At 40.6% G+C, this 122,015-nt stretch overlaps 4 protein-coding genes across 4 annotated transcripts; 2 read left to right on the top strand and 2 right to left on the bottom strand.

The window, feature by feature from the left end:
* Positions 1 to 10,685: 10,685 nt before the first annotated feature.
* Glipr1l1 (GLIPR1 like 1) lies at positions 10,686 to 38,568 on the bottom strand. The gene is made up of 5 exons (XM_085843443.1): positions 38,287 to 38,568; positions 30,662 to 30,904; positions 20,459 to 20,559; positions 12,916 to 13,001; positions 10,686 to 10,808 (listed from the first exon to the last, which is right to left on the bottom strand). The coding sequence occupies exons 1-5, from the start codon at positions 38,482 to 38,484 to the stop codon at positions 10,726 to 10,728; spliced, it is 711 nt and encodes a 236-aa protein (XP_085699569.1). The 5' UTR covers positions 38,485 to 38,568; the 3' UTR covers positions 10,686 to 10,725.
* Positions 38,569 to 44,644: 6,076 nt separating this feature from the next.
* On the top strand, positions 44,645 to 82,451 carry LOC110302750 (calcyphosin-2-like). Its single transcript, XM_085842583.1, has 14 exons — positions 44,645 to 44,722; positions 46,628 to 46,677; positions 48,984 to 49,029; positions 49,124 to 49,249; positions 50,900 to 51,058; positions 53,966 to 54,079; positions 54,560 to 54,627; positions 64,345 to 64,419; positions 65,127 to 65,175; positions 65,918 to 66,036; positions 71,158 to 71,344; positions 73,790 to 73,915; positions 75,503 to 75,740; positions 82,318 to 82,451. The coding sequence occupies exons 1-14, from the start codon at positions 44,645 to 44,647 to the stop codon at positions 82,449 to 82,451; spliced, it is 1,569 nt and encodes a 522-aa protein (XP_085698709.1).
* A 2,296-nt stretch (positions 82,452 to 84,747) lies between these two features.
* Glipr1 (GLI pathogenesis related 1) lies at positions 84,748 to 97,316 on the top strand. The gene is made up of 6 exons (XM_021174790.2): positions 84,748 to 85,105; positions 88,359 to 88,598; positions 93,870 to 93,955; positions 96,182 to 96,267; positions 97,040 to 97,066; positions 97,162 to 97,316. Exons 1-6 carry the CDS (start codon positions 84,932 to 84,934, stop codon positions 97,314 to 97,316), a joined length of 768 nt encoding a protein of 255 aa, XP_021030449.1. The 5' UTR covers positions 84,748 to 84,931.
* Positions 96,745 to 109,943, bottom strand: Krr1 (KRR1 small subunit processome component). The gene is made up of 10 exons (XM_021174788.3): positions 109,803 to 109,943; positions 106,618 to 106,790; positions 105,418 to 105,552; positions 105,057 to 105,182; positions 104,896 to 104,979; positions 103,619 to 103,675; positions 102,728 to 102,898; positions 99,907 to 99,984; positions 99,728 to 99,821; positions 96,745 to 98,293 (listed from the first exon to the last, which is right to left on the bottom strand). Exons 1-10 carry the CDS (start codon positions 109,882 to 109,884, stop codon positions 98,151 to 98,153), a joined length of 1,143 nt encoding a protein of 380 aa, XP_021030447.1. The 5' UTR covers positions 109,885 to 109,943; the 3' UTR covers positions 96,745 to 98,150.
* Between the last annotated feature and the right edge of the window lie 12,072 nt (positions 109,944 to 122,015).

The following is a 122,015-nucleotide window of genomic DNA, read 5'->3' as shown; positions in this document are numbered from 1 at the left end:
TGAAAAGTGGTGAGCCTACAAAAGAGGATTCCAGTTGTGCCTTTACTCTTTTAATGCTTACGGCCAGGCAGCACACTAAATGGTTGAGAGGACAAGACATAGCCTGTCCTTTCAAATGGGAATAAAGTGATTTTATATTTGGGAGATATTTTGATACTTGTATGGATCCCATTTATCAGACATATTCTCTAATGTAATATGGACTAGTGATGGTTGCTCTATTCTAAGTATTACCGTTCCCTTTTCAGACTATATTCAGTCTTAGGGGGAAACTAAATTCAAGGTCCCAGGCCCTGGGGCAGCTGGGGACTTCCCTATAGCTGATCAGCTTCGATTGTAAAGAGCTATCTGAGGTCAGACATCTTAGGGACAACTTCTCCGTCTTGCTGGCAGGGTTAAACAAGTTCATAGGCCTTTGTCCCTTTATCCCTCTGAGCTCTGGTCCTAAAATCTAGGAGAACTAACTAAGGATCTTGAAGCCAAGAGTTCTGAATACAGCCCAGTCTCCATCAGATAATCCTTTGTTTAACATAAAATGTCAAAATACAAGTGGATAACGCTACAGCTCCTGCCCCACCTTATTTTGTGTTCCTATCCTTGAAAATGTTGTACAATCTCCCTTCAGGGATGTGCTTCCAATCCTGAACTGGCCACCTTCCAGAGCGCTCAGAAAATAAAGCTTTCATTTTTAAGCTTCCATCTCTAAAATCAGTTTTTTTCAGCTTCCATCCCCAACCCAACAATGGTCACATCTCAGTGGAGATCTCAATTATGTTGATAAATATTTCTATGATACTTCCTATAGAGTCCATGACGCTATAAAAGCTGAGAACAGTAGAAATGAGTCTCTCCACCAAGACAGTGAATTACAGTGCAGTTGTGAATATTATTTTAAATTGTTTAAATTAACGTTATAAAACACTTAGCATCTGAATCTCCTGAAGCAGATAGAAAATCAGTTCATGGGGAGGTCAAGTAATTTGTCTAAAAAGGCACTTTGGCCATTAAATCTCAAAGGTAATTTTTCATTTTATTTAGTTTTTCTTTTCTTTTTTCTTTTAACAAAAGATGAGCACTTTAGAGGGAAGTTTGTAGGTTGAGAAGTACAATTATGTCTCACATGATCTCTCTCCTCGAAAAACATAAAGTTTTCTCCACTGTCAGCATCCTTTACTGGAGCTAAGCATGGTGCTATTTTCCTCTGAGGCCAGGACTCAGGAGTCTGAGGCAAGAAAATTATGAGTTTTAGACCAGCTTGGGCTACCCAGCAAGTTCAGACTATCTCAGGCTATAGTAAGACTATTATAAAAGCAACTCTAAAAGACTATTATCAAAGCAACAAAATGAAAAAAAAACCCTCCCCAGCCACATGTCCATTAATAATCCTGTGTACAACAAAAAAAATCAAAAAGAAAAACTAAAACAACACAGGAGTTAGTGTAATTGTTACAATCAATGAACCCACGGTGGCGCCTTACTATGCAGACTTCACAGTTCACATTAAGGTTCATTTTGGATGCAATGCATTCTGTGGATTTGGACATAGGTCTAACAATCTATCATTACATATTACATACCATTGAAATTATTAACTTTCGTGATAAACAAGGAGTTTCAGGAACTCCTCCAAGCCGTCATTACATTCTTCCCTCCAACACCTTGGCCTTCTCTTCTTTCTTCACAATTTGCATTTTTGAGAGTGTTGTGCAGTGCATTTGTGTGCTCTACAATATGAGATGTGTAAGCAGCGTACAAACTGTTCACACCGACCACAGTGTCTTCCATGTCTTTTGTTTGATAGGTCATTACTTTTTAACACAGTAAACAGCCCATTTTCTCAACGTAAAAAAAAAAAAATCAAAAAACAAAAACAAAAACCATTGCTTTATCCATTGAGGGAATGCCAATATTGGTTGCTTTCAGGCTTGGGCAATTTATATAAATAGTTACTACAAACATGTTTGAACATTTTTGTATGGAAATTATTTTCAAATCTTGCAGGTAATGCAAAAGAACATACTTATTGATTGTATGGGTGATATGTGGTCAAGTTAGTCATAGGATGATGATATGATGGTGATGGTGATGATTTTGTTACTGTCTTCATGTCTGTGGTTGAGAACTTGTGCCATGGCACAGGCACACATGTAAGGTCAGAGGCCAACTTGGAGGTGACATTTGCACCACTGTGAGTTGGACTTTGGGTCCCCAGACTTGTTTTCTGATGCTTTTGTAGCCAGCAAGCACTTTTACCCAATAGGCTATCTCACAGACCCCACGCTCAGCTTTCTAGGGAACCTGGTGTACGACTTTGCACTGTGTCAGCACCCTTTGCATTCCCACTAGGATTGGGGATCCCTGCCGCTTCACATACTTACTATTGTCAAGTATGGAGGGCTATTTTTAGTGGGTGTATAGTGCTGTTACATTTAGTCTTCCTTTCCCTGATGAAATACCTTTTTATATGCTTTCTACCTTATCATGGATGCTAAAGTCTTTGACCCATTTTTTTTTCCTAATGACTTTAGTATTTATTTTTGAGTTTGAAGAGTAATTTACATATTTTGGATAACAGTCATGGATCAGGTATGTTTCTAAAAAAAAGTATTTCCTTCTTTTTGTCAGCAACTTATGAGTCTTTTTAATTTCAACAGGGTCTTCTTTATCTCTGTGCTCTCTATCACGGATTATGTCCTTGTTGTGTGCAAAAGTTCATTGCCAAATAGAGTTAAGAAGCACTTCTACTTTTGTCTTCTACAAATGATTGCAGAACACTATTACAATAGTATCCTTTTTGTTTGTTTTGGTTTCTTCTCAAGACAGAATCTCCCAGTGTATGGTATCTACCCCACCCCACCCCACCCCAACCCCCGCTGTACCGGAGCTCACTCTGTGGAGCCCACTCTGGATGAAAACTCCGAGATTCACCTGTTCCTGCCTGTGTATAATAGTACTCTTAAATGTTTGTCAAATTTTACTAGTGAATTTATCTGTGCCCGACGATTTCTGCTTATGAAATTAATTGATCATTCCATCAATTTATTTAATAATCATATGCCTATTCAGATTTTCTCTTTCTTTTTGTGTGAGTATAATTTGGCTATTTAAAATGTTATGAAAATGCAAATTTAAAATATAGTTTTCTGTACATTTAATGAGAACAAATAAGGAATAAAGCTAACACACAAATATATGATTTTTGTTTTCTGCATTGGTCTTAGTAGGAGGATACTTTAATTTTTAGACTCTTTTATTCAGTCTTTCCTACTTTCTTTTCTTCCTGTGTGTTTGGGGTGGGCATGTGGGCATAGAAGTGTATGTGAGCACAGATGTATGTGCACGTGTGTGTGCATGCATGTTTATGTGTGTGCACATATGTGTATGTATGTGTGTTCATGTGTGTGTGGATATACATGTGAGGTACATCTTGTACAATATAGTTTGACCCCATGGGGTGTCGTTCTGGACTACTCCCCACGTTCTATGTTGAGACAGGATCATTTAATTGAGTTCATCGCTTGCTGGTTAAAATCTAATTAGCCAGCCTGCTCCAGAAATCTTTTGCCTCTACTTCCCAAATGATGAGATTGGGTGGACTATCATATCTGTCCCATCACTGATGGGTGCTGAGGGCCTGAACTTTGATTTTGGTTTCTCATTTGCATGTAGACACACACACACACACATTTATATGCAAACAACCTTAAAAATAAAACCATGAAATTGACTTTATTCCACTGCTTCCTAATTTCTATACTAATATATATATGTGTGTATATAATATTATTTATTACATATATTTATATTTTACGTATAATATACTAAATAAATATATACAGTATATATGTTACATATATAGTCAAAAAGGATATATATTATATATAGCACATATATTATATGATGTCATGAGGCAGGTCCTCTTAAATCCAAAATACCAGGTTAATGCAGATGACAAAAATTTACTGTAACCAAGCTGCTACGGATTGATCAGGGCCAGAGAACAGACTTGGGAGCTGAAGAGAAATTGCACAGCTTATATGGACGGTGAGATCATAAGGGGAGGGGAATGCAGGGTGGACTGTAGTGTTGTTTAATCATATCTTGGCATAAGGGGTTGCACAATGAATTTTCACCAATCAGGTTAGGAGTGGGTTCCTGAGCCTGGGAACATGAACTTAGTTTGACCCTGCCAGAAAGATGGAGAAGTTATCCTTAAGATGTCTGAACACAACAAGCCTCTTCCGGTCAGAAAAGCACCAGGGTAGCTAGGGAGCAGGATCGGCTGACACTCGCCAGCTACCCACAACACTTGCCACAGGATCTTAAGACTTCTGGTGAGTGGAACACAGCTTCTGCTCCAATCCAATTGCGCGCAGGACCTGAGACTGCATTAGTTAGGGAAGCAGAAACCGGCCTGAGTAGGGCCACAGGCCTCATCCGGCCGGAACAGCACCGGTGTAGCTAGAGCGCAGGGTCGGCTGACACCCACCAGCTACCCAAGACCCCCGCCACAGGATTTTGATACTGCTGGTGAGTGGAACACAGCTTCTGCTCCAATCTTTAAACAGTGACAACGACAACAACTAACCCCAGAGATTACCAGATGGCGAAAGGTAAACGTAATAATCTAACTAACAGAAACCAAGACCACTCACCATCATCAGAACCCAGCACTCCCACTTCGCCCAGTCCAGGGCACCCCAACACACCGGAAAAGCTAGACACGGATCTAAAAGCATATCTCCTGATGATGGTAGAGGACTTCAAGAAGGACTTTAATAACACACTTAAAGAAATACAGGAGAACACTGCTAAACAGGTAGAAGACATTAAAGAGGAAGCACAAAAATCCCTTAAAGAATTGCAGGAGAACACTGCTAAAGAGTTACAAATCCTTAAAGAAAAACAGGATAACATAATCAAACAGGTAGAAGTCCTTAATGAAAAACAGGAAAACACATCCAAACAGATGATGGAAATGAACAAAACCATACTAGACCTAAAAAGGAAAGTAGACACAATAAAGAAAACCCAAAATGAGGCAACACTGGAGATAGAAACCCTAGGAAAGAAATCTGGAACCATAGATACGAGCATCAGCAACAGAATACAAGAGATGGAAGAGAGAATCTCAGGTGCAGAAGATTCCATAGAGAACATCGGCACAACAATCAAGGAAAATGTAAAATGCAAAAAGATCCTAACTCAAAACATCCAAGAAATACAGGACACAATGAGAAGACCAAACCTACGGATAATAGGAGTGGATGAGAATGAAGATTTTCAACTCAAAGGACCAGCAAACATCTTCAACAAAATTATAGAAGAAAACTTCCCAAATCTAAAGAAAGAGATGCCCATGAACATACAAGAAGCCTACAGAACTCCAAATAGACTGGACCAGAAAAGAAATACCTCCAGACACATAATAATCAGAACAACAAATGCTCTAAATAAAGATAGAATACTAAAAGCAGTAAGAGAAAAAGGCCAAGTAACATATAAAGGCAAGCCTATCAGAATTACACCAGATTTTTCACCAGAGACTATGAAAGCCAGAAGATCCTGGACGGATGTTATACAGACACTAAAAGAACACAAATTCCAGCCCAGGCTACTATACCCAGCCAAACTCTCAATTAACATAGATGGAGAAACCAAAGTATTCCACCACAAAACCAAATTCACATATTATCTCTCCACGAATCCAGCCCTTCAAAGGATAATAACAGAAAAAAACCAATACAAGGACAGGAACCACACCCTAGAAACTACAAGAAGGTAATGCCTCAACAAACCTAAAAGAAGACAGCCACAAGAACAGAATGCCAACTTTAACAACAAAAATAACAGGAAACAACAATTACTTTTCCTTAATATCTCTTAATATCAATGGACTCAACTCCCTGATAAAAAGACATAGACTAACAAACTGGCTACACAAACAAGAACCAACATTTTGCTGCTTACAGGAAACTCATCTCAGAGAAAAAGATAGACACTACCTCAGAATGAAAGGCTGGAAAACAATTTTCCAAGCAAATGGTATGAAGAAACAAGCTGGAGTAGCCATTCTAATATCTGATAATATTGACTTCCAACCCAAAGTCATCAAAAAAGACAGGGAGGGGCACTTCATACTCATCAAAGGTAAAATCTTCCAAGAGGAACTATCAATCCTGAATATCTATGCTCCAAATACAAAGGCAGCTTCATTCATTAAAGAAACTTTAGTAAATCTCAAAGCACACATTGCACCTCATACAATAATAGTGGGAGACTTCAACACACCACTTTCACCAATGGACAGATCATGGAAACAGAAACTAAACAGGGACACAGTGAAACTAACAGAAGTTATGGATCAAATGGATCTGGCAGATATCTACAGAACATTTCACCCTAAAACAAAAGGATATACCTTCTTCTCAGCACCTCATGGTACCTTCTCCAAAATTGACCACATAATTGGTCACAAAACAGGCCTCAACAGATACAAAAATATTGAAATTGTCCCATGCATCCTATCAGATCACCATGGACTAAGGCTGATCTTCAATAACAAAATAAATAATAGAAAGCCAACCTTCACGTGGAAACTGAACAACACTCTTCTCAATGATACCTTGGTCAAGGAAGGAATAAAGAAAGAAATTAAGGACTTTTTAGAGTTCAATGAAAATGAAGCCACAACATACCCAAAATTATGGGACGCAATGAAAGCATTTCTAAGAGGAAAACTCATAGCTCTGAGTGCCTCCAAAAGGAAACTAGAGAGAGCACACATTAGCAGCTTGACAACATACCTAAAAGTAACAGAACAAAAGGAAGCAAATTCACCCAAGAGGAGTAGACAGCAGGAAATAATCAAACTCAGGGGCGAAATCAACCAAGTGGAAACAAGAAGAACTATTCAAAGAATCAACCAATCAAGGAGCTGGTTCTTTGAGAAAATCAACAAGATAGATAAACCCTTAGCCAGACTCACTAGAGGGCACAGGGAAAGCATCCTAATTAACAAAATCAGAAATGAAAAAGGAGACATAACAACAGATCCTGAAGACATCCAAAACACCATCAGATCCTTCTACCAAAGGCTATACTCAACAAAACTGGAGAACCTGGATGAAATGGAGAAGTTCCTAGACAGATACCAGGTACCAAAGTTGAATCAAGATCAGGTTAATGATCTAAACAGCCCTATATCCCCCAAAGAAATAGAAGCAGTCATTAATAGTCTCCCAACTAAAAAAAGCCCAGGACCAGATGGGTTTAGTGCAGAGTTCTATCAGACCTTCAAAGAAGATCTAATCCCAGTTCTTCACAAACTATTCCACAAAATAGAAACAGAAGGTACTCTACCCAACTCATTCTATGAATCCACAATTACTCTGATACCTAAACCACAAAAAGACCCAACAAAGATAGAAAACTTCAGACCAATATCCCTTATGAATATTGATGCAAAAATCATCAATAAAGTTCTTGCTAACCGAATCCAAGAACACATCAAAACAATCATCCATCCTGACCAAGTAGGTTTCATCCCAGGGATGCAGGGATGGTTCAATATACGGAAATCCATCAACGTAATCCAGTATATAAACAAACTCAAAGACAAAAACCACATGGTCATCTCGTTAGATGCGGAAAAAGCATTTGACAAGATCCAACACCCATTCATGATAAAAGTCTTAGAAAGATCAGGAATTCAAGGCCCATACCGAAACATGATAAAATCAATCTACAGCAAACCAGTAGCCAACATCAAAGTAAATGGTCAGAAGCTTGAAGCAATCCCTCTAAAATCAGGGACTAGACAAGGCTGTCCACTTTCTCCATACCTATTCAACATTGTACTTGAAGTCCTAGCCAGAGCAATTCGACAACAAAAGGAGATCAAAGGGATACAAATTGGAAAAGATGAAGTCAAAATATCACTTTTTGCAGATGATATGATAGTATATATAAGTGACCCTAAAAATTCCACCAGAGAACTCCTAAGCCTGATAAACAGCTTCGGTGAAGTAGCTGGATATAAAATTAACTCAAACAAATCAATGGCCTTTCTCTACACAAAGAATAAACAGGCTGAGAAAGAAATTAGGGAAACAACACCCTTCTCAATAGTCACAAATAATATAAAATATCTTGGCGTGACTCTAACTAAGGAAGTGAAAGATCTGCATAATAAAAACTTCAAGTCTCTGAAGAAAGAAATTATAGAAGATCTCAGAAGATGGAAAGATCTCCCATGCTCATGGATTGGCAGGATCAACATTGTAAAAATGGCTATCTTGCCAAAAGCAATCTACAGATTCAATGCAATCCCCATCAAAATTCCAACTCAATTCTTCAACGAATTAGAAAGTGCAATCTGCAAATTCATCTGGAATAACAAAAAACCTAGGATAGCAAAAACTCTTCTCAAGGATAAAAGGACCTCTGGTGGAATCACCATGCCGGACCTAAAGCTTTACTACAGAGCAATTGTGATAAAAACTGCATGGTACTGGTATAGTGACAGACAAATAGACCAATGGAATAGAATTGAAGACCTAGAAATGAACCCACACACCTACGGTCACTTGATCTTCGACAAGGTAGCTAAAAACATCCAGTGGAAGAAAGACAGCATTTTCAACAAATGGTGCTGGCACAACTGGTTGTTAACATGTAGAAGAATGCGAATCGATCCATTCCTATCTCCTTGTACTAAGGTCAAGTCTAAGTGGATTAAGGAACTACACATAAAACCAGAGACACTGAAACTTATAGAGGAGAAAGTGGGGAAAAGCCTTGAAGATATGGGCACAGGGGAAAAATTCCTGAATAGAACAGTAATGGCTTGTGCTGTAAGATCGAGAATTGACAAGTGGGACCTCATGAAACTGCAAAGCTTCTGCAAGGCTAAAGACACCATCAATAAGACAAAAAAACCACCAACAGATTGGGAAAGGATCTTCACCTATCCTAAATCAGATAAGGGACTAATATCCAATATATATAAAGAACTCAAGAAGGTGGACTCCAGAAAGTCAAATAACCCCATTAAAAAATGGGGCTCAGAACTGAACAAAGAATTCTCACCTGAGGAATACCGAATGGCAGAGAAGCACCTGAAAAAATGTTCAACATCCTTAATCATCAGGGAAATGCAAATCAAAACAACCCTGAGATTCCACCTCACACCAGTCAGAATGGCTAAGATCAAAAATTCAGGTGACAGCAGATGCTGGCGAGGATGTGGAGAAAGAGGAACACTCCTCCATTGTTGGTGGGATTGCAAGCTTGTACAACCACTCTGGAAATCAGTCTGGCGGTTCCTCAGAAAATTGGACATAGTACTACCGGAGGATCCAGCAATACCTCTCCTGGGCATATATCCAGAAGATATCCCAACCGGTAAAAAGGACACATGCTCCACTATGTTCATAGCAGCCCTATTTATAATAGCCAGAAGCTGGAAAGAACCCAGATGTCCCTCAACAGAGGAATGGATATAGAAATTATGGTACATTTACACAATGGAGTACTACTCAGCTATTAAAAAGAATGAATTTATGAAATTCCTAGCCAAATGGATGGACCTGGAGGGCATCATCTTGAGTGAAGTAACATAATCACAAAAGAACTCACACAATACGTATTCACTGATAAGTGGATATTAGCCCAAAACTTAGGATACCCAAGATATGAGATACAATTTGCTAAACGCATGAAACTCAAGAAGAATGAAGACCAAAGTGTGGACACTGTGCCCCTTCTTAGAATTGGGAACAAAACACCCAGGGAAGGAGTTACAGAGACAAAGTTCGTAGCTGTGATGAAAGGATGGACCATTTAGAGACTGCCGTATCCAGGGATCCATCCCATAAGCAGCTTCTAAACGCTGACACCATTGCATACACTAGCAAGATTTTGCTGAAAGGACCCAAATATAGCTGTCTCTTGTGAGATGATGCCGGGGCCTAGCAAACACAGGAGTGGATGTTCACAGTCAGCTATTGGATGTATCACAGGGCTCCCAATGGAGAAGCTAGAGAAAGTACCCAAGGAGCTAAAGGGATCTGCAACCCTATTGTTGGAACAACATGATGTACTAACCAGAACCCCAGAGCTCTTGTCTCTAGCTGCATATGTATCGAAAGATGACCTAGTCGGCCATCAATGGAAAGAGAGGCCCATTGGACTTGCAAACTTTATATGCCCCAATATAGGGGAATGCCAGGGCCAAAAGAATGGGAATGGGTGGGTAGGGAAGTGGGGGGCGGTATGGGGGACTTTTGGGATAACATTGGAAATGTAATTGAGGAAAATATGTAATAAAAATATTAAAAATTTAAAAAAAAAAAGATGTCTGAACACGGGCAACTGTTCCCTTAGAAGCATCCCTGAGATGTCTGGACTCAGACTGGTTGCTTATAATAGGAACTGTCCACTATTCTAAAGTCCCCAGCTCCCTTAGGGCCTGGGACCTTGAATTTAGCTTTTCTCTAAGATTAAATAGTCTGAAAATGAGGTGGTGGTATTTAGAATATGTTTTTAAGGCTTGTTCCCAATGATATATCCTTTTTGAATTGAAAAATAGACATAGAATTTAGATTTCAGACAAGAATGTCGAGAGTGTAAGGGAGAATTAAACTAATACTGACTTCCAACTAGTCAGAAAAATAAGTCTTTTATTTTAGCATTTAAAAATTTTCTTCTGAATAGAAATAACAGTTAAAGTAGTCTCTGAAGAATAAAACCAAGCACAAGTACATGGCATGCTGCTTTCTGGTGAGGTGTATTCCGATTCATGGGACCTGCCAATAAAACACAAGGATAGACGCTCAATGACCTGTCCATAAGACATAATGATCAAAAGCTCAATGACTTATCAATAAAAGGCAATGATCAGAAACCCAATGATATATCAATAAAACAAAATGGACAAAAGCTCAATTTAATTTTAAAAAAATAACTAAAGAGGTTGGGCATTTAGCTCAGTGGTAGAGTGCTTTTCTAGCAAGCACGAAGGCCCGGTTTCAGTCCTCAGCTCTGAAAAACAACAAAAACAACTACTACACCCCCAAAATAACTAAAATACTCTCTAGATGTACTGTCATGTATAAATTATGGGGGTCTAGTGAAAGAAAGGCTACATAAAATTTATACACACACACACACACACACACATATATACATATATCTTTTAAAATAAGGTAATCAGTTAGAATCGGAGAGGAAACCAGGAAAGGGGATAACATCTGAAATGCAAATCAAGAAATTACCTAATAATAATAATGAAAAACAAAACAAAATACTCTTTAACTTAAGAAAACAAAACCTTTCAAAGCTTACAGGATTGAAAAGCTTTATAATGCTGCCTATCACTAACGTCATGCCAATACATACTCCTAGAATGCCTCTTGTGTTACAGGCATAAATATCTAAAAATAGGTAGAACTGCATAAAAAATGAGCCCACAGTAGCAACAAAAGTTTTATTTTTGACACTGCCATGCCTGGCTTGAGTCTACGAGGAAAATTCAATTGTTTTATGTGGACTTTTAAACTTCATCATCATTGCTGTAGTGGTACTTACCCCAAATTCATTATTCCTACATCTAAATTTTGTCTTCAGCTTTGAATTGCAAGAGGACCTTGTGGGTGAGAGAAATGTATCCTTTGCATTTGCTTCCTACCCCAATTCACTGACATATTTTCATTCACTTCCTACCCTGTACCATGGTTTTAGATTTTAGATACAGTGATTCTCAGAAAAGAGAAAACAGCAAAGGGGAAGGTATTATCATATTTAAAAGATGTATTAAATTATACATAGGAGTGTTTGTATGTGCACCTGCACATCAAAAGAGGACATCAGATCCCATGGGACTACAGTTATAGACAGTTTTGAGCTGCCATGTGGTTGCTGGAATAGAACTTGAGACCTTTGGAAGAGCAGTCAGTGCTCTTAACCACTGAGCCATTTCTCCAGCCCCTATCATTAATTTTTAAATAGAATGGATAAAAGGAACAAAACTGGTCATTTTAGGATGATAAGCACTATGAAGAATATACATCAGATTATCAGAATATAATGAGGGAATATAATGACAGCTAAAATTTGTTGCTGGCTTACTGTGCTTTGTGTTCATATTGCTTTGTGTGGCTTATCATATCTACTCTCCTTAATGGCCTCTCAAATTAACTTGTCTGATTCCAACACTCACATAATTGTAGATATACCCATATGCCTGTCTTTTAAAATACAAGTCAGTCAAGCAAAAAATAAAGTACATTAATCAACATTAAAGGGTGACCAATAAACAGAAAAGGAAAAGCACACACGTTAGAACTCACAGGGCTCAGATGGAACACAACTACAGACACAACAGTTCAAAACCAGAGTATAGCATAGTCACTAAAGATATGAATTCACTACCTAACACATATATAACACATACATAATATGAACAAGCTATTTTTAATAGAGACTGTCTCCCAAATATAAACAAACAAACAAACAAATACATCACATACATTGAAACCACAATTTCAAAAGAAGTAAGGCTCATTTTCCAGCCTTTTTTTTTTTTTACTAGCTATTACAACCTGGAAGCGAAAGTCATTTAAGGGGTTAGAAGCCTATGCAGATAAACATCCCAACCAACAGCTATCTTGAGCACTACAGCAGACTAGATCACAGCTGTGTTTAATTGTTGTCTTCTTCCTTGAAAGGGGAAATATCAGGGAAGGAAAGGAATTATCTGAACTAAACACATTTAATATAATTAATGGTAAATGCTTTATGTTCTAATCAAAGCAAACAAGTCATCTAGAGATTAATATCAGGAAGGACCACATATAAAAAGATAATGAAATTGTGGAATCATTACTGTCTAATATTTTTTTCTCTTTTACTTACTGCAGAGACTATTCTTACACGTCTTTTGTCCGCACTTAGAGCAAGAGTCTCCTCTCGTGTAAGGTCTGAAGCCTATAAAGTTTCCTCTGCCAAAACAGGAAACACTTATTAACCAATGCCACTATACTAAATTTATCAATGTCTATGCAAGCTTTTCTGTTTTTCAATAAGTCATGAGTGTTGAAAATAAAAAAAAATCAATGCCTGCTCTTTAATAGAAAGACTCATTTCCTATATGCTAGGACACCATTCAAACTTTTCTTTTTAAATTTTATTTCTTATTATTTCTTTAATTACTTTTTGCATTTAAAATTTCTTTTTATTTATTCTCATTTTTAAAATTTAGAATATAGGGTGATTGTACAGGCTTGTAATCCCAACACTTAGGAGGCAGAGAGAGGCAGAGGCAGGTGCACATCTGTGAGTTAAAGGAAAGTTTAGTCTATGTAAAGAGTTTTGTGCCAGCCACATATATGTGATGAGACCTTGTTTCAAAAAAAGAAAATAGAGACCAGCACCGGAGTAGCTAGGGCGCAGGGTCAGCTGACACTCGCCAGCTACCCACAACACCCGCCACAGGATCTTAAGACTTCTGGTGAGTGGAACACAGCTTCTGCTCCAATCCAATTGCGCGCGGGACCTGAGACTGCATTAGTTAGGGAAGCAGAAAACCGGCCTGAGTAGGGCCACAAGCCTCTTCGGGTCTGACCAGCACCTGGGTAGCTAGGGCGCAGGGTCTGCTGACACCCACCAGCTACCCACGACACCCGCCACAGGATTTTGAGACTTCTGGTGAGTGGAACACAGCTTCTGCTCCAGTCCAATCAAGTGGGACCTGAGACTGCTTTGGTTGGGGAGGCAGAAATCCGGCCTGAGTAGGGCCACAAGCCTCTTCAGGTCTGACCAGCACCTGGGTAGCTAGAGCGCAGGGTCGGCTGACACCCGCCAGCTACCCATGACACCCTCCACAGGATTTTGAGACTTCTGGTGAGTGGAACACAGAGTCTGCTCCAATCTTTAAATAGTGACAACAATAACAACTAATCCCAGAGATTACCAGATGGCAAAAGGTAAACGTAAGAATCTTACTAACAGAAACCAAGACCACTCACCATCATCAGAACCCAGCACTCCAACTTCGCCCAGTCCAGGGCACCCCAACACACCGGAAAAGCTAGACCCGGTTCTAAAAGCATATCTCACGATGATGGTAGAGAACATCAAGAAGGACTTTAATAACACACTTAAAGAAATACAAAAGAACACTGGTAAACAGGTAGAAGATATTAAAGAGGAAGCACAAAAATCCCTTAAAGAATTGCAGGAGAACACTGCTAAACAGGTAAGGGACATTAAAGAGGAAGTACAAAAATCCCTTAAAGAATTGCAGGAGAACACTGCTAAACAGGTAGAAGACATTAAAGAGGAAGCACAAAAATCCCTTAAAGAATTGCAGGAGAACACTGCTAAACAGGTAGAAGACATTAAAGAGGAAGCACAAAAATCCATTAAAGAATTGCAGGAAAACCAGACCAAACAGGTGATGGAATTGAATAAAACCATCCAAGACCTAAAAAGGGAAGTAGAAACAATGAAGAAAACCCAAATTGAGGCAACACTGGAGATAGAAACACTAGTAAAGAAATCTGGAACCACAGATACGAGCATCAGCAACAGAATACAAGAGATGAAAGAGAGAATCTCAGGTGCAGAAGACTCCATAGAGAACATCGGCACGACAATCAAAGAAAATACAAAATCCAAAAAGATCCTAACTCAAAATATCCAGGAAATCCAGGACAAAATGAGAAGACAAAACCTACGGATAATAGGAGTAGATGAGAATGAAGATTTTCAACTCAAAGGACCAGCAAATATATTCAACAAAATTATAGAAGAAAACTTCCCAAACCTAAAGAAAGAGATGCCCATGAACATACAAGAAGCTTACAGAACTCCAAATAGACTGGACCAGAAGAGAAATTCCTTCCGACACATAATAATCAGAACAACAAATGCACTAAAGAAAGATAGAATACTAAAAGCAGTAAGGGAAAAAGGTCAAGTAACATATAAAGGCAAGCCTATCAGAATTACACCGGATTTTTCACCAGAGACTATGAAAGCCAGAAGGGCCTGGACAGATGTTATACAGAAACTAAGAGAACACAATTTCCAGCCCAGGCTACTATACCCAGCCAAACTCTCAATTACCATAGATGGAGAAACCAGAGTATTCCACGATAAAACCAAATTCACACATTATCTTTTCACGAATCCAGCACTTCAAAGGATAATAACAGAAAAAAACCAATACAAGGACGAGAACCACTTCCTAGAAAAAGCAAGAAGGTAATCCCTCAACAAACCTAAAAGAAGACAGCCACAAAAACAGAACACCAACTCTAACAACAAAAATAAAAGGAAGCAACAATTACTTCTCCCTAATATCTCTTAATATCAATGGACTCAACTCCCCAATAAAAAGACATAGACTAACAGGCTGGCTACAGAAACAGGACCCAACATTTTGCTGCTTACAGGAAACTCATCTCAGAGAAAAAGATAGACACTACCTCAGAATGAAAGGCTGGAAAACAGTTTTCCAAGCAAATGGTAGGAAGAAACAAGCTGGAGTAGCCATTATAATATCTGATAAGATTAACTTCCAATCCAAAGTCATCAAAAAAAACAAGGAAGGGCACTTCATTCTCATCAAAGGTAAAGTCCTCCAAGAGGAACTATCAATTCTGAATATCTATGCGCCAAATACAAGGGCAGCCTCATTCATTAAAGATACTTTAGTAAAGCTCAAAGCACACATTGCAACTCACACAATAATAGTGGGAGACTTCAACACACCACTTTCACCAATGGACAGATCATGGAAACAGAAACTAAACAGGGACACAGTGAAACTAACAGAGGTTATGAAACAAATGGATCTGACAGATATCTACAGAACATTTTATCCTAAAATGAAAGGATATACCTTCTTCTCAGCACCTCACGGTACATTCTCCAAAACTGACCACATAATTGGTCACAAAACAAGCCTCAATATATACAAAAATATTGAAATTGTCCCATGCACCCTATCAGATCACCATGGACTAAGACTGATCTTCAATAACAAAATAAATAATAGAAAGCCAAAACACACGTGGAAACTAAACAACACTCTTCTCAATGATACCGTGGTCAAGGAAGGAATAAAGAAAGAAATTAAAGACTTTCTGGAGTTTAATGAAAATGAAGCCACAACATACCCAAACTTAAGGGACACACTGAAAGCATTTCTAACAGGAAAACTCAGAGCTCTGAGTGCCTCCAAAAAGAAACTAGAGAGAGCACACATTAGCAGCTTGACAACACACATAAAAGCTCTAGAACGAAAGGAAGCAAATTCACACAAGAGGAGTAGACGGCAAGAAATAATCAAACTCAGGGGTGAAATCAACCAAGTGGAAACAAGAAGAACAATTCAAAGAATCAACCAATCAAGGAGCTGGCTTTTTGAGAAAATCAACAAGATAGATAAACACTTAGCCAGACTCACTAGAGGGCATAGGGAAAGTACTCTAATTAACAAAATCAGAAATGAAAAGGGAGACATAACAACAGACCCTGAAGAAATCCAAAACACCATCAGATCATTCTACAAAACGCTATACTCAACAAAACTGGAGATCCTGGATGAAATGGACAAGTTTCTAGACAGATACCAGGTACCAAAGTTAAATCAAGATCAGGTTAATGATCTAAACAGTCCCATATCCCCTAAAGAAATAGAAGCAGTCATTAATAGTCTCCCAACCAAGAAAAGCCCAGGACCAGATGGGTTTAGTGCAGAGTTCTATCAAACCTTCAAAGAAGAACTAATCCCAGTTCTTCACAAACTATTCCACAAAATAGAATCAGAAGGTACTCTACCCAACTCATTCTATGAAGCCACAATTACTCTGATACCTAAACCACATAAAGACCCAACAAAAATAGAGAACTTCAGACCAATATCCCTTATGAATATTGATGCAAAAATCCTCAATAAAGTTCTCGCTAACCGAATTCAAGAACACATCAAAAAAATCATCCATCCTGACCAAGTAGGATTCATCCCAGGGATGCAAGAATGGTTCAATATACGAAAATCCATCAATGTAATCCATTATATAAACAAACTCAAAGACAAAAACCACATGATCATCTCGTTAGATGCTGAAAAAGCATTTGACAAAATCCAACACCCATTCATGATAAAAGTCTTAGAAAGATCAGGAATTCAAGGCCCATACCTAACCATGATAAAAGCAATATACAGCAAACCAGTAGCCAACATCAAAGTAAATGGTGAGAAGCTAGAAGCAATCCCACTAAAATCAGGGACTAGACAAGGCTGCCCACTCTCTCCCTACCTATTCAACATTGTACTTGAAGTTCTAGCCAGAGCAATTAGACAACAAAAGGAGATCAAGGGGATACAAATCGGAAAAGAAGAAGTCAAAATATCGCTTTTTGCAGATGATATGATAGTATACATAAGTGACCCTAAAAATTCCACCAGAGAACTCCTAAGCCTGATAAATAGCTTCGGTGAAGTAGCTGGATATAAAATTAACTCAAGCAAGTCAATGGCCTTTCTGTACACAAAGGATAAACAAGCAGAGAAGGAAATTAGGGAAACAACACCCTTCTCAATAGTCACAAAAAATATAAAATACCTTGGCGTGACTCTAACTAAGGAAGTGAAAGATCTGTATGACAAGAACTTCAAGTCCCTGAAGAAAGAAATTAAAGAAGATCTCAGAAGATGGAAAAACCTCCCATGCTCATGGATTGGCAGGATCAACATTGTAAAAATGGCTATCTTGCCAAAAGCAATCTACAGATTCAATGCAATCCCCATCAAAATTCCAACTCAATTCTTCAACGAATTGGAAAGGGCAATCTGCAAATTCATCTGGAACAACAAAAAACCTAGGATAGCAAAAATTCTTCTCAAGGATAAAAGAACCTCTGGAGGAATCACCATGCCTGACCTAAAGCTGTACTACAGAGCAATTGTGATAAAAACTGCATGGTACTGGTATAACAACAGACAAGTAGACCAATGGAACAGAATTGAAGACCCTGAGATCAACCCACATACCTATGGTCACTTGATCTTTGACAAGGAAGCAAAAACCATCCAGTGGAAAAAAGACAGCATTTTCAACAAATGGTGCTGGCACAACTGGCGGTTATCATGTAGAAGAATGCGAATTGATCCATTCCTATCTCCTTGTACCAAGGTCAAATCTAAGTGGATTAAGGAACTCCACATAAAACCAGAGACACTGAAACTTATAGAGGAGAAAGTAGGGAAAAGCCTCGAAGATATGGGTACAGGGGGAAAATTCCTGAATAGAACAGCAAAGGCTTGCGCTGTAAGATTGAGAATCGATAAATGGGACCTCATAAAGTTGCATAGCTTCTGCAAGGCAAAAGACACCGTCAATAAGACAAAAAGGCCACCAACAGATTGGAAAAGGATCTTTACCTATCCTAAATCCGATAGGGGACTAATATCCAATATATATAAGGAACTCAAGAAGGTGGACTCCAGAAAATCAAATAACCCCGTTAAAAAATGGGGCTCAGAACTGAACAAAGAATTCTCACCTGAGGAATACCGAATGGCAGAGAAGCACCTGAAAAAATGTTCAACATCCTTAATCATCAGGGAAATGCAACTCAAAACAACCCTGAGATTCCACCTCACACCAGTCAGAATGGCTAAGATCAAAAATTCAGGTGACAGCAGATGCTGGCGAGGATGTGGAGAAAGAGGAACACTCCTTCATTGTTGGTGGGATTGCAAGCTGGTACAACCACTCTGGAAATCAGTTTGGCGGTTCCTCAGAAAATTGGACAAAAAGCCCATCAAAATTGCAAGAAACAGACCCACTTGTCCTGGGTTAGGGATGGGTGTGTGCGTCCACTTCTCTTAAGGACACTTGTTTCTAGGACCCTAAGTGGTGCAGACTAGCACCTGCTCTGAGCATGCCTCCTCAGTCTCTGTGAGGTCGCATGCACTTTGACTTTGCCCATCTTGATTGAGAAGGCCTTGTTACCTTGGTGTCCTCCACCTCCTCTGGCTCTTAGACTCTTTCTGCCTTCTTGTTCTAGGGCTTCGTTCAACTTCAAGGGGAGGGATTTGATGGAGACCTCCTGTTTAGGGCTGAGAATGAACTTCTTTCTAGCAACCAGGAGTTAATGTTTTTCTCTGAATCTATTGAGATGGTCATGCGATTCTCATTTTCATGGTGATCAGTGGAGTGAATTAATTCAGTATTTCAGATTGTTTAAATCAGCCTTTTATACTGGCAAACTTCTTCCCAGATAATTAGGATTTTATATTGTATTCAGCTGAGAAATTTTGTTTAGAGTTTTTATGTCTGTCCTAAGGTATAGTGATCTACAGCTTTCCTTTAGTTTTGTTTTTTGATTGTTTTGGTTTTTTTTTTTATTGCCTTTGTAATTTGTATCTTTTAAGAAACTTTGCCATTTAACCCAAGCTGCAACATTTGTGGACAAGACTGTATTATTCTCATGATGATACATGTAAAACATATAGTGCTAATTTCTGAATATTGTTGATGTCTTTCGTCTTCTTCCACTGAGAGCAGTTTGGAAACCCTTTGACTTTTTGTTGATTTTCTCTCTCTCTCTCTCTCTCTCTCTCTCTCTCTCTCTCTCTCTCTCTCTCTCTCTCTCTCTCTCTCTCTCTCTTTTTGTTATCTTATTTGTCTCATTTATTTAACTAATTCTGTTTACTTTGGGCTTATGTGTCCCTCCCAAGTCTCTTTAGGTGGATTGTAGGAGGCAGAGAGATTCTTGGGCTCCCAGATAAGCATTAAGGAAACCAGGAATGTCAAACACAGAGTGTTGTCTCTTTAAAGGGGGGTTGGGGCCGGGGCATGTATGACCTGTCCACCCAGAGGTCTGGGAATGGAGATGGTTAACACTTGTGACCCCTGTGGTATCTGTATAGCCAAGCTATGCTCCCCCAGACCCTTATGTTTACCCTTCCTACAATCTATAGCACTAGCCTCCCCTAGACCCTTATTAGGAGCGTTTTAAGACAAACATTTTACTCACCAAGCTATCTTCCCAGCCTCTACTTTTCAAACTTAAGAAATAGTTTCCATCACTTCTATCCTCAGGGTGAACGAGTTCAGGGAAAGGGAGTCTTCTCAATTAGGCAGATCTCTAGCCCCATCCTATTTTCACCTTTAAAATTAATTTTGCAGAGGGAGAGGACATCAAAGTTCCTTTAGGTTCTAACATAAGATTCTGCTTTTGTAAGCATCTGTGTTGTTGTTTTATTTTGAGACATGGTCTCTCGATGTAGCATTGGCTGTCCTGGAACTCACAGAGCTCCAATATCTCTGCCTCCTGAATGCTGGAATGAAAGGTGTGCTCTACCACATCCATCTTTGTAAGCATTTGTTTACAGCAGTTATTTCAACTTAGGACATTTTAAAAAAGGAAATTAACTTACGCTGGTGAATAATTACATACAAATAGCCCAGCTGAAAATCCCCTGAGATTAGGACAATTTGAAACTGCACAACCAATTTTAACTGTTTTGGCCCAAACTACCTATAAGCAAAGAAATTGAAAAAGTAACATGTTAAACAATCCATATAAACAGTAAGTTATGGAACTATGTATAATCTTAATTATGCAACCTATATACATATATATGTTTACTGCATTTTTTCTAACATCTAACACATTAAGTTATAATTTGTTAAGGCTGCTGTCATAATAGCTGAATGGTTTCTATTAGGAAACTATTATCATAAACTGAAAGAATAACTTAATAACTGAATCATAATATAATACATTGTTAAAAAAATCACCAGTTCTTCTAGATAACCTAGAAACCATTTTAATTCTCTCCATGGTCACACTACAAGAAAGATCCAGCTCAGACTTGGATTAAAAACAATAATTTACTTCTTTCTTAGGAAAAAGTGTTGCCAAATTGCTGTGCCAATGCTGCTTTTAGTTTGCAGCTTTAAAAGTATTCATACCTTTGTCAAATCATAAGGTAGGCATGTGACATTTATTTAAATGGTCAATGGTAGGAATGGTAACTTGAAAATATTTTTGAGGTCCAAGGAAAGCTAACTTCAAAAGAAGAAGCAGTGTTGTACGGAAAACTAACCAGAAGAAAGAGCTAAGGATGTGTGCAATGCCTCAAGTCCCTTTCATCAACGGTGGAAGGTAATTTTTTCCTATTCTCCAAAGGAAAAGAGAAGGGGATATTTTATTTATCCCTCTTGGAAATGAAATAATTTAAGAAAAAAATTTGACCAGACCAAGTCATTTTTTAATTAATTAAATTTTTTACACTCCAGATTTTATTCCCCTCACTGTACCCCCTCCTCATCACCCTCTGACTGTTCCACATCCCATATACTTCCTCCTCACCCAACTGTTTCCATGTGGATGTCCCCACCCTACCTGACCTCTAAACTCCCTGGGGCCTCCAGTCTCTTGAGGGCTAGGTGCATTATCTCTGATTGAACATAGACCCAGCAGTCCTCTGCTGTATATGTGTTGGGAGTCTCATATCAGATGTATGCTACCTGTTTGGTGGTCTAGTGTTTGAGAACTCTCGGGGATCGAGATTAATTGAGAGTGCTGGTCCTGACAAGGTCGCCCTCCTCCTCAGCTTCTTTCAACCTTTCCTAATTCAACCACAAGGGTCAGCTGCTTCTGTCCATTGGTTGGGTGCAAATATCTGCATCTTACTCTCTCAGCTGCTCATTGGGTCTTCCAGAGGGTGGCCATGATAGGCCCCTTTTTGTGATCACTACATAGCCTCAGTAAAAGTGTCAGGCCTTGGGACACCACTTTAGACCTGTTGTTGCTGGACCTTCTTTTCCTTAGGCTCCTCTCCATTTCCATCCTTGTAGTTCTTTCACACAGGAACAATTATGGGTGAGAGTTTTGACTGTGGGATGGCAACCTCCTCCCTCATTTGATGCTCTGTATTCCTGCTGGAGGTGAGCTCTCTAAGTTCCCTCTCCCTACTGTTGGGCATTTCATCTAAGGTCACTCCCTTTGAGTCTGATACCCAAATCACACAAGGACCTAACCAAAAAAGATAACTACAGACCAATCTCACTTATGAATATCAATGCAAAAATACTCAATAAAATTCTTGCAAACTGAATCTAAGAACATATCAAACCATCATTCACCAAGATCAAGTAGGATTGACCCCAGGGATGCAAGGTTGGTTCAATATATGAAAATCCATTAATGTAATGCACTGTATTAACAAACTCAAAAAAATATCACATAATCATCTCCTTAGATGAAGAAAAAGCATTTGACAAAATACAACACCCCTTCGTGTTAAAAGTATTGGAGAGATCAAGAAATCAAGGCTCATATCTAAACATAATAAAAGCAATATACAACTAAGCAACAGCAATTATCAAATTAAATGGAGACATACTTGAAGCAACCCCACTAAAATTGGGGACAAGGATGCCCAGTCTCCCCATGTCTATTCAATGTAGTACTCAAAGTACTAGGTAGAACAATAAGAAAACAAAAAGAGATTAAGACAAAGAAAGAAATAAAGGTATCACTATTTGCAGATGATATGATAATATGAATAAGCAACCCCAAAAATTTTACCAGAGAACTTCTCCAGCTGATAAACAACTTCAGCAAAATGGCTGGATAGTAAATTAACTCAAATCAGTAGCCTTCTTTTATATGATAAACAGGCTGAAAAAGAAATTAGGGAGTTGGGCAGTGGTGGTGCACACCTTTAATCCCAGCACTTGAGAGGTTGAGGCAGGCAGATTTCTGAGTTTGAGGCCAGCCTGGTCTACAGAGTGATTTCCAGGACAGCCAGGGCTACACAGAGAAACCCTGTCTCAAAAAAACAAAAACAAAACAACAACAACAAACAAAAAGAAAGAAAAGAAATTAGAGAAACAACTCCCTTCATAATAGGAATAATATAAAATATCTTGAGGGTAACTCTAACCAGACAAGTAAAAGACCTGTATAACAATAACTTTAAGCCTCTCAAGAAATAAATCAAAGTTGATTTCAGAAAATGGAGAGATTTCCGATGCTCATGAATTAGCAAAATTAATGTAGTAAAAAGGCCATGCTACCAAGAGCAATCTACAGATTCAATACAATCCCCATTAAATCCCAACACAATTCTTCAAAGACATGGGAAAAGCAATTCTCAAATTCATCTGGAAAGGCAAAAAATCCAGAATAGCCAAAAAAAAAAATTCTTAATAATAAAAGAACTTCTGGGGGAATCACCATCCCTGACCTCAAGCTTTACTACAGAGCAATATTGATAACAACTGCATGGTATTGGTACAGAGACAGACATTAATCAATTGAAAATAATCGAAGATCCTGAAATAAAACCACACACTTAAAGATACTTGATCTTTGACAAAGAGGCCAAAAATATACATTGGAAAAAAAGAAAGCATCTTCAATGAATGGTGCTGGTCTGTAGAAAAATGAAAATAGACCCATATTTGTCACCTTGCACAAAGCTCAAGTCCAAGTGGATCAAGGACCTCAACATAAAACCAGATACACTGAATCTAATAATAGAAGAGAAAGTGGGAAAGAGCCTTGAACTCATTGGCACAGGGGGAAATTTCCTAAACAGAATTCCAATGGCTCATACTCTAAGATCAAGAATTGGTAAACTGGACCTCATGAAACTAGAATGCTTCTGTAAGGCAACGGACATAGTCAATCGGCAACCTACAGATTGGGGAAAAAAAAATCTTCACTAAATCCACACCCGATAGAGGGCTAATAGCCATATAAAGACCTATATCCATATATAATATCATATATAAAGAACTCAAGAAGCTACCACCAAAAAAAAAAAAAACAAACAACACAACCAGCAAATCGGGTATAGAACTAAACTGAGAATTCACAACAGGGGAATCTTGAATGGCTGAGATGCACCTAAAGAAATGTTCAAAGTCCTGAGTGATCAGAGAAATGCAAATCAAAACGATCCTGAGATTCCACCTTAGTGTTCTTGGGTGCGTGGTATGTGTGACTTGTGTGCCATATGCTCCTGTGCATGGGCAGATACATGGGTTTCTGCATGCATGGAAGCAAGAAGTGGATGCTAGGTTCTTCCATGATTGTGCTCTATCATATTCTCTGGAAACAATGTTTCTCATTAAACTGACTTAAGGCTGTATGGCCAGAGACCCCAAGAGATCTTTCTGTCTCCCCTATGCTTCCCTCAATGCCCGCCCTTGCTGGGGTTCATCATGCTTGGAGATGCCCAAAGTTTTACATGGGTTTGGTGGATTCAAATTAAAGCCCTCATGCTTGCATATAAAAGTGTTCCTCACATGCTCCACTATGTTCATAGCAGCCTTATTTATAATAGCCAGAAGCTGGAAAGAACTCAGATGTCCCTCAACAGAAGAATGGAAACAGAAAATGTGGTACATTTACACAATGGAGTACTATTTAGCAATTAAAAACAATGGATTTATGAAATTCTTGGACCAATGGATGTATCTGGAGGATATCATCCTTAGTGAGGTAACCTAATCACAAAAGAAGTCATTAGATATGCATTCACTGATAAGTGGATATTAGCCCAGAAACATAGAACACCCAAAACAAGAAAATCAAGAAGAGGGAAGCCCAATGGGTGGATACTTCATTCCTCCTTAGATTGGGAACAAAATACCCATGAAAGGAGTTACAGAGACAAAGTTTGGAACTAAGACAAAAGGATGGACTACCCCACCCGGGGATCCATCCCATAATCAGCCACCAAACACAGACACTATTGCACAATGCCAGAAAGATTTTGCTGAAGAGACCCTATTATAGCTGCCTCATTTGAGGCTATGCCAGTGCCTGGCAAATACAGAAGTGGATGCTCACAGTCATCTATAAGATGGAACACAGGGCCCCCAATGGAGAAGCTAGAGAAAGCACCCAAGGAGCTGAAGGGGTCTGCAACCCTATAGGTAGAACAACAATATGAACTAACCAGTACCCCCAGAGCTTGTATCTCTAGCTGCATATGTAGCAGAAGATGGCCCAGTCGGCCATCATTGCGAAGAGAGGGCCCTTGGTATTGCAAACTTTATATGCCCCAATACAGAGGAATGCCAGGGCCAAGAAGTGGGTGTGGGTGGGTAGGGGAGCAGGGCAGAGGGAGGGTATAGAAAACTTTCGGGATAGCATTTGAAATGTATATAAAGAAAATATCTAATAAATAAATAAATAAATAAATAAATAAATAAATAAATAAATAAAAGTGTTCTTAAGTATTAATCATATCCCTGGCCCTGCTTAGTTTATTTATTTAGTTTTTATTATTATTATTGTTACTTTATTTTTATTGTCTATGGGTTTTTTTGGTTGGGAGCATTTATTTTATTTTTTTATTAGATATTTTCTTTATTTACATTTCAAATGTTATCCCATTTCCCAGTTTCCTCTCTGAAAATCCCCTATCCCCTCCTTCCTCCCCCTGCTCCCCAACCCGCCCACTCCCACTTCCTGGCCCTGGCATTCCCCTGTACTGGGGCATATAATCTTCTCAAGACAAAGGGCCTCTCCTCTCATTGATGGCCGACTAGGCCATCCTCTGCTACATATGCAGCTAGAGACATGAGTCGCACCATGTGTTTTCTTTGATTGGTGGTTTAGTCCGAGGGAGCTCTGGGGGTAATGGCTAGTTCATATTGTTGTTCCTCCTATAGGGCTGCAAACTCCTTCAGCTACTTGGGTATTTTCTCTAGATCCTTCATTAGGGACCCTGGGCTCCATCCAATAGATGGCTGTGAGCATCCACTTCTGTATTTGCCAGGCACTGGCAGAGCCTCAGAGGAGACAGCTATATCAGGATCCTGTCAGCAAAATTTTGTTGGCATCTGCAATAATGTCTATCTTCAGTGGTTTTTATGGGATGGATCCACAGGTGGGGCAGTCTCTGTATGGTCATTCCTTCAGTCTCTGCTCTGACCTTTGTCTCTGTAACTACATCCATGGGTATTTTGTTCCCCCTTCTAAAAAGAACCAAAGTATATACATTTTGGTCTTCCTTCTTCTTGAGTTTCATATGTTTTGCAAATTGTATCTTGGGTATTCTGAGCTTATGGGCTAATATCCACTTATCAGTGAGTGCATATCATGTGTGTTCTTTTGTGATTGGGCTACCTCACTCAGGTTGATATCCTCGAGATTTGCCTACGAATTTCAAAATTCATTGTTTTTAATAGCTGAGTAGTACTCCATTGTGTAAACGTACCATGTTTTCTGTATACATTCCTCTGTTGAGGGACATCTGGGTTATTTCCAGCTTCTGGCTATTATAAATAAGGCTACTATGGATAAGGTGGAGCATGTGTCCTTATTACATGTTGGAGAATCTTCTGGGTATATGCACAGAAGTGGTATAGCTGGGTCCTCCTATAGTACTATGTCCAATTTTCTGAGGAACCACCACACTAATTTCCACTGTGGTTGCACTAGCTTGCAATCCCACAGGAATGGAGGAGTGTTCCTCTTTCTCCACATCCTTGCCAGCATCTGCTGTCACCTGATTTTAGCCATTCTGAATGGTGTGAGGTGAAATCTCAGGGTTGTTTTGATTTGCATTCCCTGATGATTAAGGATGTTGAACATTTTTTGAGGTGCTTCTCAGCTGTTTGATATTCCTCAGTTGATAATTCTTTGTTTAGATCTGTACCACATTTTTAATAGGGTTATTTGGTTTTCTGGAGTCCAACTTCTTGAGTTCCTTATATATATTGGATATTAGTCCCCTATCAGATTTAGGATTCGTAAAGATCCTTTCCAAACCTGTTAATGGCCTTTTTGTCGTATTGACAGTGCTTCCTTTGCCTTCCAGAAGCTTTGCAATTTTATGAGGTCCAATTTGTCAATTCTTGATCTTACAGCACAAGCCATTGGTGTTCTGTTCATGATTTTTCCCCTGTGCCTATATGTTTGAGTCTCTTCCCCACTTACTCCTCTATAAGTTTCAGAGTCTCTGGTTTTATGTGGAGATCCTTGATCCACGTATACTTGAGCTTTGTATAAGGAGATAGGAATGGATCAATTCGCATTCTTCTACATAGTAACAGCAAATTGAACCAGAAAATTTGTTGAACATGCTGTCTTCTTTTCACTGTATGGTTTTAGCTCTCTTGTCAAAGATCAAGTGACCATAGGTGTGTGGCCTTCATTTCAGGGTCTTCAATTCTATTCCATTGATCTACTTGTCTGTTGCTGTACCAGTACCATGCAGTTTTTATCACAATTGCCCTGTAGTACAGCTTGAGATCAGGGATGGTGATTCCACCAGAGGTTCTTTCATCATTGAGAATAGTTTTTGCTATCCTAGGTTTTTGTTATTCCAGACAAATTTGCAAATTGCCCTTTCTAACTTAGTGAACACTTAAACTGGAATTTTGATGGGGATTACATTGAATCTGTGGATTGCTTTGGCAAGATAGTCATTTTTACTATATTAATCCTGCCAACCCATGAGCATGGGAGTTCTTTCCATCTTCTCAGATCTTCAATTTCTTTCTTCAAAGACTTGAAGTTCTTATCATACAGATCTTTCACTTCCGTAGAGTCACACAAAGGTATTTTATATTATTTGTGACTATTGAGAAGGGTGTTGTTTCCCTAATTTCTTTCTCAGCCTGTGATGGTTTGTATATCCTTGGACCAGGGAGTGGCACCATCTGAAGGTGTGGCCTTGTTGGAATAGGTGTGACCTGGTTGGATTGGGTGTGTCACTGTGGGTGTGGGTATAAGATCCTCACCCTAGTTGCCTGGAAGTCAGTCTTCCACTAGCAGCCTTTGGATGAAGACATAGAACTCTCAGCTCCTCCTGTGCCATGCCTGCCTGGATACTGCCATGCTCCCACCTTGATGATAATGGACTGAACCTCTGAACCTGTAAGCCAGCCCCAATTAAATGTTGTTTTTTATAAGACTTGCCTTGGTCATGGTGTCTGTTCACAGCAGTAAAACCCTAACTAAGACACAGCCTGTTTATCCTTTGTGTAGAGAAAGACCACTGATTTGAGTTAATTTTATATCCAGCTACTTCACTGAAGTTGTTTATCAGGATTAGGAGTTCTCTGTTGGAATTTTTGAGGTCACTTATATATACTATCATATCATCTGCAAATAGTGATGTGTTGACTTCTTCCTTTCCAGTTTGTATCCTTTTGATCTCCTTTTGTTGTCGAATTGCTCTGGCTAGAACTTTAAGTGCTATATTGAATAGGTAGGAAGAATGTGGGCAGCCTTGTCTAGTCCCTGATTCTAGTTGGATTGCTTCACATTTCTCTTCAATTTGTTTAATGTTGGCTACTGGTTTGCTGTAGATTGCTTTTATTATGTTTAGGTATGGGCCTTGAGTTCCTGATCTTTCCAATACTTTTATCATGAAGGGGTGTTGCATTTTGTCAAATGCTTTATCAGCATCTAATGAGACAATCATGTAGTTTTTGTCTTTGAGTTTGTTTATATAGTGGATTACATTGATGGATTTCCATATAATGCATACCTGGAATGAAGGAACTTGATCAGGATGGATGATCATTTTAATGTGTTCTTGGATTCAGTTTGTGAGACTTTCATTGAGTATTTTTGCATCGATCTTCATAAGGGAAATTGGTCTGAAGTTCTCTTTCTTTGTTGGGTCTTTGTGTGGTTTAAATATCAGAGTAATTGTAGCTTCATAGAACCTATTGGATAGAGTATCTTCTGTTTCTATTTTGTGGAATAGTTTGAGGAGAATTGGAATTAGGTCTTCTTTGGAGATTTGATAGAGCTCTGCACTAAACCCAAGTCCTGGGATTTTTTTTTTTATGGTTGGGAGACTATTAATGACTGTTTGTATTTCTTTAAGGGGATATGGGAGTGTTTAGATTGTTATCTGATCCTGGTTTAACTTTGGTAGCTTGGATCTGTCTAGAAAATTGTACATTTCATCCAGGTTTTCTAGTTTTCTTGAGTAGAGGCTTTTGTAGTAGGATCTGATGATTTTTTTGGATTTCTTGTTGTTGTTGTTGTTATGTCTCCCTTTTCATTTCTGACTTTGTTAATTAGGATGCTGTCCCTGTGCCCTCTAGTGAGTCTGGCTAAGGATTTATCTATCTTCTTGATTTTCTCAAAGAATGAGCCCCTGTTTTGGTTGATTTCTTTGAATAGTTCATTTTCTTTCCACTTGGTTGATTTCAGCCATGACTTTGATTATTTCCTGCCTTATACTCCTCTTGGGTGAATTTGTTTCCTTTTGTTCTAGAGCTTCTAGGTGTCCTGTCAAGCTGCTAGTGTATGCTCTCTCTAGTTTCTTTTTGGAAGCACTCAGAGGTATGAGTTTTCCTCTTGGGAATGCTTTCATTGTATCCGATAAGTTTGTGTATGTTGTGGCTTCATTTTCATTAAGCTCTAAAAAGTCTGTAATTTCTTTCTTTATGTCTTCATTGACCAAGGTATCATTGAGGAGAGTGTTGTCCATCTTCCATGTGAATGTTGGCTTTGTATTATTTATGTTGTTATTGAAGATCAGCCTTAGTCCATAGTGATCTGATAGGATGCATGGGGCAATTTCAATATTTTTGTATCTGTTGAGGCCTGTTTTGTGACCAATTGTATGTTCAATTTAGGAGAAGGTGCCATGAGGTGCTGAGAAGAAGGTATATCCTTTTGTTTTAGGGTAAAATGTTCTGTAAATATCTATTGAATCCATTTGTTTCATAAATTCTGTTAGATTCACTGTGTTTCTGTTTAGTTTCTGTTTCCAGGATCTGTCCATTGATGGGAGTGGTGTGTTGAAGTCTCCCACTATTATTGTGTGAGGTGCAATTTGTGCTTTTTGCTTTACTAAAGTTGCTTTAATGAATTTGGCTGCCCTTGCATTTGGAGCATAGATATTCAGAATTGAGTGTTCCTCTTGGGAGATTTTACCTTTGGTGAGTGTCTACACATATGTTACAACAATGAAAGAAATGGAGGTCATGAGTTTGAAGCCAGCAAGCAGGGAGGTATAGAAGGACAGGAGGGAAGAAAGGGATAGAGAAATATGATGTCATCATATTTTAATTTCAAAAAGAAAAAGGGGAATATAAACCAAATTAGTGGGGCATTAGCATGTAGAAGAAACTATAATGAGTTAAATACACAGTAATAAAAGTTATCAAATTGATTGTGGAGAGAAAAATATGATAAACATAATAAGAGACATCAAACTGGTATGATCTGAATATACTTCCAGTACTGGTAGCAGGCAACTAGGAGGAGAGAACTATTGTGAGAAACAGCCACCCATGTTTTCCAAATGTATTTTAATCTATAGATTTAGTGTGGGGAAAGCTCAAGATTCGATAACACAAGGAACATGTGAAGACCAAGGCACCTGACATACTTTGTGTAAAGTTGATAAGGACGTAAAAGCAACAACAGGTGGGGAAAACGAGATCACAACAGATTTCGTGAAAGTAACGTAAAAAAAAATGTCAGTAGAGTCACATTGTCAAAGATAGGAAAAACTATACTCAGTACATGGAATCACCAATAAGAGGCGGTATTTTTTTATGGATTTAAAACAAATTATAAAAAGATTGGCTTGTAACTAAAGTGAACAAGAGAACTAATTAATAACTTGCCAAGTACATACCTGTGTATAATGGCCACATATTTTAGAACAGGTATTAAGATCAAAATTATAATCTTTACTTTCATTATACCAATTAATAACAACATCTTCTGGTTGGGTTTCAATTCCACCCAAATATATATTTTCTCCAATAAAGTCATACTCCTCAAGACAGCTGTACCGTTGTTGGATACAGGGATTATGTTCAAATTTGCACTCTCTAGTCCATGCTTTCGCTAGTTTTGCCAGCTGATGGTCCCAAAACTGAAAAAAATAAAAGAATAATATTCAATTGAATAATACATATTTGGTTACAAATTTTATTTTGAGCCCTTTAGTAAAAGCAATTTTTTGTTGTTATTTGTTGTCTTAGCTACTTTCTTATTACAACCAAACCTGAAAGAAACAGAAGAAGAAGTTACTTTGAAACACCATTTCAGAGGGGTCATGACATGGTTACTTGGCACCATGTTCCTGCCCTATCATGAGGCAAACATCAGGAGCTTCTTCAGAGTGAACAAGGGCAATAAGAAACTGGAACAGAAAGTCATCAGGGCAAAGCCCAGGCCCTGTCTAGGCCTGCCTCCCCAAACTTGCCTCCTTAACCCTGCCTCCCCAGTCCCCACCTCACCAACCCCACCCACCTCCTCAACCCTGCCTCCCTAAAGACTAATAATGTACCTCCAGAAATGTAAGAAAATAGGACAGTTGTATGTATCACTGCAACATCAAAGGCCTCAACTCAACTTCTTCTTGCAATCTTTTTGTCTCAGGGATGCCAGCCCAATGTCCTCAACCTTGGCAGCTGCCTCCCACCTCAAAGTAATGTCACACTCAAGCCTGCAACTTGTGAGAAGTGTTCTCTAAAGTGTCTCCCAAGCCTTTTATGCCTTAAGTAGTAAAGATTTCAACAGATCATTGACACCTATCAGGAGGACACCCCTTTAGAGCACAGGAGCAAATTCCAGGAATATAACAGACTTTCATTTCTTCGTGATATGAGATGTACAAGCATGGTTGTTAAAAATTAAAACAAGGACGCCAGCACCAGGGTACCTTGGGCACAGAGTCTGCGGACACCTGAAAGGTACCCACAGGACCCTCCTCGGGATCTTAAGACCTCTGTTTAGTGGTACACAGCTTCTGCTCCAATAATCTCGTGGGACCTGAGACTGCATTAATTAGGGAAGAAGAAAACCCAGCCTGATCACGGTCACAAGTCCCTTCCAGTCCATGCCAGCACCAGGGTACTTTGGGCGTGGAGTCAGAGGACACCCGCAAGGTACCCACAGGACCCTCCAAAGGATCTTAAGAGCACTGGTGAGTGGATCACAACTTCTGCCAGGAGGCAGGTTCGAACACGAGATATCTGGGCACCTTCCCTGCAAGAGGAGAGATTGCCTGCAGAGAGTACTCTGAACACTGAAATTCAGGAGAGAGCTAGTCTCCCAGGTCTACTGATAGAGGCAAACATAATCACCTGAGGAACAAGCTCTAACAAGAGACAACTAAAACAACTAACTCCAGAGATTACCAGATGGCGAAAGGCAAATTTAAGAATCTTAATAACAGAAACCAAGACCACTCACCATCATCAGAACGCAGCACTCCAACTCCACCCAGTCCTGGGCACCCCAACACACCCGAAAAGATAGTCCCTGATTTAAAAACATATCTCATGATGATGGTAGAAGACATCAAGAAGGACCTTAATAACTCACTTAAAGAAATACAGGAGAACACTGCTAAACTGGTAGATGATCTTAAAGACGAAGCACAAAAATCCCTTAAAGAATTGCAAGAAAACACGACCAAACAGGTGATGGAATTGAATAAAACCATCCAAGACCTAAAAAGGGAAGTAGAAACTATAAAGAAAACCCAAAGTGAGGCAACGCTGGAGATAGAAACCCTAGGAAAGAAATCTGGAACCATAGATGTGAGCATCAGCAACAGAATACAAGAGATGGAAGAGAAAATCTCAGGTGCAGAAGATTCCAGAGAGAACATCGGCACAACAATCAAGGAAAATACAAAATGCAAAAAGATCCTAACTCAAAACATCCAGGAAATCCAGGACACAATGAGAGGACCAAACCTATAGATAAGAGTAGTAGATGAGAATGAAGATTTTCAACTCAAAGGACCGGCAAATATCTTCAACAAAATTATAGAAGAATACTTCCCAAACCTAAAGAAAGACATGCCCATGAACATACAATAAGCCTACAGAACTCCAAATAGACTGGACCAGAAAAGAAATTCCTCCCAACACATAATAATCAGAACAACAAATGCACTAAATAAAGATAGAATATTAAAAGCAGTAAGGGAAAAGGGTCAAGTAACATATAAAGGCAAGCCTATCAGAATTACACCAGATTTTTCACCAGAGACTATGAAAGCAAGAAGACCTTGGACAGATGTTATACAGACACTAAGAGAACACAAATGCCAACCCAGGATACTATACCCAGCCAAATTTTCAATAACCTTAGATGGACAGACAAAAGTATTCCACGACAGAACCAAATTCACACATTATCTTTCCATGAATCCAGCCCTTCAAAGGATAATAACAGAAAAAAACAAATACAAGGATGGAAACCACGCCCTAGAAAAAGCAAGAAGGTAATCCCTAAACAAACCTAAAATAAGACAGCCACAAGAACAGAATGCCAACTTTAACAACAAAAATAATAGGAAGCAACAACTACTTTTCCTTAATATCTCTTAATATCAGTGGACTCAACTCCCCAACAAAAACACATAGACTAATAGACTGGCTACACAAACAGGAGCCAACATTTTGCTGCTTACAAGAAACCCATCTCAGGGAAAAAGATAGACACTACCTCAGAATGAAAGGCTGAAAAACAATTTTCCAAGGAAATGGTCTGAAGAAACAAGCTGGAGTAGCCATTCTAATATCGAATAAAATCGACTTCCAACCCAAGGTCATCAAAAAAGACAAGGAGGGGCACTTCATACTCATCAAAGGTAAAAATCTTCCAACAGGAACTCTCAATTCTGAATATCTATGCTCCAAATACAAGGGCAGCCACATTCATTAAAGAAACTTTAGTAAAGCTTAAATCACACATTGCACCTCACACAATAAGGTGACTTCAACACACCACTTTCACCAATGGAGAGATTATGGAAACAGAAACTAAACAGGGACACAGTGAAACTAACAGAAATTAGGAAACAAATGGATCTAACAGATATCTATAGAACATTTTATCCTAAAACAAAAGGATATACCTTCTTCTCAGCACCTCACGGTACCTTCTCCAAAACTGACCACATAATTGGTCATAAAACAAGCCTCAACAGATACAAAAATATTGAAATCATCCCATGCATCCTATCAGATCACCATGGACTAAGGATGATCTTCAATAACAAAATAAATAATAGAAAGCCAACATTCATGTGGAAACTGAACAACACTCTCCTCAATGATACCTTGGTCAAGGAAGGAATAAAGAAAGAAATTAAGGACTTTTTGGAGTTTAATGAAAATGAAGCCACAACATACCCAAACTTATGGGACACAATGAAAGCATTTCTAAGAGGAAAACTCATAGCTCTGAGTGCCTCCAAAAAGAACCTAGAGAGAGCACACATTAGCAGCTTGACAACACACCTAAAACCTCTAGAACAAAAGGAAGCAAATTCACCCAAGAGGAGTAGAAGGCAGGAAATAATCAAACTCAGGGTCAAAATCAACCAAGTGGAAACAAGAACTATTCAAAGAATCAACCAAATGAGGAGCTGGTTCTTTGAGAAAATCAACAAGATAGACAAACCCTTAGCCAGACTCACTAGAGGGCACAGGGAAAGCATTCTAATTAACAAAATCAGAAATGAAAAGGGAGACATAACAGATCCTGAAGAAATCCAAAACACCATCAGATCCTTCTACAAAAGGCTATACTCAACAAAACTGGAGAACCTGTATGAAATGAACAAGTTTCTAGACAGATACCAGGTACCAAAGTTAAATCAATATTAGGTTAATGATCTAAACAGTCCTATATACCCTAAAGAAATAGAAGCAGTTATTAATAGTCTCCCAACCAAAAAAAAAAGCCCAGGACCAGATGGGTTTAGTGCAGAGTTCTATCAGACCTTCAAAGAAGATCTAATCCTGGTTCTTCACAAACTATTCCACAAAATAGAAGTAGAAGGTACTTTACCCAACTCATTCTATGAAGCCACAATTACTCTGATACCTAAACCACAAAAATACCTAACAAAGATAGAGAACTTCAGACCAATTTTCCTTAAGAATATCGATGCAAAAAAATCCTCAATAAAGTTCTCCCTAACCGAATCCAAGAACCCATCAAAACAATCATCCATCCTGACCAAGTAGGTTTCATCCCAGGGATGCAGGGATGGTTCAATATATGGAAATCCGTAATCCAGTATATAAACAAACTCAAAGACAATAACTACATGATCATCTCATTAGATGCCTAGAAAGCATTTGACAAAAACCAACACCCATTCATGATAAAAGTCTTGGAAAGATCAGGAATTCAAGGCCCAAACCTAAACATGATAAAAGCAATCTACAGCAAACCAGTAGCCAACATCAAAGTAAATGGTGAGAAACTTGAAGCAATCCCACTAAAATCAGGGACTAGACAAGGCTGCCCACTTTCTCCCTACCTATTCAACATTGTACTTGAAGTCCTAGCCAGAGCAATTAGACAACAAAAGGAGATCAAGGGGACACAAATTGGAGAAGAAGAAGTCAAAATATCACTTTTTGCAGATGATATGATTGTATATATAAGTGATCCTAAAAATTCCACCAGAGAACTCCTAAACCTGATAAACAGCTTCACTCAAGTAGCTAGATATAAAATGAACTCAAACAAGCCAATGGCCTTTCTCTACACAAAGAATAAACAGGCTGAGAAAGAAATTAGGGAAACAACACCCTTCTGAAATAGTCACAAATAATATAAAATACCTTGGCGTGACTCTAACTAAGGAAGTGAAAGATCTGTATGATAAGAACTTCAAGTCTCTGAAGAAAGAATTAAAGAAGATCTCAGAAGATGGAAAAATCTCCCATGCTCATGGATTGGCAGGATCAACATTGTAAAAATGGCTATCTTGCCAAAGCAATCTACAGATTCAATGCAATTCCCAACAAAATTCGAACTCAATTCTTCAATTAGAATTAGAAAGAGCAATCTGCAACTTCATCTGGAATAACAAAAAACCTAGGATAGCAAAAACTCTTCTCAAGGATGAAAGAACCTCTGGTGGAATCACCATGCCTCTCCTAAGGCTTTAACTACTGAGCAATTGTGATAAAAACTGCATGGTACTGGTATAGTGACAGACAAGTAGACCAATGGAATAGAATTGAAGACCCAGAAATGAATCCACGCACCTATGGTCACTTGATCTTCGACAAGGGAGCTAAAACCATCCAGTGGGGAAAAGACAGCATTTTCAACAAATGGTGCTGGCACAACTGGTGGTTATCATGTAGAAGAATGCGAATTGATCCGTTCCTATCTCCTTGTACTAAGGTCAAATCTAAGTGGATCAAGGAGCTCCACATGAAACCAGAGATGTTGAAACTTATAGAGGAGAAAGTGGGGAAAAGCCTCGAAGATATGGGCACAGGAGAAATGTTCCAGAATAGAACAGAGGTGGCTTGTGCTGTAAGATCGAGAATTGAAAAATTGGACCTCATGAAACTGCAAAGCTTCTGTAAGACAAAAGATACCGTCAATAAGACAAAAAGGCCACCAACAGATTGGTAAAGGATCTTTACCTATCCTAAATCACATAGGGGACTAATATCCAATATATATGAAGAACTCAAGAAGGTGGACTCCAGAAAATCAAATAACACCATTTAAAAATATGGCTCAGAGCTAAACAAAGATTTCTAACCTGAGGAATACTGAATGGCTGAGAAACACCTGAAAAAATGTTCAGCATCCTTAATCATCAGGGAAATGCAAATCAAAACAACCCTGAGATTCCACCTCACACCAGTCAGAATAGTTAAGATCAAAAATTCAGGTGACAGCAGATGCTAGCGAGGATGTGGAGAAAGAGGAACACTCCTCCATTGTTGGTGGGATTGCAAGCTTGTACAACCACTCTGGAAATCAGTCTGGCCGTTCCTCAGAAAATTGGACATAGCACTACCGGAGGATCCAGCAATACCTCTCCTGGGCATATATCCAGAAGATGTCCCAACCGGTAAAAAGGACATATGCTCCACTATGTTCATAGCAGCCCTATTTATAATAGCCAGAAGCTGGAAAGAACCCAGATGTCCCTCAACAGAGGAATGGATACAAAAATTGTGGTACATTTACACAATGGAGTACTACTCAGCTATTAAAATGAATGAATTTATGAAATTCCTAGGCAAATGGTTGGACCTGGAGGGCATTATCCTGAGTGAGGTAACCCAATCACAAAAGAACTCAAATGATATGTACTCACTGATAAGTGGATATTAGCCCAGAAACTTAGAATACCCAAGATATAAATTACAATTTGCAAAACACATGAAACTGAAGAAGAATGAAGACTGAAGTGTGGACATTTTGACCCTTCTTAGATTTGGGAACAAAACACCCATGGAAGGGGTTACAGAGACAAAGTTTGGAGCTGAGACAAAAGGATGGACCATCTAGAGACTGCCATATCCAGGGATCCATCCCATAATCAGCCTCCAAACGCTGACACCATTGCATACACTAGCCAGATTTTGCTGAAAGGACCCTGATATAGCTGTCTCTTGTGAGACTATGCCAGGGCCTAGCAAACACAGAAGTGGATGCTCACAGTCAGCTATTGGATGGATCACAGGGTCCCCAATGGAGGAGCTAGAGAAAGTATCCAAGAAGCTAAAGGGATCTGCAACCCTATAGGTGGAACAACATTATGAACTAACCAGTACCCCAGAGCTCTTGACTCTAGCTGCATATGTATCCAAAGATGGCATAGTCAGCCATAACTGGAAAGAGAGGCCCATTGGACATGCAAACTTTATATGCCCCAATACAGGGGAACACTAGAGCCAAAAAGTGGGAGTGGGTGGGTAGGGCAGTCGGGGGCGGGGAGGGTATGGGGGACTTTTGGGATAGCATTGGAAATGTAAATGAGGAAAATACCTAATAAAAAATTTTAAAAAATAAGAAAATTATTAAAACAACACTTTTGCTCTCTAGCAGTCAGGCCATGAGTGTTTCAGGCCTCACCAATAATCTGTTATACTTTGTACAAACATTTAGAGCATGATTTGTAAATAAGCCACGATGTCTTACCCTAACTGGCCTTTCTCAAGAACGACAGATGGAGCTGCAATGTACCGTTTTCCAAATCAGGGAAATCTCTGCATCTTACCCATCCAGCTAGACTATGACTATCATATGTCATGCACAATGGCCCGTGTGGTTAAAGCAATTAACTTTCGAAATTCCATTGTTATAAAAGGAGTCAAGGGTGAGTCTTTCTTTTCCTCTGGGGGTGGGGGGTGGGGGATGCATCTACTAACAAGTTAAAATGAATTCTGGTCTTGGTAAATCATGTTTCATCTCCCTCCCCTGTTTAAACTCATTATTCTGAACAGAATCCCTTTTCTTCCTCACCAGTTGATTCATATCGGCTGCTGGGGGCTGGACCTTGCGTCGCAGTTCATTGTGGATGTCAAGGAATGCATTTATGAATTTCGGATCCGTGATAGTTGGCACCCGAGGAGGATCTTTGCCGAATGCCTTGGGCAGTCTTCTGGTTATCAAATACAGAACCAATATCCATAAAAAATTCAGTTTCTTCTTCAGGGCCATGGAAGGATGCGGAGGATACCCCTAGTGAATATGCCAGAACAGAGACTACACTTTAAACTGGCTCTGTCTTCCCTTTAGACTGGGGAATGTGTTCAAGGCAGTTAGTGTTGCCATGGAGACTGAAGCATGGCCCATTCTGAGCAGCTAAGCCTTAAATTGTCAGGAAAGCCTGTGGCGCCCTCTGCTGTATGCTTCCAAGCATCCAACAAGCTTTCTGAAGAGCCAAACCAGACTCACTGTGGACAGTGCTTGGACTGGGAAAAGACTGATTGTGAAAACACTACAGGGTTCTGACAATGGGGCTGGCCTGTGCTAACAAAAGAGTTTGTTGTATGTATTGTCGCAGACGATTTAGTCGCTGCACTCAGTGGACAGAAGCAGGAGCGGGTGGTTTTCTGTAAGTGGGAGTTTGAGGCCAGCCTGATCTTCATAGCAGATTCCAGGCTAGGCAAGAGTAGAGACCCTGTCAGGAATGCAAGTAACTTATGAGTCTCTTAGACTCTATTTTCCATGCCTAGTTTTTAAAATTTCATTTAAAATGATCTGCATCTTATTTTGTCTCTTCCTCCAGATAATGGGAATTAGAAGAGGAAATTGGTGAACTCTGTGGCATCCTGTGGTTTTTCAATTATGCCCTTGTCAAACATCCAGGAATTCCCTTCTCAGTGACTACCTAGAAAAGCAAAAATACTATAGGCATGTGGAAAATTAGAGCCGAGTAGTTTTCTTCTAGTGGAAATCTTTCTTTGGGATAATTTAGAATCTGTGCCCTGTGCGATGACTAGCAGATTCCAGATCATTCGTATTCTAAGGACTAGGACTATGCACAGAGTCTGTTGCTTGCTCACTCTATTGAAAAGGAAGTGTAAGTCAACTTCATTTGGTTTAATGCTTTAAATCTGTCAGTTACTCTCTAGTAAACGCCAAGTTTCCTGTAACGTCTAATGACATTTTTCAGTATTTATAGCTGAATATCTTTCATACTCAGGTTGTTTAATTTAATATTTAGGTTATTACAGTGCCATTTAATTCAGGCAAACACATTAATACTTACCCTGTCTTCTTCCCTAGACAATTTACCGCACAAACAAAGCAATCAAAAACTTATTTTGATAAAACTAGTTACCAAATTAAGTTATTAAGCAAAAATGAACGAGGAAACACACGAACACAACCAACAAGAACAAATCCAAATATCCTAACAGAATCGCTACAGAGTTAGAAAGGACATGTTGGTGGTCTATTATCAGCTGATGGGGGCTTGCTCCGTGTACTGCTGTGGTGTTGCACACATAGGCAAACTGAGTTTCTTATACTCCATAATCCAATATAAATATAGCTATGCGCATTCTTACATATCCAGCCAGACATATAGGACCATGCCCATTCCTGTGTATATATATCTCCACGCCTCTTCATTATATAATCTGACCATGGCTGACACCCGGGTCCCATTTGGCTATCCTTTCTTCATTCAGAGGTATCTATCAGGTTGACAAGGGCGGTCCTCAGAGGCATCTCTCAGGGCATCTCCTTGCTTAGTCTCTTGTGCTCCTTACTACCTTAGCAGAACATGCTCTTAAACCTTTGGTCATCTTTCTGGAGTTCCTACCTGAAGACACCCATTTTTCATCATTGGCTCAATTGTTTATTAAAATGACATCCTTTTCCGTAGGACCTGCCCACCAGGCTCTGCCCTTCACATCAATGGTGACTCCCTTATTTACAGATTTTTCTCTAAATCTAAAACAGGCACTTTAAGCCTCCAGTCAAAGTTTGTTAACTAAATAAAGAAACACGCATGCTATTATTATTATACTGTGTGTGTTTTAACCTTCTTCACCGTGGAAACTGTTTCTTATTTGTAAGGCCTAATAAACATTTTGGATTCTGTCTGTGACATAAGAGGCAGCGATAGACAGGCTTCTGTGCCTTACTTCTAATCTTTGGTGTATTAGCAGATTTCATGGACTCAGCATATTCTGAATACAGGGAAGACTATGCAAATAAATGTTGAAAGTAAAACATAAACTTCAAAGGAAAATGTTGTAGTGGATGCAGGTGGCTCTGGGGGTAAGAGTCTAGAAGCATGAGGGTCTGAGTTTGAATCCCCGGCACCCCCATCAAATTCCAGGCATAATAGATATGCTCACCTCTAATTCCAGCATTGCGGGAGAGGAGCAAGCAGGCAGGTCCTAATAAGTTTTATGTCTTTTTCTTTCTTTCTTTTGTGACAAGGTCTCATGTAGCTCAGGCTGTTGCCCTTCAACTTATTACATAGCTGCGAATGATCTTAGACTTCGCAGCCTCCTGCCTCAACCTCCTGAGTGCTGGGATTGACCATCATATTAACTTTTTGAAGTTGTCAGGGGTCAAATCCCCTTCCTCAATCATGCCAGGCACCTGAGCTGTGTCCCTACCCCTGAGTTCCCCCCTTTTTGAAAATTGGTTATTTTATTTATTTACATTACAAATGTTACCCCCCTTCTTAACTTCCCCTCCACAAACCTCCTATCCCTTACCCTCTCCTCCTGCCTCTATGAGGGTGCTCCTGCACTGACCCACCCACCCACTCTTTCCTCAGGGCCCTAGCGTTCCCCTACATTGAATCATCAAGCCAGAACTGGACCAAGGGCCTCCTCTCCTATTGATGCCCGACAAGGCCATCTTCTGCTACATATGCAACTGGAGCCATGGGCCCCTCCATGTGTATCCCTTGGTTAGTGGTTTCGTCCCTGGGAGCTTTGGGGTCATCTGGTCGGTTGATATTGTAGTTCTTCCTATGGGGTTGCAGAGTTCACAGTTTTTAAACCCACAAAATATATTTGAAATTTGAATGTGAAACTGTTTAAAATGTGCCTGTTTTGGAGAAAGTTGATTTTCACAAGATATTAAAATTTTAGAATCTTAAGCCTCAAAATATTTGCAGATCTAAGATTGCATTGGGGAAGATACCACTCATTGTTATTGGCGTAGAATTTTACAACTATCTCCAGCTACCCTTGTCCCTTTATGGACAGGTAGTTGAGACCCAAAGATGTTACAAACATAGTAAAGATCTTGGTGGGAAAATTGTTGATAGTCTGGGATACAGGATATTTTTATGGTTGTTTTCTCTTCAAATATCAAACTGGACTCTGGACATAATGGTAGTTGTTCTGTGAAATAATGTTCAAAGAAATTCCACTAAATGAATGATCCACTATGATCCTTGCCGGGTTTTGCAATCTGGGCCAGGGTTTATCACACCTCAGATTTGAGCTCTTGTCTGGGAGGCTGCATCCAAAAAAAAAAAAAAAAAGAAAGAAAGAAAGAAAGAAGGAAGGAAGAAAGAAAAGAAGAGAAGAGAAGAGAAGAGAAGAGAAGAGAAGAGAAGAGAAGAGAAGAGAAGAGAAGAGAAGAGAAGAGAAGAGAAGAGAAGAGAAGAAGAGAAAAGGAAGGGAAGGGAAGGGAAGGGGAAAGGGAAAAAAGGGAAAAGGGAAAGGGAAAAGGGAAAAGGGAAAGGGAAAGGGAAGGGAAGGGAAAAGGAAGGGAAAGGGAAGGGAAAAGGAAAAGGAAGGAAGAAAGAAAGAAAGAAAGAAAGAAAGAAAGAAAGAAAGGAAGGAAGGAAGGAAGGAAGGAAGGAAGGAAGGAAGGAAGGAAGGAAGGAAGGAAGGAAGAAAGAGAGCAAGCAAGCCTTTGGACTCAGGGTGAGTTTGTCTGCTAGTGCAGGGGTATTTGTCCAGACTGTAGGAAGTTTAGGCAGCCGGGGGAGTGGAAGGACTGGAGCACAGATTTGGGCCCAGAGGTGGAGTCAATGTCCCTTTTATTACTGGTGAAGTTGGAGAGGGTGAGGAGGCCTAGTGAACCAGTTCCAGTTGCCTAGCAACCGGAGACTCTGGTCTAGACTTGTGTTTTCTGGGACCTGCTCCTGAGCTTCCCAATGGCTAGTTCTCAGAAGGAAGTTCTTGGTGGAAGGAATCACCATGGTTTATACAGCTTCCAGTCCTTCTATTTCCAATTTGGGATGTAAGGAGCTAACACTATTAGGTCAAGTCAGCTTGCCTTGCTCCCTAGTGTGGCCCTGAGTCCTGGAAAAAGGAGCTAGTGGATTCCATTGGGAGCACTCCAGGTACTGTGAAGTGAGATTTAAATTGAATTAGGAACGACTTTGTGTTCAGTTTCAGACCTTGGGTCTATTGTCACCACGGATTCAAGGTGGACTCGGTCCCTGTCCCTCAAGAATTTAAATACTGAACTGTATTTATTAATCGCTTCCTTGTTTATGGACTTGATCAGATGCCTTCATCCTTTCCTTTCACGTGTGTTCTGACTTTGCATGAAGAAATTCAAAGCTCTGGATACCAGGAGTGAATAGCTGGAGTAGGAAGTGGTCCTTGTTAAGAGACAAGGAGGGGATAAAGCCTTCGTGACTCCGTGGTTAAAGGCATCAAAGACATTAGTCAACAGAAGTAACTACCTGCTAGCAACAGCTCTTGCTGAGCAGCACAATTTGGTGAAAATTATTCTGGTGCTGATTAAATTAACCACCCTCCCCCCGCCCCCCCCCCACAACAAAGTACACATAAATGTTGAGATAGTAAATAAATACTAAGCTAAATAATAAGTAAGCTAAATACTGATTAGACCTGGGTATGCTGAAGCTCTTTGTAAAGTCCATGAGGGTGGGCACAATAGGCTGACTGAGAAAAATTAATTTACAGTAAGAGTCTGGAGGAGGATCCAGTGGCAGAAAAGTCTCTAGCCACATAGATAGCACAAAGGCCACCAGGCTTTGGCTTGGAAGCACATTCACGCCAGCGCCAAGCTCCTAGGAAAAAAACAGGTAGAGTATTCCTTCCTTTGAAAATAGAACCTTATGTGTACGCTTAACATTCCAAAAGTCAAAATAAAAACATGTAAAATTTTGAGGACAGATAGAGACTTGATTTAACAAGCAAAGTTATTTACATATGTGTGTGTGTGTGTATAATTACATAATTATTACGATTTATACAAAATTACTAATTGTACTGTTGGTCAAATTTTTGTTTGTTTGTTTGTTTTATCTCTTTTGTTTTGGAGACAGGGTTTCTCTGTGTGGCCTTGGATGTCCTGGAACTCACTCTGTAAATCAGGGATTCGCCTGCCTCTCAGTCTTCAGACTACTGGTATTAGAGGCATGTGCCACTACCGATTAAGTTAGTCTACTCTGACAGTATAAAAATCCATACTGGGGGGCTGGTGAGATGGCTCAGTGGGTAAGAGCACCCGACTGCTCTTCCGAAGGTCCAGAGTTCAAATCCCAGCAACCACATGGTGGCTCACAACCATCCGTAACGAGATCTGGCGCCCTCTTCTGGAGTGTCTGAAGACAGCTACAGTGTACTTACATATAATAAATAAATCTTTATTATAAAAAAAAAATCCATACTGGCTTGAGAACTGAATATGAAGAAGAGTATGTTCATGGCACAGAGAAGACAGGCAGACTATTATCTGCCTCCCAATTACGCTGTAAAACCTTAGCATAGACAGAATGGCTTTAAATAATGCAAGCGTGTTATGCTATATTCCTGAACGTCAGTGCACCCAATTTGTCTGGAAAGCAAGCTGCCAGCAGGATAGGCTCCTTTTGGAGGTCCCAGAGGAAGTGTCATTCATCCTTGTCTCTTGGGCATTCTGGAAACTGCTCACTGTCTTTCCCATCTTTGGTGGCAGCTGCGTAGCATCCATGTTTCTCTTGGACTTGGGATCCCATCTTCTCACCTTCTCTGACTTACCCAGATCCTCCCCTCCTCCCTCTTCTAAAGACCTGTGTGGATCTAGTGAGCCCAACAGGTTAGTTTTCCCCTCTCAGATTTTTAACTTAATGCCACCTGAAATATCCCTTTTGCCATGAAAGAGACACAGTCACAGGGCCTCGAGATTAAGATATGGACCTTTCAGGGCATACATTTTGCAGATTGCCACAAAGCATGATGTATTTGCTCCACCCAAACTTGGTTTTAGTTTATTAAGGTCTATGATGATTTATTACTAGCCACAACCATTAAACGCAATGGTTTCTTTCTATGGAAAAGTACCGTGTATGGATTATCTACAATAAAAATGAGCATTTTTGCACTTATTTTCAACTTTTTATAATATAGCATACTGCACGAGAAACACAAACATTTGAATGGATTTAGAGGTAAAAGGAGTGGCTGCCTCCAGGAGCCAGACTCGGCTATTTTCTGGAAGAAAGAATTCACTGCAGGTATGTAAGCCTTAGAATTTTCCTCTTACAGAATGATTCCCTCAGTTGCTCCAAGCATCCTTTGTTTACTGCTGTGCTGATGACTGTTCACCCTCACAAATATGTAGGATTGGCACTTCTTAGCTTTGTAAGTGTGGGCCACCAAAGTTGACCATAGTCGTTATCTTAATATTTGCCATTGATTTAGACTTAATCTGTTAATTTTAAGCTTATTGCTTTATTGTTGTTATTTTTTAAATGTCACCCATGTATTTACAGAAAATATGAGAGAAAGAAGAAAATAAAGAGGAAGATGAAAACATTCCCCATATTACATTCCAGTCTGTTTATGTTTAATTGGTACATCATTGTATACTGCCTCTTTATTAGCTTACCCTATTAGCATTTTATATATTAAATGTTCTAAAAGTAGTGTTAGTGGTCACATAAGATATAGTGTAATTTATATACAAAGAAAGATTTAAAAGATCCCAGGCTAAACTTTCTCCAAATTGTGTACTGTTTACTGAAAATGAAGTTTCAATGACCAGATCCCTTGCTTTATTTATTTTGTACTCAAAATCTGCTCCGTGTGATGCTAGGTGCTAAAGACCCAACAGTACATGAAGACTTAGCTCAGGGAGGCTCGAGGCCTGCAGGTGAGATCCATATTCCAACAGTGTTAAAAATACAACTAAGGGTAAATATTTAACAGAGAACCATAGGGGTTTAAAGCAGAGAAGGTGGAAAATGTCGGCCGAAACAGAAGGTTTCAACAAAAATGACATCTTTAGTCACCGCCTGTTTAGGATCCTGAAACGCAAAACAGCAACAGGTTCAAACCTCAGAGCTAAGGGTGATATAGCAATCATCAACTTGCTATTTCTGGATTTAAATCCAGTCAAAATGTTTGCAGAGCAAGATATATATATATATATATATATATATATATATATATATATATTTTTTTTTAAGGATAGTTATGTAGGACAGGCACCTGGGTTTGCATTGTGAGGAACGTCCTTCTCAGTCCTCAAGACACTACCATTTTATAGTCCATGAAGTAACAAACAATTCCTCTTTCTCCAGTATATTATGGTGATTTTTCATTTAAAATTTATAGAGAATTTCATACATAGGTACTATATTTATACCATTGTCTACTCACTCACTCCCCCCCCCATTCTTCCCACGTGCCCCAAAGTCCCTCTGACTCTGATTATTATAATAGGTTATAAACTGTAATATACAATATATAACATTTAATACATAATAAAATATACAGTATACAATATAACCTTTGATAGATCACATAGCAATGTTATGTATAATTATATAAATATATACATATATATTATAATTTACAAGTACAACCTGCTGAGTCCCTTCAGTGTTGCTCATATGTGAATGTATTCAGGGCTGACCACTTGGGATTGGTTAAGGTATCAGGGACTTGAGAATAGGGATCTCTGTCTCTTTCTCTAGCTCTCTCTTTCTCTCTGCAGACAGCAATTGCAGAGAGTACTTCCTGTAGGGGCGGGGCCTCCATCCACAGCTCACACTGGTGTTATTTTTCAGGTCTTGTTTAAACAACCATGTTGCTTAGATTCATGGGTACAGCTTACCCGCCATGTATAAGTCTAACAGGAGACACCCAGTCCCTCTTCCTGCCTGCTCCACCGTGGTTATGGTTTAGGGAGGCGTCTCCCCAAGCCCAGAGTGCGGTGAAGGTGGTGATGATCTGCCTTAGCATCCTTTCCTCTGTGCCTGAACAGCAGTGAGGAGGTCGTGGGAGGCACGTTTTCTATGGAGCTTACTGAGAAAAAGTAGAATTCTCTTTATTGCATGCAGTCATGACTATCTTTTAATGTATAAGGTACACTGATTCTGCTTTTTTTTAATCTTTTCTTTTCTTTTAAATTAAAGCAAGGATGGACTTCTAGATCATGGGCAATCCAAAATTCCTGCCTACCTATGTAAGCTATATTTCTTCACATATTTATTGCTGAATAGGCAAACACTTATGATACCTTGATTAGTTAAAAAAAAAACTTTCTATTTATGCATATTCACGTATATATGTATGTACATAGTTTTGATTGTGAAGTGCAGAAAAAACTGCATAGAGAGAGCCTGAATATTATTGCGGCAGGATTAAAAGTTTTCTGATAGGATAGTAAGAATGTGGATAATATTTTGCTGTTCTTATTTTATTTAATGCCATTCTCCCATTTTTCTTTCTCTCAAAAATTCACTTTGTCTTTTTAAAATTAAAATTTATATTAAAATAATACATAACATCACAAAACTGTATATACTTTGCATATTTTTAGTCTACAGAAAGTATCAGTGTGGTGTACTCCAGCCTAGCAAATTGCTACTTTTAGTATTCTAAAGGAATTCTGTACGGTATTTTGATACACGTATATATCAGGATACATTCCTTCTCTAAATGCATATATTAAAGAAATGTATGCCATCCTTCATTTTATGATCATCATAGTACAAGGTATCCAGTAGTAACTATATCTGTATTTTAAATTGTTATGTTGAAGAATATGAGAATTCAATTGATATTATTTTATATTTATATATTTTATATTGATATATTTTATATTATTAAAGTTTTTTATTTAAATGTGCCTGATATGTTATAGTTTCAAATATTTGAAAAGTATAAAACACTTTAAAAATAGAGGTTTCATATAGTTCAGATTGGAAGACATCTGTGACATAGAAACTAAAAGTAGCAATTTGCCAGGCTGAACCACACCACACTGCTGCTTTCTGTGGACTAAAAATCAGCAAAGCCAATCATTTCATATCTGCTGCTACATGATAGACACCTACACCTGCAGCAAGACATAAAACATAAGCTATGTTTGAGTAAAATGTTATGTTTGGGTACTGAACAGACAGTAGGGAGAATTAGCAAGGGGCGTGTGTTAAGGAGAAGAGCTCGGGGTGTTCCAGTTATGTGCTAAAATATGTTTTACAATTGATATATAATGTACTGTTTATTACATTTTTAGTTGCTCACTATAAAAATTAATGTTAAGTCGATCAAAGTGTTCATTAGGTAAATTACATTAGCAAGAAATCTACACAGCTAACAAAATATTTAAATTATTACAAAGTTTATTTAGCCGATTTGTACACACAGAGGGCTTTGTTTGCTTTTCCCTGAATATTTATAACCAGCCTGTGGCCACAGTGATGAACTAGCTCCAATATGGATGTTCATTGACATTTTTATTTGGTGTAAAACATTATGAGTGGTTTCTAGGTGAAACCAATTTTGAATGCTTAAAATCATATTGCTGAACATTCTCTTGTGCTTTCCACCACTTGGCAGCTCCATATATGGTTCGTTTAAGTTTTATTTGCAGTATCAATATTTCTCCCTCCCCTGCTTAAGTCTCAGAAGTCAACCAACTAAATAGTAAATCAAATCCTGACTCACAGTGCTTGCTGATTTCCGTGTCAACAGTCTTAATGCCAGCTGATCTCAAGGGAACAGAGTTTGGAAAGAAGCGCGTGCAGTTATAACAGGACTCAGATAGAGATCTTACTAGCCGGCCAAGTGCTCACCTCAGCAGGATGGTAGATGTCCTAGGGCATGCACAACAGCAGAGCAAGAAAGTCATTAGTGATGGATGTGAGAACGCATTGCCTTCGTCCTTTTCTCCTGTGTCTGTGTGTGGTGTGCATCTGTGCCTCATGAGATCCCTTCTCATCCTCTAGGGTGCTGATAACAAGCAGCTGCCCTTCCGACCCAGCTTTTATGTGGGTTCAGGACATCCGAATGACAGAGCAGCCCAGCAAATGCCTTCTTCACTGTGGCACCTCCTTACTCTCACCTTTGTATGAATACAATGTATTGAGTCATAGTATTGTGTGCTTTTTAATTTTATTACCATTATATTTGATTTTATTATTCTCCATTAATAATGACCGAATTTAATAACCAATATGAAAAGTTATTGAATATTTGTTAAAAACTAGGCAGTGGCAGCCAACATACTATTAGCCCAATTGTTACTTTGTACAGATAATGTATTTGATAATGATTTTTCTGTTATTACAGACTCACTTAAGATTTTTTTTTTTTTTTTTTTTTTTTTTTTTTGGTTATTTGAGACAGGGTTTCTCTGTATAGCCCTGGCTGTCCTGGAACTCACTCTGTAGACCAGGCTGGCCTCGAACTCAGAAATCCGCCTGCCTCTGCCTCCTGAGTGCTGGGATTAAAGATTTTACGAGATGCATAGATTATTTCTTTTAGGGTCCCACCACTTGATCTGGGAAGCCTTGTTGACTCTGATGAGGAGGTAATTTTAAACTTTATGTTTAATGTCGTATATCTTTGACTGCGGCAGTCCCCACCAGCAGGTACTAATCCTGATTCCATTTCACCTTTTTTAGGATAATTTTTCACAAACACCATGTGGTACAGTCCATGTTCATCTTAACCCATCACGGTCACAGCCTGCTCTGGGCTGGGCTCTGCCATGTCAAAGACCTGACACTCAGCATGGACTACAGGAAGTGGTCAGTGTGCATTTCAGTGTTACAGTGCATTCCATTAGAGCTGCTCTCGGCTTACATGTTCTTTTCCCAATTAATCAGTGTGTCCTTGGTTTATGTAAGTCACATATAAAAGATATCCAACAGTGGTATTGATGAAATAGTTTTACAGTTTTTGAATACTGAAATAACATTTTTAAATACTTGTAAAGTTGCCAAGTTACAGGTGTGTCTGAGTATGGATTCCAGGAATTTTTTTAAAAAATTGTAAAATATGAGATCGTATCATATTATCTGAGTGACAGGAGATTGGTTTCTTAGACATTAGCTCAGACTTTAGAATACTAAGAAGTAGGGAAATAATCAAACTTAATCAATAATAATAATAATATATACCACCTCAGTCTATATTTTACAATGATTATTGCTCTACATTTGGCTCTGCCTTCTCTTCTATTTTACTTGCATCTCCTCAAAACTCTTCAAGGGCTGGACTGGTATTTAAATTTTCTTTGTGCAGTATCTGTGCCTATCTCACTCCACTGGCTCTGTTGTCTCTTGCTACCATGGAAATTTGACAGGGAACCACAGAATACTAGGGGTAAAACACAGTAATATTCTAGAAGTGGCAACCGCAATTCCTGCCGATGTCAATCTCTAATTCCTAGAACTGGTTTGGTCAGAAAAGAAAAGATCTACATAAAATATCTAAGAGAAAAACCTTGATCTTAATTCTTTCCCGTTGCTTTAGCAGGAAACCTTCAGCAGCGAAAGGAATAGAGGATTACTGAGGCCAAGTGCCTTTTTGATCAATTATTTTTATTTTTATTATATATATCATATCAGTTGTATATAATATATAAAATATATAAAATAAAAATTATATATAGTGTAGCAGAGGATGGTCTAGTCGGCAATCAATGGGAGGAGAGGCCCTTGATATTGTGAAGATTATATTACCCAGTACAGGGGAATGCCAGGACCAGGAAGCAGGGGAGTGGATGCGTTGGGGAGCAGGGTTGGGGGAGAGTATAGAGGACTTTCAGAAAGGAAACTAGGAAAGGGGATAGCATTTGAAATGTAAGTGAAGAAAATATCTAATAAAAATTATATATATACATATATATGTATATATATATGTATGTGTGTATATATATATATATACACTGTATGTGTGTATATATATATATATATATATATACACACACACATATATTTTTTGTTGTTGTTGTTGTTGTTTGTTTTTTTCCAAGACAGTTTCCCTGTGTAGCCCTGGCTGTCCTGGAATTTGATTTGTAGACCAGTGTGGCTTCAAACTTACAGAGATCCACCAGTCTCTGCCTCCTGAGTGCTGGGATCAAAAGGTGTGTGCCCCCACACCTGGCTCACTCTGCTCAATCCTATCTGCTCTGACCAGTGCTTGCTTAGCTACATGTTTTTTTTTGTTGTTTTGTTTTACTTTCCATTAACTCATTAATTCATTAATTCATTCATTCATTCATTCACGTTAGCTTAATATTTTAATGTCCCCTCTCTTCAGAACACAGAATATGGTGGCCTTTTTAGAGTTAAGTTGTAACATAAACAGTAAGCGAAGCAATGTCAACAAGAAAATACTGTCTTTTTAAAAAAATATTATTTTCTGACAGACAGTACACGTTGTTTTACCCTTAGGAACAAGACATAATACCTGAGGATTTGCCAGTGCCAACAGGCAAATACAAGCTAAAGTACCAGCAGTACGCAAGCGAAATGAAAGACAGCTACAAACAGTACATTCAGAGGAGCACAGAGAAGCCAAGGGCAGCAAGCAGGCCAGAGGCAACTGAGAAGGTAACAGACAAGCCACCAAGGACTAATGAACTTCAAAGTGCACAGTGCGTGTGTCTTAGAAATGTCGTTTTTACTGTTAATTATAGAAAGTTTGATACTGAACATTTATTTCAATAAGCCAGGGCTATTTAAAAGATTTTTACTTATATCAAGTAGTTTACTCTTCATGACAAAACTAAAGCACAGTTGCCAGGATTTCTAACATGGAAAATTTTATTCCTATCCTCACATGTGTGTTTAAACCTTTTTATTTAATTGAGAGTGGTGGCATGTATATATAAATGTATGCATGTGTAGCATATATTATATATATTTATTATATTATATATTATATGTTATATATTATATGTGTGTTACATATGTATTATATATGTGTGTGTATATATATTTATACACACATTTTTCATGCAGTTGTCTTGAACAATAGTTTATTTGGGCTACAGTCTAATCTTTAAAGTGGAAAAGAGTTCTCAAACTTTACAGTGTTCTGTTATAAAGCTGCCCCCACTTCTCTGTCCTTGCCTCATTTGGGGAGATGCTATTAATTCCCTAGTTATACTTAGTTGTAATCATATGTAATCATATACTTAGCTGTAATCCATACTCTAGCACATCTAGAATCAGGAAGACCTTGAAGGAGACTACCAATATAATGTAAGCACCAAGTGAGGATGAGGGCTCTCACCCAGATGAGGGTAAAACAGACCTAGGTGAGAAGCAGTCCCATTGGATGGGCTTCTGGCTAGACTGAAGATGGGCCAAGTTGCTAATTGACTGGTTGTAGATTCGAGAGTCAGAGATCAGAGTGACTGTATGTGGTTGAATATTTAGGGTGACGTCATCTGTAGGAATTGGCTAATCCACATACAGAAAGATAGGACATGTCAATTACACATTGTTCCCAGAGATGGGGGTCTGTGGAGAGAGGGAGATGTTATCAAAGAGCTCAGTTTTGTTTATCAGAAGAGTAAGTTGTGGGGGAACTAATGTTAAGTACACGGTGACTGCAGTAGGGTATTTTGGAATTCTATGAGGAAACTTTAAGTATTCTCATATGCCTATACTCACAACACTCACTACACGTGCAGGTGTGGATTTGACCTTACTGTTGTAATTATCACTCAATGAATACATGACAAGTTATCATATTTATACCCTAAGTACGTACATCTTCTGTTTGTCAGTGTGCAAGTATTAAATTACAAAGTAACTGTACACCTTTTGGTTAGAGCAGTTGTCTTAAGCAAGATGTGGAAAGCCCTAAGTGAGAGTCAGCAGTGGCAGGTTTTAACTTGGTATATGGAGTGGAAAGTTCCACGATCGCCTTTTGTGGAAAGTTCAAAGCAAAGTGAGTCTGTTTGTTTAAGACAGGGTTTTGCTGTGTACCCCTGGGTGTCCTGGAATTCGCTCTGTAAACCAGGCTGGTCTTGAATTCAGAGATGCACCTGCTTCTGCCTCCTGAGTGCTGGGGTTAAAGGTGTGGACCACCACACCTGGTTAAAAATGATTTTTCTCAACTCAGACATAATGCGACTTTCACATATTTTAAAACTTGATTTGTTTAATTTACTTCAGCGTTAGCTAGGCATTTTCTTGGTGTTCATTTAAATAAGTTATTACGTAGAAAAATGAAATATTATCAGGTAAATAAAGCAAACTGTAGAGCATTCTCCTTCATGGCTTTCTGTGAAATAGTTATTATCAGGCATGGGGGCCACAGCAGTTATGAAGTTCCTGTCCTCACGGAACAGATCTCATGTTCCGAGATTCAGAAAATAAATCATATGCAATATGCAGTAGTATTTCATGTAGTAGTGACAGGTCATGAAGTCAGGGAAGAACTTGACAACAGTGTGACCTTCCAAGGAAGATGGGCAGTGAGCAGAAATCCCAGCGAAGACACTCGTGAAATCTGGCATGTTCCTGACGAGTTGCTATTAAAGGGTTTTATTAGGTAAGGGATTATATATCTTGTATTTATCGAAGATTTTGGTGTTTATCTTTTTTGAAATCCCAAAGAATCCCTTAACACTTGTGAATGTAGACTAGACCTCGCCTCATCCATGTATCCAGGGGCGGACCTGACTGGGACCTTGAGGGAATGAAGAAAGGCAAACACACACATGATCACACGGAAAAGCTGGGCTCTCACTGGCAAAAAGACTCACCACCCCAGACACTCAGCCTGCTTATTGCATAGAGTTGAAAAGGGAAGCAGGGCTATTCATTCAGATAAACAAGGAGCCAGTGTTATTCCATTCTCTGAACCAGGAGGGAGGTCTAGCTAATCAACAATAGCCATCTCTGTAGGATAGTGGTCTTCAGGCTGGAGTCATCTGGAGGGAGAAAGCTATGATGGACATTTTCTGCACACATTATTGACAGTTGCGCTTGGATTAGGAGGGAAGGCTTTGCCATTTCCCTAAGCCTAGCCTGGGACAGGCCTTTGAGACCACCATGGTGGCGAGGTATTGGTCCTTGACAAGGTCTTGCCCATGTCAACAACACACATTCCTCTCACAACTTCATACCACACAGGATGTCCTCTAACTCACAACAGGACATAGCCACATTTATTGAGATTTTAAGGACTCAGTATGTTCAGTGGTAATTATAACCATTTCTGTCTTTTACTTAATGTTTTTATAAACATTAAGAATATGTCATCTCATTTATCATCCACTGATGCAGTATCTACTGTTATTTCCAATTTTTGACTAACATGACGCCCAGAAAGGTCACTTAGTTGAACAGAGAGAGACCTGTATCCAAAGACAGACTTGTATTCTCAATTCTCAAACAGCCTTTGAGATGCTTGATGGTCTATTCCCAGGCTTTGTTAAAAGCAGGTATCGTGAGCACTTGCCTGGTGCTCTGCTTGTTGTCTCCACTGTGTCCTGTGATCAGGTGGAAGGAGCCAGTCTGGACAACCTCATGACTTTGGATAGGAAAGCCCTCTTACAGCAAGGTTACGCAGATAGCACTTACCATAGACAGAGCAGCACGAGGAAATCACATGTGGTAAACCATCGGCAGTTTTGTTCTTGTTCATTTGCTAATCCATGAAGGTGTTTACCTTCTGTAGAGGAATTTTAATCCAATAACATGCCTGCTCGGGCAAGGAATCACATTCAAAGACCTTCTAGGTCTATGTGATCCCATTGGAATGCAGACACACCTTACTTCATATCTTTAATCCCTAATAATAAAGGTAGGGTTTCCAGGACGTGTCTCCAGGGGGAATGTAGAGAAAAGGGCTGCCATGTTCTCCTTGTTTGTTCCGTGAGATGCAAGATACCTTGTTGGACATATGTCATGATGTCTACTGAAATTTAAGTGCATTAGCTTTTAGGGAATGGCAATGGAAGATTTAATAATTGGAATCTGATATATCAACAGTAGTCATCTCTCCTTAGGGAGAAAACTGGAAACATTATATTTTATGATGTGCATTAAGTGTTCTGCTTTATGGATAACAGGATAATAATTTTATTTTCCCAGGAGACTGTGGCTATAGAGAAGAAGAAACAGACCGTTGCAGAGCAGATGATGATAGACCACTTATCCAGGTGGGTGCTAGGAACGCCCACCACACCTGTATTCTGAAAGGGACCACTAAGTACCTTCTTCACACACAGCATCCATGTGCTTGCCAGTCAATGCTTAGCTCCAGCAGTTCCCAACCTTTCTGCTCACTGCACCCTCGTCATTTTAGTGAGTTCTGTTTTTAATAAACACTTGAGATGAGTAGAAATACTTAGAAACTTCAGAGTAGGGAGATAGTCAGACTGTGAGGTTCTTGCCCTTTTAGCAGAAGGACTTGGTTTAAAGTCTCAGAACCAAGATGCAAAGGATAGCTATGGCAGCAAGTGCTAGCGAGTTTCGTGATGGGAGGAGACTTGGGGCTTGCTTGTGAGCCAGCCTCACTTGCTCGGTGAGCTCCAAGCCAATGAGAGACACTGAATCAAAAGACAAGGGGTGGGGGGTGGCTCCAGAGGTTGACCTCTGGATTCAATTCACGTGTGTACATACAAATGAACCCACATGATCATGAATTCACAGGTAGGCAGGCATGTGTGTATGGATGCACGCACACGCACACACACACACACACACACACACACACACACACACGCATAAAAATTCTTATTGTCTCATGAAGTCTCCTGACAACTTACTGAACATTTTTGAATCCTGTATAAATGAGAAGACAGCATTTTTTAAAAATTCCTTCATAGATTTCTAGATTGCTTTTTAATGGTATGTGTGCTTCTTTTGGGCACTGTAGAATCTTTCGGAGTTACCTTCTGTTCTGTTCTTGGTTTTCACATGATATTGGCTGTTTGTCATAGCACCTGTAGAAAACTTGGCTTTCAAAGATGTGAAATGATATAAAGAGATTAGTGAAACATCTTGTCAAAACTAGGACCTCCATTGAGCCAGTTGCTATGGTTTCCAAATGGTGACACGAATCATATTTTTCCATAAAAACAAATATCCCACAGGGTCACTGTAGTACCAGGTAACTTGTATAGAGTTGAACACTATGAAACTAATTGTTGATAATTTATTTTTTTTAAACAATTGATATTTATTAGATAATAATAATGCATAGAAAGTACAAGAAAACAGTTTAAACATTTTCCCAAAGATAAATGAGAAGATAAATCTTCTTCACACACACTATACATATAATCATACACATTAAAAAATGGAACTGGTTACAAAAATGAATTTTGTGATACTCTTTGAATTTTCTTCTTTTTTTTGATTTTTAATATTTTTATTACATATTTTCCTCAATTACATTTCCAATGCTATCCCAAAAGTCCCCCATAGCGCCCCCCACTTCCCTACCCACCCATTCCCATTCTTTTGGCCCTGGCATTCCCCTATATTGGGGCATATAAAGTTTGCAAGTCCAATGGGCCTCTCTTTCCATTGATGGCCGACTAGGCCATCTTTCGATACATATGCAGCTAGAGACAAGAGCTCCGGGGTTCTGGTTAGTACATCATGTTGTTCCAACAATAGGGTTGCAGATCCCTTTAGCTCCTTGGGTACTTTCTCTAGCTTCTCCATTGGGAGCCCTGTGATACATCCAATAGCTGACTGTGAACATCCACTCCTGTGTTTGCTAGGCCCCGGCATCGTCTCACAAGAGACAGCTATATTTGGGTCCTTTCAGCAAAATCTTGCTAGTGTATGCAGTGGTGTCAGCGTTTAGAAGCTGATTATGGGATGGATCCCTGGATAAGGCAGTCTCTAAATGGTCCATCTTTTCATCACAGCTACGAACTTTGTCTCTGTAACTCCTTCCCTGGGTGTTTTGTTCCCAATTCTAAGAAGGTGCACAGTGTCCACACTTTGGTCTTCATTCTTCTTGAGTTTCATGCGTTTATCAAATTGTATCTTATATCTTGGGTATCCTAAGTTTTGGACTAATATCCACTTATCAGTGAATACATATTGTGTGAGTTCTTTTGTGATTGTGTTACTTCACTCAAGATGATGCCCTCCAGGTCCATCCATTTGGCTAGGAATTTCATAAATTCATTCTTTTTAATAGCTGAGTAGTACTCCATTGTGTAAATGTACCATAATTTCTGTATCCATTCCTCTGTTGAGGGACATCTGGGTTCTTTCCAGCTTCTGGCTATTATAAATAGGGCTGCTATGAACATAGTGGAGCATGTGTCCTTTTTACCGGTTGGGACATCTTCTGGATATATGCCCAGGAGAGGTATTGCTGGATCCTCCGGTAGTACTATGTCCAATTTTCTGAGGAACCGCCAGACTGATTTCCAGAGTGGTTGTACAAGCTTGCAATCCCACCAACAATGGAGGAGTGTTCCTCTTTCTCCACATCCTCGCCAGCATCTGCTGTCACCTGAATTTTTGATCTTAGCCATTCTGACTGGTGTGAGGTGGAATCTCAGGGTTGTTTTGATTTGCATTTCCCTGATGATTAAGGATGCTGAACATTTTTTCAGGTGTTTCTCTGCCATTCGGTATTCCTCAGGTGAGAATTCTTTGTTCAGTTCTGAGCCCCATTTTTTAACGGGGTTATTTGACTTTCTGGAGTCCACCTTCTGGAGTTCTTTATATATATTGGATATTAGTCCCTTATCTGATTTAGGATAGGTGAAGATCCTTTCCCAATCTGTTGGTGGTTTTTTTGTCTTATTGATGGTGTCTTTAGCCTTGCAGAAGCTTTGTAGTTTCATGAGGTCCCACTTGTCAATTCTCGATCTTACAGCACAAGCCATTACTGTTCTATTCAGGAATTTTTCCCCTGTGCCCATATCTTCAAGGCTTTTCCCCACTTTCTCCTCTATAAGTTTCAGTGTCTCTGGTTTTATGTGTAGTTCCTTGATCCACTTAGACTTGACCTTAGTACAAGGAAATAGGAATGGATCGATTCACATTCTTCTACATGTTAACAACCAGTTGTGCCAGCACCATTTGTTGAAAATGCTGTCTTTCTTCCACTGGATGTTTTTAGCTCCCTTGTCGAAGATCAAGTGACCATAGGTGTGTGGGTTCATTTCTGGGTCTTCAATTCTATTCCATTGGTCTATTTGTCTGTCACTATACCAGTACCATGCAGTTTTTATCACAATTGCTCTGTAGTAGAGCTTTAGGTCCGGCATGGTGATTCCACCAGAGGTTCTTTTATCCTTGAGAAGAGTTTTTGCTATCCTAGGTTTTTTGTTATTCCAGATGAATTTGCAGATTGCACTTTCTAATTCGTTGAAGAATTGATTTGGAATTTTGATGGGGATTGCATTGAATCTGTAGATTGCTTTTGGCAAGATAGCCATTTTTACAATGTTGATCCTGCCAATCCATGAGCATGGGAGATCTTTCCATCTTCTGAGATCTTCTAGAATTTCTTTCTTCAGAGACTTGAAGTTTTTATTATACAGATCTTTCACTTCCTTAGTTAGAGTCACGCCAAGATATTTTATATTATTTGTGACTCTTGAGAAGGGTGTTGTTTCCCTAATTTCTTTCTCAGCCTGTTTATTCTTTTTGTAGAGAAAGGCCATTGATTTGTTTGAGTTAATTTTATATCCAGCTACTTCACCGAAGCTGTTTATCAGGCTTAGGAGTTCTCTGGTGGAATTTTTAGGGTCACTTATATATACTATCATATCATCTGCAAAAAGTGATATTTTGACTTCATCTTTTCCAATTTGTATCCCTTTGATCTCCTTTTGTTGTCGAATTTGTTGATAATTTATAAATCCCCCATAAACTATATAAAATAATCTACAAAGTGATAAACTATAGCATGACATGCATCGAGGAAAAACATGTTTAGTTTAGTGACCATCCACATTTGACTTGCATTTGGTGCTAATCAACCCTGGGGCCTTCCTTATGCTGTGTAAGTGCCAGCAAGTACTTCAACGTCACTGTCCTCAACTTGAATCTTTCTGTTCATAAGGAAAGTGGTGGCATTGTGATACTAGATAAAGGGGCTTCCCAGTTCTCATCTTGGCTTTCAACAAGGTCTGTATCAGTTGAGAGCTTTTGTCTTTCTGAAGCAACTTTCTCCTGTCATTAGATGTGACAAATGAATTCCATATCACCTACATATTTGCTTCCTGCTTTCAAACATGTTCTGTATCCCAATACATCTTTAATCCTCAAGATTTTGATTTCTCTCTCTCTCTTTTTTTTTTCTAATCTAAATTTTCTTACATGACCAAATCTGCTTTAATTTTCCTCCACAGCAATTCCAGGTTAGAAAGTATGTAGTCCTCCAGTCCCGGGAAGCCCTTGACCCATTTCATTCTCTCAACTCTGATATCCACTCTGTCAGCCAAGACTCAGTCCTAGCAAAATATATTGATTTGTCCTGTTGCCCACTACTTGTTATTGCCTCTTCCTATCTTCTGGATAATTTCTTTCAGTCCCCACTGGGTTTCATGGAGTCTCTATTAACCTTTCATTGGCTTATCATCAACCTGCTCACTAGAGTGAAACTATTGAAAGATAATCAAATCATCTGTCAATTCCTATCTCAGTCCCAGGAAATCCAATAAAGCTTAGGTATCGGTTCTATGAAATGTCAAAATTTAGTAGCTAAAAGTAGTTTTTGCCCATATGTCTTTCGAGTAGCTGTCCAGGCTTGACTTGTCTAACCATGCTCTTTAGATAAATTACAAATTAACAAAATAAATCATGTCAGCTCTGAGCAGAGATCTTAAGAATCTGCATGCATCTCCATTTGTGCTTTTGTAGCTTTTTCCAACTCTAAAGGATGCTTGGCTCCTCCACGGGTCTCCAGAAAAAAGATTCCTCTATAAATGCAGCTAGGCTACTTAGCCAGGAGCACCCTTGATCAGCAGATTTCCAACCAACTCACATTTGCCTGACTTGGTTAGAACAGCAGAACCATCCATAAGTACATTCCATCTAAGTGAGGCCACAGCAGGCATATGGATCAGAAGTGCTGATAACCCAGGCCCACTGCTGCCTGCTGTTGGACCCCACCTTCTATCTGTTCCCCAGTAGGACTCTACTCTTTCCCACCCTGTTCTCTCCTGTGCTCCATGCACATCATCTTGCTACATTTCTAGAACATGCCAGGTCCTCCTGGTGCCTATTTTCTTTTGCATTATTTTCTCCTCTCTTCTGATGGTCTTTTCCCTAGAAATCTATGCTACTGTGCACTAATTTCACTTCATACTCTTATGTGGAAGTCACATGATGCAGCTTGCCATGGACACAGTACTAGTTAGGGGTACCATTGCAGTTATAAATCAAAATGGCGGGGGCTGGTGAGATGGCTCAGTGGGTAAGAGCACCCGACTGCTCTTCCAAAGGTCCAGAGTTCAAATCCCAGCAACCACATGGTGGCTCACAACCATCCGTAACGAGATCTGGCGCCCTCTTCTGGAGTGTCTGAAGATAGCTACAGTGTACTTACAAATAATAAATAAATTAAAAAAAAAAATCAAAATGGCCAACACAAGTTGGAGTGGAAAGGGTTTTTTTTCTTTGGCTTACACTTCCACATTGCTGTTTATTAGTGAAGGAAGTCAGGAAAGAAACTCAAATAGGGTGGGAATCTGGAGGTAGGAGCTGAAGCAGAGGTTGTAGAGGAGCACAGCTTATTGCCTTGCTCCTCGTGGCTCACACAGCCTGCTTTATTTGTAGAACCCAGGACCACCAGCCCAAGGATGGTATCACCTAAAATAGTCTGCACCCTTCCCCATCAATCACTAATTAAGAAAATGCTTTATAGCTGGAGCCTATGGAGTAATTTTCTCAGGTGAGGCTCCCTCCTCTTAGATGACTCTAGCTTGTGTCAAGCTGACATAAAATTAGGCAGCACAAACACTCAATAAGTAATTGATAAATTCTAGCTCATAAGTTCAAATCTACTCATTATTTCTCCATCCATATCAACCATGAACATGTAGTTTATTCTGTAGTCTCCTATTTAATTTATTATCTGTCCTTCTCTTTAAAGCGTGTGCTCCCCAAGGGCAGGGCACTATGGGAGCCTTCTCAGTGCAAGGTGGCATTCCTGTGCTCTGGGGCAGTGTCTGTAAAGTGCGTACTCTTGACCAATCAATGGGTGAGAACCAGAAATGACGGAGGACTTACTGGGAAGCATCAGAGCTGAGCTTGTCATTTAGCCATTCGACTGAAGGACTTGGTGGAGCTTTTCTGGGTCTCCACTTCTTGACGCTTGTCTCTGCCCAGAGAACCTCAAAATCTCATATAACTCTAGCATTCTGTGTGAGTGTAGATAACCTCAGACTCAGACGGTAGAACTGTGGCGAATGTGCACATATACGATGTGGAAAGGGAGGGAGAGAAAGAGAAAAGAAGAGATGAGATGATGCTTTCTTGGTGGTTGTTTTTAATTTAAAAACTTTCTTGATCCTTAGTTAAAGCAGTGGTTCATTGGTTTCATAAATAAATAGGATCTAAAATAAGGCATAAAAATATCTAAAACTTTCTTGGTTGTTCCCGTTATTGATGAAACGAGCTCCCGAGTCCTATTTCTCAAGGGCTGTTTCGTCTTCAGTGTTGAAGGCTCATGACACCTTTAAAAAGTATTTGCTCGGTTGTCAGTTTTATAACATAATTAATTTATGTCGAGACCTTCACATGTAAGTACTGGATTTACTTCACCCCCTTCCCCCAACATTTCTTCCCTCTAATTCCTCCTGTGCCCTCGATAAAACTCATGGCCTCTTACTCTTTTATACACATGGATGTGCGCTCACGCACACACACACACTGATAAGTATAACCTGCTGGGTCCCTTTAGTGATGCTCATTTTTTTCTTTTCTCCCCCCTTGTTTTTTTGTTTGTTTGTTTCGTTTTTTTAAGATAGGATTTCTCTGTGTAGCCCTGGCTGTCCTGGAACTCACTCTGTAGACCAGGCTGGCCTCGAACTCAGAAATCTGCCTGCCTCAGCCTCCCAAGTGCTGGGATTAAAGACGTGGGCCACCATGGCGTGATGCTCATTTCTAATCTATCAGGGGACTAATCTATCAGGGGAGTCTTCTCAATGACTGATGCTCCACCCAGCAGACATTAACTCCCTGTAGCTTTTCATCGAAGCATTGGCCTTGTGAGATTCTCCTATCCACTTTAGTGTGTGTTGTCATTTTCCAGGTCTTGTTCAGGCAACCATATTGTTGAGGCATCGTAAGTGTAGCTTTTCTCCCTGTCATATACAGAAGATACTATTTGACAGCTGATGTCCCTGACCTCTGGCTCTTACAACCTCTCCTTATTCTCTCCTATGATGTTCCCTGAGCTTTAGGTATAGGGTCTGTGTTGTAGGTACATCAGGTGCAGCTGGGCACCCCACAGTCAGTTAGTCTCTGCATTTTAACCAGCTATGACTTTCTGGAATGGTCTCTGCCTGCTGAAAACCTAAGTAGAAGCTTCTTTGATGGAGGTGAGAGATACACTCATCTGCAGGCCTGAGGGTATTTAGAATAGAGTTAAAAATTATACTGTCTTAGGAAAGTGGTTCCTTCTCGGGCCCGTGACCTCATCAAACATGGTAGCTGGTTAGGTTTTCAGTGCCAGGTGTGAATTCTTTCCTGTTGAGCCTTAAGTCCAATTAGACAACTGTCCATTAACCCCAGACAATAAGCGCCACTGTCACACTGTCTCATCCTTGTTGAAGTCTCCAGACACTGGAGTTAGGAGGCCTGTTCATCACCTTTCCCCCTTGGCAGCTTGCCTAGCTTCCTCTGGGACTATAAGAGTTAGTCCTCAGGGAGAAGGCTTCTCGGTCAGATTCAGCTGGATTTCTTCAAACCCTCTGTCCAAAGTGCATCTTCAGCAATAGGATCCTACTTTCAAAGTCTAGGATGTAACCAAAGGCTTTGGCACAATTTTTCGGGGAGTCCTTGTATTCCCTTGACTAGCAACTCAATGGGGAGCTTCCTATCTTGGGCATTTGGAGTTTTGTTAGGTAATCTATGGTTTCTGGGAGGAGCACTAACACCCCAAATGGCGTGATAACTTTAACAAACAAAAACTTTACTAACACACGCACATACACACACACATACACACACACACATACACAAACAGACATACACACACACACATACACAAACACACATACACACACACACACACATACACACACAGAGACACACACACAGATATTACATGTGATATTAAGTAAACAGAGTAATATTCCCTATGGCTTTTAAAATGTCATTAGTTTTTATTATGTTAGTTTAATGATAAAATTTATTCAGATTTGTGAGCTCATCAGAGGGGAAAATGCCTAAGAAAGTAAAAAAAAAAAATTAAGGATAAATAGAAGTCTATATTCTGATTAAGTCGCAGTTTCCAAGGTAAGTGAGTTTGACAGTAGAAAGCCTACTGAGCTACTGCTGTGAGAACCCTATAATGATGACAAGCCAAGTCCACAGTTCCACTCCTGCATCCCATGTATGGACTATGGACTAATCTCCTTTCATACTGCAGTGGTGTTATTGATCTTTCCTACTACTGGCCTCAAGGTCAAGCAGTTTCTTAGTTCTCTTAGTATTTCTGAATCCAGTGTGCCTGTTATGTCTATTTCTAGGGTGTTGGACATAGGCCCTTGCTATCTTCTACCTAGTCCATGGCAGTGCCTTGATATGGTGCTGTGCCTCTTCACATTTGCATTCAAGAGTAAAACCTAATTAAAAGGGGAGCTGGGAAGTATAGGCTCAACTATTGAATTCCTCTGTGAAATGTATAGTATGACTGGGGTTTCTATCAATATTTAATCTTCACAAAAGTCATGTGAGGTAAGGTCCTAATTATGTGTATTATAACCGTGACCAAGGGAACTTAAATAAGAAAACATCTGCTGGGGTTGTGCAGGTCAGCATGGAGCTGGAGCAGAAGCTGAAAGCTTTCATCCCTGTGCTGAAATGAGAATCAGAGAGAGCTAACTGGGAGGGGGTGAGCTTTTGAAACCTTAAAGCTCACTATCAGTGAGCTTGGTTCATCCAGCACTCCTTCCCACCATTGTTGCAGTAAGGAGTAGCATCAGCTTCTTGTAATGGAAAACCTGATTGATAAGGCTCAATGTGTCAGGATTTATTTTCCCGTGTAACCACCTTCTTGGAAGTAGGCATATGTTGGTTTTGGGCATACGTCTCAATAATGCTGCAACTCAAGGCTGTATCCCTCTAATATTCACAGGCAGGGAACACTGCCCATCCTCCCATCACAAAGGACAAGAATCTTTCCTGTTGAGATTATTGGCAAAAGCAATTTTGTTGGTCATCGTCACAAGCACTAAGAATCTAAGTGCTGTGCTGTGAAGAAGGCAAAAGAACTGGGTTAGAAACAGCATTTGAGCTGATATGCAAGCTCAGGTCTGCAATCCCAGCTTTTGCTAGGCCAGCATATACTATATAATAATGGCATAATAGAAAAGAAAAGGACAGGGAATAGAAGGAGAAGGGAGGGGAGGGAGAAGAGAGGGATGAGGAGAGAGGAGGCAAGTCTACTGGGACAGCCCTAACCAAAGCTACTGTGCTCTGTTCAGGATGCACCTTTACCGTACCTTGTCCCTGTAGGTGCTGGCATGACGGGCTGATGTAGTGGAGAGTGTGTGTGGTTCAGACTGTGTATGCCTTTTGTGTCTTTATATATTCACAATCTGAATTTTAATTCTCATCTTTAATCTGTGACATTTCAAATTACTGCCACAGCCCCTTGGTGCATTTGTTGTTTTTATCAAGTGCAATTGTTCTAAAACAATAACTTACAAAATGTATTTTGACAGGATAAGAACCAACTCCACATTAACAGAGAATGACCTTTCTCAGAAAGTAGAATTTGAAGGGAGGGTCTTATCAAGGTAACTGTCACTTTATTATTATTATTTTTACTTCTGTGATCATAATAATGTATTCTTTTCTCTCATAGAAGTGTCATGATTAGACAAATCATACCAATACAGAAAAATGTGAATTTTTGAGTTATATGATTTTTAAGCAATGATTATTACTGTTGTATAAAATAGGACACTGTGGTGCAAATATTTTAATGAAGAGTATTTAAAAATTGATTTTATAAGTCTTTTGAAAAGATTGGATAAACTTGCCTATTACTAATAGAAGTTTCTTATCTATTTAGAAGTTAACTCCTATGTCAGGCGGTTAATTTAGTTTGAATAGTTTGAGTTAACAGATTGCTGATAAAGGCAAAGACAAAGAGGATGGCTTTTTAATTTTTTTTTAACCTCTGTTGTAAACTTGGCAAGCCCAGAGTTTTTAAGGGCCTTCTGCTTTATCTTATCTCTGTCATTAAGCTACCTGAGTTGTGACATAGCTGGACGTCCCCCACTGTAAAGCTTATGACTTTTTCTTTATCGAAATCTAGCTCAGTTGGAGATTTCTGTAAGTGATAGCACATTTTCCCCAAAATCTGCAGCGACCCTTATTAACTGACACACACCCAAGGGAGTTACAGTATCACCACTTGAGATGTATGATCTTAGTTTATCACTTACTTTTAAAAAAATCACCATGTTTAAATATCATTGGCATCATCTTGTTTTTCTATAAATGGACGCGATGCCTGCTGGGAACTAATTGGGTTTTTCTTTACCCACGTCTGTTGTTGTTGTTGTTGTTGTTGTGTTGCTGTGATAAAATACCATGAAAAAAGAGGGAGAAAAGGCTTATTTGGCTGGCAATTCCAGATTGTAAGTCACCATCACAGAAAACTCAAGGTGGCAGGGCAGGAACTTGAAGAAACATGTCATGTTATATCCACAGCCAAGAGCAGAGAATGATGAACCAATACTGCACACATGCTAGGGCTCAACATGCTTTCTCCACTGTTAGACATCCTAGGATCCCCTGCCTAGGGAATGATGCCACCCACAGTGGATGGATCTTTCCAACTCAATGTTATGAAAATAAGGCCCCTTCATGCTCGCAGGTCAGCCTAATATAGACAGTTCCACACTGAGACTCCTTTCCCAGGCAATTCTGCATATTATGTCATGTTGACCAAACTGACCATCACAGAGATCACCACACATTTAGCAGAACTCATGCCATAGCTTCTGTGGTTCTTATCTAATAATACATGGATTTTCTTTTAGTCACATGACTGTTGTATACTATGTTAGGGTTTTTTTTTGGGGGGGGGAAGATTACTTCATTTTTCTATAGTATTAGTTGAATGTAGTCCTTAAATATTCTTCGAATCTACTATATTTTGTCCACATTTAGAACATACCAAGGCAACTATGATAAAAACCAAGTCTCTTCCATCAGAATGAGTTGTATTTTATTTTTGAATATTTTCTAGCTTTAAGACATTTTTTTGTCTGTTCATTTCCTCAGGGTGCAACTTTGACATTTTTGAGCTGTGATCAACCTAGCCTTCCAAAGACCATAAAAGAAAATGCATTGCTTAGACTTCGAATTACAAATATTGATCAAGTAGCTTTGAATTCTCTGAAGTAAGTCAAACGCATGTGTCATTTTGAAAGTACATGATAACAGCATAATTTTGACCTCTAAAGGAGTTTCTATCACAAAGCATTTCACATTTCCGAAGGTTTATAGTTTACAAATCATAGCTGTGTATATCTATATTATGTCCTGTATTATAATCAAGATTACTTCATGTTTTGAAACAGATGTGGCAATTAAAAATTTTAAATTGTTCTATTTTATAATCAAGAGAATTTATTAATTTATTCTTTTATTTTTTAAAGTGCTATCAAAAGTGGGGCTTTAAAAGATAGGTTATCAGCCCAGCATCATAACTGATTCCTGCATTGTTGGTGTGATATTTTTTATAGCACAAAAAGCCAAGACCCCTATGGTGATACAATTCATTCATTGACAAATATATATATAGTGAAACAATAATGTTACAAATAAAAAATTACATTGAAGGCTATTTTAAATAATAGAAATGCACATTCTTCTTGTTGAATATTTCTTGACAGTAATTATTATTTAAATGGTAATAATTGATATATTATATATATATTGATATATTATATATATATGGGAGTGTAGTCTATAATCTAGCTCTGAGAATCTTTATTAATGCATCTTCAAGGCATTAAAAGTCTATTTACAGTTTATACTTTGTAAGCTAAAGCTGCTTTTAAATAGATAATTATAGTTACATATTTAAAAACATTAAAGCAGTTATGAAAATTAATATCTTCAAAGATTGGAGTACTTTTATAGCTCTGGTTTTAATTCTCCATGGAATCAAAAGCCATGGGCAGAAGTGGGCCTTCCTCTAGCTTGTACGCCTCCACAGCTGTTGAGAGCATCGTTGAGTCTGGAGTGGGGAAGCACAACTTAGCCTGTCTGTTCTCACTTCCAGAGCGGCCTCTGTGGAACATGGGGAAGAAGATGCAGTCAGTCCAGAGGCTCATGATCAGCTGGTGCTACAGGCCATTCAGGGTATGCTGTGTCTTCTACACCCTCACACACAATTTTCCTCATCATCATTTAGAACAGTATTTGAGATACTTCCAAAATTTATAGACTTCAATTTATAATTTTATTTTTTTAAGAAAGTACACAATATACTTTATAGAAACAGTACATATTTTGTTAAATATATATATTTTTTAATCAGAGACATTTATGTGAATAGTGAATCACTGACAAATCCCATCACCTGAATCTTAAAAATAGTATTTATTTTACATAAAATCTACACATTCTTCCTTAATAGAGACTGTTGCCAATAAAGCTTGTCTCATGGTATCTTTGTGTGTGTGTGTGTATATATATATATATATATATATATATATATATATATATGTGTGTGTGTGTGTGTGTGTGTGTGTATACACATATATACACATAGGTGCTGTGTATGTGTATATATATATATATATATATATATATATATTCAGCCCTCTAAAACTTTTATATATATAAAAGTATATATGTATATGTACTTTCATATCTATATCTATATCTATATCTATATATACATATACATATACATATATATACACACACACACATATATATATATATACAATGTTTTAGGGGACCAGGGAGATGACTAAGCAAATAGGAGAGCCTGCCACTACTCCAGAGGACGTTAGTTTGGTTCACAACCCCCACATCACGTAGCTCACAATCCTCTGTAACTCCACCTGTAAGGGATCTGAGGCCCTCTTTTGGGCTCTATGAGCTCCCATAAGCGTGTGTGCATTTACCCTTACACAAATGCACAAATACGTAAACATTTAATAAAATAAACCTTGACACCCAAATATATACATAAATAATAAAGTAGTTTTTAAAGTATTTTTAAGTTTTTTATTAGTGATACTAAGCAAAAGGATATAGTTATAATAATAATTTTAGAAATATTCAATAATATGAGTTGAATTATAAGCTAAATAAAGTGTAAAATTGACCTTTTTAATGGTTTTTTGAGACAGGGTTTCTCTGTATAGCTCTGGCTATCCTGGAACTCACTTTGTTGACCAGGCTGGCTTCGAACTCAGAAATCCACCTGCCTCTGCCTCCCGAGTGCTAGGATTAAAGGCATGCACCACCATGCCCAGCTAAAACTGACATTTTTAAAAATTAAAAGTATATTAATTTATTTGTGTAATGTGTGTTTGTATGTATGATACCGCATACAAGTGAGGTAAGATGACAACTTGCAGAAGTCAGTTTTTTTCCTACAACTCAAACTCAGGTCGTCAGGATTGGCAGGTACCTTTCCCCATTGACCATCTCCATGGGCCATGATATATATGTATATGCATATGTATATGTATGTGATGTGTATATATACATATGTGTGTGTGTGCACACGAACATATATGTGTATCTGTATGTATATATACACACACGTGTCTATCTCTACTTACACATACATTTGTACATACACAGATACACTTACACAAGGGCTCACACTGAAACTCCGGTAGATTGCAGCTCACTGTGCACACCTGGCTGCCCTAGAACTCACGGCGATCCTCTTTCCTTATCTCCAGAGTCTGGGAGTATAGGCAGGAACCACCATGTACCTGTACTTGCCTAGACGATATCCTGAAGAGACTAGTGGCTTAGTGCCTGACATATCTCCAGCTCACTTTCTGTTGAATGTGCTCTGACGTCTGTGAGCAGATCCTGCTGTTCCGTAGGCACACAACTTTGTGTAGATCCTTTGCAACTCTTTTTCCACCTCTCAGTGAGAGGAATGTCTTATTACCTTTCCCTGGGAAGCCAAAGGGAACAGAGGAAATGTAGATAGACTCAGGACACTGAAACATCCTTACAATTGTCTAAGGCCTGGCCTTCTAGCTAGTGCAGTGTACTAGGTGTTACATACAATTCCTCTATTGGATTCCATCATCGAGGAGGGAGGAATGTATAAAACAAATCATCACAGAAGTCAATATATACTTCTAGGATTTTGATGAGTCCTGAGATACTATTCATGATCCGACATTAAGGAAGCGAGCAGCTGCCTGGATGGTTGCCTGAGACTGGCGCCGCCCTTGTTAGCAGGTCTTTCTCTCTGCTCTGTCATCGCCAACAGTTTTTGTCCCTAGTGAAGGTCGTGACAGTTGCACTCTTCTTTTCCAATGTATTCATTGTAGTACGATACAGACAGCATTCTATGTGCTAGAAGGAGTGTTTAGGAGCCAGAGACCTCTAGAATTTTCTGGATAAAATAGTTGCTATGAAGATGTAAATATGGACTAGGACACCACAACACAAATGCCATTGACACATTTTGTTCCAGCTTTCAACTTTTAAACTACTTAAAGTTTTTTGAACTGATATTTTTGGTGTGTGATTTACCGGGGATCTATTCTGAAATTCAGTAGGGTAAATAAAAAAAATAAGAAAGATATAGGGCAGTTAGATAAAATGATCTAAAGAAGAGAAACTAAGATTGTATTCTTAAGACTTTGAAATGTAAATGAAGAAAATACCTAATAAAAAATATTTTAAAAAAGACTTAGATTACTTACTTATGACTAAATAGGAACATTGTTTCCCAGTATGTAACATTCAAGAGTTTCACCACACAGTGCTACTGTAGCTCTGATGTATCATGAATATGCAGTTGTGTACTGGCTAGTTTTGTGTCAACTTGACACAGCTGGAGTTATTACAGAGAAAGGAGCTTCAGTTGAGGAAATGCCTCCATGAGATACAACTATAAGGCATTTCCTCAATTAGTGATCAAGGGGGAAAGGCCCCTTGTGGGTGGGACCATTTCTGGGCTGGCAGTCTTGGGTTCTGTAAGAGAGCAAGCTGAGCAAGCCAGGGGAAGCAAGCCAGTAAAGAAAATCCCTCCATGGCCTCTGCATCAGCTCCTGCTTTCTGACCTGCTTGAGTTCCAGTCCTGACTTCCTTTGGTGATGACCAGCAGTATGGAAGTGTAAGCCGAATAAACCCTTTCCTCCCCAAATTGCTTCTTGGTCATGATGTTTGTGCAGGAATAGAAACCCTGACTAAGACAAATTGGTACCAGCATAGTGGGGTATTCCTGTGACAACCTGACCATGTTTTGGGGAGGACTGTGGAAGGACTTTGGAACTTTGGGCTTGAAGATCCATTTGTTCTTAAGAGCTCTGTCAGATGTTGTGTAGGAGCTTGGAAGATAATGTTGAGAACAGTGCAGAAGATGGAGGTCTGGCTTGTGAAATTTCAGAGGGAAAATTAAAGACTCTTTTCAGGGTCATTGCTGTTTTTGATTGTGAAGATTCTGTAGTTCTGGTTAGCTACGACTGAAGAATCAGCTGTGATAACAAGATACCAGAACTACTAAAGCAAAAACTTTACATTACTGGGACTATTGATGCTGGTTAGCTGGAGCTAAGAAATTAGTGGTGATTAAGAAGAGACCAGCATCGTTGAGGTGACATCTTCTGGGAAGTGCTTTCTGAAATCACAGAGGCTGTGTTCCAGAGATATCCAACTTTGTACCTTGTGCTGTGGCTGAACTTGGTAATGTGTAAGAGTCGCCCAGGTGGTACTGGTTTTGAAGGCATGAAGGGGTCATGCAGAGCAGCTGAGGCTCAGCACTGTGAGAGGCCATGGAAGGCCATTGGTGAAGGTGCAGCCTCAGTTGCAATTGACGGCCCAGGACTGAAGGGGTCATGCAGTGTTTTGGAGATGCCAGTACCATGAGATGACCATCAAGAGCAACAGCAGTGGAGTACAGGCATCTGGAGCCTAGAGGACCATGCGTGTGCTACAAAGGGCATGGCTGGAGAAGTGACCCAAGCCCTTGGAGGAGCCCAGAAGATCGTGAGTTGGATCCCAGACATTGGACGGTTGGAGATTGATTTTTGGTTTTGATTGTGATTCCTGGAAATGGGCATAGATTCACTCTAGAGAAGCTGTCCCCGCCAGCCCTGCCACCCTCTGAGATCAGGAGTTGGGGAATAAGAAAGAAAGAGGAGAGTGTTTCACAGAGATGGGAAAGAATGGGAGAGAGATCCACAGGACATGCAGATTCATCCACGATGAGCTGGGCCTCCTGTATTTCAATCAGGAAGAGGAATGAGAGACAGAAACCACTCCCTTTCCCTTCTGAGCTATACAGTTGGGCCACTTTGTCCCAGGCCTTTTGATGCCACCAAAGAGCCGCTTTGGCCAAGAACCATTAGTTGCCAGGGGAAGGAAAGCGGACCTTCGACTGGAAAGTCTGTTGAAGCTGGGTTCCTCATTCCTGAGAGCAGAGCTGTCTGCGAGAACATGTTTGTTCCACACAAAAGTGTTGTATGCCGGCCCACAGCCCACATGAACCGGGTACATCTGGGAGGCAGGCTGGGGCTGAAAGAGACAGAGAGTGGTGGGAGAGATTAAGTTTGGTGCCCCAAAGCCTTGTACGCTGTACTCGCAAGTTTTGCTTGTAGGTTAAAAGTACACAAACGATTCAGATGTGGATTCTTTTGTACTTTTCTCTTTTGCTGAACAAAAAAATTGTCTTGTCACATGATATAGTACGTTTCTGAAATTTAGCTTCTTATAAAAGCATAATCACTTAGTCGTGTGACACACAAGTGTTCTGACTTTTTTTTTTTTTTGGTTTTTCGAGACAGGGTTTCTCTGTATAGCCCTGGCTGTCCTGGAACTCACTTTGTAGACCAGGCTGGCCTCGAACTCAGAAATCCGCCTGTCTCTGCCTCCCGAGTGCTGGGATTAAAGGCGTGCGCCACCACGCCTGGCTCCCTGACTTTTCTTATTGATAGACTCTGCCTGTGCAGTTCTGAGACAGTTGCTATGTCTAGGATGGCATAGAAGCTCTAATAAAAAAACAATCACATGGGAATTTGCTTTATCAACTGTAAAATTCGGTGTCAGGGTGACGTGGCTTATCACTGTTGGGACACAATTGTCCTTTGGCTTGTTGTGACGATGATGTTGAAGCTTATGGTGTGTCTGGTGAGACAGATCAGGGACCATCCCCCTTAACATCTTTCTTTCATAGATGAACAAAATAAAACAAGTGTAGGAAATTAGAATTCAGTGGTTTATCTTTGTTAAACAGACAGGTCAATCATAACTGATAGAGGCCTGGGGTCCACATAGCCTGGTCTGTGGAGTGTGGGAAAGTACTGCATTCCTCTGGTGATTCTGTATTTGTTTGTGAAATGTTTATAACTAGTGAACAGGACTAATTATTCTAACATTTCTGCCTTAATTACTTTTCTAGTGTTGTGACAAAACTCCATGGCCAAGGCAATTTATAAAAGAAAGCGTTTAGCAGGAGGCTGTTAGTGCCCCAGAGGGTTAAAGTCCAGGACCGTCATGGTTTGGAGCATGGCAGCAGGCAGGCAGGCAGATATCACTGGAACAGTAGAGATCCTACAGGTTGACACGACAATCATAACACAAAATGCAAGAGCTAACGAGAAATGGCATGGTCTTTTGAAATCTCAAAGCCCAGCCTCAGGGTCATACTTCCTTCAAGAAGGCCACACCTTCTAATCCTTCCCAAACAGTTCCACCAACGGGGACTGAAACATTCAAATAAATGAGCCTATGGGGGCCATTTTCATTCAAACCATCTCAATTACTAAGAAGGATAATGTAAGAATGTAAGTTTTATACTTTCTCATATGTTTTGTTTTATGTAAACTTGATTTAATTTTTTTTTTAATTTTTGGAATTGGTCCTAGGGTCTTATACATGCAAAATAAGTATCTTACCATTGATCTACATATCCAGCCATATAACCTATTTTAACTAATATTTTTATTTTGCTTCTTGTTATATCACCCATGCAATATACAAGCTTATGCCACCATAGGTGCATACAGGGAGATATGAGAATAAGATTTCACCAGCCTGGGTCTCACGGTGAAGTAGATCATATTTGTATAAAGACACAGTTGTTCTCTCTTATTTTAAATAAAAAGTGGTATGTTCTGCAAAGAGCCAAACATTATCCACGAAACAAAAATTCTAGTTGAATTAGTTTCCATTCTAAATCACATGTAGACACATATTTTTTTTTGTTACTAAATTGCACTACTTAATTTTTGAAGATCCTTCTTCTGAGCCTTCAGAAGTCCTTTTAAGTCTGATATTCTTTGAGTTAAGTGAACATGTTTGCCTCATGTTCGTTTTGACTCATGATTTGTAAAAGTGAAACTCAGACTCAGCTATAACTCAACTATACATACACATATTTTTCTTTGTAATGTATGAGGCATTTTGACACACAAAAATAACTGTATAGGGAGGCTGGATCTGTTGAATCTTAGCTTTCTAATTACAGTTTTATTTGAAAAGATTAAGAAGTGGAAGAGAATAATTCCTGAGTATCTGCTTGCCAACTTGGGGGTTTTAGTTACAGCCTCATTTAAAGTTTTTAGTCTGGCTTGATCTTTCTGCAGCATAATGTGCATTGAGATATCATGTTATACTCTCTGCATGCACCATTATTTATCAATGAAAATGATAAGACCCTTAGGATGGAGGTCAGCGATTGAACTTGCATTCCAGAGATCACTTGATATGCAAGAGGTCCTAGGTTCCACCCTCAGCATTTCTCTGCCCTCAAATAGCATACCTCTAAGAGGAATATACTGTGAGGTATTACTCCTTCAGAAAAGGCCGGGGCTTAGGCATTCACTCCAAAATGCGTTTTTCTGGGTTCGTCTGTAGTTAGATGAATTTTCTTACTCAGTAGGTTACCTTGTCTAGCGCCACTGATGATCTAACAGAATATGCCTTTTTGTTTTTTAGAACTCTGAGTCTTCTTGGCTAATTCTGCAAGGCTATGGCCATAGTGAGAACAAGGTTGGCTATGGAGAATTCAAACGTGCCATTTTTGGTGAAATGAATGAATATAGGAAGTCATTTGTTCGCAAGGTAACTGCTAACTGATCTCAAACTATCACTCTTACTAAACTGTTGGATTCATTCTTTAGCACCTTTAATGGGCCATGAATTGAAACATGTTATATAATTTTGGCTGTAATACACACTGGGTTTAGTAACACTTAAAATAAGCAAGCTTATGTATTTGTTCAAGTCTACCTAGAATAAAACAAAATGTCACATATACATACATATATATACATACACATATATGCATGTATATATATATATATCACATATGACATGTATGTCTTAGAAAATATTTGATAAAATAAAAATGTCTCATCACCTACAACTTTGCACTTGTTATTTATTATTATTATTATTATTAACATGCCCATGGTACTAAGTTTGAGTAGCAGAATAGAAGTTGTATTAGGGTCTTATGCCTAAGTCATTGTAGTTAGAATAAAGAACCAAAATAAGATAAAAATAAATAAGGAAATGAAGTAAAGGAGGAAGGAAGGAAGGAAGGAAGGAAGGAAGGAAGGAAGGAAGGAAGGAAGGAAGGAAGGGAAGAAGGAAGGAAGGAAGGGAAGAAGGAAGGAAGGAAGGAAGGAAGGAAGGAAGGAAGGAAGGAAGGAAGGAAGGAAGGAAAGGGTGGGGAATAAAAGAGTTACAGCCAGTGACAGGCCTGTCAAATTATTCTTTCATAGTTGGTAGACTAGAGGTCCTTAGAGGACGCTCTCTATGGTCTGCAAGTGGCTGTTCCACTGTTATCCTGTGGCGGTCCCTCTCTGCATCATGCTGTCCGTTGTCAGAGGAATCTAGTCATCCCGGACTGAGGATTGCCCTAATGATTGATTCTCTTCCATCTTCATTACTTCCTTAAGGACCCCACCTCCACATATAGCCCTATTCTGCGGCTCTAAGAGTAAGGATTCAGGAAAGGCATTAAGGCACAATTGAATCTAGAGCAGGCCAATGCTTCCATGAGATAAATATTCTGAATAAACAAAGATGCTTCTGGTTTTGACTCCTGGCAAGTTCAGGCTGCTGCTTCAGATAGCTTGGTGTGTCTGTGTGTCTTCCTTCCCTTTTTCCTCTTTGATAGGCAGAGTTGTATTGAGTTGGAAGAACAATAAGCGAGCCAGTTAGGAACTGAAAAGGAAGCATTACATATTAAGAAATCAGCATTTCACCCGTTCATTGAGTCTAGTGATCTGGGGTTTGCAAGTTGACTTTTTGAACTAAAAAACAAACAAACAAACAAACAAACAAACAAACCTTCAAATAACTTCCCAGCTCTTCATTTTGGTCATTTACCAAAGTCATGAATCCTGGAGCTGAACATTACCAAGGTCTTTGACCTGACTCATCAATTCCCAGCAAAGCCAGGCCAGGGCAGTGCGGATTGACCACTTTGTGCAAGTCAGGGTGGTAGACACTTGAAATGCTGGCTGGCAGGGAGGGGTGCCCAGTGTTAGTCTAGGAGAGCATTAGATAAATCAAATAGAGATAAGGATTTTATAAGCCAACACCAAAGTCTCCCAGGACTCTCAAAGAGATCTCAGGATGATGGTGTTAAGTATAGAATGTTGTATAAAATGAATCTCACAGATCTGAAACTTGACTAAGGGAAAGCCTGGTGATGGCAGTCAGAAAGCTGGGGTGAAAGATTCAGATGTCAACATTCCAAAATATGAGGAAGGAGGTGACATGATTCAGCCCAAGCCCTCCTTAAGCAGGGAGAATGTCATCAGGGAAAACGAAGCATTGTGGTACCAAATAGTGTGGCTGTCCTACTGGGTCACGGCCCCGAAGCTCTGGGAAGAGCAAAGGAAAATCACCATTTGGTCACTGTGTTGCTACCAAGGTCTGAAAGCCATTGTTACTAGGAAAAGAGGAAAACCCAAGATCACTTCTGGTTTTTTCTTTTTCTGTATGAACTTGAGAGAGTTTGCTTTTTTCTTTTTCTTTTACTTTCTTTCTTTTTTTTTGTTTTTGTTTTTTGTTTTTTTGTTTTTTTGAGACAGGGTTTCTCTGTGTAGCCCTGGCTGTCCTGGAACTCACTCTGTAGACCAGGCTGGCCTCGAACTCAGAAATCCACCTGCCTTTGCCTCCCAAGTGCTGGGATTAAAGGCAAGTGCTGGGATTAAAGGCAAGCACCACCACACCCGGCTTGAGAGAGTTTTCTAACACTGGCCCTTGGACTCTTCATCAGATATGTACCTATCGTGAGGTGTGGTAGTGTTCACCTGAAATATCAGCACCTGGAAGAGGAGGTAGGGAGGTCAGGAGCCCAAAGTCATACTTGGCTACCTACTGACCAGCTTAAGCTACATGAGACCCTATCTCAATTAAATAAATAAATAAATAAATAAATAAATAAATAAATAAATAAAATGTAATGTATGTATGCAATTCCAGGGTCATAAGGAAGTGAAAATCAACAGAATATGCCAGGCTGTAGTGTCATGAAAAAAAAATTACAAGGTCCTGGGTCACAATGACCTGCCCCTTTTAAGCCAGTGGAAGTAGTCTGTCATATACCTGTTACATTAGTCTTCCTTAGTCTTAGGGTCAAATCCAAAGAGTTGAAAGGGCAAGAGTGTGTAGCTAAACAGTCTCAAGAGCCGAAGAAGTTATGTTACCATAGTAACCTCGAAGCATCTCTCAGCCATTCCACAGGAGAGCTGCTCTTCCCGCACAGTATTCCACCCATTCAGTGGTCTTCTCGGATACCTAGAATCCAGGAATGTAACATCCAAGACACACACATCTCCCCAGTAGATTTTCCTGGGGAAGCCGGACAGAGCGCCCGGGGCAGATTTTCAAGTATCATCAAACCTCTGATGTTCATGTGAAACCGAGTTCCTTGTCTTTCAGCTTCAAATGCACCAGGAGGATGTGAACTGTTTTTGAAATGTCTGAAACCTACCAGTGCCATGGCAAGTGTAAAGTGTATTTGTAATAATTATAGCCGTGTTTGAGCATTTACGTGTGCATGGTACTCAGCCTCAGAGTTATTATGACTTGAAAAAAAGGAGCTGTCTCCACGGGCTCGTGCATTTGTGGTATGATTGACAGTTGGTAGGCTCTGAGAAACGAATTAGTTCACAAGAAATTATTGGGCTTATGAAAAGTGGGAGGTGGGGACCGGTTGAAAGAAGGTCATTAGTGACATGTCCAGGGAAGATACATTTTGTCCCCTGGCCCTTCCCCCTTGCTTTCTGCTTCTGGGTGCCTTAGCGTGCACAGCACTGTCTCTCATCAACACTGCCTTCCCCCAACCTAGACACCATCATGCACTGAAAACCCAAAGGAAAACCCATCTCTCCTTCCTTGAGGTGTCTTCCTGGGAATTTTGTCACTGCAGTGAAAAACCTGACTGACAGCTGCCTTCAAAGTCATTTTTAAAGCCATTATTGCGTGAGCAAAGTTGATCCTGGCACTAGGAATGTTGAGTCGGGGACTCTTTTTCCATGGTAGATCCATCACAGATCCAGGGGTAGAGGTAGAGATTCCAGTTCAGATCCGTCTTTGGGAAAACCGCACCCCAAAATTGAGTTAAAATCAGGAAGCCATTAGGATCTGGCATGCAAATGGAAGGAAGGGGGAAGTAGTTGTGAATGTGACAGGACTCTTTTACTACACTAATCTGGATGCTCTAAGCACTCGTCTGTAATAGGCCTTGACCTTTGACCCTCTGCTAGACCTGCATAGGCCAGCTTAAGCAAAAATGCTCTTACAACAGTTCAGAGGGTGTCTCATCTCTCCTATCTTGATATCTGAACTTCCTATCTTATGAAGCAGAGTACATCGAGGGAACAATAGCTTACTGTTAAGACTGAGTGAGCACTGCTAGTGGCCAGTGTTATTCCTCAGGTATCTTTATTGTATTTGAAAGTGAGCCCATCTCTAACTGAGATTTCCAAATAAAATCCATCCAGGCCATGCATTATTATCTCACTCCAGTGTTAGCTAACAATATGAAAACAGACATATCTTTAGTCTCTTAGTGTCTACTATTAAGAAGTCAGACTGGCAGGCAAATTCTAATGATAATATAAATTAGTATAAAGTCTAAGGATAATTGCACAGGATTCTATTTATATGAAGATTTCCACAGCATTATTTATGAAAAAATTTAAAGGGATATGAAATTCATATATATATATATACATATATATATGTAATAGTATGCAAATCATAGTACATTCACGTGTAGAGACAGCACATAAAGAATAAAGATATAATAACAGAAGCATTTTCATGAAATTATGACTATGGAAAAATGATGCAAAATGCATAAAATTATGGTCTCACTGAAATCTTCAATGTATAGTTTATTATCTATTTTTTGAAACACATATGTGTATTCAAATGTACATATACCCATGACTGAAAGGAACGCAGTATGTTGAGGAATCTTGCTGGGCTTAGTAGGACATGGCTTTAATCCCAGCACTGGTGGGACAGGTGGTGCTCTGTGAGTTCAAGGCCAGGAACCAGCAAGTTCTATGATAACCAGGGCTACAGAATAGGAAGAGCCTGTCTCAGAACAACAGTTAGAAGGCAGATGTGGCAGCTCATGTGGTAATCTCAGCATTTTCCAGGCTGAGACACAAGGATCGCAAATATGAAGCTAGCCTGGGCTAGAGAGTAAGACCATATAGCAAATATAAATAAATAAATAACCCAAAGCCAAGATTCCTGGTTATAATCAGGATGAGCTACCCAAATTAAAATAGTCCTTGTTAAAAGAGAATAGCTGGCTGACAGAATGATTGTGGGAACTGAAAAAAAGTCTCCAGGGCAGGGGCTCCCAAGCTTCCTAATGCTGCGACACTTTAATACAATTCCTCACGTAGTGATGGCCCCCAGCCATAAAATCATTTTCGATGCTACTCCATAACTGTAATTTTGCTACAGTTATGAATCGAAATGTAAATATTTCATATTTCCTATGGTCTTAAGTGTGACCCCTGTGAAAGGGTCATTTGGCCTCCAAAAGGAGACTCAACAGCTTGAGAACCGCTGGACTAGAGGCTTTTAAAGCCTTAAGTGTTTCCAGAATCAGAGAGGGTAAGAGTGTACGGGATCCTGGGCGGCGTTTCCTCCACCCTCTGATGTACTGATAATACAGGGAGCACTGATATTCTTTTATCTGTGGACATGCTTATCTGTGGGCTAATGTGCATATGACTCTCCAAAAGAGAGTTTATCTTCTTACTGTAAAAGGTATTATAGCTCCACTGTAAGACAAACAAAAATCAAATGCAGAAAGGCAGAAAAAGACTTTGCTAAAATGGCACTGTGGCCAATCCTGAAGGCAAAGGGTGCAGAAGTTCCTCCACCACTTGTCAACCTGCCAAGAACTGAGCAGAGTTTGTTTCTGCTTTTCTGTGGTCAACCACCTACCTCTGCGCTTTGGCTGCAGGGATGCAGTGTGACCAGAGAAGGTGGGGGTTGGGTCGGAGGAGTTAGATTGCACGATACACTTTTTTTTTTTTTTTTTTTTTTAAGAAAAAGCCTCTGATGGCACTTTCCTTTTAGAAGATTAGTTCTAGGAGAGAAAACATCAGCTGGTGATTTCAATATCGTCCCAGCTACTTGACACATTAACTAGACTCACCTGGGAACCTTAAGTAGAGAGGTGCATCCCTCCGATGGGCCTGTGGGTAAGTCTGTGGGGGCATGTCTTTGATTCATAATTGACGTGGGAAGGTCCAGCCTGCTGTGGGCAGTGCCACCCCTGGGCAGGAGGTCCTGGGTGCTGTAAGAAAGTTAGCTGCGCAGTGGCGTTTGTCTTTAGAGTCAGCTTTAGTTCCTGTCTCCGGGTTCTTGTTTGAGTCCTACCCTGGCTTCCCTCACTGATTGGGCATGTTGTGAAACTATAAGCCAAATCAGCCCTTTCCTCACCCAAGGTGTTTTGCTCCATGTTTTATCACAGCAACAGAAAGAAAGCTAGGGCACCTTTCAGGACAATAACATTCACTCTTGGGAGTTGCATGTGTGCAACTGCGTTGCTCAAGCAACCACAGACGATACTAAATTTGGAGTTTTGTTTCTTGTTCTATGTTCAAATTTCAGCTAGCATAGCTAACAGACCTGGGAGAGGGAAAGCAGACTCAGGCCTGCCTATGAGGGAGAATCTCCTCACTGGCGATTATTAATTACAACGTCGATTCTAATGTTGCTTGAGTGTCAGTCAAAAAAGCACTTAGTCTACTGAGATGCTAGAAAGCAATGCTACTAGAAACAGCATCCGAGACAGAAGTTGAGACCTTGAGTGTCTAGCAAGGTCATTTGCTTAAGTACCAATAGCAAGGCTGCTGTAAGCTTCCTTAATCCTCACCTATTTGAGTTTGGGCTCAGCTAAAAAAACTTACCTGCTAGATCAGTGGTTCTCAACCTATGGGCCACAACCCTTCTGGCTAACCCTTATCTCCAAAACCATTATTTACATTATGATTCATACCAGCAGCAAAATTACAGTTATGAGAGAAAATAATTTTATGGTTGGGGGTCACCACAGCCTGAGGAACCGTGTTATAGGGACACAGCATTAGGAAGGTGGGAGACCGCTGTGCCAGATGAAGGCTGTGACCTCTGCGCTTAGGGTGTGTCCTCTTCTGTTGACACCACACCTTTCTGTACATAGCATTCAGGTCAACAGCTGTGTTGTAACCACTCTTAACCCTATCTCACAGCTCCTTTGAGGGTTAGACTCTTGATTGCTTTTAGCTTTATATAAATTATATATGCATAATTAATACATTATGTATTTTAATATACCTTATCCTAATATGTCACATATTAATTTATTATTATATAATATATTATAATACATTCTAGTATATTATGCTAATATATATTATAAGATATTTTATATTAAAATATATTATTTATTATATATAATAAAATATATAAGAAAGTAAGTATAGATTTGTATATGTATTAGTATATATAAGAAAATATATGTATAATGTATAATGTATACTATATAACAGAGAATTAAACATATTATATATTTATATATAATTAATATATATTGAGTCTAATACACACAGTAGGAGTTTAATGTATTGAATTAAGGCTCATTTGATTCTCCCAAACCTCTATGATTAAGGAGACAGAAACATCCGCCATTCGCCTCATTTAATAGGCATCTAAGAACTTATGAGAGTATGCTAAGCTGTTCAAGGTCTCACAGCTAGCTGCTAGTCACAAACAAATTAAACTAATACTAAAGGCCGGCCTCCTCTCTGCTTCCTTCTCGCCCCTCCCCCCTTGCTCTCTCACAGCCCCTCCTTCACCAGGCATGCCTCTGTGTGTGTGTGTGTGTGTGTGTGTGTGTGTGTGTGTGTGTGTGTTTCACTTCCCCCTTTGAATTCTGCACAGAGTCATCTCGTTCACCACAGAGAACAGCCCCCTCTTACTCATGGCTCTACTTTCTGAAGCTTCAGTTACTTGTGGTCAACCGCCATCTGGAAGTATTACATAGAAAATTCTAGAATTAAACACGGCATCAGCTTTAAGCTGTGCACTGTTCTGAGCATCATGAAGTCTTGTACCACCACTGTACATTACTCTGCCCTGAACGTCACCCCTCCTTTGTCCACTATATGCACAGTTGTTCTGGTCATTAGTCATTGGTCTGTTAATAACTGCTTATTTTCAGATAAACGTTTTATATGCTGTCCATGTTTTAGAAACCTTTTATTTTACTTAATGCATCTGGTGGCCCCAGTGCGTTAGTGGTGATCCTAAGTGTATTAGTAAATCCCCTGATAGTTTAAGTTGATTATTATTGACGTTATCGTTTAGTGTACACACAATGTGACTTCCACTTTACCACTGAGTCTGTCTAGGAAAGTAATCTGGACTCTCATTCAGACACCCACTGCTAAAGGGGGCACCATTTATTGTATTCCCCCCACCGTTTGCACACAGGATTCCAACAAAAAGACTTTCCAAAAACACTGACAAGTCTTTTAGTGGAGAGTTGTGGTGGTAATGTTGGCTGTCAAGCTGACTACATCTGGAATCCCTTGAGGGATTTTCTTAAACAGATCATTTCAAGTAGGATGACCCACACCTAAATCTGAGCCATACCTTCTTGTGGCAGCCCACAACAAAGGTCCTAAAAGAAGATTGCACACCCGCCCCCCTTTTTTTTTGCCTGCTTGCCCTCACTCTTGCTGTTAAGTTTTTTTATCTTGATGCAGTGGTTGGTGGCAGACTCAGCTTCCTCGGGTTTCAATATAAACTGAAGATGGGCAGCTCTCTTCAGGAATCCTCCAGGGCTCCAGTTGAACAGAAATGTAGCAGATTCTCAGTCTTGCTGACTGTCATGAGACAACATTGGTTCATCACTCAGGCCCCTCCTGTGAGCCAGTCTAATAAATCCCCTTTAATACAAATATTCTGTCATGTCTGTTTCTTAGGAGAATCCTGGCTAATACAGGACTTATTTCTAAAGACTGCAGAAATTCTTTTGGGAATACCTCCCAAGTCAAAGTCCGATGTCACCAAACAAGAATCTGTGTTTTATACATGCCCTGTCACCAAGAGGCACTGATGAGACCAAGTTAAGAACAAAATGAGCCTCTTCAGGTTCCATGTCCCCACTCTTAGACATCTCTGCTAATGTCACCAGCATTGACCCTGGGGAACCTCCCCCATCTCAAGTCTCTGGGACTTCTGAAAGATTCTCCCCACCCCTACCTGGGCAGCCACAGATTTCTATTCATTCTCCTGACCCTCTGGGTCTCTCTCCTGTCTCTCCCCATGCCCTTCCCCCTCTGGTTTCCCACCCATTTCCCTCCTTCACTCTGCTTCCAGTGACTATTTTGTTTCACCTCCTAAGTGTGATTCAAGCATCCTCCCTTGGGCCCTCCTTGTTTAACTTCTTTGGGGCTGTGGATGTATCTCGGGTATTTTGTGCTGAATGGCTAATATCCACTTATCAGTGAGTATATACCATTCATGTCCTTTTGGCTCTGGGTTACCTCACTTGGGATATTTTCCAGTTCCATCCATCTGCCTACAAAATTCATGATGTCTGTGTTTTTAATAGCTAAATAGTATTTTTCTGTATCCATTCTTTAGTTTAGGGGCATTTGGGTTGTTTCCAGTTTCTGTCTATTAAGAAGAAATCTGCTATGAACATAGTGGAGCGCGTGTCCTTTTGGGGTGGTGGAGCATCTTTTGGGTGTATTATGCCCAGGAGCAATATAGCTGGGTCTTCAGGTAGAACTACTTCCAATTTTCTGAGAAATCAACAAATTGATTTCCAGTATGGTTATATAGATTTGCACTCCCACCAGCAGTGGAGGAGTGTTCCCCTTGCTCCAGTCCTTGCCAGCATGTGCTGTCACTTGAGTTTTTTATCTTAGCCCTTCTGGTTTGTGTAAAGTGGGAATCTCGAGATTGTTTTGATTTGCATTTCTCTCATAACTAAGGATGTTGAGGCATTTCTTTAAGTGCTTTTTTGGTCATTTGAGTTTCCTGTGTTGAGAATTCTCTGTTTATCTCTGTACCCTGTTTTTAATTGGGTTATTTGGTTTGCTGGAGTCTAACTTCTTGAGTTCTTTATAGATTTTTGCATATTATCCCTCAGAACCCTTAGTAGAGGGATAAAGACACTAACCTACCCACAAAACTTTTGGCCCAAAATTTGTCGTGTCTAAAGAAATGCAGGAACAAAGATGGAGCAGAGACTGAAAGAATGACCAACCAATAATCAACCCAACTTGAAACCCAGCCCATTGGCAAGAACCAATCCCTAACATTATTAATGATACTCTGTTATGGTTGTAGAAAGGAGCCTAGCATAACTGTCCTGTGAGAGGCTCCACCCAGCAGCTGACTAAAACAGATGCAGTTATCTACAGCCAAGCGTTGGACAGAGGTAGGGGACTTTTTTTGGAAGAGTTGAGGGAGGATTGGAGAGGATGGGATCCCCACAGGAAGGCCAACAAAGTCAACTAACCTGGACCTCTGGGAGCTCTCAGAGACTGAGCCACCAACCAAAGAACATATACTGGCAAGAAGGGGAGTGGGGAAGTGGGGGGGTGTCAACCATTTTTTGAAATGGTGACCTCAGACAAAGGCACACAGGCCTTCTTATAGGGAACCAGGGGAACTCTCCAAACGGATTAGGTAATCTAAATTTTCCTTGCTGGGTATTAGGGAGTCCCAGGTGGTCAGCAGTCTGCATTCCTGTGTCATGAATGTTTAACCATAGGATAAGATAGGGCTGCCCAGCCCAGACGGCCCATTCTGAGATAAGACATTTCCCCATTTTTGTGATTGTCCCAGGCTGTTCTTTGGGAGGTGGTTTTATGTCCTTGCTTCTGGATTTTATGGTCTGTTCCTGGAGCTGGTGCCTTATGGCTTTCTTTTCAAAATCAGACCTGGCCCTTAAACAGACACAAGTGGAGTTTATGTTGTCCTTTCAAAATAGAAAAAAAAAAAAAAAAAAGAAAAGAAAAGAAAAGAAAAAAATTTTTCAGTGCAATTACAGTGAAAAGTCTCATTTTCTCTGAAACCATAAAATACAAACCATGTTGCTTTGCACACCTTGTTTGGTTTTATAAATCTGGACAAGAAAAACAATCCTCTACTCAACTCTCATTAAAGTATCCTTTGTTATTTGTTTGCCAAAGAAAGAGAGAGAGAGAGAGAGAGAGAGAGAGAGAGAGAGAGAGAGAGAGAGAGAGAGAGAAAGAAAGAAAAGAGAAGAAAAAAAAAAAAAAACACCATGAGCTACAAGCCATATATGGAGAAGTCCGGTGTAAGTTTCGTGACGTCATGTTCTGCTCTCAGGCTCCTCAAGCTGAAGTAGGCTGTGCTTTGTAAAGCTGGTCATAAAAAAAAAAAGAAAAAAAAACCCAGCATGCTGAAGATGGAGCTCAGAGGCAGAGCACTTGTCTAGCATAAACAACCCTGGGTTCATCCGAGCTCCAACAGGGAAACAGTCTGCAGACTGAGAGAACCGAGCATTCTATCAGAACCCCGCGGCTCTGGATTCTAGGTCCAGCAGCAACCAGAGAGACCATGCAGGCCATCCTTGCTGTGATGGTCTGGATGGCTTCCTCTGTGTCTAGTTCTTCATTTACAGAAAGCACTTTGCCAGATATAACAAACGAGGACTTCATCAAAGAATGTGTTCAAGTTCACAACCAGCTTCGGTCAAAAGTGAGTCCACCAGCCCGGAATATGCTGTACATGGTGAGTTCACTAGCAAGGGCTTGTTGCCCATGTCAATCAGAAGCAGCTTGCCTGCATTAATTTGGGTGTGACTTCTGGGTAACCCTGAGTGGTTTTCTTTCTTTTTTTCCTTGTAATGGACGTGTGCAGTAAACTCAGTTTTCGATCAGAGTCCACCGTAACCTTTCCCCGACTGTCTTGAGCAATACCACTGGCATGATTCAGTTCTTTCTGCACACTTCCTTTCCGCAGCCATGAGCAACAGACTTCTTTTTTGTCATGGTTTTTCCTGTTAATATTTCTGAGCTTTCTTTTTTGTGTCTTAAGGGTTCTTTTTTTTTTTTCATTATATATGCTGTGTAAAATAATGGTGTTTCATTATGATAATTCAGTGTGCTTAGGCTACACTCATTCCTTGTCCTCTTGGCCCTCTTCCTCTGATCGCTTTCCCCTTCTACGTTTCTGTGGTCTTCGGTTGTTTTCCTCTACACTTCACATAGAAGAGGTCATGATGCTTTCCCGCCTGCGTCTGCTTTATGCTACTTAATGTGATGATTTCCAATCCCATCTGTTTCCCTGCAAATGTCATAATTTTGTTCTTGGCGACTCAACAATACCGCTCAGTGTGTTTATATAGACATATCTGCACACAAGCTATTTTCCTTACCCTTTCATCTTTCTGGGAACCACTGGATGTAATCCATAGCTTGGAGGTTGTGAGTAGTGCCACAAAACAAAACAAAACAAAACAAACAACAACAAAAAAAAAAAAACCATGGATATGCAAATATCTCAAAATGTGCTGACTTCCATCCCTATAGAGACAAGCCCAAACATGTTGTAGCTGAATCACACGCTAGTCTTATGTTTATAGTTTGTGGTGATACTGATTTCCATAGTGGCTGAGCTAATTTACATACCTATCAGCAGCATGTAAAGGCTTTTTCCTCCACCCACATATCAGCAGACTTAACAGTCAGATTTCCCTAATGGTAAGGATGTTGAGCTATGCTTCTCTGAAGGACTGTGTTCAGCCCATCTGTTGCTTGTTGGATTTCTCACCCTTTTAGGGTTTAATGCTTTTAGCTCTTCATACATTTTAGGTATTAATCTGCTGATGCATAAGTAGCTGCTACATATTTTCTTCCTTTTATTTATTTATTTATTTATTTATTTATTTATTTATTTATTTATTTTTTCCGAGACAGGGTTTCTCTGTATAGCCCTGGCTGTCCTGGAACTCACTCTGTAGACTAGGCTGGCCTCGAACTCAGAAATCCACCTGCCTCTGGCTCCCGAGTGCTGGGATTAAAGGCATGTGCCACCACTGCCTGGCCTTTTTTTTTTTTTCTTTTTTTTTACTTTCCTTCTTTCTTTGCTTCTTTCTATTTTTTTTTGAACTTGATATGTAAATGAGACTGGCCTAGAACTGAGAGATCTGCCTGACTCTGACCCCTTCACGATGATACATGCGTTTAAAGGCATGTATCATCATCATGACCACTTTTTCTTCCATTCTTTAGGCTATGCCCTCAGGTAATGTTCATTTTCACTGTGCCCGTGGTTTCTAATCAGTGTAGTCTCACTTGTCAGTACTTACATATTTCCTGAACCATTGAAGCCCTGTTCAGAAAATTGCCTGTGCTTCATACATTGAAATGTTAGCCAAAGTAATTGGACAGAACAGAAAAAAATAAAAGCCACAAATTAAAAAAAAAAAAAAAAAAAGATGTAAAATTGAGACATTTGGTTGTGGCAGTTTCAGGTCTCATATTTAGGTTTGTAACACACTCTGATTTGTTTCTTCTACACTGTATGAACCTGGTTTTGTGCTCCTTTGTGCATACATATTCAGTTTGTCCAGCACCACTGGTCTAGCTTCCTCTTGCATTATCTCCTTGTCTGCTTCGATGCCAATACGCTTCTGTCCCTTTTGACCAGCCCTCTGGTTTTGAAGTCTAGATTGACAATTCCTTTAGCACTCCAGTATCTGATCAGAAGTCCTTGCAGATTTTTTTTTTTACGGGCAGAGTGAGACGTGTAAGCATCTTTCAGTGGTCCTCGAATTTGAAAACGCCTCCCCAAAGCCATGAGCACGAACAGCCTTCCTAGCAGCCTTTACAGCAGTGGTTCTCAACCCAGTGCTGTGACCCTTGAACACAGCTTGTCATGTTGCATGACCCTCAACCAGAAAGCATTTTTGTTGCCACTTCCTAACTGTAATGTTGCTACTGCTGAGTTGTAATGTAAGGATGTTTTGAAAGAGAGGAGTTGCAACCCACGGGTTGAGAGCCGCTGATCTAGCGTTATCTTCAGCATGCCTTCAGTGTTTCCTCGTTTTCACTGTAGGAGTCTTTTATCCCCTTAGTAAGATGGTTTCCTACATATTTTACTGTTGGAGAACTGTCAGAATGGAATCATTGTGGAGATTTCTCTTTTGGACACTTCACTGTTCCTTCATACAAAAGCTACCGTGTATCACGTGCTGATTTTCATTGTCCCTGATACATCATGGGACTTGTTTATCTCTTAGAGCTTCTGGTTATTCAGGCAGTAGCACTCGAAGACATGGATGTTTCTGCTTCTCTCCCATTCTTTGACCTCATCACTTCTCCTTTGTACTGGCTGCTTTTGTGTTAACTGGACACAAGATAATACGAGTCATCAGGGAAGGGGCCTCAGTTTCCAAAATGCTTCCATGGAATCCAGCTGTAAGGCAGTTGTTCTCTATTAGTGATCGATTTTGGGGAGGAGGGGGTCCACCTATTTACCATCCCTGGGCTGGTGGTCCTGGGTTCTATGAGAAAGCAGGCTTGTTCCTTGAGCAAGCCATGGGAGGCAAGCTAGTAAAAAGCATCTCTCCGTGGCATCTGCATCAGCTCCCATCTCCAGGATTCTGCCCAGTTTGAGTTCCTGTCCTGGCTTCTTTGAACAGAGATGTGGAAATGAGAGCTGAATAAACTTTCATTTTAAACTTCCTGCCCAACTTGCATTTTCCTCAGGATGTGTCTTTGGAGCAATAGAAGTGTATGATAGTATTCTAATTAGCAGGCAGAGAGACTAGTGAGCACTATGCTGCTTCTGGAGTCTACCTCATTTGTCCCTTTGATTCTTCCTCTCTAAGGAACTGGAACCTGGCCTTTAAGTAGTAAGCCAGCGGGGTCCCCAGATCTGAGTTGAGTAGGCAAACAGTCTTGTGTTTGTTAATAGTAGTCTTAAGTTTTTGAATAAGATATTTCTTTCTTGACTTCTATATTGTTTAATTATTTTTCAGTCTTGGGACCCAAAACTAGCCCAAATTGCAAAAGCATGGACAAAATCTTGTGTATTTAAACACAACCCACAGCTGCATTCACGGATACACCCAAATTTCACCGCCCTGGGAGAGAATATCTGGCTTGGCTCTCTATCCATCTTTTCAGTATCTTCAGCCATCTCCGCCTGGTATGAAGAAATTAAGCACTATGACTTCAGCACTAGGAAATGTAGACATGTCTGTGGCCATTATACTCAGGTAAGTACTTCCCTATAGCTTCTTGGAACCACCTGTTTAAAGATGGAACGAACTGGACTTGGTGTTGAACAAATATATAATGAGCTAGTAGGATTATAAGAGGAAAATATACGTGGAAACATGAGTTACATGGATAAAATCATATGCAACGGCCATTCATCTAGACAGTACGAGACACTCGCATGAGATAACATTGTGTTCCTTAAATTTAGCCTTGGAATATGGCTGATGAATGAACTTGAAGCGTCTTCTCCCTAGCTATGTGGCTTTAGAGAAACATCATAGTCTCTCTGAGTTTGTTGATGTATGGGTGTTAGACCCTCCCTTACATGTTTGTGGTTAAGAAGGGAATGGGGCTTTCAGCTTAGGAAGGTAAATGGTTGTCATGGTTACATCTTCCAGGACTTGGGAATTCATAGCCAATCTTCCATGATGAGCTCTGCCTTCGGCAGGGAAGCCAGAACATGGTCGCCTACTGGAGACGTTTGGACCACTAATTTGGTCTCATATCTATGGGAGAGATAGGATTTTGAAAATTAGTTTTCCCATGTCCCAAGTATTAGCCTTCCTTTTTTTCCCTCTAGATGAAAAGGAGGAACTTACACATTGAGGGAAGTTTCTGCTGTCTCAAGTCTGTCTGACCTGAACTTGAGTTTTCTCTTCCTGTTCTGACTCCCTGGGAGGAGGGATATTCATATGGGTAACAAGTCTGTTAAAAAGCAAATTGTCTTCTGACTGCTACATATTTTGCATGCTGAGCTACTGAAATTCCAACGAACAGGCCCCTTCATAGACCTTGCACACCTCCTTTACCTGGTTAATTTATCCTGAAGTCTCTTTACATTCGACAAACTCTACTTTCAAGAACCGACTCCCACGTCTGTTCCTCCATGGACTAGGGTGTGAGCTCTTGGCTGGATAGTTTCTGTGTCATCTTTGCTCATATGGCCTCTGTCAGTTTCTCTTAATTGGACTAGTCGTGCACACGCATGTCTCCCCAAATCAGGGAGAGCTCTCCTGAGAGCCAGAAGCCATCCGCAGCTGTACTCTGCTCCCCCAGTCTTGCTCCTAATTTCTCCTTTCCCACACTTCTGAGACTGTAAAGTATTGTCATATAAGCTAATATCGCAGAGAGAGCTGTGCAGGAATCTGGACCAACACTTTGTCAGTAGCCATTTAACAAAGAGTGCAGCCCCGGAATCTAGTTTTGTAATAATTTATGTTAGAAGAGGATTTCTGAGAAATCCTTGTCTAAAATTCCTGTTTCAGCCTTCTAAGAGACCTTAGTGGTGGTGGTGGTGGTAAGGTTCATACTACTCAAGTCATTTCACGTTCCTACTGGAAAGTTACCTACAGTAGGATCTAAACTCTACTTACCCTCCTCTTTTGAACATCAGGTTGTTTACATATATTGCCCAACGATAAACAGGTAGAGCATAAATTTAGTTTGATCGTCTCTATGAGAATAGTATTGACATACTGATTAAACATTTTAGCTTCATGTTCACTGAAGACAGACTAGCAAGTTTTTCATTTTTGTTTAATAAAAGATTTTCTGGTAGGCAAGTTCCAGATAGGACTGGAGCTACAGAATCTGAGTTCATATTCCTGCCCTGACACTGTGGCCCTGGCTTTGCTTCTTTGACTAGTAAGTACAGAAAACAATGGGACTAACTGGATGGCCCAGGCTGCCCTCAGATTCACTGTGTAGCCCAAGTAAACCTTGAACTCACAATGAGCTTCCTGTCTCATCTTCAAGAATGCTGAGGTTATAGATGTGAGACACCATATCCAGCTAAGCCTAACTTTGAAAAAAAGAAGAAGAAGAAGAAGAAAAAGCTGTTTGCAAGGTCTCTTCTTAAAGGCCTGGTGCATGTTGGAAAGTGGGGAACGGTTTCCTTAGGTGGTAGGGTCCAGACAGAAGAAGATGGATAGGTCATGGGGGTGTTCACTTGTAAGGGATGCTGGAAATGTATCCCTTTTCTCTATCTTTGGTTTCCTGGCCACCACAAGGTGTGACTAGTTTCCAAGACCCTCATCACAGACCCAAAGGCAATGACAACTGTGACCATCCAGGACCCAGAACATGCCTTCCCACAGATATTTTGTCACAGTGACTAACAACTAATATATCAGGCTGTCCCTGAGGACAGCCTGGCATTTCCACCTGCCTGCCCTCAGGGATATACTAGCACCTTTGTCATCCCTTGTCCCCAACCAATGCAACAGGTATGACACATAAAAGCTCTCCTTGCCCTTTTCTATTACCTCTGCCTATATGGTCTTACTTAACCTTGTGACTTCAAGATTCGTATCTCTGTTCTCCCATCCTCATAACAGGGCCTATCCCAGTCTTTACTGGAATATATAATAGGCAGCTCAAAATGAACACTTTGAACAGAACCCTGTGCCCAAGTTCCTACCCACCTTGCTTGGTCCCTGGTTTTCTATAAAAAATAGTACCTGGGTCCCAAGCCCAAATGCTCCCCCACATGCAGAATAAGATCCAATGTTCTTAGCTATTGTTTGGTTTTGTTTTGACATATAAATCCCATTTATTTAAAAAAGTCAGACATGCTTCTGATACCTTTCAAAATCTTCACCTGAGATTTCATACTAAAAAGAATAAAATGATGTAGCCTTCTTTTCCAGAGATGAAACATTTTTTTTACAATCAAAAAATATTTTTGTTATTTCAATGTGTGTGTGTGTACATGCATACCATGAAACCCAACTCATATGGTAGTCCTTGTGGCAAGTGCCTTTATCCCCTGAGACACTTCACCTGCCCCCCGTGAGAGGTGCCCCTCTTAGGAGCTTTTTGGGAGATAGGTGTTACATATACATTTGCATATTGATATCACCTAAGGATCTAATACAGTGTATAATTTCCACACTGAACATCAGTCAGGGTCTGGATGGAGGGGCAACATGGAGACTTGAGTAAACCTCTCAGATGTTTCCTCCTCCTCCTCCTCCTCCCCCACTCCTCCTCCTGCTCTTCTCCTTGCATTCTTTTTTTTTTCTTTTATTGGATGTTTTCTTTATTTACATTTCAAATGTTATCCCCTTTCCAGGTCTCCCCTCTGGAAACCCCTCTCCCCCTGCCTCTATGAGGTTGCTCCCTAACTGTCTTAGTCAGGGTTTCTATTCCTGCACAAACATCATGACCAAGAAGCAAGTTGGGGAGGAAAGGGTTTATTCGGCTTACACTTCCATACTGCTGTTCATCACCAAAGGAAGTCAGGACTGGAACTCAAGCAGGTCAGGGAGCAGGAGCTGATGCAGAGGCCATGGAGGGATGTTCTTTACTGGCTTGCCTCCTCTGGCTTGCTCAGCCTGTTCTCTTATAGAACCCAAGACTACCAGCCCAGAGATGGTCCCACCCACAAGGGGCCTTTCCCCCTTGATCACTAATTGAGAAAATGCCTTACAGTTGGATCTCATGGAGGCATTTCCTCAACTGAAGCTCCTTTCTCTGTGATAACTCCAGCTGTGTCAAGTTGACACAAAAATAGCCAGTACACCAACCCACCTGCTCCCACCTTCCTGCCCTGGCATTCCCCTACACTGGTGCATCAAACTCCCTCAGGCCTCAGGTCCCTCCTCCCATTGATGTCTAGCAAAGCCATCATCCTCTGCCACATATGTGGCCAGCTCCACGTGTATTCTTTGGTTGGTGGACCAGTTCCCGGGAGCTCCAGGGGGTAGGGGGGTCTGCCTGGTTGACACTGTTGCTCCCCCATGGGGTTGTAAACCCCCTCCACTCCTTCAGTCCCTTCTCCAACTCCTCCATTGGGGACCCCGAGCTCAGTCCAGTGGTTGGCTGTGAGCATCCGCCTCTGTATTTGTCAGGCTCTGGCAGAGCCTCTCAGGAGACAGCCATTATCAGGCTCCCATCTCTTTCCAGCCCCGTTATTCTTGAGTCATGAACTCCATCAGCTTCCAAGAATTCTATCACCCAAGCCTGAGTGACCATGTGCTCATTCCTATGCTGCTAAAATAAACCTCCAGGATTGCCTCCCCCCCCCCCAACCCAGTCTTCTCAGTCCATCTACTCCGTAAGTGCCAAGTGGACTCAAAAATAAATAATCTTTTTCTTACCTACCAGAATTCCTTCAGTCAGCCCCCTTTGATCTCATTGGCTGTGACTGTCCCCCAATCAGACTGTGCCTCCACTTGCCTTTTTTCTGCCACCCTAACATGCCAGGCAACTTTTACTCCAGCACCTTCATCCCTGAGAATGGACGGTGCCCATTCTCCAAGTCTTCTGATCTGTCTTTGTCTGTAGTCTCACTTACATCTCAGGGAAAAAGGTCACTTCAGAGATGGTTTTCCTCAACACCCTTTGAATCGGCTGCTTTCTTCCCTTCGAGGTTACCCTGTTTTATTTAGTTGCAGCTGCTTTCTGTAGGAAGTGTTGTAGCTGCTCAGAGGAAGCATTGGAGATAACAGGATGGCTGAGCACATGGGTTTGCTTTCTTCAGTGGAAGGATGATGCCCGGTCACCTGGAACGCCGCAGTCAACTTGGGCAAACAATCCAGGGATTGCTCTTCTATTAGGAGCCAGTCTCCACCTGGATTTCCCCCACAGCCTGAGAACTGTCTGGGCTTTGTTTTAGTGACTAGAACGTTTCCTTCTGAAAGAGGCCCTATGCACGTTGTCCCCCATCAATAGAATACATCCTTACGCTTAGGACAAACCCTTCCTCTGCTCTAGGCCAGAGCCCTGAACACTTTATTGGCCAACAGAACTCACTCTTATTGGCAAAGGTCACAGGTGCTTTGCTACTTTGCAAGGGAATTTGATGTAGCAATCCTGAAGTTTGGTTGTAAGAGTGATCATGGGGAGACTCCCCACCACCAGCACCACACACACCCAGTTTGACTGTGTGGAAATGTGTGAGAGAAAAACCCCATGATCAGGCTCTAGAAGATGTCATTCAGCCTGACTGACCAAGTCTGGCTGTTCCTAGTGTTCATCTCTTCAAGGTTCATCTCCTGGCTCGCAGTGATAGCTGCAGGAACGCTATGACAGCTTTCCCAGATCATCTTGTCATGTATGTGTTTATTTTACACATGCACTCACGCACACTGTTCTGAGACTGTAACTCAGGACTTGTGTCAGCTGAGTCCAGAGTGCTTAACATTCCCTTAGTAGACTCTTATGGGACTAGAGCAGATATTCCTTGGCACAGCTATAAAGGCTTGATAATAATCAAATGGTCATTGAGTCATTTCTGTGGTTAAGAAATCTTCTTGTCCTTTTAGGTTGTTTGGGCAGACAGTTACAAACTTGGCTGTGCAGTGCAACTTTGCCCTAATGGAGCAAATTTTATATGCAACTATGGACCAGCGTAAGTGCCTGAATTCTAAAAATATGTTAATATAGGTATTTATCTGTAATATAGAAAATCTAGAAGTATAAAGAAAAAAAAATCTCAAGGCCTCTAAATCTGCTCAGAGACTTACTACATTAATACTGTGTGGGTATGTTTATACACACATATATATGCTCTAAAACACTACAAGAAGCCGGGCGGTGGTGGCGCACGCCTTTAATCCCAGCACTCGGGAGGCAGAGGCAGGCGGATTTTTGAGTTCGAGGCCAGCCTGGTCTATAAAGTGAATTTCAGGACAGCCAGGGCTAAACAGAGAAACCCTGTCTCGAAACAAACAAACAAATAAAACACTGCAAGAGCATTCTTTAAGAGTAGCATGATTAAAATGCTTGCCAAAGATGTAAATTGATATATCCATAATACCAGGAAAGGGAACTGACATTAACTTATTTTGTTTAAATCAGAGCAAACTTTCACACACTTCAAAACGTAAGTAGAGCTGCTCAGTTGACACTAATTACTTCAAGGCTTTAGACAGTTGAACTTTTCAGAGAGCAGCAGGTTAGGTTCCAATAATTATAAAACCGGCAGATAATGTTGTGTGGGAATAGTCTACATGTTTCCCGTGTTAGCTTATTTTTTGTTGATATCGTTATTCCTTTTGTACAGGGTGAATGTTATTTCAATTTTTCCTGTTTCTTGAGAGTTGTTTGTGTCCTAATATGTGGTCAGTTTTAGTGTCTGGATGGGGGATACTCTATGAACATGTTCTAACCCATGACTCCAGGGCTCACAGAACAGGGGAGTGTAAGCTTTGGCCCTGAGTGTGCCCAGTGTTCTTTGGGCACTGCCACCTTAGGCCATCCCCTTGGGGACCTTTGCTCATATTCTGTGTCTTCCCTCTTTCCCAGGATCCCAACCCTCTTACGCACCCCCTCCCCCCGGGTTTCTAGAACAAATTCAAAACTATTGTGCTTGATTCGGCAGAGCACGGTAAAGTCTGTCTGTCTTAAGGAAACTCACCCAAACCAGCCCAGGTCTTCCTCGTTTCATGTTTGCCCCAAAACAAATCTACCAATTTTAAGTGACATTTTTCCCCTTCTCTTTTAGTTTGGAATAGACAATTAAAAAAATAAGATAACGCCGGGCGTGGTGGCGCACGCCTTTAATCCCAGCACTCGGGAGGCAGAGGCAGGCGGATTTCTGAGTTCGAGGCCAGCCTGGTCTACAAAGTGAGTTCCAGGACAGCCAGGGCTATACAGAGAAACCCTGTCTCGAAAAACCAAAAAAAAAAAAAAAAAAAAAAAGATAACAGTGATTTAATCACAACCATTCTACAACTTAGGCTGCTTATGGAGTGTTGTGCTTTTTAACAATGAAAGACACTGTACTATATTTCATTCCCGGTCCTACATGCATGCATATAAATATATGAATATTTATACATATGTATGCATATGTATGTATATGCCTGTATCTTCTAATCTCTTTTGGTTTCACAGTAAGTTGCTTTTGGGGGGTTGGGGCTAGGGAATGTGGTACACTGATAGAACATTTGCCTAGCATGGATGAAACTAAGTTATCCTCATAGGATGCATAGGAAAAAGTCCAAACATGTTAAAGAGATCAATTACTGAGTTCTCTCTATCCCTTAGATATTTGGTTAGATAATAGTTATCAGTTATTATCACATTTATATACAAATAAATTTTTCCTAATTTTCTTTTTTCTTTTGGAGGTCATTACCCCAGCCGAACCATGTATCTAGTAAAAACCATGATGGCCTGGTACATGGAAAACACCTACAAAGTGTAATAGCTTTTCTAGGATAGCCAGTGTATGGGTGGAAGTTATCACATATGCTATGGGTTAAGTAGAAAGAGCCCAACATAAGACATTTCTAGATTTTTTTTCTTTCCTGGTTCACTCATATAAGCTGACATCTTTGGCAAATTATTAATCTCTAAGATCTTCAGTTTCCTTACCTGCTTAACAGAAACAAAAATAATTCCTCAAGACTCCTCATAAATGAGACAGTATAAATTAAAGTTCATAAACACAGGGTTCACGTGACATAAGCCCTGCAAATACTAGCAACCGTCCACTTGCGTCTGTCTCTCCGCATTTTTCTAGCCTCCTGGATCTCCCTCCATCTCATCATCTGGATTTGGTCAGACATTCGGAGTAAAGTGCAGTTAGTTGTGTTGGGGGCCCCTGTACTAACGGTCTTCTGCTTTCCAGAGGAAATTACCCAACATGGCCATATAAGCAAGGAGCCACGTGCAGTGATTGCCCTAAAGATGACAAGTGCCTCAACAGTCTCTGCAGTAAGTAAGATAATAAAAACTTTCCACAGAATTAAGGTATGAGCATGATTTTTGAGCTGGCCTTGGTAAGACCCAGAAGCCAGCTCAACATACTAGGCACAAAGAAAGGATGCATGGGCAGAAGTTTGGAGATAATGCTACAGGCCTGGAGGTCTTGTGTCTCTCCATACTGGTAGGTAAGTCAGACTAGGCAGAGCTGAGGCTGCAGGGAAAGTTTAACAGACTGCCCTTAAGAAGTCTGATTTTTCCACAGTGTGAAGGGAGCAAAAGCGACTGCAGCTATGTAATCCCATGGTTCTTTGCTGCCACCTCTGTAGCAGAGTGGCTCACAGAAGCAAAGCTGGGTAGGGGTGCTTAGAAGGGAGGGGGAGACATCATCTGATAAGCCAGATACCCTGCTGAGACTTTGGTGTCCTGCTGGGTTGGATGAGAAACTGCTACCTCCTTCATCATGAACAAACTAATTAAAAGAAATACTTTAATTGCATTATTTACAAATCATATTTTAATCTTTAGTTTCAACCATAGCTCAAAACCAGATTCATCTGGTAGTTGTGGCATGATTTTTTCAATCATCCTGGTAGTATTTCTTTTGTACAAAAATTTACATATCAAGTTCATATAAAAAGACTGAAAAATATCATATTGATACTGCAGCCAAAACTGATCTTTGAAAATCATTGTACTTAAAGCCAAATCAAGGTCACAGTTGTAAAGAATTAGAAACATAGCTTCCCCTACACCTAACTTTTTCTTAATTCTGGTTTTACAGTTAACCCACGACGAGACGAGGTCTCACGTATGTATGCAAACCTTAAGCTGTGTTCCCGGGGCACTATGTAGGCTGGGCTAGCACAGCACGGGAAACTGAGCACGCTCTTCTTCGTTTCACAGGTTACTACTCTGTCGATTATCCGGACTGGCCTATATATCTACGTAACAGATACACATCTCTCTTTCTCATTGCTAAGTCGGTTCTTCTATTACTGTCTGTTATAATTACCATTTGGGTAAAGCACAAATATCCTAACTTGGTTCTTTTGGACTAAAGCCGTGGTTGGAGGACAACTGATTCACATGTGGCTATTTAAAAACTTTTCAATAAAATCTCAGTCAAAAGAACTTCTTCTAAGTCTACAGAGTTAACTTGTCTTCCGGCATTACGAATACAGACTGACCAGGTTGCCATAGCCAGGACTGCAGCGAGTGACGCACACCCAGGAAATCTCACATTTCCAGATCTGTAATACTCATGTTGATAATTCTAAATCCAATTGCCCTCAAGAATTCTTGCTGCTCTTGCAAAGCCCAGTGTCTGATTTCCAGTCCCCACACTGTCTCACTACCACCTACACCTCTAGCTCCAGTGGATTCTATGCCCTGCTCTGGCTTCAGTGGGAGAAGGGGCCCACATGCTTACATGCAGGGTATGATACCCATATATATTTCCTGGTACCTCACTCAGAACAGTGACAGATTTGATTTAGAGGCCTTGGATTTTCTGTTGTTGTTTTTTTAATCCTGGGGTAAAATAATAAATTAAGTGGAAAATTTGCATGTATTTTCCTCAAAACCAAATGTTCTGAGATTATGAAGACCAACCAATGGCAACAAACATTGGATTTGATGACTCATTCCAAAAATCTATATAATTTAAAATAACAGGTATTCCTAAAACATCTAGGCAAAACTTGCCTGGAACCAGTTGGGCACAATGTATACGTAGGTATCTACCTCCTACGTATTTATATTTACAGAGCATACGTCCACAAACAGAAGTAAACTGGTCATGATTTCCTGAGTTTGACTCAGCTAAAGCCTTCCCATCTCAAAATCCTTTACAAAAGGAAACACCTTAGAAAGTTTGGGATTTTTTCCCAATGCTACTTTTTTCTCTTCTGCTTCTTTTCGTCAGCCTCCATCTTGAGCTTAACTTCCTCCGCTGTAAGAGCGCCCAGTTTCTTCGTCTTTGCTTTCTTAACCTTTTCCTTGATAGCAGCCACATCAATCTTCGTTTCGGTAGAAGCTGCAGAAGTTTAAAACAGACGCAAATGTCATATTATACTTTTAAAGGTCATCTATGAAACAGAGACATCTGAAAACAGTTGGTCCCTCGAGATGAGCACAACCATGCAGATGAAACCCCATGGCTGACAGCATACTTAATTCAGTCGGTCAAACTCATTCTTTACACATCACATGATTTGTACAAATTACACATAATTTTGTACTTTGGAACTTTATTCATTAAGAAGCCAATTTTCCACACTACACACAAAGTATTTTAAAATTATATTTCATGAAAAATAAATATAGAGAGATCCCTTCAGTAACTATAACAAGGCTTATCAAATTAAGCTAGAAGTATTTTAACATGATTTTGTTAGTAAAAACTGTAATGTGACAGCATCTAGTGTTTTTTTTTGTTTTTTTGTTTTTTTTTTGGTTTTTCGAGACAGGGTTTCTCTGTGTAGTCCTAGCTGTCCTGGAACTCACTTTGCAGACCAGTCTGGCCTTAAACTCAGAAATCCGCCTACCTCTGCCTCCTGAGTGCTGGGATTAAAGGCGTGCGCCACCACGCCTGGCTGCATCTAGTGGTCTTAACAGGCCAAACTATTTTAAGGCTAAACTAAATACAAAAAACAATTTTAAAAGGATGCAACTTTTTCTTAGCATGAAAGAATTAAAACTTAGAATGTACCATCCAAAAAGCCTAGAGATTTTAAACCTCCACTCTACAGGGTAACTACATCTTTAATCATTGATGGTTACACAGCTACCAAAGTACTTAAAAGTGGGTATCCCACCTCCTTGTGCTGAGGTTGGCTTTGGACGGTTACTCTGACAAGTGCTACCAGAGTCAAAGGAAATGGAGGACAGGTCAGAATGAGGCCAGGTGTGGTTAAGCGGTGACCTGAGGTTTTTCCTCCTGACAGCTTTTTTTTTTTAAGATTTATTTTATTTATATGAGTACACTATATAGCTGTCTTCACACACACCAGAAGACGGCATCAGATCCCATTACAGATGGTTGTGAGCCATAATCTGGTTGCTGGGAATTGAACTCAGAACCTCTGGAAGAGCAGTCAGTGCTCTTAACCACTGGGCCATCTATCCAGCCCTCCTCTTGACAGCTTATTATCAAGACCTTAAGCTGATGAGAAGTATGTGTTAACACAGAAAGGAGCTTTTAAGCCACAGCTGGGAAAGGCCTCTCCAGTGTGGCAACAATGTTTGCATGTCTTCACAGAGATGACACGTGGTTCTGGGGTTACATCTTTCCCAATAAGGAATCTAACCCCAGCCCAGGACAGACAGACACACACGCCTAGATTATAAAAACCTCGAGGGTCACTTTTGCCTAGGCTCGTGAGTAATTCACCCAGCCGAGGAAGCCCGTTGTTTCGTAGAGGCTGACATGCACTCTGGGGTTGTCTGTCATAGACCGCGGACTTCTTACCTTCCTTTGGCTTCACAGCTGGCTTTTCCTTAGGCGGAATAAACGCTTTGTTTCGTTCTTCCTGCCTCTTTGTAAGAGCTTCTGCTTGCTTAGCCTACATCGGTGAGAAACGCCTTAGTGAAACACAACTAGTAACAAACTGTGCTCTTGATGCTGTGTGGAATCTGAAAAATCCTTACCTTTATTGCTTCCATTTTCTGCCGCTTCTTCTGATTCGCCTTCAGAAAGTATTCACCACTGGCCAATTCTTTATCAATCTATTAGAAACAGCATTTACAGTTAGAGCAGAAATAATGTAGACGAGGGAATTCCCTAAGAAGTCAGTGTCCTTGGGGTTAGGAAGGGTGGCATCAATACTGATTAATGACTGGTCACATAGAGGTAAGTACAAGCTGAGGTTAATGCACATGTGGAGCTAGGATAGAAGGTGTTTGTGATCCGCACAGCTGACTAAGTCAGGTAGGATCAAATGTCAGGGTGTCAGCAAGGTATGAAAAGCAATCAGATGAGTCTGGGGGAACCTGAGACTCCAAGAAGGCAGAACAAGTCTTAGAAAGGATAGAAACTACGGCACAAAAGAACAGTGAAAGGCTCTAGGCCAGGTGTGGCTGTGCAGGCCAGGTGTGGCTGTGCATGCTTTTGGTCCACACCCCCAGGGAGGCTAAGGCAGGAGGACAGAGCTCAAGGCCAGCCAGGCCTACAGGACTAGACCCTGTCGCAGAGGAGAGGGGAGAAGCTAAGAGGAAGAGGGGACCCAAACAAAGCCACTGTCTTAATTCTTATACTTTCTCACTTCAAAGTCCCTTGAGGTCAATGTCATCACCTCACTTAGGCATGAGGACACAGACTCACAGTCATGTCATATAAAATATCTTACTCACAAAGAGGTGTGAGCACAAGTCAAGGCACTGCTGTTTCAAGAAACCCCTCCCTTCACAAAGAAGAGACAAAGTAATGGGTGTACAACCTTGTTTTGGGGTGAAAAAGCACATGGGTCATCAACAAGAGAGACTGAAGTACTATAATATTAGAAAGCCCACAACAGTGGGTGTCACAAAGGGGGTGCTAAGGTTCCTACCAACTTTCCTGTGGAGCTGCTGGGCCAACATCCCTGACTGTCAGATATAAAGACAAAAAGCCCACAGGGCAACGATCAATACTCACCAAGAAAAGAGGTAAGACCCAAATAAAACTATTAGGAAAAGGGGGAATACTAAAACCCACACTAACTAAATACAAAAGTTTGCTAGCAGTTATTACACAACTACATGCCAATTATATGACTTGAAGGGAAACATGCTCTAGGCATTTATAAATCTGTCAGTGACAAAGAGACTAAATGAGTATTGTCTCCTAATAAAAGGGAAAAAGCCCAGGACCACCAAATGGCTTCAGTGCTGAACTTTTATTTTAAACTTTCAAGAACTGACTGTTTTCACTCAGCATGGCACCAGAGGCCGGTAAGTAGGCAGTCCATCGGTTTATGGATTCAGTTACATAGAAAACGCAAAGGATGCCATGGAAACATTTAAAACTGATGAGTGAACCCAGGAAAAGATACAAAATCAGCAGTCAAAGTCCTTAGCTTTTCTATCCCCAGTAACAAATTTACTATAGTCAAGGGCATCCAATCTTTTGATATATGACACCATAACACCCATCTACAAATGTAGTGGCTGCATTCATGGTTATCCAGGGAAATGTGAGCAAAAGGCTGGGAATGCCGGGAAGTTACCTTACTCACTAGAACCAGCTTTAACACACACGTGCGTGCACACCAGCAAACTTAGTAAGAAAGCACAAGACCTCTACGATGAACATTATAGATCAACAATGAAATGGCTGAAGATAGAGATGGGAAGATCTTCCCTGTCAATGGATTCAAGGAATTAATAGTGATGAATGTCCACGTCACCGACAGCAAACTATAATCAATGCAATTACTGTTCTTCACAGATGGGAAGAGACAATCCTAAATTCATATGGAAGGACACAAGATCTTTAGTCACAATCCCTGACTTAGCACAGAGCTGTAGATGTATAAAGACCACCCCTGCTATGTAACAGGGCTCCTTTGGCTCCCACTTTCCTTCCTTCCCAGAACAGATGCATTCCCACTGCTGTCTCACTACGAACACCATTCTCACTAACACCCCTGCCCCAGCCACTGGCCTTAAGGGTTTCCCTGAAACCCCAAACACAGGTCAGTGAGGAAGGGAAGACGGTGGGCAGAAAATGGTTTATGTTTAAATGAGAAACGACATAGTAAAGACTGAGTACTGTGAGATACAGGCAAAGAAAGGAAGAGTCAAACCAGATCCCAGATAGGTGGAGCTCCAACTCAAGCACAAAAAGAGACTTTACATGGGTCAGGAAATGCGAGACAAGAAGTCTAAGGAACTCTTTTCTGATGACCTCAAATATTCCAGAGCTGTACAATGCTGGGATCTGCCGGGTGTGGGAGAGAACAGAAAGGGGACAGAAAGGACTGCAACGTAGTTAGGCCGAGCAGAAGTTGGAGACACAAACTTTTAGTGAATTTAATCCAATTTCTCCACTTTAATTTTTTTGCCTAACTCCAATTTTTGAGTTTTCCTGGGAAGGTGTGGCTAAAGAATGTGTATATGAGAAAGAGAGGCGGAGAGAGGAGAGGGGCTCCTGGCTGTATGTGTGAAGGAGAGGACCAGAAGACAGCTGACAAACAAGGAAGGAACCTGCAGCTCACAGCTACGGCAACAAATGCATGTCGGAGGTAAGACTTTGCAGTATGTAGTCAAAATGTGAAATCCCTAGGTAGCTTTTAGCCTCAGAGCCCTGGCTGCCTGACACCCCCCTCCCCCAACACAGTTACTCACAATGGGATACCCACTCCCCAGACCCTTGCTATCAAGTTCTCACGTCCTAACACATGCACACCTACAGCCAACCCAAACTCTAGTGTTTCCAAACTCAGGATAATGTAGTTTCATCCGCACCCAGCATTCGCCGCTGGCCACTGACCTGACTCTCGGGCTGTGGGGGCGGGAAGGGCGTGTACTCCTTCTTGATGCTCTTCTTCTTTGGTTCCTTGCGCTTATTCACATTTTTGTGCTTGAACTGTGGCAAAAATCTTTCCCAACTTTGTGATCGTAACTCAGAATCTTTTGCCAACTCCCGTTTAATCATCAAGGTCTTTAGGCACATACATATAAATAAAATTATTACTTTAAAATTCATACATCATCATCATCATCACATTGCTTCTAAAAGTAAGGACAAGCTTCTCGCGTGTTCAGAATGAAACGAAACTAAGCCTGCACAACCAGCCGGAAACTCTAAGTCTAGATCAAATGAAGATAACATATGGAAACGAAGCTCAGCTTCCCTGCCATCGTCCATTGAATAACAGGGGGAGTTGGTGCTTAATTAGCTGTTGCTTCCAGTGAGTGGGAAGCTTTCAGTAGCAACTGAGGTATCGTAAGGCCCAGGAATTTCAAATCACTTTTACCCCCAGCTTCCTGAAATGTCAGTGCATCCCGCACAAGCACCCATCAATACTATGGCTGCGTTCCAGCTCAGTCAAGTGTCTCCCACACACGGTGCACGCATTAAATCCCAAAGGAAGCTTTCATGCAACCTCAGAGTCCAGACTTTGACACAGGCAGAAACTCTACTGATGCCGCCTCTCCTCAGTCCTCAGCAGCCTCTCTTCACTGTACTGCAATGCTACAATAAAGGTCAGTGTCTCTCCATAGTTTTTACAAGGGAGATACAATCTCCAAAGAGGGCCAGGGTGGGACAAATTTTATCCCCAATTCTCTGCACATTACATTTTCATACAATGTTTAATTTTCAGTTTGTGAAGTTAGAACTCTGACAATCACTAATTACTAATGTATAAACAAGACTCACTTTAATGTTATAAATTGGATGGATATTCTTCATGGTATCAAGGACTACTTTTCGAACCTGAAATTTACAGAGAAAAATGAAGCGGTCACAAAGATTTCAACAGACTGGACAGAAGAGGATTAAGCTCCTGTAAACTATCCCATGAATCAGAGTCTATGGCCACACTGGATCCCGTGAATCGAGTCTAGAGCCACACCAGATACACTTTAACTGTTCTCAGTGGCTTCTCCATCTTCTGTGACAGCAGTCAACTGTTTTAAACAAATTATGTCTCATGACTATGACCATACAGTAAATAACTAACAAAATACCCAAGGCCCTACAAGTACTACTGATTTAGGGCAAGACAGCTGGATTTAGAGTCAAAAGACGAGGGTTCAAATCCTGGCATAGGGGCTACAGCTCAGCAGGAGAGAGCTTGCCTATTGTGCACAAGGCTTTGGGTTTGATTTCCAGCACTGCAAGAATAGTAATTGCTATTATAATAATAAATAATAACCCTGGGACTACCACATCATGTAAGAGTCAATTAATATTCCTATTTCAGCTTTATATCTGTAAAATGGAGATAAAACTATATCTCAGATCTACTGTAAGAATTAAGTAACATATTTCCAAAAATGTAAAACTGTAAAGTATTTGATGTTATTATTGCTCCATTAGAAAGAGTAGGTAATTTTTGAGAGAGAAGCCATAAGAATGCCTACTAAAGGAATTCCAAGAGGGAGGCAAACCACACAGCCAGATCTAGCTCAACACGGTAAGAACAGGACCTGACAGGAAGCTATGTCCCATGGGTGTTCTCACAAGATCGGAGAAGGTGCAGAGATGTCTACAAAAAACACTAAAGCAAAAGATCCAGTGGTTTAAAGGGAAAGGCTGCAGAGGCTGACCTCTACTGGTTGCACGAGTTACTACACTACCAGGACCTTGGCTCAGTATCCAGATGCTGGCACCCTGTGTGGATGCAAGGTCTATTAGGTAAGCTAAGAGGATCTGAACTCCCTCTGAGGTCTTACAGTGGGAAGGATGCCTATGCATACACCTAACTGGGAACCGCCATGTCTCCACAGCTGTCAAAGGTTGCCCAAAGCACCTGAGATTCTAGGAAGTGATGACACCCTCAAGTTACATGTCGAACAATTTACAACTTAGAAATCAAAGCACATTCTAAAAATACGCAACGATTAGAAGACATTACCCGATGAACACTTATGTGACAACCACGTTAGTTATTTCATGTGTGTCTGGTGGCAGTGTCGGGTCCTAGCTCTCACCTCTTTGAGGCCACTGAAAGGTCCGATGGCTGAGACCGTGTTCCCCTGAACCATGACGTAACAGTTTGTCAGGAGCTCCAGTGCCTGAGGCAGAAGAGCAAGATCAGACTCAGTGCTCGGAGAGTCAGCAAGAGGTGCCCATGCCCCGTAACGACAAGTACCTTCAAGGTGGATCCTTTGGGACCAATAAGCCGCTGTCTTCTCTTCACAAATCTCTCTTTATTTCTCACTAGAGAGCCGATTTTAATGATGTCACACGCAACATCATCCTGAAGTATCCGTACTGCCTTTTAGGAGAAGGGAAAAAGTATCAGCATTCTTCTTTTCCAAGCCCAGGCTACTAAAATGCAAGTACAAACATGGACACTGGGAGGAGGGTGGTGGGCAGATGGAAAGACACAGTATCACAGGCTGGGGAACACGCTCCCGTGCTTTCCTGAGACCCTGCCCACTTTGTTTTTGTGTGCAGAGTCTCTCACTGGCCCAGAGCTCACCAAGTTAATCCCCCTGGCCCAGACACACCTGTTCAAAGGAAACGCTCCTGGCCAAGAGCTTTATTAGGTCTCGGGCCCTAATGATGATGTAAGGGTCAAACGTCTTCTTTGTTGTACAAACAGTCATGCTACCCTCGATCAAGTCCAGCGTTGCTTTAACATGCTACAAAAAGAAGGAAAGAACCCAAAATGGGTTCAGTTGTAAATCAATATAGAGTCGACCCCAACCAAACTAAGAACCTCTGTGCCCGTGAGCTAACTACAAAGCCTCTCAACTCCCTCCCCGAATAATCTGGGCCGTTAAATACAAATGATGAATACTTGATTAATTTCACACTTGGCAGGATGTAAGAAACTGAAGCAATTGTAACCCAAGACTGAGAAATGAATTTTCCTTTTCAATTTCTTTCTACCTGGTTAAGGGACTAAATACAAAACAAATTATGACAGGTTTACAATGCAATAGTTAGCAAAAGTGAGCACTAACTCTCAAGAACAAGACCCACGTGAGGGAGGAGGGAGAGTGCACACTCGTGCACATGCACACGTGGAGGCCAGGGGTCGGCTCTCAGTGTCACTCCCTAGGCACTGCTTGGAGCTCACCAAGTTAGCTGCTGGCTAGCCCGTGAGTCCCGGGTCTTCTGCCTCCATCCCTGGCTGCTTACACGGGGTCTGGGGATGGAGCTCCAGGCCTGAGGCTGGCATTACAAGCACTTCACCAACTGTGTGAGCTCCACAGCCCCAGGAACTGGATTTTACCAGAGCAAAGCAAAAGGCTCTGTTCTGCCTTGTGACACATTCAGAAGAATCCTGCATCACGATGGGTGAGCAATGAACATCTCAACACCGGCACTCTGGAGACCTGGCGGCAGGGAGCAAACATGGGAAAGCTGGTGCTCCAGCGAGTGTGCTTTAAAATAAACTCTGAAACGTGGCTTGGCTCAACCTGGCCAGGTACATGAGCCCATGCTTACCACCACTGCCTACGAAAGGCAGTTGGAGGTCTGGATGGAACAGGTAATCCTAGATGGCTTGAGGAACCTCTAAACCATTATGAATGAACTCTAAGAATAAAGGTTACCTAGATTCTTTTAAATACTAAAGGAACCAAATTAAGCAGCTATTATGGCATTTCAAAACCAAACTCCACCAGCACACACAAATTTCACTAAAAGTAAAGGCACAAGCAAGAGCAAGCTCTCAAAGGAACTGTTTAAAGCAGGCGTACATGCTCATTCAAGGCCTTCTGCACCAGCGGCCAGCACTCCTTCAGGTAAGCCTCTCGGTATTTCGGGAACAAGGTTGCGAAGCTGCTCTCCTCCAAGAGTCCTCTGGGATTGTCCTCTTTAGAAAAAGCTGGTTCCTTCCAACCATCAGGGACAGTGAGGAGCTCCGCCTCATCTACAGAGGAAAGAATTCACATCACATGGTAATGGTCCTTCACACACACTCTATGCACATCTTCATAAGATCACCAATGCATTGTTTCATATCCGCATCCCTGGTTGTTACATTATTCAGCATCATGACCATGGCCCCATCATCATCATGCTGTAATAGGATCATCTGAATACATTGCGGTTGCCTCATCACAACAAGGATGCTTTCCCTGTACCCACTCTAACTGGGATGCACCAGTAGACAGCAATTACTAAGACACTTTCACTGCACAATAATGTGGTTCAAACACCTTATCACTTTTATCCCTTATTATTAATAACCTTTCTGACTTTCTTGGTACACAGTCCTACCCCCACCCCAACATGTCTGTGTGTGTAAAAAATTCCTAAAATTGGATTCTGGTGTACAATGTCAATTAACAGCCACTGTAAAAGAATTTTAGGATTTCCAAAGAGCTTTATACACACCTTTCATCAATAAAAGAAAGCCACTATTACTATTTCTACTTTATAGAAGATATTCAAACCAAAAGGACAGGCCAGAGGGACAAATGCTGAAATGGCCTAGGATCCTGACAACTATATGAGATCACCTCTGGAGAGCCTGCTTCACTTCTCAAAACTCCCTGTCCCAGAACTTTAGAAATCCCTCAAATCCAATAGCTACACGTTAACTCTACCCAAAGAGAACCATCCTTGATCTTGCAGCGTCAGCACACCTGTGGGAGTTTGTGGGCATGGCCATCTGGGGCTCCATCCCAGGCAGAGTGAATCTGCTTCTCTGGGGTGAGGCCCAGAGATCTGTGCTTAAACGTCATCCTGTCCTTAAACCACCGAGGTCTGAAAGGCAGGCCCTTGGCCCACGTTATCAGCCACAGGTAAGAAAATGTACTTTCTACTTCCATTCACTCTGGTTCAAGCTCCTGACAACGGGTCCTCATCAACCACTCATTCTCCAATTCCTGCTTTTTAAGAACTGCAAACTAAAATCCTATGAAAACCAGGAACATGGGGCGGTCGTGGCCCACGCCTTTAATCCCAGCACTCGGGAGGCAGAGGCAGGAGAATTTCTGAGTTCGAGGCCAGCCTGGTCTACAGAGTGAGTTCCAAGACAGCCAGGGCTATACAGAAAAACCCTGTCTCGAAAAAGCAAAACAAAACAACAACAACAAAAACCGGGAACATGAATTGCATTATGAGTGTGTCCAGATCCAAGTTAAACAGTTCAAGTGCTGTCAATCGGTAACAGGGAAAGGGGCCACCTGCCAAAGCACTGAAACAGGCAAAAGAAATAAAAGCCACTTTCACAACACTGGAAGCACAAATAGCCCCAAAACATGAAACTGTGCAACTTCATCATTGGTGAAACCCAATTAAAAACACAATCTGTATCTGAAATTGTATCTACTTCTTATCTACCAAATAGCACATTTTCTAAAGTGAAATAAAAAAAAAAAATCATGCTGGGCGGTGGTGGCGCACGCCTTTAATCCCAGCACTTGGGAGGCAGAGGCAGGCGGATTTCTGAGTTCGAGGCCAGCCTGGTCTACAGAGTGAGTTCTAGGGAAACCCTGTCTCGAAAAACCAAAAAAAAAAAAAAAAAAAAGAAAGAAAGCAAGCAAGCTCAGGCCCAGGGTTAAACCTTCCTAAGAGAGAATGTGCGAACCCTAGTAGAGGAAGGGCAAGGGAACTAAGGCCACTTAGGACCAAGAATATCACTTGTTTATTAGGTGAGGGTGAAAGTCTAGCTATATAAGTACATCCAGGACCTCAAAAACAAAACAAACAAACAAACAAACAAACAAAAAATCACTGTAAATTTGGATCGATGAAAAATCTCAGCTATTAGAGTTGAGCTGGCCCAGTTTCCCCTCCATGGTTGACTGTACCCTCACGCTGTGAACATAAACAAACCTTTCCTAAAACAAAAGAAAAAAAACCTGGCCCAACTCCTTCCGGTAGCATTAGCATAACTTGAAGATACACTGCAATTGAGTTTCCAATCCTAAGTTCCTACAGAGATCCTGAGGCATTGCCAGAAGACATACACAAAGGTGCTTACAAGAGCAAGCTGAAGGCAGAGCTCAAATGTCCGCCAACGGCGGAATTTAAATATTACACAGCATCGTAAAGAATCAGAAGCTAAAGACACAGACAACGTGCATAGAGTACACAGCTCCATTCATTCTCCTATAATTCAAAAGGAGACAAAAATCGAAGCGTTTTGTTAAAAATCATAATAGCTGTAGATAGGTAACAGAAAGCTCGAACGAATTACTCCGGGTACCAGAAAGGAAGCTATATAGCATCTGTGATTGGCACATAGATAACTTGAGGAAGATGGTCTACTCATCCTGTCAATTCCTCGAGCGTTGGTTTGAAGCTTTTACCGGTGTCTATAGTCCCTGCCGTATTTTACGTACTTAGTTTTTAAAAGAAAAAAATTTTTTCTTTTTAAATTGAAGGTAGGCAAAAACCAAACTCTCATCATAACGGAAAGAAGCAATCAAACTAGAGCAGCCAAAAATCAAACTAGGGGTTAGAGCTAAAGACTGAGAGCTGTGTCATTTAGCAACTTAATAACCAGATAAAAGTTCTGACAAAACTTCCTATTGAGCTCCGTCCCCACCTTTCCCCGTCCGCCTCCCTCATCACCATCGGCGCTCGCAGGACCCGAAGATTCTCCCACCTGATCCTGATCCGCATCCTCTCAACCTCCCCTCCCAGAGCTCAAGGCAGAACTGCCGCGCCTTCCACAATCTCTGAGTCCTCACGCTTTTACCGGGGACAAAAGGCACATCGGGTACACTTGCCAGGGACGGTCGCTGGCAAAAACACTGCGTTAGCTGCACGTGGCCGGCGCAACCATCAACACCCGCAACCCTCGGCTACCCCGGCTACCGCAGGCACTGCACAGCCTAAAGGAGGCTCAACCCAAGTGCGCGACCAAGGAAAGAGACAAAGATGCTTCGAGATCTGCCAGCTCCGGGCTTCGGGTCCCGCACTGCCTCACCTTGGGTCTCACGCTTCTGTTTCTGCGGCTGAGAGTCACGTTTTTGAGCTTCTTTCGCAGGCGCCTCCGCAGAAGTTGCCATCGCAAAACTGCTTCCGGCGGCCCCGGAAGCGGAACTGTTCTTTAAAATCCCGCCGGCTACAACGTGTAAAACGCAAAACGAGTTCCGGATAATCCCTACCAGACCTGCGTGGTCTCTGCTCAGACGAACAGGAAGCCGACGGGGGGTGGGGGGTGGGGGGAGCTTGACACTTCCTTCCCAGGATGCATTGCAACCTCGGTGTTGCACGCTGGGAATGGTAGTTTTCTTGTATCAAGCTCTAAATTGTAGCTACTTGTACTTCTTTTTTGAGAGGGAAAGGAAAGGAAAGGAAAGGAAAGGAAAGGAAAGGAAAGGAAAGGAAAGGAAAGGAAAGGAAAGGAAAGGAAAGGAAAGGAAAGGAAAGGAAAGGAAAGGAAAGGAAAGGAAAGGAAAGGAAAGGAAAGGAAAGGAAAGGAAAGGAAAGGAAAGGAAAGGAAAGGAAAGGAAAAAGGAAAGGAAAGGAAAGGAAAGGAAAGGAAAGGAAAGGAAAGGAAAGGAAAGGAAAGGAAAGGAAAGGAAAGGAAAGGAAAAGGAAAGGGATAGAAAGAGAGCGAAGGAGAGAGGAGAGAAGAAAGGTGGGTGAGGATGAGGGAGAGAAGGGAGGGAAAATTATTAAAATTATTATTTGAGGGGGATTAGAAATCTAATGAAAATGGTGAATTGTATCAAAAATCTACCCAAACTTTGTTACCATTCTTTAGCCCATTTGAAAACCTACCATGAGTTTTGCGTTTTAAATCTCTCAACTTCCAGATTGGTTTTAGAAGACTTTTCTAGTTTATTTTTATTTGTTTGTTTGCTTGCTTGTTTTGTTTATTTTGGTTTTATGAATCGAGGCCACTGTATATCCTTCACTAGCCTGGAACGTGCTATGTATGTATGGCTGGCCTCAACGTCATAGTGATCTTTCTGCTTATGACTCCAGAATCTGGGATTAAAGGTGTGTACCACCACACCAATCTTCAGCATTCAAATGTTTGGGGTTTTTTGGTGGGGGTTGGAGGGAGCTATTACCAAACTTTATTGTTTATTATTCTTACATCATAGCTTTAAAAGGCTTAGAATATAGTCAGTAAAAACAGCAAAAAAAAATATTAGCACAAAAATATATTCACTAAATTAGATGCTAAGATGTGAAGAGATGTAACCAGGGTCTTAAAACACACTAGGACCTCTCCTTCTGAACCATGCTCTCCCCAACCTCCAGGAAATGTTTAATAAGCACGTGGGTCAATAGACCAGATAAGGGAAAGAGGAGTACCCACATATGCTTAGTAAAACTGAGACACTGAGAACAATACTTCAGGTGCTTATATCGGTGGTTTTCAACCTGTGGATTGTGACTCCTTAGAGGGTCAAACTACCTTTCACAGGGGTCGTCTAAGACCACCAGAACGCACAGGTACATTATAATTCATAACAGTGGCAAAGTTAGAGTTATGAAGCAATAACGAAACGATTCTGTGGTTCAGGGGTCACAGAAACATGCAGAACTATACTGAAGAGTTGCAGCATTAGGGAGCTTGGTAACCACTGGATTCGACTAGGTTTTGAACAAATTTTAAGGGAAATTCTCTGTATGCAAACTGTTGCCTCATAATGGTGCACCCATCCCAGGCTCTTTGAGAATCAAACGTAGTTAGTATTATGTTTGAATGGTTATAAGCTTCAAGCTTCTTTCAAAGAGTGCTTTTCACATGTGGGTGTGTAGGTCTGGGTTCCTTTCACTGGAAAGAGGCTGCTGGCCTCGCTTCAACTTCTTCCAAGCCCTTGTTATTTTTTTTTTTAAGTTGAAAGCATAATAGTATTTCAATAAATACTAAAAAGTCTTCTAAGGTCAACCGAGAAGATGGGAAATTCGACACAACTATCAGGTTGGGGGTACCCACATGTTCTGAATAAATTTCATCTAGATTTTAATGAGTCTGTTACTCATTGATCACAAAGTATTTAAATCAATAATTTAAAAGGGAAGAGGCTTATGGGACTTTATTGTAATTTGTTGTGTTGTGTTCGGTTGATATCCCTGGGAGGCTTTTTATTTGTTTGTTTTAAGAGAAACAGAGGAGGAGTGGATCTGGGGAAGAAGGGAGAGGGGACTAGGAGGGATGGAGGTAGGGGAAACTGGTTGGAATATAATGTGTGTAAAGAATGGAAATAAAATAAAAGGTAAAATGCTCTGCTGACTACAGCAACGGTCCCAGCACTTGACAGGTTGAGGCAGGAGGAGTGCCTCAAATCTGAGGCCAACCTGATCTACATAATGACCTTCAGCCCAGTCTGTTTCTAAAACACCAAACAAGCACTCATCGGAAGCCAATGTCTTAAGAAATCATTTAACAAAATTAAAGGACATAAAATCTGAGAAAATATTTGCAACACACTGATTTGACTAGTATTACTGGTTTGAAAAGGAAAACAGGCCGGGCAGTGGTGGCGCATGCCTTAAATCCCAGAACTTGAGAGGCAGAGGCAGAGGCAGGCGGATTTCTGAGTTCGAGGCCAGCCTGGTTTACAGAGTGAGTTCCAGGACAGCCAGGGCTATACAGAGAAACCATGTCTTGGAAAAAAAAAAAAAAAGTAAGAGAGAGAGAGAGAGAGAGAGAGAGAGAGAGAGAGAGGGAGAGAAGGAAAGGAAGGAAAGGAAGGAAGGAAGGAAGGAAGGAAGGAAGGAACTCCTCTCCAGCAAGAACAGATTCTGCAGCAATAAACCTCAAGAGTGAACTCACTGTGGCTTTCCCAGGATCAGCCGCCATCTTACCATGACTGTTATTAGGTGAGTGGCTTTTTCATGTATGATTCTTAGCGTCACTCCTGCTACAAAGTGTTCAGACTTCACAATAAAAAAAAAAATCACTTCTTGCCCACCAGATTAGCAAGAAGAGAGAAGACAGAGAGAATTAATTCTGCTAGAAGAGACTATTTGCAAACACTTCTAGTGGAAATGTACACAATTGCTGGCATTTTGCAAAACAATCTAGCAGTATAAAGCGTTCACATCTGTCCCATTAGTCTCCCAGGGAAAGTACAAAGAGAAGCAAGTACATAAAAGGAAGAAATTGTATTCAATTATCGGCCCAGTTTACCGAGTACTTGGGAAAGGCCCAAGAATTTGCACCCTCATAGACAAATAACTATTTAAATTAAAATCTCAGTAGCTGCAAGATGAGAAACACTGGTCTGTATCTCTATGGTTTTGGATTTGTAGGATTCCAAAATGAAGGGCTAGCAAATGCCTTAATCTCAACCAATCATGTCATACAGAGTCAGTTTCTGTTCTTCTGTCAGTGTAGGAAGAACCTATATCAAAAGCACATTGCCAGATAGCTGTTCTTTATTCTGCTGGTCTTCTTTTCAAAAGTCTCTTATTTGTTCTTTGACAATTTATGTTCAATAGATCCAACCCCAACTGTAGGCTTCGATTTTTCAAAACCTACTTTTAATAAGGGTTCTTAAGTGCTTCAATCCCCTCTCTGGCCCACCATCCACAGGTAAGGAGGAAAAGATAGTAAATAGGACAAGGGAATGTGGACCTGTTTTGAAGTAGTTCTTTGGGGAGATTACAATCTCCCTTTTGTCAGGATACCAGCAGTCCAGCCACTTCAATAGGGTAAAGATACCAGAAAGGAATCAGTAGCAGTGGCATGATCCAGCAGAAACCACCAGGCCTCCACTGAATCAGCACGAGTCAGTGGGGAGCAACCAGAACCAGCTGGAATGACTTGAGAAGTTCTCTGCCATGCCAGATAGTAAATATCAGTGAAGACGTGAGACCAAGGGAGATGCAGAGCTAGTTATGCAAGAGAGCTGTAGATGTCCATTGAGTCCTATTTATACTCTGTACTGGCTGGTTTTGTGTGTCAACTTGACACAAATTGGAGTTATCACAGAGAAAGGAGCTTCAGTTGAGGAAATGCCTCCATGAGATCCAGCAGTAAGGCATTTTCTCAATAAGCGATCAAGGGGGGAGAACCCATTGTGTGTAGTGCCATCCATGGACTGGTAGTCTTGAGTTAAATAAAAAAAGCAAACTGAGCAAGGCAGAGGAAACAAGCCAGTAAGTAGTATCCCTCCATGGCCTCTGCATCAGTTCCTACTCCCTTACCTGCTTGAGTTCCAGTCCTGACTTCCGTTGGTGATGAACAGCAATGTGGAAGTGTAAGCAGAATAAATCCCTTCCTCCCCAACTTGATTCTTGGCCATACTATTTGTGCAGGAATAAAAACCCTGACTAAGACATACTCTCTGCAAATATCACATGTCCTCCTACAGGTCTTACCTCAGCAAAACACCACGTGTGTGAGCCTGTATCACATGACACTACCAGAAACTTCCATTTCATCCAACTCTCCCTGGATATCCTTACATAGCTCCCTCTCACCATCATGCCCTTACAGTTGGTGCTTCTGGCTAGAATGTTGGCTTCATCATGGACAAGCATTGTTTAGGAAACCAGATCTGCAGTGAGTTTGTGGGTTAAAGGGCCATGTCCTATCCAAAAGACAGCACTTCGCAGAACTCTTGCTGACATTTCTGATCCTATTCTGTGACTTTCCCTGGGCCTTGAGGTTGGTTTGGGTGTCCCATTTAGGACTTGACACTCAACAGTCACTTCTCAACATTTAGACCAGTTTTGAGTGTCTCCACTGAGTCCTACTATACTCTCTGGTCAAGTTTGAAAGCATCACTCGCCTATGCATACAGTTATAAGTATTTAGAAGGTAGCTTGACAGTACATCTATTTATCTGCTAGGCTTCTTGATGAGCAACCCTGTTCCATTTCTTTCAACTTCACCTCTGTCGTCTGGGAATCAATTTCCTGTTTACCCACCCAATGGGACTTGTAAGCACAGGGGATGCTTGTTGTCTAAAGACATTCACTGTGGCTTGAATATTAGTCCCTCTGGTCTCTAGACCAATAAAACATTTATATTTCTTTGGAAATCTAATCCCCTCAGCCACTTCTTACATAACAGGCTTTTTCCTTTCTCCTTATGACTGTTTTTGTTGACAAGCAACAGCTTTGATTTCATTTGCAGTTATAAATATTCTTTCTCCCTAAAGGAGAACTGGAACACATTTCTTAATATTAGGTTGTAGCATAGCAGCAGAAGGGTTTGAAATGCCTGCATGAATATTCAAGATTTAATTGGTGGCATGTGAGACATATTGATATTGCTGCAAAGTATTGTATGAAAAAGGAACAAACTACAGTATTTTATTTTTATATACAACACGGGAGGAATATTTGAGCATTTGGGAAAGTAGATCTTTAGTCATTTGTTAAATTTTTATGTTCCTCCCATTCTTGATGGAGATAATGGTAAATGGCTGGGAGTAAAATGAGATTTTTACAGAAAGTATTATAAACACGTAGTGGATATATATTTAACTAAGTCACTTGACGGTATTAGTAAGCATTGCAACTTCATTACTGCAAATTCTCCATTTAAGCCGTCTAGCTGCCTAAGATCCATTGGGAGACATGAAGATTCAAGCTTTTCATCATTACACTTTATGAACATGTAATGATTATAACCCACTTTTGTTTACTAGTCCCTGTACGGATCTGATAAGTCTCCATGTTGTTCCACGGAAAAGAACATACATTTGGCAACACAGAAGAGCACCTTTCCCCAGACGCTCTAGTGACTCAGGTGTCAAGGGCATACTTCCTTTTTCAAGGATCAAGGCAGGAATATCTCAAGGGGCCAAGGATGCTCTTATGAGCACTGCATACTCTGAGATTCGAGCTTCTCAGGAGAGACTTGGGGACTTTTTAACCCCAATAAATAAGCACAACACTCTACAGTTGGAACCAACTTAGCATATAGCAATCTTCTCGAGATTCCTTCAAGAGACATAAAAGCTTAACTTAAACTCATTAGCGTAAATAGGGTGGCCCATTACATAATCATGGGATTATAAACCTACATACTAGATTTAAGAGGCCGAGTGACATAAAGACATTCATCTCCTCTCTCTGTGTCTCTTCCTCCTGTCATGTTGGAAAAGTCAATTGCCACTCTCCAGGAGTGAGCAGCAGCCATGTACAGAGGTTGTCAGTTGAGACACCAGAGTCTCACGTCGGCAGCCCCATGCAACAGACAGTTGACAAAATCTTCACTACGTAGCTGTTCATGTTTTAAGCAGCACTTGGAGGGGTTAATAAATTTTTATACAAACACAATGAGTATAATATTGACATAAGCATAAGAATTCATTGGAACATTTATCATCTTTTGATGGGTCTGCCTTTGGTTCTTGCCACTAGAGGGCAAGTGGTCACAATGATGGTATTGGTTAAAAGGTGAAAGGCTTTGCCTGTATTCATGGAATCCCAGAGTTTAGATTTAAAATAAAAAATTATCTGAGTCAGCTGTTAAGTTGAGCATGAGGATGAAACTATCCAGAGACACTAAAACTCGTACAGGCTAGATCTAAGTCTACAAACTCAGCCAGAGACACTAAAACTCATACAGGCTAGATCTAAGTATATAAACTTAGCATCATCTAACAACATACAGATCAGCTAACTGCTAATACTAACCAATTTAGTTGGTTTTTTTTTTTTTAATGCTAGGCATAGAATAAAGGGTAAAAGTGGTTTTTTTTTTAATCCTTTCAGTTCCTTAATTTAATTAACATATTAAAATTTCTGAAATGACAAGACTTAGGAAAAGAACCCCTTGTATGTGTTGGATGCCTGTTACAAGCCACTATTGTATTGCTATGTGGCATTTTATTCAATGTACACAACATGGCTGTGACATTTTTGTCCATTAATATATGAGAGTCTGTAGCTTATCTGAAGATAAAACTTAAAAAAAAAAACAAAACTAAGTTTGACTCTGAGATATCGTCTAGGAGATGGAGATGGTGCATGGTCTCTCATTATACCAGATTGCTTATTTGTTTATTTATTTATTTATGCTTCTGGAAATATTTTAGCATGCTGAGATATTTAAATAGTCAGCTATAAGACACTGGGAGACAAAATACCAAATAATTTGATAACTATGTTAGCTCGCTTTCCTGTGGCAGGAAACACCATGGTCAAAAAGTGAGGAGGGAAGGATTTACTTCGTCTGACACTTCCAAGTCATAACCCACCACTGAACAGAATCAGGAGAGGAGCTCGAGGCAGAAACAACGAAGAGACATGCTTACCAGCTTGTTCAGCATCCTTTCGTATAGAGCCTGGGACTCACCCTGCTCAGGAACGATGACATCCACGTCAGTCATCAAGCAAGACGGTTCCTCACAGATGCAGTCACGGGCTAATCTGATTAGGGCAGTTTTTCAGTTGGGGTTCCCTCTTCAAGATTATGTCAAGTTGACAATGAAAACGAACGAGGACGTTGTCTGTGGAATTTTGAATGAGCTTGGCACTTGAATACACCATCCCCAGTTTGTGGCACTGTTTGGGTAGGATTAGGAGATGTGACTTTGCGGGAAGACATGTATCACTGGGGAGTTGGCTTTGACATCTCAAAAGTCACATACCATTCCTAGTTTCTTCTGCACTTAGGGATTGTGGTATGGTTTGAGATGTGAGCTCTCAGCTGCTGCTCCAGTTGCTATGCCTGCCCGCTGCCATGCTCTCTTAATGTGATGAAAATGGACTCTTACTCCCCTGGAACTCGCTGGCTAGTTTTCTGTCAATTTGACACAAGCTAGATTCACTTGAGGGGAGGGCATCTCAATTGGGGAAATGCCTCCAAAAGTTCTGGTCGCACATAAACCAATAAAGCATTTTCTTAATTAGTGACTGATGGGGGAGGCCCAAGCCTATTGTGGGTGGTGATATTCCTAGGCTGGTGGTCCTGGGTGCTATAAGAAAGCAGACTGAGTGGGGCAGTGGTGGCTCATGCCTTTAATCTCAGCACTTGGGAGGCAGATGCAGACAGATTTCTGAGTTTGAGGCCAGCCTGGTCTACAGAGTGAGTTCTAGGACAGCCAGGGTTACACAGAGAAACTCTGTCTTGAAAAAAAAAAAAGAAGAAAGAAAAAAGAAAAAGAAAGAAAGAAAGCCGACTGAGCAAGCCAGGGGAAGCAATCCAGTAAACAGCACCCTTCCATGGCCACTGCATCAGCTCCTACCTTCAGGTTTCTTTCCTGTTTGAGTTCCTGCCCTGACTTCCTTCAATGATGAATAGTGATTTGGGGGCATAAGCCAAATAAACCCTTCCCTACAAACGTATCTTTAGTCATATTATTTCATTACACCAATAATAACCCTTATAAGGACAGAAACCATTAGCCCAAAACAAACCCTCCCATGTATAAGTTACCTTGGTCACGGAATTTGATCACAGAAATCGAAAAGTAAGTAATACATTGTCCCACTTGTTTACAGAGGACTCCCCCTATGTGATCTTGGTTAACTTTCTCAAAGCTTCCTTTTGTGTTACTGTTTTTATGTTTAAGAATGAATACACCCTTGCCTTCCCTAGAGTGGTTTGAATGAGAATGGCCACACGTAGGCTCAGATGTCTGGCTGCTTGGTCTTTAATTTGGCAGAACCATTTGGAAAAGGTAAGGAGATGTGGCCTTGCTTGAGGATGTGTGTCCCTGAATGAGGGCTTTGAGGCTGCTTAAGACTCTCACCGTTCCCAGTGTGCCTCTTGGTTTCTCTGCTTCCACCTTGCAGATGAAGGTGTAAGCTCTCAATCCGTTGCCGCCGCCATCCCTTTTCTCCCCTATTATGGACTCTAACCCTCTGAAACCATAAGCCAAGTGACTGCATCCTTTCACAAGTTGCCTTGGTCATGGTGTTTTGTCCGAGCAATAGAAGGGTAAGCAAGACAAGGTCTCAACAGTAATGTTGTGGTGATTCATCATCAACAAACGACAATGACAACCCTCCATGAATCTCATTTGACTTTGTAGAAGGCGGCTGTTTACTAATGCTGAAGAGTCGATACAATGATTGATTAGTTAGTCATATTTTAGGGTAGATGATCAGGTGCCTGGCAGGGGTGATTTTGGTTGAAGCAATTATCCCCCCAAAGCTAATGTCGACAATTCAGTAATAGGAAGTCAGGGTGAGAGAGGTACAAAAGTGTTTTTTGTTCTCCTGTAATAATTGTCATCTCTGGGGCTTACTGCCTCTGGGCCTAGTTAGAAGCTTCTAACTCCATACAATCTTATTTAGGTCTAGAATGTTTTCAGCCTCTGAGACTTGCTGCTGAATAACCCTTTCTAGTTATTTCTGACCTCTGGCTGGCTGGTTCAACTCAGCTCTTCTGGCTCAAACTCCTCTCTAAGCTGATTCAATCTGGTTTCTCTGGACTTCTCCTAAATTGATCTGCTTGGCCTCATACTAATTTTGGGAATTCTGGCCCCTTCTCCTTCTCTGGCTCATTCTGTCTTCACCTGTGTCTAACTTGTTCTCTCTCTCTCTCTCTCTCTCTCTCTCTCTCTCTCTCTCTCTCTCTCTCTCTCTCTCCCTCTCTCTACTAAGTAGCTTTCCTTTCTTCCCTCTTCTTCTGAGAGTCGGTCGAAATCTTTCTCTGACCCGTCACTTTGTCTACCACTCAATTAGACATCATTTTCAAACATGGCTGCTTCCTTCTCAAACTAACATTAAAGTTGTGTGCTAGGGCTGAGCATCATCACAACTAGAAACAGGTATTTTCAGTAAATAACACATTCTCAGGGCTCACAGTGTGATCAAAGATCACACCACCCACGCATGTCTTAACTTCTCATCCCTGCTAAGAATATATTGTTACAGAGACTCAGTACTCCCAAGGTAAATAAGCAGGTAGCCCAAGAAGACCTATTGAATGAATATGGTACAGAACTCTTAAATAAGCCACTATTGATACCTTGTGTATGATTCTTGTCATTCCTCACACAAGCAAATGAGTCAATTTCTCCCATCTTGGCATCTGGCCAAGTTCCTTGGTTTACTTAGACCAATTGAATGTCGCAGACATGACTCTGCTAATTCTAGGCTTTAGGGAGACTGGCAGCTTCCTATACTTATTTCCTCTCCCTTGCGATGTGTCCCCAGTCTGTGATGTCCAACCACACTAGGCCCACCTACCTGTGAGGAAGCCCAACCTAACCATGGGAGGGAGAAGCAGAAGCAACCCAGCTAAGATTCTGGCCATGTGTGAGAGAGAGAGCATTCTTAAATTTTATATGACACAACTTTGGTAGATTCCACATGGGACTGTCCCATTCACATTGTAAAGCCAATTCACATAGTAAAAATTCATAATAATTTGTTAACATTATAGTATGTGACCTTTGTTACCTAGAGATAGCTATTTGAAACACCGCTGTTTATAATAGGGCCACTCTTCTCCCAGCCTCTTCTCATTACCAAATTTCTCTTTTAGAAAAATGAAATGAGGAAAAAAGTTAACTCTTTGGTAAATTGGAGTCATGATTCCATTTCAGAATATGGAAGTGTTAACTTCTTAAGATCTCTGAAGAAAAAAAAAAAAGAACATTTACATTATCTTTCTTCTATAACTCATTTATATCTAGGAAGGATTTGTTGAATAAATGCATTGCCTACTGTGCATCAGGCAGTTTCAGGCACACATCTACTGTACCAAAGATACAGCATAGTCAGGCTTCTGATCTCATAGTGTGTGCCTCCTAGAACATTACACAAATAACAATTCTAACACACACACACACACACACACACACACACACAGACACACACAGACACACAGACACAGGATTGGAGGTGGGGATTCAGCCAGTCACAGAGCATTTGAGAAGAGAACAGCATACATGATTGTAGAGCCCTCCTGGACTCATCAACAGTAATGCAAAACCCTGGGGTGCAACAGACTTTAATTAAACACTCTTAAGTCAAGATGTGAGTGATTTCCCTCCATTATGTGCTTCGTAGCTTAACTAATGATGAAATTGATCTGACAAGGTGATTATTACTTTTTCTACCTTATCAGCTTTGGGAAGGAAAGATGGTATGTGACAGTATTGAAAGAGTGGGTAAAAAATTAGTTTATGCCATCTAATGATAGAGTTTCTAAGAGGCATGGCTGCCACTGAGCTCAACGAAAGTAAGCCCGATCTAGGAAAGATGATGAAGAGCCTGATGCTCTACAGTCTCAGTGAAGCTCGAGAAGGCTGCAGGTGCTCATTTCCTATGAACCAAGGGCATGATGGGATTCTAAGTGCTTGTGATATCAGCTACTTGGGAGGCCGAGGCAAAAGAACAGCTTGGATCCAGGGATTTGAACCTAGAGTATGAAGCTGACGTGAGCAACTTAGCAAGACTTATCTCTTAAAAAGCCAAAGGACCCCCTCCCCCAAACTCATTGTTCTTTTATAAGGAGAGTGGTTCTCACCCAAAGACTGTTCTGTGGTGGTCCTTCCATAATGATGGGAGGTTGTCCTATTGTTTGGGTTCCTTTTGCTGTTGTTGGTTGGTAGGTTTATTTGTTTGTTTGTTTTGTTTTGGCAGGGTCTTGCTACTTAGCTCAGAGTGGCCTTGACCTCTGGATATTTCTGTCTCAGCCTCCCAGTGCAGAGATTATAGGTATGTAGCATGATACTAAGTTCCTTCCCCGTTCTTTTAAAGTCATCAGTGACTTTGAAAGAATAAAAGTCTATTTCCCTTTCCCCATTTCCTCATAGTCTCCGGAGGTGTCATGTCCTTGGTACGTGCTCAGTAAATATTTGCTGCATGAGCAAATATTGGGCAAATAGGCAAATGTAAGCAATTGAATTCCAGCTATGCAACTTAGGAGCAGTGTGACCTTGGTCAAGTTACTTAACTTTTCTAATTTCCTATGTTCTCAATTTGAAAAGGAAAGAACAATGGTATTTTACCTGCTTGATTATAAAAAAAATTAAACATCAATGATATAATAAAAATTACTACACCAATCTCTTCTGAGGGCGATGCCTCCAATGATCTAATCCACCTTCCATGAAGCCCCACCCCTTAAGAGTCGGTAGAACCTTTCAGCTTCTTCAACTGAGACCAAGTTTCTAATGCATGATCCCTGGGGAAGCAAACAATTATATAAGATATCCTCTCCTTCCCCACCCAACCCTGTGTGTGTGTGGGGGGGGGGGGCGCGTGCGCGCCTGCCTGCCTGCCTGTCTCTCACTCTTTGTGTCTGTCTCCATCTCTC

Source organism: Mus caroli, unplaced genomic scaffold (assembly GCF_978045245.1).
Source record: "Mus caroli unplaced genomic scaffold, Mus_caroli_1 scaffold_9, whole genome shotgun sequence".
In the NCBI taxonomy this organism is placed as follows: Eukaryota; Metazoa; Chordata; class Mammalia; order Rodentia; family Muridae; genus Mus; species Mus caroli.
This window is presented reverse-complemented; position numbering and strand designations above follow the sequence as displayed.

Bases quoted from the DNA above. Each gene is read 5' to 3' on its own strand.
- LOC110302750 (XM_085842583.1), top strand. From the start codon at position 44,645: ATGGATTTAGAGGTAAAAGGAGTGGCTGCCTCCAGGAGCCAGACTCGG. The intron at 46,678-48,983 runs GTAAGCTATATT...TATTTCTTTTAG, and splicing joins CAAAATTCCTGCCTACCTAT to GGTCCCACCACTTGATCTGG. The intron at 71,345-73,789 runs GTACATCTGGGA...TTTGTTTTTTAG, and splicing joins CCACAGCCCACATGAACCGG to AACTCTGAGTCTTCTTGGCT.
- Glipr1 (XM_021174790.2), top strand. From the start codon at position 84,932: ATGCAGGCCATCCTTGCTGTGATGGTCTGGATGGCTTCCTCTGTGTCT. The intron at 93,956-96,181 runs GTAAGTGCCTGA...TCTGCTTTCCAG, and splicing joins ATATGCAACTATGGACCAGC to AGGAAATTACCCAACATGGC. The intron at 96,268-97,039 runs GTAAGTAAGATA...CTGGTTTTACAG, and splicing joins GTGCCTCAACAGTCTCTGCA to TTAACCCACGACGAGACGAG.
- Glipr1l1 (XM_085843443.1), bottom strand. From the start codon at position 38,484: ATGGCCCTGAAGAAGAAACTGAATTTTTTATGGATATTGGTTCTGTAT. The intron at 20,560-30,661 runs GTATGTACTTGG...CTTTGCTTATAG, and splicing joins TATGTGGCCATTATACACAG to GTAGTTTGGGCCAAAACAGT. The intron at 13,002-20,458 runs GTAAGTTAATTT...CTGTTTTGGCAG, and splicing joins GTATGTAATTATTCACCAGC to AGGAAACTTTATAGGCTTCA.
- Krr1 (XM_021174788.3), bottom strand. From the start codon at position 109,884: ATGGCAACTTCTGCGGAGGCGCCTGCGAAAGAAGCTCAAAAACGTGAC. The intron at 102,899-103,618 runs GTGAGTCTTGTT...ATGTGCCTAAAG, and splicing joins ATCCAATTTATAACATTAAA to ACCTTGATGATTAAACGGGA. The intron at 99,985-102,727 runs GTCAGTGGCCAG...TGTTTCTAATAG, and splicing joins CCCCACAGCCCGAGAGTCAG to ATTGATAAAGAATTGGCCAG.